This window comes from Struthio camelus, chromosome 2 (assembly GCF_040807025.1).
Source record: "Struthio camelus isolate bStrCam1 chromosome 2, bStrCam1.hap1, whole genome shotgun sequence".
Taxonomy (NCBI): Eukaryota; Metazoa; Chordata; class Aves; order Struthioniformes; family Struthionidae; genus Struthio; species Struthio camelus.
Window position 1 is genome coordinate 153,054,799 of NC_090943.1, and position 107,507 is coordinate 153,162,305.

Here is a 107,507-nt window from a genome sequence, read left to right on the forward strand (position 1 = left end):
GGGAGGGTTAAGATGATAAAACCTGCCCAGTTCTAATCATCTGTAAAGACATATGCCATCTTTACGGACAAATCAGTTCCTGTGAATTGATTCCCAGCTGCTATGCAACTGCAGACACTGAGTCTCTTATAGCATGAAGACTAAATTTGTAGAAGTTTGAGGAAGATGAGGTATTTTTCACTGTTACAAATGATTCATTTCTCTTTTCACTACATAGCATAATGCAGGAATGGATTACTGAAGCAGTCTCTCTGCTACTTTTTGAGGAGTCAGTCTTAAAAAGGCCATATGTGCATGCTACTGAGCGTTCAACAATTATGTAGATAGGTCCTCACTGTACTGTCAACAAAAAAATACTGCAATTCATCTTCAAGAAGGTTTGTTGCGTTTAGCATGGCTCCTCTGTATGGTATGCAAACTAACCTTTTTTTTTTTTTTTTTTTTTTTAAAAAGAAAGCATTACAAAAAGGAAACTTCAAAGTAGTCAAAACAAACACTAAATTCAAGTAAAACATACAGCCGATTTAAAATTTTCTTTGCAGTATAAACCTACCTACCAAGGCAGCTCGCTTCATCTTATAATACTTAGATCAAATCAATTATTTCATCTTTCACTCCATGGCCACAAAGTTGTTCTGGCACAGGCAAGAGATAAGCATGCCATGATGCAGGACTAGCAAGAGAGCAGAAAATACTTCAAGCCAGAATTGCCATCAAATGCCTGCCAAGAAACCATTTTTGAGCCGTAAGGTGGAAGAGTCCTCCTCCCTCTGTCTGAATAAGGGGTTCTGCTGCTCACCCTTTGCCAGCAAGATGGTTGTTGGTTGCCCAGTTGGTTGCCTTTTAGTTAAAAAGGTAAAAAAAAAAAAAAATTCTAGCTTGGAAAAAATTGTAGCAGGAGGGTCAGCAAGTTAAAGCAACCTGCTACACATAGGTGGGTTTCAGAATTTTAGGAGCAGAGGGAGAAGAAAGTACACAGTTACAGTGAGGGAAAGAGGAACCACTAATTCTTCTCAACTTTAAGTGCAAAACAGCTTAATGAGACATTAACTTCTCCTCTCCATTATTTATATTCACTTTGCTGAGCAGTCACTACATTTCACACCTCCCGAAGAAGGATCTTTGAGTTCCTGGTTTAGAAGTGCTGCACTACAGAATGTAGCGCAAAGGTGCTAAGGAAACCCCACAGAAGTGGGGAACACAGGACAACTGGCTAAAAACCAGAAGCTTAAGTCTTCTGATAGCCAAACAGTACAGGGTTTTTATTCATGGGCTACTTCATGAATCCTAAGAACATCCTATTTCAGAACTAAAAGCCTTAAACTTTATCTAGCCCATGAGTCAGACCTTTTGAAAGAGCTTTTCCCTCCGAAACAAAAGCCTCATCCTGAAACAAAGTTTCCAAGACTGCGCAAGAATAAAAATGAGATTTAGAACAAGAAAGTTCTGAAGCACACAGGTCTACCCAAACCATTCTGCATTTAGATTATGCTAAGTCTCGTAACAAGGGCAGGTTAACATATGCCTTCGCTCTACCAAGCTTCATTGGGATGGAAGAAAACATGGAAGGGCAGAAAATGGCTGTGGTTTGGACAAGTGTTCAGTGGGGATCCATTTGTTTGTGCCATTTGCTTTTAATATTTGCAAGTGCAGCATTTGCAGTAGGTAGCAAATAACTATGCTTAATTCCTTGCTTCCAAACTCAGATGGCTCTGATAGATCTTTTGGTACAGAGACATGGAATGGAACTGACATATAATAGCTATGTTTTGTAAACTGTGATCCAGAGTTCTCCAGAATATCATTGTTCTAAGGACCCTCTCTATACAGCAGAGTTAAGTACCTAATTATTCAAATTATAAAGATGCACAGACTGTTAAAAGTAGCCAATTTTATTCAAATAATTTTTAATAAAACACATAATTACCTTTTCTCAAAAAAGGTTACATATTTATCATGTGCTTTTTAGTCAAATGAAAACTGATTTTTTCCCCCTCTGCAGATGTATCTCAGTAGAAGCCAGAGTCCTGAGTAGCCCAGTTAGGTGCCTGAAAATAAATTAAAAAAAAAAAAAAGGATCAGCAAAAAAGAAGTTACTATACTATCTGCTGGTTGCATAAATTTGTGAGAAATTAAATTTTATCATACTAAGGTCTGGCTATGAAGTGGACATACTTTTAACTACTAAATGATCCCTTGAAGTCTGAAGTAAATGTTAATACAGCAGAAATTACACAATACAAGAAAGTTGTACAACCACAGTCCCCTTGAGGTAGTAGCTGCATTAAAAAAGTTCTAGAGAATATCAAAATAAAAACATAAGATAACGTGGCAGCTATGTTTTCTCAATAAAATAGTATTACTTAACCTTTACATGACTGTCGTCTAATGGAATAAACTAATTCACAACTCCTTGTCCAGCTTCCCTCAATACTTCAGTTAAATACTGAGGAAGTCCAATAAAAGTTTTCACGAATTCTGGAGTTTCTTACTCCTTTATTTTTTAAGCAGCACCTCACTACTATTTTTTTTTTTTTTAAATGTATGTCTGCTTGGACAGGTCCCTAGCAGACCTCAGTCATCTACTTCTCATGCTTTTCCCTCACTTATAATATGGGAAACTTTTAAGGTGGACAGAGGCAAAAAGCAGAGGATCTTCTCCCCACTTCCTTATCTTCACTGGTTTTACTGAAACATCTAAACAAACATGTTATATTCTCTAGTCCTTAAGGAAATAGGTGCCAGTATTAGGGTTTTTACTGTGCCTCCAAGTTCCAGTCTTCAATCATTCATCCTTTTCCCGATGACATATGTACCCACAGATCCTTTGATTACAAACGACACAGCAAGATGAATGCTAAGAAATGTAACATTGTAACAAACAGTACCAACGTGTAAGCAAGATTATTCTCTAGCTTGATGTATAGAAATATTCAGAACAGTTCCAAGTCGAGCCAACTTCAAAAAAAGCAATACAACTACTTTCGTAAGTATCACACATCAAAAACCACCCTTTTAAAGGGCTGAAGGAGACCTTTAAAGAAGTATGAGAACTAAATGATGGTACAAACAGATCCAGTTATACGATGGAAAAAAAACCGGAATGCTTAGCGATGAGAAGAGAGGTGAGAAGAAATCAAGAATCACTGTCTGTCTAATGCTCGTTATAAGAGAATAAACCTTTTTACAATTTAACTCCAGGTGCTAGAACAGTTAGAAGTAGATCTATCTGATGAGGTAAGAAACAGGTGAAAATTACACTTAAATATATCTCACAAAAAAGATAGCAGAAATCCAGAAAAACATAGCTTATACCAACCTCGGATCTACCACTCTGGTTCAGTTTCTTCTCAATGTTCATAGCCAACATTTGGCTACGAAAAGACAGGCTTTTGGTCTTTTCAATCACTTGTTGATAAGGTGAGACTGCATTGTTGCCCATAACTACATGGCCCTAAAACACAGGAAAGTAGTAACAAATAATTTTAATAATAAATCATAACACAGTCTTTTAGTGATCTACTTTCAGAGCTTTCACATAACATCTTACAAGCAGTACTAAGGACAAATGAAAGCCAATATACTTTATGGGTAAATAATAAAAAAAAGAATTCAAACTCACTGTATTTGAATAATATGAATATGAAATTTAACAAAAATTCAACAAATCCACTTGGACACATCTGTACAATCTTACCAGCTTTGAATCCAATTTGGCATCTAATCGTGCATTTCGAATTAGATTGACAATCCATCTTTCAGCTTCTTCAGGAGTCATATTTAATTTATCTGCCAACATTCTGAAAGATAACATACCATTATCAACAGGTGAAATATAAGCCTTCTCATGTTAGTAGGGATGATCAAGCACTATAGAATACATTGAAGTTGTGAATTAAACCAATACACAAAATTTGCCACAGGTGAAACAAGACTGGTCTTCAGCAAGTTTCACATACTTGGGAAGCATATTTTTGACTGAAATAACTTTAAAGCCTACAAATACAGCCCTCCTCTCCACCTTAAAAAAATCCTGACACTGCTTTCTATTAGGACATTATGAATGAATAATTCACATCTTGAAGTATGCACACAAAAAGACTGCACTACACAATGCTTTCTCTGAACAGCATCAATTTACATTTAAATCTTGGCCTGAATAATTTAAAAATTCCTGTTAAACCTTGCCTATATGAAAATTCTTTGGAGAACAGAGATATCCAAAAATCTAATAAAATTACATACCAGCTCCAAAGAGCCGACAGAGACAGGGAAGACTTGAGAACAGGGATGCTCTTCGGCATACAGCTGAGCAAAGAATATGCCACCAGCAAAACTTACAAATTCAAAGCCTGTTTTATATACTTGCACCAACAGAAGATAAAACGGCCACAAAATAGGTGGCTATTCAGCTTACAGCACTTACGTCACACACTTTAGTCAAGAATGTAGTCATGAACAGAAAACTGATGGATCAATTGGAAGCTGGTGCTTTTGATGGATAAACTATTGTAAATAATGCCTATCCTCTCCAAACATCATCCCGTAAACGCTAACAGAATACTTCCTGTAAGAATCCTTTTCCAAAGAAGTAGAACTGTCTGCACTGGATTTATTTATAACAAAGAAATTGTTCTATATAGCAAATTCAGTGTTTACTAACATACTACAATTACCAGGTTCACTGCAAAATAAATGCCTTTGACACTTCAAAAACCAAGAACGTGTCAAAGATTTTTCAACATCCTGTTTGAATTCCGATTTTCATTTCTCATACTAAGCACCTTAATGTTTCAAAACAGGAATCAACCCTCTGTTAAATCAATGATTATGAAAACATACCATGCCTACAATCCTGAAGACAGAAGTATCAAGTATAACTGTATATTAAGTAATTTCACCACAGCATAAAACAGCAACCATCATTATGAAGGGAACTTCTGGTTTTTTTTTAAATCCAGCCAGCAGTCAAGAAAGTTTAAAATAATTAATCCAGCAAAGTGTTTCACGTTAACTCAATTAGCAGTAACACGCCATGCAGCTGGCAGCTCACTGACGTTTCAGGAACAAGTGCCATGAGACAGCACTTCAGATATGGTATAGAAGATAGGTCAGCTGCATCACTGGTCCAGGAGTTCAGTTTTACTTGAATTTCTTGCAATTTCAAGGAGGGGTTGGGGGCAGAGGGAGATCACTTAATGAAATACGCACTCTTGTCCAGGCGTAATTCCTACTGATGGCATTTCCTGTGGCTTTCTAGTCAACCCCTTGAATTCCTGCTGGCATTTGGCTCACAGGAGACTTGTAACTCTCATTCTTCCATCAGCTTCTGGACTTAGGTGACAAACATGAGGTAAGGGCAGCAGACATTACCAAAAAGCCAGTTGGCTATGCTAGAGTTACAGAAGAGGTCAATTTCTCACCAGTTTACAGGATCTTGCTTGAACACATTTTTCCACCACCTAAGAGTGATTTTCCTCTAGATGCTTATTCTATGTAATTCAATTCTAACTATTTAGTTCCTAACAGTGTCTACTAAAATAATTAGAAAACAATTTTAAAATTTTCAATTGCTGTTGCAAGTAAACGTGTATGCAAGATGTGAAACGTTTACTATAATCCAAAGCAAAAATGTGAAATGTTTACTATAATCCAAAGCATGTGGGGGTTTTTGTCGTCTTCAAGGACGCACAAGATTTTCAGATCTTACCAAACCACTACAAAGGGGTTTCATGAGAATGACCAAGTTTTCTAACTTTTAAGAAAACTACAGATGTTAAGGACAAAACACTACTGAAAAACAAGCTGTGATAGGTAATGCTTCAAAGAGAGATATGGAAATATCATACTGTAGTAGTTCAAAAAGTGATTATTTTTTAAATTGCCATTATAAATCATATGCTATCAAATGGTAATTAAAGACATGAACTTCCTCTACTTCTCCTAAAGCTGAATATACAGAAAGTTAGAGTGAATATCTTATAATGCAGGAAGACATGCAAAAACATTTCCTGAATCAGAACATCTACCAGGCAAAGCAACACCTTTAACAAGAATTTGTGTGATCTTTTCTCATATGTTTTGATCTTTCATACTTCTCCCAACTATAAACGTAAATTCCATTTTTGTGAGAGATTACTATGAAATGAGGTGAGTAGAAAGAAACCAACCTAAAATACCGAACTTACACTCACTGAACTCATTTCAGTGAAGAAGTAACACAAGAAATGACCAACAAGGTATCTGGAGTCTGGCAAAGCAAGGGGAAGTAAAAATCGATCCTGATTGCTTCTGTTCCTGTAAAACTCTTAATATATAGCCGACTCAGCTGTTGTGGAGAGTAAAGGCAGACAATACAAGAGAACAGAAGATATCAGAGATGTAAGTTTTTGTGGAATTATGAGCCCCCTAGGCAGAACGAGACCGATATTTCAATAGGCAAGAAACTATGCATTGCTTTAGTATGTTAAGCATCTGATTCTGAAGAAATTAAAGCTTGAAAGAGAAGGGAAAGAAGTTTTCTTATGTTCTTTTAGAGACATAAACATGATTCACATAAAATAACTCCTCTTCCAGATGAGGACAAGAATGGCCACTGCCACTAGTTTGGGGACTAAGCTACCAATGTAGGGAGTTAAAACTGTAGAATCGCCACCCCTGGAGGTAAACAAAAATCAACTAGGCAAGGTCTTGAGTACAATAACATAGTATCAAGTGGGCCCTATTTTGGGTGGCAGGGAGGTGCACAGGATTGAACCAGATGACCTCCAGAGGTCCCTTCCAACCTACAGTACTTTGAATTTGATGTTTACCCTGGCCTAGAGTACTTGTGGGGAGGGGGCACTGACTTTTAGAGAACATAATTCCAAACCAGAATCCATGAAGTGCTCTGTATCGTCCAGTAAGCATTACTTAATGCAATGGAGACGAGCTCAGTCAACTAGGTAAGCTACAAGCATCTACATAAGCACTTAAGTTTGTTGGATCAGAAACACAAATCTCTCAATCACCCTGGCTTTGCACACTGAACCATGTCAGGGAGCAGAGACAGTTACGATAAAAACAGCTTCCAAACTAGATTCCTCTAATTATGCTGAACTAGAAGATGTGCTGTAAGAGTACCTAATGTGCTCTAAAACTAAGCGGTGCTCAGCCCATGGGAGCCAACTTAATCAAATCTGAAATAGAAGCCATGGAGGAGTGTGGACGTCAGGTTTCCCAGCAACAACTGTTTCACTCTTCAGATCCACTCCTCTTATGCCCCACCACTTGCTAATGTAAACAAAGCCCTAGAAAGTTTTCCAACCCTCAAGATGACTTTTGAAAATGAAGGAATACAAATTAGTTTTTCTACATCTACATGCTACTACACTTACACAGGGGACCACAGGCTGTAAATTTCTTTATCCAAGCCTACAAGTTTTACTAGACCAACTTTGAGGCAGAGGTGAATTTTGGTTAACTAAAAAAAGTTACAGCAACAAACATATAGCATATGTGTAGCTACATGACAGAAGTCACACACCTTTGTACAGCTTTCATGCAGGTGTTTTCGTCCTGCACGTTAATTTGGAAGTTTTCCGAATTCCAGATTTAAAATAGAGGGCAAAAAGAGATGTCTCATTAAGATTCACATGCATTCAAAGTTTTAACGTAAAAAAAGCCTGAAGTTATCAAGTAAAAATAAAACCGTCTTTCAGTGAAATTAAGGTATGTGTACTAGGGAAAAAAAAAAATCTCTAAAACATTGCCACATCTTAGAGACAGAAGATGATCTTATTTCAACAGTTGCAGGAACTAGATTCCATGTTAGGGTCCCACTTACAGGCTACCCTGAAGCAGCCCACACCCCTTGAAACGCTTGGAGACACAGGCGGAAACACATCACAGGAGACATTTGGCTGGTAAAGCAACACATGCTGCCTGAAAAGCGTTCTCTATCCTCTCAGAGGAATTGCACTGAAGTTTCTTCCTGATTACAATTATGTTACAGATAACAGTATTCTCCAATTATACTCAAATTATACATCTAATATTTTCAAGAGACAAATTATAACTTAGCTCCCATACACATATTTACCAGCTCGAGTAATAGTGACCCACTTAAGATTCATACACATATTGACGCCATTAATCCTAAAGAATAGAAGCATGAAAAAGCTGTCTTCTAGTTTCTCAAAGATGTCCACTACTAACTTGTATCCAATAAAAGGAATTATAATAATCTCATTAATACTTAAAGAATATAGTCTCTATCATTTTAAGTTAAACGTTAGGATGATCTCAAGAATTTTTCTTTGCAATATTTTGGTTCCTTTGTTTTGTAAGGTTCACTTATTTGGTTCGTGCCAGAACAACGTTATTTAGGTTCTTCCTTTGCTTAAAAGGAAGGCTTAGAGAAAGTTATCTCGCACTGTCCGCGGACAGAAAAGATACAGAAAAGAATGAAGCATACTCAGCTCTTCAAAACTAAGTAGAGGCATATCAAGCTAACCAAACCACATTCTGAACTAATTTAATCCATTATTCCCTATTAAGCATATTTCAAACATTAATTTAAATTGCAGGATGATTGAGATTATATAAATTAAAAAATTACAACTGATAAAGTAACTATGTCCTTGGAAAAAACGTCAGCTGCTTAGCAGATGCAAGTAGTTAAAAAAACTAGATGAGCCATTTATTTTCTATTTAACTTAAGGAATAGCAGATTTCTCATTAATTGTTTTTAAATTTGTTCTGAATACTTAAATAACACTTATCAAGCACTATGGCACAACCAAGTAGTTTTCAACTACAGGAATAGCAGTGGAAATCATGTATGTGTACAGAGAAACGCAAGGACTATGCCTCAGTCAAACTTTAATTGGAAGCATTTTAATTGGCCAGTTTTTTCCAAAAAATAAGTCTGAAATGCACCAATACTTGTTCACTTAAGCCCAAATTTAATGACTGTCAGAATTTCTGTAGAAATTTAAGGCTTACGTCCAGCATTTAAAGCACAACAACTTACTGAAAAGAATTTCATCGCTATAACTGACTGAACATGTACGTGATAGGAATATTCATGCCCAATTCTGAAATAAATGTATCACTTTCCTTGGAACGTATTATAATGTTTATGAAATAGAGACACTACTACCTACACTTTGAATCACTTGGCCATAACAAGGAGAGACAACAGTAAGCACAGTATTTTTTACCCTACTGAAGCCGAAATAACATATTTGTGACATTTTGCTTTTTGAAATAAGATGAAACAAATATTATGAACTTTGAAATTAGTAACAAAAGCTAAATAAATTACAATCATCTGCTATAAGCCTTGTTAAATAAAGCTTCCTATTTTTGCTATAATTAATCATTTGCATGTTACCTACAATTTTTCAGTTTTTAACAGAAAGACTTGAAGAATACTTAAGATGCATCCTCCAGAATCTCTTGTTCGTTGCTTCTCTGATCTGGCTCAGATCAGATTTACTGGAAAGACATCTAGCCTGCAGCTAAACAACACTGAGCCAAACCTCTGTAGTAGCTGTAAATTATATTAGATGTTTCTTACCTTTCTATATAATTTAACATGATGAGGAAGTTTTAGCTTGAAAGCACTGTTTGATTTTTTTTGAGAGTTTGGGGGAGAGTTTATGTTTTAGGTTTAAGCAAGAAGAATTGCACTTTAAAATATGATTACTCTAACTGAAATAGTCACATTACTTCTATAAACTAGAGGGACAACTGCCCATCTAGGTTTTAGTTAATGATTTTCATTTCATCTGATGACTATTTTACTACTAAAGTTTACACTGTTTGTCAAACTGTCATCCATGACTGATTTTTATAAAATGTCATATTAAAAGTGTTTTCTTACCCAATGCTGATACATTGATGGATGCGACAAAAAGTCTCAAATATAAAGAGACGGGCATTCTCAATAAAGTCCTCAAGGCATGCTACTAAGAAGAAATCATTCACAAGCACCTGCAAGTGTAAAGAGAAAGGGAACGTTAAGAATAAACACCGAAACACTAATTCAGTTACAGATACTTTCATTAAGATCAATGAGCAGTCCTTCTAAAAAACTGTTCTTGGAATATTCCAATATGTGGAGAAAAACCTACAGATTTAACAGAAGTTTTCAGACTAATATGCTAAAACTGCATGAGTACGCTAACAGATAACCGAGGACTGACCCAAAGACAGCAAGGTACAGAGCTTCCATATTCAACTGAAGGTCCCCCACAACATGCAAAATTTAACTTCCCTCCTCATACTGCAAGTTTCTGCTCTCATTTTGCAATTTGATCAGCTAAGTTAGGTTGTTCTTACCATACAGACCAGCTTACTTAGTAGTCAAGCGTGCCTATAAAGTTCAGATTACATGACCACTGACTTAAGTAACCACTTAGTTAAGAGAATTAATTATCCCTTCCTTCAGATTTACCCCATTAGGTGACTTAAAGGGAGCCAAAGCAGAAGCTGTAAAAACCTGCACTGGTGTTCCCAGCTATTAGAAATACTAACTTTCACTCTTACCTAATCAACAAAAGTGTCACTTATCTTTAACCGCTCCTAATAGATTAGACTAAAAAGTTTCCAAGAATAAATATTTAACTATCTGAATTATGTTATTTTGCTTTATTTTCAATGTGGCAATCCCAGAGTGCAATATGCTATGCATCTTCCAAGCTTTTCCTCAATTCCAGACTTCTCAAACAGTAATGGAAAAGCTGAAGCTCAGCAAGATGCATGATCACCTATTCATTTTTTGTTCTAGAAGCAGATTTTATCTAATTTTAACACTATCCTTTTATTAGTAAGTCTTGTTGAAACTAACAATTTGTTTTGTGAAGAAATAATGCTAGTTAGCGTCCATAGGCAAAACATGGACAACAGAATCAAGTACTGCTTCATCCAAATTAGCTAGCCAATGTTAATTTTACAGAGATCTTTGCACAGATCAAACCTTACATGTTACAAAAGACTTACTGTTTCACACTCTCTCAGCTTCTTCTGTGCACCATCAAAATCAAAATTAACATACAAGCACTCCACAAACTCTGTGATGGGGTCTCTGTATGTGTAGGACTCCTATCAAAAACAGACAAGGTCAGAAATCCAAAAAACTTTAAAGAGACAACTTCCTTCCTTCAAGTTCGCATCATTCGAGTGTTTCCTATATTCCTCAAACAGCAATATTTAAAACTAGAAACAAGTCTATACATCATAAATAAAATGCCGTTAAATCAAGTTTGCTAATTCCTCTTATTACCACAGCATAAATGTACTTTTTAAATAGCCTCGTCAAATGACAAAAAGTGTAGTTTCACCTCCAGTAATTTAGTGCCGCAGTCTTCAGGTTAGAGACGTGTCAGTGACTAGAAATGGCTTTTGCACTAAAATCCCAATATCTTGGAATATGATAGTACAGATATTTTTCCTAATTCTGGCTTTACAAGTCAGTCCAATACTAAACACTTCATATCTGATAATGATCATTCAACTTACAAGAATGACACACGGTCAATAAAAATAATGCTATTTTCTATACACAAAATACTTGAATTTATTTTGACATTATAGGAATCACCCAACTTTCTTGATCACAAGGCAGAAACAACACTACGTCTGCATATATCACGTAAATCTAGACTAACTATGACATTGTCCAAGATATCTTGATATCACATTCTTCATACAGTTTAACTTAGTATCTATCGGGGCTGTTTTAGTATACAAAAAACCTAGCAGATTAAGGGAATTGCCAAAAAGATTTTTCTCATCAAATCAAGTTACTTTTCCTTTGCAGACTGTATGTACACTCATTAAATTTACAATTCATTTTTATAGATCAAATTTTATACATCAGAATTGTACTTGTTTAATTAATTATACCTATGACAGATAGGATCCCAGTCAGGATGACAATCTAGGATCCCACTTTTAATCTATAAGAGATGAGCATATAACTGTTTTCCACCTAGTTCAATACTTCTATATTGTGAGTAACACAATCATCATAACATCAGCCCACCATACAACATTTTGACAAATTACTTCATTCTATGTTTCATTTTTCCTATCTGTAAACAAGTTGCTAGTTATCCTGTTTGAACTGCTTTCAAATCCAAGAGATCCCTACTGCTTCACAATTTAATGTAAGAAACAACATTAAATGAGGAGTACTAAGAAAGAAATCTGTTAACAGATATTTCAATACCAAAGCTAACAGAATTGATATTATCAAAAGCAATATCCTAGTGATTTTTTTCCCACATCAAACGTACAAGTTGAAGTGAAAGCAAAGTAATGTTATTAAATGTTGTTTTACTTCAAATATCAGAACTTTACATTAAAATTCAATGCTAAATCAAAATTTTTGAACAGATCTAGGCTTAAGATAAGAGATGGGGCTTAACATTAAAATCAGTTCATAACTACTTATTCCATATATTGCTCTGTGAACACCAACGCTTAAAACTATATTAAAAGATGCTTAAAATTTGATTCTTGCATTAAGATTGCAGTGTGCATGGTAGTTACCTCAGTATTAACAGTGGATACAATTGATCACTAGCCTCTAATAACCACGTCATCATGCGTACATCATATTTTACTGTTACTCACAATATAGGTTACTAGTGTCTCAAATGCTTCCAGTAAGATCGCTCGTATACATGTTGCACACTCATTTCAGGTAAAATCTTTGCTATATCTCCCTGCTTGCTATCAAACAGCTTGAATCTATTATTTCTGCACATGTTTACAACCCGGTATAGCTCTGACAAGAGCATTTTCAAGAAAATGCATGCAAACAAACATACAACAATGCACACAGCTCAATGGTTTTAAAATGCGAACAACAGCTCCTAGTCATACAAAAATTCCTTTTAAGGATGCCTGAAAGAGAAGGCTTAGATCTAAAGCTGTTTCACATGCCTTGCTGAATTTTCTGTGTTTAATAGTACAAAAAAAAGGAAAATTGAGGGAATATTCCATTTTACCCATTCCTTTTTAAAAGGAAATGAGAAAATTTTATTCTGCTCTCCTACTAGCGATACTATGTTTTACTTTATAATGAAAAATGAGTTAAATGAGAAAAGGAACACCAGAACATACAAGTAGTAATCCCAAAATAAGAATATTATCAGAAGAAAGTTGTTACAGTCTCAAAAATAGGACAGAACATATTCAGAGAAAGTTTTAGTCCTTACCTGCTGAATAACCTTGACTAAATCTTTCAGCACTTGTCTCCGTTTTCGAACATCCTTATTTGTTATGACTGCAGTGGTCAGGTATCGAAGGATATGTGGGCACATTGTCTGAATTGCATTGAGATACCTGAATAGAACAATCCAGACAAAGCTCACATACAGCTTTGCATCCAAACAGTAATCAAGATACATCAAGGCTTATACATCTTTATTTATACAATACCAATGCTTATGACAGCCCATTTATTCGAATATACAAGGATGATTTGTTCACCTAAAACAGATTTTGTGAACCTTGGTGCCTCCATCTGACCGTGGAGGAGGAGGAGCAACAGCAGGAGGGAGGAAGGAAGGGTATAGCACTAGAAGAGGGAGAAAAAAAAATAAAGCAAAACAAAAAAAGCCTCACAGTCCATGCACTAAATTCAGGTCACCACTACCCTATGCTGTCAGCCACGCTGATTTCATGGGAGGGGAGTGAGCGAGCAAGGGAGTGTTTGAGATGAAAAATGACTTCCTCTGGTATGACCATACAAGGCTGCAACTTTCCAGTTCAATCCAGCTCAATGAATTAACTCCTATTTGGATTATACTTCTCACTTGTAAAGTATTATTTTAAGAAAAACTGTAAATAAACTGCTATTTCAGAGTTAACTTGTTCTAGACTCCTATATCTACATATAAGAAGTCATTCCTCTCAAATAGATGTAATGTTCCATTGCTCCTCACTCATCTTTAATGCTACTCTTCCAATACATTCCTCAAGAATCCTTTTTAAATAGATTCTGCTATATCCAAACAGCATATAGAGGACAATACCTTTCCCTACAGCCCTCAAATGTGTGGTAGGTAATCTGGCATAAGCAGTTGTTATGCCAGAGCTCCACAAAAAAAAGGGCAATTTTCTCCTGCTTCGCAGCCTGGCTCCTTGAGGGGAAGCGTAAGTATGAAGAAAAGCAGATCATACACCCCAACTCAAAAAAGTCATGGAAAAAAATATTTTAAGTGTTAATAGCATTAGAATTTCTGAAGCATCTCCAGGCTTTGGGCTGAAAACACTGGGCCTGGATGACAGAACCGAATACACCAGCAGCAAGCTTGCAGATGACAAAACTGGGGGGGGAGCAGCTGACACACCAGAGGGCCATTCAGACAGACCTCAAGGTCAACAAAGGCAAGTGTAGAATTGTGAACCTGGGGAGGAATAACCACATGCACCAGTTCAGGCTGGGGAATAATCAGCTGGAGAGCAGCTTTGCAGAGAAGGCCCCGGTGGACGACAAGTCGACCATAAGCCAGCAAAGTGCCCTTGCAGCAAAGGCAGCCAATGGTATCCTGGACTGCGGAAGGCAGAGCATTGCCAGCAGGTTGAGGGAAGTGATATTTCCACTCTACTTAGTACTCGAGGTGTGTCTCATGAGTGCTGTGTCCAGTGCTGGGCTCCCCAACAGAAGACAAACCTGGACATAGTAGACTGAGTCCAGCAGAGGGCCATGAAAAGAATTAAGGGACCAAAACATCTCTCATATGATGAAAGGCTGAGAAATGAGACTCTTCAGCCTGGAGAGCAGAAGGCTCAGGGGGAATCTTATCAGTGTGTATACACATGATGCGGGAGATGTAAAGACAACAGAGCCAGACTCTTCTCAGTGGCCTCCACTGACAGTACGAGAGGCAACAGGCACAAACTGAAACACATTTCTTTCCTGTAAAATGGCTGAGCACTGGAACAGGTTGCCAGAGAGGTTGTGGAGCCTCCATTCTAGGCGATAGTCAAAATCTGACTGGACACAGTCCTGGGCAACCTACTCTAGCTGACTCTGCTTGAGTGGGGCGGTTGTACTAAATGATCTTAACAGGTGCCTTCCAACATTAAGTATTTTACTATAAGCTTGCATACTATCTTCTACCTTCATTTGTTCCAAAAAAAACTCAGCAACACAACACAGCACGACACAACACAACTTACTGTGGTTGATAGAGAAAGAGGTCAATGATGTTGTCCCTCCCTTTAGGGTGGTTGAAAAACACAAATAAAGACCAGTGGATAAGCCATGTTCTTTGCTGAAGAGACTGCAGTGGAGAGCTGACAGACTAGAAGAAAACGCAACACTGATTTAAATCTGGGTACCGAAAAAATGCCAAATTCAAGTTGTTTGTTAAAATTTGTATTCTGTTCTGGCAATTGTATGGATTTTAGTTTTCCAGAGAGGACCAGGCTACCGTATATAATTATTTCTCTTCTTAATCCTGAACTTTTGTTTCTTGTCTTCCCCTCCTCTGATGCAATTTGAAGAGTTAACTGGTGTCTCTAGCTTTTTACTTTTTTCTCTTCTCTAAAGTCTAACAAGAGTATTTTGTCATGCTCTCTCAGATAGTGATGAAATATCACAATCACTTTCAACCAGAAAATAACAAGGTAATTATCTTCATTTAAAGTGTTATGGCACAAACAGGGTTCCAGCCTAAAGCACATCAACCTGCTCCAAATTTCAGCACCACTTCAAATACAGGTTATAAAGCAACATGTTGAGAACAAACAGGCAAAGTAATAATCACTCACAGAAACATGACAACTAACTATCACTCTGTCCTAACATCCTTTCGAGTCTAGCAAAGAAGTCAAATTTCATAGCATTCATATAACCACACAGGTTCATAAAGCTCAGGAAAAAAAAGATAATCAGAAAATAAAATCTGTTAGCATTAACTATCTGTTACCAACATAAAAAAAATGGGGGGGGGAAATTAGAACCAGCTCCCTAGACCCTCAAGATTTTAAATATAGGACAGTAAAGCTCTCCTAAACTATTTCAATTATAGTCACTGAAGTCCCACGAGCAGACAGTAAAACTACAAGGCCGACTTCCTCAATATCTTAAATTGCTCTAAATTAGTACTTGTAGACCCACACTTTCCCTTCATTTTCCTGGTGCTGATCTGAACCAAAGAGGAGCTGGTGAGCAAGCTGAATTGGGTGAAAATTCATTGCTTTCCCCCCCCATCTCCTTGGAGATGGGGGTACAAGGTTACTTCCCCCCCCCCCAGTTGTGTGGATTTTTTTTTTTTTTTTTGGAAAGTGTTTGTTTGTCCACTGTAGCCCCCTAATCTTCCTGGTTTAACATGGGTTTTCCTGTGCTGATTAGTGTTAAAACTCACTCTGTGGCTCAATAAGATAGTGAGTTGATATAAAGCTCATCACAACTATAAGCAGTAGCTCTTTTTCCACTTCCTCTCTATTTCCAGCTATACACACTCACTGCTCACCACAGCAAGGGCTGGCTCTTCCAGGAAACCTCTGCAAGCCACCCTTTACAGTGGTTTAAACTGTCGCAAAACTAATATCTCTACGTCCTCTTGTCACAGCACCGATTAACTGTAAACTATTGAAAGCTGTACTGAAGATGCATTCACTAACAATTCCCAGTCATTTTCTCATAATGATACCTTGCTCTCAAAACTCATTCTTGAGGGAGGCTCATTACTTCTTGAGCATACTTCTTTTACTAACGTTTAAGACACGAGTCTGTTAGTACAACAGCGTGGTAAATCGCTCCTAGGAGGCTGAAAGTGCTTCCTAAAAAGACAACTGCCCTCTAGCTTCTTATCTTACTAAAACAATTAAGCTTTTTTACTTACATTATTATCTATTGTCTCCTTTAATCTTGTGAGATCTTCCATGGCTGCATCCCAATTCTGCATCAAAATTTCAGATGCCAGCTTTCCCCACAGAGAACTCAAAGCATTCCTATCCGTTGCTGGAACCTGTTTTCAACAACAGCAAAATCATACTTTTTTTTTCCCCCATTAAAAAAAAAAAAAAGTATTTGCTGGCACTATTTTTAATTTTGCAACATGCGAGACTGGCATGATCCTACCTTTCCAAATGATGTACTTCAAAAAAAAAAAAAAAAAAAAAAAAAAACCACCAATTTAGGCACAAAAGGGCAAGCAGCATTTAAACTAGAAAATCTTGTCAGAAGCAAGACAAAACTCCACAGATACTGTACATTCCTAAGTTAAACAACAGAAAAGAAGCGACTGAGCACCAGAGGATACTTTTGTTCCAAATTTTTAAAGCCATGTTAAGAATGCTTGTGAACTATTAACAGACACTTCTTACAAAGCAGGTTCCTCCAAAAAAACTGATGACCACATCACAGGATAACACTCAAAGTTCTTTCTGCTAACGCTGTGACCAAAGCATACCTCTTACAGGAGTGTCCTGTAGAACTATGACTTTGCAGTCATGAATTCCATTTCCTGGAATGACTGCTGCAAGGTCAAGCAATGTTACTTTTATACAGGAAAGAATTACAGTAGGTCATTCATAGGGTCAAATTCTATTCTCAGATCACAGTTATAATAGTTCTTTTCAGAGATTACGTTTCACCGCACAACTTTAAACAAATCTTCTCCCATCAGAAGTAGTAACAAAAGTCTTACACCAAGCTACAAGGACCAAAAAACAATACTTCACTTTTAGAAATTAATTTTATTCGACATAAGAACATTACGCTAAGCCTAGAACTAAGTCACAAAGAATTAAGGACAGCTACTCAACGAGCCTAGAGAAATAGAACTTTAGTTCCTTTCTCAGGATATGAAATGTGCACATAACAAAGTCACACAGAGGAACACAGCTTTATCATCAACGTTTAGATCAAGAATTCAATTCATTCCTCCTTACAACACTATTCCAAAAATCAATACTCTCTTCACAGTTCTTCTTCAATTTTAGTCAACTACAAGGATTACTGTGCTTTACTTTAGCAGCATTTCATGAGACTTAGGCTATTTTTAGATGCAACTAGGAAGTAGACAGCACGAAACAAAACACCCAAAACACCACCAATTATTTTCAGCAGTCATTTCACATATCTTCAAGATATATGGTTTAGAATTATTACCTTCCAGAAAACTGAGGTGCTAATTTAGCAGGGAATTTTATTTAAGGAGGCTCATGCGCACTACACTGCTACCAAATCATGTCATTACAGTCAGCTATTCACAATAACTGCCTTCAGATACTGCAGCTGTTTAGCTACAGTATCTGGATTTTCAAGCAGTTACCTTAAATTTCCATTTGTTAGTAAAATGTCACATTCACTGACCACCGACAATACATTTACTGTGGTGAGATTCTTAGAAGACACTAAATCTTCATTCTCAAAATTCACTCCCACCATTAACAAATGATACGAATTACAACAGCATGAAAAGAGTTGGTTAAGAGACCATGGATTTGATTCTACAATTCTCATTTAAGCTCTTCACGTTTCCCAGTTAGATGACTTTTTACTCTTAAATATTTCACAAAATTCAAGAGAAGACAGATGAGAGTTCAGATAAGGTGTCAGTTCCAGATTACCACCAGTTACCTTCAATCTACCTGCAAGCTTCTCTCTACTGTTGGCAATCCCTGCACACAAAAACAAGTACTTATTTCGCTGTTATTTTTAATATTTTTCTGGGGCATGTTTACAGTGGGAAACAAGAAGTATTCCATAATTAAATCTAACCACAAGACTTACAAATTTAAAGAGCAGCTCTCAACTCAGCATGAGAATATCAGAATTGCTGGACAACAGTCAGTGACAATTATTAATTATGAATTTGAAAGTCTTTTCAGGACTTTCTTGGTGCAGAAAAATCATCTCAAAAAAGATCAGAACTATTGTATTTTAATACAGATAACTAAAAAGGTCTACATATTTCATGAAAAGCACTTACCAAAACCCTAAAAAAGTAGAGGTATTCTGCAGCTCCCGAGTAATTACCACATTCATACTGGAATTTTGCGTACCTGTAGAGTGTATCTAGATACTCCTGCCTAAACTGAAAGGGAACACAAAAAGATTTTTTTCAGCAGAAAGAAAATGTTGCTATATGTTACAGGACCATTTTTTAATGGGAAAGATTTATCAGACATGTAAGTAATCTTTAAAAAGTCTTTAGATTCTTTGAAAGATGTTATAAATAGGAAAGATAGAAAAGAAAATCATTTTACTCTTAAGCCATGCCACTCATTATACTAATGTTGCAGAAAAAAGATGAAATTCTGCATTATAAAATTAAGCAAGTTTTTTAGTTGCAAGCATACAGCTAACATTAAGCTCCAGCTTCATTTTCATTTCTGTAAAACATGCATGTTGAAAGGCATTCAAATACTTGAGTATTAGGAATTCTGCCTATTAGCTACATTCAAACTAGATAAGAATTGTTGGTTGTGGGGGAGCTTGGATGGAGATGTTTAGAACTGCATTCAAACAGATTAAGTAATGAATACTTACACCATGCTTCTCAGCCAAATAGTCAAACAGCATGCGACCGTCCCTACAATAAAAAGATAAAAATAGTTGTTTTTACAAAACAAACCAATTGTCACCATTTATTATGCAACACAACCTTGAGTTGTTAAAACAAAAGTTATCTTGCCAAATAGCATATAAATTGAAAGAAAGGATCCTTCTCTGCTCGTTGCGTACAAGCAACTATAGAAGTAGTGAATCAACTCCCAAAGGGTCGTGAAATTAATAAAAAGTTTCAAAATCTACTAATATTAATATAACAAAAAGTCACATCTGCAACAATACCCAAAATTAAGAGCGGGGTGGGTGTGTGCGTGCGTTTAAATTTGGCAGCATTCTTAACATTTTGACTATGAAAGCTAAGTTTTTATTTAGAGCTCTTCCTGCTCTCATATTCTGATTTCACAGCAATTACTCAACTCAAGCAGTTCGCATTAGATAGCAAAAAGGAAAAAAAAAACTGCCAAGACTAAAAAAGCCAAACAGAACTAGAAAGGAATTTTATCCCACTACTAACTCTGGGACACACTGGTCAGCAAGCATATCTCTACCACAGTAAATACCTGCAGAATACACAACTAAGAACAATAGATCACTCCTACTAACTTCTAAATCACTAGTTTATACATGCAATTACATTTATTAAATTTCTTTATTCAAAGCGGTCAATTAAAAAAGACAACTGATATTATCTAGAACAAAGGGAAGTTAAAGCCTCCAGGAGACAAACCAGAGATAATCCAGAACCAAGAAGCCTCCCATTAATGCTAACACTTAAAGAGAATGCTGACCACAGGATTTTAGACACCTTTAGTACTTTTAGCAATAGTTAACTTACTGAATAATTTGTTATCCAGCATCTGCAATGGATCTCAGTCAGCTCTCACATGGAAATTTTAGCATATTCTTTCCAATGGAAAGAATTCCACTCAAACTCAGCTGCCCATCTTTTAGGAACAAGCACCATAGTTATTTTCAAAATGCTGTTGTATTTGAATTCATTTTTGATCTGGAACTTAATTTTATTGACAATCTTTCTACAACATCAAAAGAACAGCAATTGTAACTTATTTCTATTTTACACTGATTTTACCTTTTGCTCTAAAGAGTTAATATTAATGTCTTTTTAATCCCCACCCCTACATGTTTCTACACTCATAGCTACCCTCCACTTCATCTTTTCTGAACATTCTCTTTTCGATCATTTATGTGGAATAGATGCAAAGACAGTCTAATTCTCCAAAACAACCTCTGAAACAACATTTGACGAAACTATTCCAAGACCTGCATGCTAGCTGTTCTTCATTAGAAAAATACATGTTTTTTGCTAGTGGATGAGGTAATTCCATCTTCTTCATACTTTTAAATATATGTCATGGTGGCCTAGTAAACAAGGTGGGGGAGGGAACCTTTTCCATATACCAAATGGAGTAAAATTTTAGACAAAAAAATTAGGCAGCTTCTTAAAGAGTTCTTACACAAAGGAAAGCATGCAGATTTTTAGGCAGCATGATTATGGTATTAACTAGCGCCATATACTAGGCCACACTGCTGAAAGGAAGTAATCCCACAGCAGTGAGTTAGCATTTAAAGTCATTGCTAAGAAAGAATGCTTCATAACAGAAGCATTTCTACATTTAGAAAAAGAGAGCTATCTAACCCCTGCCACTTGCAGAATCTTGCCCTAAGAGAGGATATCCTAGATGTATGTTTCTATTACCCTACCAAACTAAAGAATGAAAACAAAAAGCTAGGAAAAGCTCTGTGAATACCATGTAGTTTTCTAGAAATCACCACACAGACATGGTCAACAAATGCCATTTCACATGCATGATAGTTCTCTTCTCATTTCTCCCCCTGCTATTGCCGCCAAGTAAAGAATCTGACATCTGTTCCAGCCACCCTGGCTCAAAATGAGCTGTCAAGACGCTACCTTCCATCCAGAGCTTAAAGCCAGCTACATCATTAGACAGTAAAAGGAGCTTCTTTTGCATGCCTAACAGCAAGGTGAATTTTTTGTGCAAATCAAAAGTGCCATTCCTTTTCTATAAACACCCTTCTAGGGAACGATGCGTCACCAGGGCAAACAAGCCAATTTAGATAAACAGATCCATATCCTTCAGAACACTAACATGTGTGTAATCACACCATCTGAAAGTCCTGAAGCCTCAATTAGTATTATATAATCTCTAAACACATAGAGAGTGAAGTATGCATTTGATTCATGCACTTTTATTTCTGTAGAATGCTTGACTCAAGGAATAAGACAGCAGTAATGCTTCTCCTAGTTAAAGGAGCCTGTAGAAATCCTGGAAAGGAAGACCCGGACAATTCAGAGAACTAACACATTTGAGAGAACACGTACCAGACATTTAACAGAAGAAAAGAGCGCCCAACTATAAATTCCTCTTGAGACAAAGATGCAGTGAAATTGCATGCAGAAGACATTTTCAGAGAGCACTGGGAAATCAACTGACTGCAAAGCTAAATGGTTGTTTAATTAGAACTTGTAGTATATAGGTCAATATCATACAGCGATATGGCACATTGCCAAAGTAGCTAAGAACGACAGTCTTTAAGAACATCCTTGGAAACAATGAAAGAACCTCACAATTTTTTTCCAAGCAAACATACTTCAAGGGTGAGGAATACTGACTCTTCCTCTATCATTTTGAAGTCTTAATGCCTTTCTCCAAAGGCTGCATGGGGGAGGGGAAGGAGACTTTGGCCTAGCCTGGAAAGAACCTCCACTTGCAATATCTCTTTCACACATCATCTTCCACCACATCCCAATCAGGCTTTGATCTTTTAAACAGTCCTGTGATGGATCAAAAGCCATGATCTAAAGCCCTGATAACATACATCTCCAAATTTGATACAAAGTGGTCCAAATAACCACTGAGCAGATACTCACAAAAGTCAGACAGATGCTAGCTTTTTGATTTTTTATCTAAAGCACGTTCCTCTGGTCTAGGTACAGTTTTCCCTTTCAGTTCAGATAGCTTTCAGTTCAGCCTGATTCTGCCCCTTACTGTAGAACCCCAACAATCTGGATTAGAAATTCTGTTGAACTAAAACAACAACAAACTTTTAAGCAGCAAAGTTTTCAGCTATTTTGAGAGTGAAAGAGATGCACCAGTTGTGAAACAAAACTTCTTGCATATGAAGACAGGCCTAGTGTTTCATAGCATTAGGCAAGTTATATTTCACATGTTTTTTTGAACATCATCTCTGGCTTCCGAGCAGAACATTTATGCTCTGGAATCTGTACTATTGACCAACTTCTCTGAACCAAAGATCACGTATCAGAATAATTTCTCCAAGAAATGCTCGTACTTGGAACCGCAACAAGATTTTTATGCAAACTTGTTTTAACAACTGGCTAGATCCAATGCAAGAACTGAAGAAGGTCCCCATGTGTAAGTGAAAAGTTCAGTTAGGTCTGAAGAAAGACATGGTAACATCAGGGAATACCTTTTCTGAAATTTAAGACGGTTAGCTGTTAACTAACTTTCACTTTCAAACACTCCTGCCTTTGAATAACCATTCAGGTCAAGGATAAACATAAACCCTTTTCTTAATAGAGGATTATATGATATGCATCTCCCTGCAGAAGTTGGATATAATGGTGGCTTACTTAAGCTTCTGCTGCAAAAGGTATGATCAGCGTCAGTATTTTCTCTTGACTGAGAACAGAAAAAGCTTTTTTTTCCTGAAATGCTGAAAAATTGATGAATTTCATTATTTCCACTGAAATGTTGTTTCATGTACGCACCAACACCCAATGTGCTGTATATCACCGTTTCTGCATCAACTGCATTCTAGGAGAGATTATAACAAATTCTGCAAGCCACGTGTAGAGTAGAGATAAAAACGTGTACTGTTGGCCTACATATGCCAAAACGATGATCAGATTTCAGAGTCAGTTTGAGGGGGAAGGGAAGGTGAAAAAATAAAGGTGGGAGGGTGGGGGGGGTCTGTGCTGACTGCAGTCTACATGCTAAATTTGAAAAAAGTTTATACCTTCAGAGAGAACACCAGCTGAGGTAAAGTAGCCTAAATTATCTTTTAACACAAGTGGCAACCACCTTTGCTTTGTAGTTTCTTAGAGCTTGCAAACAGTAAACCTAAATACAGGCTTCATCTTCAAATTCAAGTTGAGCCATCTATGCTCCTGCAGTGCATGTGATGTGGTATATGCACCATCTGAAATCTTAAAGCAGATGAGGCTGAATAAAGAAGCTAGTTAATTTTCCAGAGAACGTTTGACATTCATTTACAACAATGATCAGATAACAAGCATTTCCAATGTAAAGACAACAAGCAGTAACTTAAACTAAACGAAGAAGTAGTTGTGCCAGTTCAACAGAGGGATGAAAAAAAATATTCAACTACTATAGCTGAATCCTTCCCTAAGGGAACTGATTTAGGCTTAACCATGAAAAAAAAACCTCATAGACCTTAGAATGTAAGGTTTAGACTGACTCATTCCACTTTAATTACTCTCACAAGCAAAGTGAGGAGACATCACACATCTTCCTCGATTTACAAAGCTAAATGTTTTGTGAGGCATATTCTAACAACATGAGCACCCATAGTATTAAACTTCATCTTCGGTTCTGGCACTCTAAGTTCATAGCTGCAATAAAGAAAATGCCAATTTTCTCGCAAAGAAAATTGCACCGTGCACTATAACACCTTGCCTAGAGAGGCTGTGAAATCCCCATCCTTGGAGATATTCTAAGCCCAACCAGATAAAGCCCTGGGCAACCTGATCGGAGGTGACCCTACTTTGACTGGAGAGTTTGACCTCCTTCCCAGAGGTCCCTTCAGAACTATTTCATGATTCTAGAATTCTCAAAGTCTCAGCCCAGAGGACTAACCCCTCCAAAATCCTTACAGCGTGGCACTGTTCCTTAAAAAGGTGATTATACGCAGTACCTTTCATCAACTAGTTAGCTTGTTTGGAAGGGGGAGATTGGAATGGGGGAGAAAACGGGACACTGAGATGGACAGGACTCCTGAAAGAAACGTGTCCTTAGGAGGCTGAAAGGAAGCCTATCCAGCAGGCCTCCCAGAGTAAGAACGAGAACATGCCATAATCCTCTGTCGAAGGTAGAAAAGGGAGAGCAGGTCTCCTGGAAAAGCGAATCTGAATTGTTTCGTCCCCTATTCCTTCCAAAAATCATCCTTGGCTGCAGTGTGACAGCACTGAATGATTCAGTAAGTATTATTTGTCCCCCATTGACTCAGCTACGCATTTAGAGGAAAGAGAAGCCTTATATACTGCATAGAAAAGCATAGAAAAGAGTAACTGGTTTGTGGCCATTTCAATCACTTCACCACAACTGAAAGACTGCCTAGAAATAAAAATGCCTTTCTTTGCAGTTGCTACACAGAACATTCCTATCCTCAACATCCAAAAGGTACCAATAAACCTTCTAAGGAAAGTCATTACATTAAGAATTACCTAGTGGACTGCATTTGCCTTGTAGTCTCTGGATCTTCAAACATCTTCACAATAGGTTCAGTTTCTGCCTGAAGCTGTTTCAGCTGTGCAACAACAGTTGTTCTCTTTTCACGTAAGGCTAAACAAAACAACAACAAAACAATTGATGCACTGCTTAACATTTTTACAGACATCTACTTGCAGTTATCCGATGCTGATAGCACAGTTCAGCTCCCTCTCTTCTCGACTGCCATCTAGCTTGTCTTCTCCTCTCAGTCAAGTCACAAAAATAGAGGTATCCAACTCCTCCTTAACTGAAAAGGTTTCTATCATTTGGTCCCTTTATCCACAGTGCAGGTCTAATCAAGCCACCAAAGAGTAGATAGCTACAGCAGAGTTAGTACAAGCCTCAAGACATCTTGTCTGATATAGAAGGAGCAATGGCCTTTTAGACAAGTTTGCTTATTCTAGATCAGTTTGGAAAGGTTAAAAAAAGTAAATATAATGGTATGAGACCACTGAGACTAGTTTTCCTTTAACTGACCTGGACCTAAAAGCTGGATTTTTGGAATACTCACCTGAAAGTTGAGAGGAAGAAGAATTTATAAGCAGCTCAATCTGCAAAATTACGATTTGAAATATTGTGTGCGCCTAATGAGATCATTAAACCTTTTCCAGAAACCAGTAGGAATAGAACTTACATCTTATACATGCTTAGGATTATTTTACATCGAACTTTTCCACCCGGTGCTACCACATGCAACAAAGGAAATACTTAAACAAAACTCTGAAAAGCTTAAGTGCTAAAAGAACCAGGAGAGCAGCAGCCTGAAACTGGCTATGCGAGCAAAGAAATTTATGGGATCAGATGACCCAAGACCAAATCCCAGGAAAGACTAGTATGCAGGAAAGAATGAAAGTGGGCCACACACCGGTGCATTCAAAGCCACAGTGAATCTATTTGACGCTTCTTCTGCAATTATGACTACGCATTTATTTGTACGTGAGGTCCAAAGTGGATGAACACCGTGATGGTGACCCAGTCTAAACCTGGGAATGACTTGCCTGATAAGAAGTATTCCAATAAGGAGAAATTATCTCCAACTTCAGAAGAATCTTGAGATTATAAAATAAGGGGAAGAGACGAAAGCAAAATCACCCAATTAACTTATTAACAGTGCAAAAATGTTTTTATGTGACATCTCCTGGCTCTAGGATTTTAAGCTGATCTTACAGAAGACAAGGAAAAAAGCAAGTATACATCGTGCACAGATATTTCAAAGCATAGCAGCATAAGTCAACTTAGCTGTGACTAATTACAACAGTAAGATTTAAAAAACAAAGTTTAGTAGGAAATCGTAACGAAGTCAGCAATTCTTCAGATAAAAATATCCTGTCCGTACCATCTTGGATGCACAAAGTGACAGGTATCAGAAAGCTCTCACTGTAAAGACCTTTTTTACAAAAAGCTGCACAAGAAAACACCCTGAACAGCTGATCCCATAAGCTGACCCCTTAACCTCTGCTTAAGTTAATTTTATACTGTTGAATCATTGTTGCTAGCCTTGTGTATCATCGCATATACATCCATAAATGACAGTCTCTATGCCAGCATCTCAAAAATTTGGTCAAAAATTGGCCCAAAAATGTGGTCAAAAGCACTGGATTCAACACCCATAACTCTTATCGGTTCTCTTCACATATTTCAGATGGCACTAATTGCCAACTCTTCCATTTAAAGAACCTGAACAGAATAAGACCAGGGCAGAAAAATAACTGAATTTTGTACCTGACTAGGGAACAGCATCCTAGCCTCTTCCTTCTAAGCTGCAGCTAAGATATTTTGCTAAACTATAGTGGAACAGTATATGAGGCACCCCACAGAATGGAAAAAGATAGGGGAAGCGAGGTGGGGGGGGGAATGGATATTCAAACACAAAGGTTAGAGAGGAGAGGGAACCAAACAAGCAAAAAATTAAAGCCACATAGGCTAGAACATCCTTTCTTTTTTAACATCCTTTCTTTTTTTTTCTCCTGTAATTTCTATTTCCCTGCTTTTTCCAAGTGGCGTGTGGGAAGATAAAAAGTTACAGAAGTAACTATGAAAGCGTCCCAAAAAAATCACAGAGAACACAAGCGGACGTTTATTTTTCATATGCTTCTACAATTTCATTTGGAGTTTCTTCCCCTAGAGAAACAGTAATTTGCCTATAATTTAGTAATTGACAAAAGTGAGTAATACGTTCATACTTCCTCAAAATCTAGAACATCAGCCACAAAACAGGCAAATTCATGGAATTACCTAGGGCAGAAATTCACTCTTAATACAGTGTGTACTTTAAAGAAAGAGTCTGATCCCAAAGCACTGTTCAATACTGTTTAATTTTACGTGTGGAAAAGTCAAGGGTAACTCTATTAGGCTCTACCACTGAAGCACTTGGAATGACCAAGACCACACTGAGGTACTTCACATATCACTCTCAAAGCCTAAGTTTGTAAAAGATAAAAAATTCACACTTTCCAGCATTAGGAGAGACTATTTGTTTCAGTAACGGACATATTTTCCTTAAGGTCAAAGTTAAACAGCATTCTAGCTTTGAAGGGCAACATGCAAATTACTACTAGCTGCTTAGTATTTTATACACAAAAGCTGTAAAATTGGCAATTATTTCACTTCTAAATGAGTAGCTCACCATGAGGAATTTCATCGGAATAAAGATTTTTGTACACATCCATAGCAAAATCCACCATGTTGGTATCACTAAGAAGATCCAGTTTTCCTTGGAGAAGTTCTTTTTCATTGTATATCTAAAACAAGAATTATTAACAGATTTCTTTGGATACAATGAAAGAGTCTTCAATTAATACAGTTATTTACCCTTATAGTACCATTTACCTTTATAATACAGTCTATTTATAAATTCTGTCAAATTATTTAATTTTAAACATCAAATATGACAGCTTTTCAAGATGTCTCACAGTTTCTCTGTCATTTGCATACAGCCTATCAACATCCCCAATCTTGACATCAATTTCTTGCTATTCATGAATATCTAAACTTCAAAAGATAAAAGACAAATTAGCATTCTAGATAACTTTTCTTAAAGAAAGCCAATTAGTTACTTACTGGGCCAAAATAGATACTAATTCACGAAGAAATTCCAACATGAAGATTTTGACCAGGTTTTGCAGTTCTGACCCCAGAACTTAAACTGATGCAATCCATGGGTCAAGCTCAGTAAACACTTTTCAAGAAATAGTTTGCTAAACAGTATAGACTCATCAAACAATTTAAAGTAGACCTCAGGAAAGATATTCAGGGTCAAACTTACCATTAACTCTGTAAGATACATTTATGTAAAATATGTTACTAGGTCTATAACATAAAAGCAAATTCATTTTAACCTGTGCAATTATTTGGTGCTCTTTCAAACGTTTAATTATTTTTAAAGATTCCTACCCCATCAGTTGGGTACTGCTGTTACATCTTGGAAGATGTAGGAGGGGATCAACACTTACACATACCCCCAAACTACATCTGCATGGGGGCTGTATTACAATTCCTTGCATCACAACTACAGACATCTCAAATGGAAAATCCACAAAAGATTAATTCAGCTTTGAATACCATTTCGTTCAAGAGCAACCTAGCAAAAATAACAAGGTTTAGTTAACTTCAACCGGGTTTACAGCAAACTCCAAAAACACCAAAAATAACGCCCCTAAAACAAATGAAGCAGGAAACACACAAGATACAAAAACAAGGTAGGTTAGACTGTTTCACTGTATGCAGCTTGATTCTGAAGCCTAAAATAATATTTATTTCAAAATTCAAGCCTTAAGTAACCTTACAATTCTGTTTCCATTTATTTTAAAATGGATCAAATGGATACCTCAGACCGACTAAACTCTCATCGACTTTAACTGATGTATTTACTGCATTATTTGGGTTCCTTTTAGTTTTTATTAACATAATTAAACAGGAAAGACCCATGGGGGGGACTTGCGCTTGGTTTAAGCGCAAACACGGAAAGTTTAACGATGACGGCAGCTGTAATTTAAAGTCGGTTAGCAACGAGACCTGCACTGACGCAATCCCACGCACCGCCCCGCGGCAGCGCCCAGCCGACGCGCCGCGCTGACGAGAGCTATCGCACGCTATCGGAAGCTTACAGAAAACAAGCCGCGGGCGTGAGGCAGAGCTCTCCTCCTTCCCTCCTCCAGGCGAGGGGACGGGAAAGAAACCAGAGTAAACGCAAGGCGGGGGGGGGGGGGAAGGGAACAGAGACTCTCCCTCCCCAGGGAGCTAGGCTGCGGAGGAGCGGCTCCCCCCGGCCCGCCCGCGGAGAAGGCCCACACGTCTCTTCCGCACCGCCTCCCCACATGGCGCCGGGGCCCCGGGCCCGCCCCAAGCTGCCGGGGCGGCGAGTGCCGAACGCCCTGGCGGGCCGGGTCAGGTCGAGCTAGGCCAGGCCAAACCCGGGGGACACCAGGCGCGGCGCGGGCAGGGCCCTGCAGCGACCCCCAAACCCGCGAGAGGAGCCGGCCAGCGGCACCGCCTGCCACTTCCCCGCGCCGGCAAGCCGGCTTCTCCGGCTGCAGGAACGCCCCGTACCTCCTTGACGGAGAGGAACTCGAGCAAGGGGAAGACCAAGTGCCGGTCCAAGAAGTGCGCGATTTTGGTGGTCAAGTCGTACTCCGCCATCTTGGGGCCGGGAGAGAAAGGGGCGGGCTGGGGCTCGGCTCAGCGGCACGCGGCGGTTAAGGGCTGTGCGCCTGCGCCCGGCCTGCGCATGCGCAGGCTCCCCCGGCCGGGCGAGGGGCGGCGCGCGCCTGCGCCTGCCTCTTCTTAGCCGCTGTGCGCGGCTGTTGGGGAGGGGGCGCGGCCTGGGGGGGAGGTCGGTCTGCTGGGGCTGCAGTGCGGGGCCTAGAGCCTCTGCTGCAGCGGCGTGAGAGGAACAGCTGGGCTGAGCCTTGGGGTCGTTGCAGCTTCCCTGGAGGCGGCTGCAGAGCCCGGTGGGACCGAAGCGTTGTGGGATTGGGGGCAGGGCCGCGGCCGGGACGGAGGTGATGGCGTCAGCCGTTACTAGCCGTTCAGCGTCTGCCCGCTGCGGTTGAGTCAGTTTGTCAGGACTTGAGCTCAGAAATGATTCAGATGGCTTTTTAGAAATGGTGTGGAGCGGCCTTGAGACGTGGGTCCTGCTGCGTGTGCAGTGTGGAAGCTTGACCTGATTGAGTCTGGGAAAGAGGAACGGGCAGGGGGCCTAAACTGTCTTTTGCACCTTGAGAAACCTATTAAGCTTGACCAGCGTGACTGATGAGACGTAATGGGTGGGGGACACAGCTGCCAGAGCAGGACCCAAGGAAGGATGTGTTAGCGTTGCTGAGTTTAGCAACAGGAACGTGGAACCACTAATACAGATCATAACTGGGGTGTTTATTTCTTGTAGTCAGTGTAAGAAAGTTCGGCAAGTTCACTGGGGTGTTTAACTCACCGGCATATTCAAGAAAAGTGTAAAATGCACCTTGTGTGTTTATAGCTTATATGAAAAAGCCTATAAAGGAGCATTCTCCAACAGCTGCAGCTTAGCTTAGTATTTCAGCTGGGATTGTTGGGTATCTGGCTCCTTTTTCAAGTGACCTGACTGCCTTTTTTCTTTTTTATATTAATCTATTTTTTCTATTATTACTATTTTAAGTGGCAGTCAGCTCCTTGTCAGGAGGAGTCAAAAAAAAGTCAGTCAAAAAAAGTACTCCTTCGCATCGCAGATCATTCAGACTTGCTGTTAATACATGTTAAATCTGTGCATGTTGATCAGGTTTGCCTGAGGTACTTGCTTTTTATTTGCTTGAGTGTGGGTTTTTTTACATCAAATTATAGTTTTATATGGGGACGAAGAGAATCATTGTTGATGAGAATGATATTGCACAGTTATCTGGAATAAGAAGTGGGATTTTTGCCTTACAAAGATACTCGAAGAGTGCTGAATGTGTTTTTAAAATATGTGATTTAGGATGCTGTCAGGTACATGGAATATATAAAATGCAAGGCTGTATCTGCCATAGATGTGATCCACATTAAAGTGCCAGGCCTCCATCTTGTATCAGTTAGAGGTTAAATCTCTATCAACAGCTAAAACAGGTAAGTGAGACCTCTTACAAGGAATTGTTTTTCCATACTTAGTTTCTCTTGCTCCTACTTTCTGTGAAGACTACTTGATACAGTTTTTCCTGCCTAGCTTGAAGTCTGGTGGGTCAAGAGGAACCTTTCAGCCCATAACACTGAAGAGCTTTTTTTTTTTTTTTTCTGGAAGTGTAATTCCATGTTAGTTTTGTCTCATTTCAAAAGCTTTGTGTGACATGTGTTTTATAGTCTTTGCATTTGATTCCATTTCTTGTTTCTCTTCTGACTTTGTTATTCTCAATGTAGGCCTTAACAGAGGCATCAGACACAATGACAGCAAACCCTTTTCTTTATATAATAATAAAATTGAGACATGCAGTTGAGGGAAGGTGATACTAATAAAAGAAGATGTAATTGCAAAAAGTGTACTGTTTTGTAGGAGCACTCATTTTCCTCAGCAGTGCTCACTTTAAAAAAAATAAAAAAACCGTAATAAATTATTGGCATTCAGTCATGCAGTTGGTCCAGTCTGAAACCAATCTGTTGCCTTACTGTACATAGCATCTTCATTACCTCCAGTTCAATTCTGTAGTGCATTTATAATCGGTAACAAAAAGGGTATAAGGTAGCAAATAATGCAGATAGCTAAAAATCCTTATTGTAACCAAAACCTGATTGCTTTGAATTATTGATTTACTGGCCCATCATCAGGCCAGTAAAGACATCAGACATGAAACTAGAGACCAGCTGAAAGTCAGCTAAAATAATCTGCTTTTAAAGATTGATTAAGAAGGAGAGGGAAGAGTGACAACAATACTTTTGGGATTTGTTTATTTTAAGTACTGAAGAGTAAAACTCATGAATTCGGCAACACTTTAAACCTTTTGATTTTAGGTGAAAATTTTGGGCTATGTATAGTAGAAGCTACTACAGCTTCAAATTGACAAATCCAGCTCTGCGTGACAGATTGTTGAAGGGTGTGTGAGTTTCCAAATCCTATGTGTTTAGTGCATAAAAATATACTGTCAAAAAGATTAGAAAGAAGCTATTGTCAAAGCTCACTTTAATGATTTTGGAGGATGTAGAGCTGAAACTATGTAGATCTGTAGTACTTTTTTCAGATTAAGTATTCAGCTAGAGTATTGGTTTGGAATCTGCGAAATGTTATTAAAAGCGCTTATGTTGATCAAACATGATTCAGCCAAAGGTGGAAATCTTTACAGCTCAGTTGCAGTTAAGTAATGTGCTGTGGTTTGTTGACTGCACTGCAGAAACAATGCTTCTCAATGTATAGTATAGAAGCAAATATATACTATTGAATTAGGTTTACCAGGAGTTTTTCATTAATTAATCATGAACATTTCCGGTTTTAATAGGGGTTCTCTTAGGTTTGAAAACTTTTACCTCATTGATGAAGGTGTTTACTGCAGTGCTGGGCAGCTTTTTGTTGATATAAATATAGTTTGAACTGGTTGAAATATTGAAAAATTTTGATTGTTTTGGCAAATCAGGATTAGCCTTCCAAAAGTTCAGAAACATTGGAACTGTTTGTTTTGGGCTTTTTTTTAACTTGGAAAGTGTGGGTTTGGGGAACTAGATTCACCGGGAGACTTAGTGAAGTTGAAATGGTGCATAATACTGTGCTTCAGTAGGGATGTGGCAAAACTCTGTTCTAATCCATTTTGTGCTTAATTCAGAGCAAGCACTTAAAAATGACTCTTCTACTGTTTGGGTGAATTTTCTTAACAATGCCACTGTGGGTTTCTTGTTTGTTGAGACTTTTCAATGTTTAATTAAATAAATATGGTGAATAACGTATTTGTGTGAGGAGTGTTACTGAAGAAAATGTGATCATGTTTCCCTGTGGCCAGGGATCTTGATGGTAGGAGTCCAGAATTCAAATGTGTGCAATAAATTGGACGATAAGATCTAAAGTATGGAACATAATTGTAACTCTGTGACTAGAGCACTCATCTGGATCAGAGGATCTTAAGTTCCAGTGTTTTATGTTTATTTATGCTTTTGCTTCTATGAGTTAACATCTCGTTCAGCACAAGGACCACATTTTCAATGTATTATTCAAGACTTGTATGTTGTATTTGTAGAAGACCCTATAAATAATGGATTTTACTCAATCAAGTTTTAGAAACATTTTGAAAAGAATTTTTTCATCCGACATTAGCTCTTCATGCTGGGTCGATCTCATCAGTACTTTTCCTAGGGTTGACCAGAAGGTAGGCCTGAGAAGTGTGTGTTTGGAAACTAAGTCCATGATCTTCATTGCCTTCTTTAGAACAGAAGCCAGCATTCAGTGTGTGACTAGAGCCTTTCCTTTTAATGACAGCAATGTTTTCATTAACCAGATTACCAATAAAACAATTCTTAAAATTCACAAGGCAAAGATCCTCCTTACGTTTTTTTAGACAAGAAGACTTTTTGCCAAGACATTGTCAATTCAACTTTTAGAGGCTGGAAGGTTGCTTTGAAAAAGATGATGGATGACTCAAGAGAATCGTCTGATTTTTCAAATATTTTAGTTTTTTTTACTTTTGTTTGGTGACCAACATTAACCTGTGCTTAAGTTTTTTAAGGAGAGTGGAACAAAAAAGAAGGGAATCACCCACAAGCATCATGGATACAATAGAACATGAGAACTTTTTCAAACTGAAATGCTGTCTTGGAATAGCTACAAGGTTTATGTTTTTGGCTGAAGGGAGGAAATGTGTCACTGTTTTCTCAGCTATGATAAATTAGTGGTACAATTAGTTTCAGTTGTGTGAGATTTGTTCCAGCTTTCTCTTGTGTTGTATAGAGTTGATTTTTGTTCTTTTAAAAATTTGAGATGTCAGATATGTTTTCCATGTATTGTCAGAAAAAAATCTGCATGTTACTAACTGAAGGTCAAAGAAAAAAGACAATTAACTATTAAGATGATTTGGACAATAATGTGTTGCTAACATTCCGGTTTAAAGCTCAATCTCACTTTTGTTTAGGACTTGTTAACAAGCTTCATGAACTAACTTTTGTAAATAGTGCATAAAAGGTATATGATGGTCCTGCTGGAGAGATTTCCGCTGTTTTTTATTGGGAGATATAGTTGATCCTACTAAGCCAAGCCTCTTCTCATCACATAAGGCGTGACTAATTTCTGTCACAAGGATACTAAAACTTTTCCTTCCCAGAGCTGAGGCATAAATCATTTGCTTAGCGAACCACATAACAACACATTACCTGTATGGTAGCTACAGTAGCTGTTTACATTGAATAGTGAATTAATATAGTTGTAGTACAGATTAGTTTTAGAGTTGGTTGATTTGTTTTACATCGCATTGAGGGGTTAGAAGTAAGAAAGTACACTTACTAGGCTGTTCTTCACAGACAGTGATATAATCCCTAAGTTGATGTAAAGACGATAGAATTCGGGGTGCTACGGGCTGGTTTGGGGGAGTAACTCTTTGGAGCAGCCCAGAGGTTATAATGGTGGTAGGTGCCCTATAAGGAAAATACTTATGCACAACCCCTGAAGTTAGTTCTTCACATGATTATGAGTTACCAAATTATTATAGGTAACACTTTTATCTTAGTCTGTGTGTATGGTATTACATAAAGTAACGCTTAAGTTTATCCAGACATCAGCTGTGGAAATCTGTTTTTATCTACAAGACAAATTTTTCAGAGTGATTGTAGCATTACTAGATATCATTTGCTTTGAAAAGGTTGCAGAGCTGCCAGTGGAAAGCAGGCTTTAGAGTTGCAGGCAGAAGGCCCTTGGCACTACAGAGGGCAAATTCACCTAAGGTACTGTGCAGCACTGGATTCTATCATATGGATTATTATCTGCAAGAAGGAGGTACAGTAATGAATGAAAAGGTGTAAGGAGCCTGTCCAAGGAGAGCCTTTTAGCGGAAAGTTACCACAATACTGTGCCAAGAGCAGCTGACAGAACAACTACTTGCTATCTGTTGTAAATGCCTGAGGCAGAAAGCACTGTATGCTGAGAACTGTTGTGCTGAGAGAAGAAAAGCCTGGCTAACTTCTTTAGCCATATCGTTTAGCAAAATGGCTATATCCGTCTTGGTGAAAACAGTCCTGAAATACATTTGATGACAAAGCAGTCTTTTTCCGGTTGCATTCAGTTAAGCTGGCTACTTGAGGTTGAGTTCATTTTTAACTCTGGAATAGACACCTGACCAAGGAGTTGTATGAAGCGTAGTAACCCCTTGGCCAGCTTTTAGTTTTGACGTATACCAGGTTGAATCTAAATCGAAGGAGAAGAAGGCTAGTGCCTTTACCTAGTGGAGCGCTTCCCTTCTGGAATTCAGTTCGTTGTTAACAGTGTACTTAAGGTCTCTATTTTTGTCCATGAAGTAAAGTTATTTGGCTAGAATTATCTAGAAAATATGTTAAAATCAACAAGTATTCGTCTTACTTGGGCTGGCTGTTCTGGTTTCATAATTCTTAAACAGTGAGCAATCTTTTCTGTCCAGTCCATTTATGTAATTGGCTGTCACTTATCTTACTACTAACACAACAGTAAAAATCAGCATTCTTTGTATTGCTAGAATTAAATAATCACCAGGAAATCATAATAAATTATTTTCCTGCCTCATATTATTGGGGGATATTGAACCTATTAACTTATTTTACATCCTTCACTGGCACAGAGGATTGGCTATATGATTTAAATCTCATATAACTTGTTCTTGTTTAATACTTTTCACTTTGGTATTGGCAATTCAGGAGTAATGTTTCTACTTTTTTCTTTTTTTATATATCTGAATAAGATTTTAATTCCTGCAGTCCACCAATATTTTTGCCGGGTGATAGGACGAGACGTAACAGGCACAAGCTGAAACATAGGAATTTCTGTCTGAACATGAGGAAAAACTTCTTCCCTGTGAGGGTGACTGAGCACAGGTTGCTCAGAGGCTGTGGAGTCTCCTTCTCTGGAGATACTGAAAACCCGTCTGGACGTGGTCCTGGGCAATGTGCTCTAGGTGACCCTGCTCGAGCGGGGGGGTTGGACTAGGTGATCTCCAGAGGTCCCTTCCAACCTCAGCCATTCTGGGATTCTATGAATATTTTATTTTTACTTGGTTAAATAAAAATATTTCTAAATGCAAGAATATGGCGTCTACAGGAATTCATTACTGTGAAGTAATTCTGAACAGAAATCAGCCTTAAAGTCGGTGTGTTTCATAATCTAACTGAATCATCATAAAATAGAAAAAGAGTATGTTGATGTGCTATGAAAGTATGTGGAAATAAAACAATGAGGAATTCCACGAGACAAAGTGGAATACCATGCTAAAACTTTACGACCATTTCATAGGCTTTTTGTAGTGCGAGAATATTAATGAACAACTTGACTAAAGATGCTGGACCAAGTTTTGCTGTAACATACATGTAAGACTGGAATAATGATTAAATCTGAGTTACTCTGCATTTGTAGTAATGGAATTGTAAAGCAGGTTTTTCTCCCCTTACAGGAAGGCCATATTAAAAAGCTAAGGGCAGCAGTGCTTACCTAATTTTCCCTTACCGGTTGGTGGTGTTTAGGCTCTTGTCTACAACTTGTCAAGTAATGTTTTCTGTACTTTCAGTAATACTTTTCTAGTTATGTAAATTGTCTTTCTTATATGGTGTTGCAAGGCTCACCTGATAGTTTGAATCACGTGAATAACTGAACAGAAGTTGTCCTTTGTTTCCAATATATTCTCCATCAAAGTTTCAACTGAACTTGATTTTTCCTAAAATAGGTGTATGGAATACATTATTTTTAGTTTTGCAAAGGTGATGGAAAAATACAGAGGAAACAAGGATACATTTATTTCATAAGGAAAAGGTTTTTATGTGTACATTCAACTTGTAGGATAAAAAAATCCTTTTTTCTTTTATGCTTGCAGATATAGGATATATGGCTTTTGGGTTGAATCTTATACGGATGTCTCTCCTTACAGACATCCTCTTAAAGGATGTACTGGGTGTTATAATGTACTGGTAGATTATGAGGTTAAAGCTATAAAGAAACCTGTGTGACTTGTGGCTTTGAGCCTGTTCATCGTCTGCTGCTTTGCTTTGTTTAGACAGTGCAGTGTATCAGAGGACTTGAGAGGGGACTTTCAGACAGAAATAATCCTAATCTTTCCACCTTTTTCGGTACGGTGTGTCTTTTTTTGGTCACACTAATAAGATGATGTAGGAGAAAGTATTTTTTTAATTTGAAAATAACAAATCTTTAGAGTTACTACCTTGCCTAGTTCTATGCAGACTTTCAAGGGAGATTGGAAAGGCCTGTTAGAAGACAGAACTAGAAATGGGAATTAGAGAAGACTTCAGTGAGCTCAGTTGAATTGCTCAGGAATAAATGAATTTGGCTCTGTAAGTATGACATAGTATACTTTAAATACAAAAAACAAGGCAAAGGAAATTGTAACTAAAGCTCTTTATCCCAGAGTATTGAAATCACCGAGGAAGGGCATAATCTAATCTCAAATCTTTTATTGATGATGATGGATGAATGTGAAAGAAACCAGCTTTGCTTTCCAATTCCAAGTTGTTTGCAGGAGACATGTTTGGAGAAAAACGTTTTGAGTTCAAGTGTACTTGAAGTGGAGATCAGAGAAACAAATGAGTTTTTTTCAAAATCATGCATTTTTAAGTTATTTTTCAGAACAGCTTTATATAGTAAGTGGTATAATAAATCACGTGTTGAGTAATTTGAAATTCATTAAGAAGACTATTGCTCCTTTGATCAAAAAGAAGGGGCGGGGGGAAGTCTTCCTAGAGGAAAATACATTGAAACATTATTTTCCCTTGAAAGAATTTGGGAAAGCATAATAGGTTCTTACTGAAAAGTTCCAATATAATCAGTGTACAACAACTTGAAGTGAATATTCTTTAGTACGTTCGTATATGGAAAGAAGGCTTAATTCTTTGTGCTGATGAACAGAAATCAGCTGTTATTGCATCTTCTGGCTTCACTGGATCTGTTTGGGATTCAGTTATGAAAAACCAGACTTTTGTAGGATGATGGTGCACAGAAATCTGAGTTGAAGAGATGCAGATATTTGTAGCATCAAGTTTTGGAACTAATTTTAAAACCATCTGAATTTGCTATAGACCTGACTCCACCCTTGAATTCAATGACCATTGTTCACATTATATGGTCTTTAGTCTCAGATATATTTTCTCAGTGTGACTTTAAAAAATTTTGCTCTTCTCTTCATTGTTCAGCAAACAGGGCTTGAAACTGTTTTGCTCCAAGTGCAGACTTATTTTTTTTAAAAGCTTTGTAATACATAGCAAATGGAGAGGATGCATACAAATTTCATAAGGACTTCAGCATGAGCAAACTGTATACGTAGTATAGGTTGTAGGTGCATTTTAAAAACAGATTTCTTTCAGCTTTATCCAAAAAAGGGGGAGTAAAATCACTTTTCTCCCATTCTTGAATGTTAGGTAGCGCCTGAATAACTTTACCAGCTTGTTACAAATTCATTTTAATTGTATTTTCTTCTTTCAGTTTAGTGTAAATACTTTGTTATTTCTATGCCGTTATTTAAATCCACCTTTGATGAAGCTGGTTTTCTTCCCTTCAGTGATTATGGCACGCTGTGAATGCCATATTGCTGTAGCAAGGGTTCCAAATCTGTAAAAGTCATAGCCCTAGATTTGACTCCTAAGTACAGGATTTCAGAATACCTGAACAAAGGTGGTACCCGGATTTGAACACTGTGCTTGCTCTGCCTGCTCTCCAGTTTGGTTATGAGGCAGTTAGCGCTGATCCAGAGGTCTGAAGCTCTTAATTCAGTGTAAGCACAGCACAAAACCCTTAAGAGGGAGCTTGCTTGTGTCCTGCTAACTGGAGCACAGATTTGCAGACAGACCCATCCCACAATAAAGTAATCCTCAGGTAAGCTGCCCCAAGGGGGAAAAGCAGGGGAGAAGAGAAGCACAGGCTTGATAAATGCTCCTTCTCTTTGGGGTCGAAATTCATAGCTTTGTAGTCGGTAGGCCTGACCAAAAACTTAGGCACACATTAGAGATCAGTTCAGGATCAGAACTGAGTAGAAGGGAGCCATATCTCCTCCAGTTCTTATTATTTTTCCCATGTACTGTCTTTTCCGTAAACCAGCTTACCATGCACCCTGGCCTGGGTTGCCAAATACCTCTTTTTCCCTACCAGAAGGACGTGGTGGTAAGGGAATACTACTTGCAGCAAGACAAGATTCAAGGAGAGCAGGGGCTTCGGGCTGTCTGCTGCGCAAGGCAAGTATGGCAAATAACGTGTGATCGCTAGCTTGTGATTGTCAGAGGCAAGACAGACTAAATGACAGTCTGTACTGGTTCTGGACAGTGCAGTTTTTAAAAAAAAAAAAAAAAAAAAAACCTAAAATCAGAGCTTTTACCCTACGTGATTATCTCTCACACTCCCTCACTCATGCTCTGATGCTCCCTCCCCTGATGTTACATTTACCAAGTCTTGACTTCCCTTCCCAGCAGGGAGATTGCTGCTGATCTGGGAAGGCTGGGCATAAAGTCATGTTGGTTTGTGCTGTGCTGCTGGTCACAGTTATCAGTCTCAGGTGTTACCAGCCAAGGTCCCTGGGCATCCCATGGCAGTTGTTTCCACATACTCCCCCAATCACCGAGACCTTCCCTTGCTTCCAGGATCTTTCCTCCAATCAGGATCTTCCCTGCCTTCTTCCTGGGCTACTTTTTGAGGCTACATATTCTTTTCAGGAAAACCTTCTTTTAGGCCCTTTGGCCCTTTTTTTCCCCACAGGCTTAGATAGTGTATATGCAGAACCAACACAGCTGATCAGCCTCCTAATAGATGATTCTATTTAATAGTTGGAGGATTCAGGACACGCCACTTTTGCTTAATGCAGGTGTTACTGACATTTACAAACAGCTCATTCAAATAGCAGTAGCAAGCAGCAGCTTCCACAGAGTTCAGTTTTGGCCGTTCTTCCCTCACGCTCGTATACACCCAATTGTCATTCGCCTGTTGCCATTCACAATTTAAGCTTTTTTAAAACTTTTTTTCTTTTTAAAACCTATGGTAGTAATGCACCAAAGATGCCTGAAAATACAAAATGAAAATATCAGTTCTCTCAGGCTTTGTCTATGAGAAGTAGACTGAGTCATCATGCTAACTAGAACAATAACATTCCATTCTTACAGTTCTCCATTTACTCATCTCAAATTAATTTCTCTAGGAGGGATAACATTTTAAAACATGTTTGATGATGGGGCAAATTGAAGCAGGAAGACAATAATGACTTACTCAGAATAACACAATAGATTGGTGGCAGAACCAAGGAAAGAACATATAGTCTGGCCTCAGTCTTGTGTTTTGCAGTACTTTACTGACTTGAGGCCCCTACAAGTTATGAGTCTAAGACAGTGGAAAGGCAGAATTTCTCAAGGGGGGTTTGTGGTGTAGATGTTCATTCTTTTGTTCACAAGTTGTCTTTGAAGCCTTTGTTCTTCCACAGCTGCAGTAGCCTACATTCATTGTGATAACTGTGGGACAATATGTGGGATGGATGATTGATATATTAGATAATGTTGTGTCACAATATTACTAAGAGATCATATGGAGATAATAAATTACACAAAGGCAGCTTGAAGAAATAAGCTGAGGACAGTTTTAGTGGGGTACAATAAGGGAGAGGGTAAAACGGATCCAAAGAAAAAGCAGAGAAGAAAATGGGTAAGAGAAACAGCACTTAAAGTACCTGGAACAAATCATCTTAATAAGACGTGAGTTCAAGTATTACAGATAGGTGGGGCAGAAAAAATACAGGAAGTAGCTCATGGACAGAAATAAAAGCAAACTCTCTATCTAGACTCTCTGTCATGAGAGCCATGGACCCTGTTGTGTGTCTCTTCCGCATCAGAACAAGATCTAGGTGCACTTTCTTCCTTTGATAGGAAATTCAGGTGTACAGGCAAGGTCTGGATATTAGGGGAGTAAGACCAAGAGCAATCTAGACACAGCCAAAGGGGCATTAAGATGCAACAGTGGAGAGTGCTGCTTTATAAAATATGAGATAACTCAAAGCATTCAAGGCAGAGCACAGGTGAATGGGAGGTCATCCCTGCTTCTGAAGGGTGTGGGGTATAAACAGCAGTGAGAAGGCCAAGTGTTGTGTGGTGGGTTTTTTGCTGGTGTGTATGTATGTGTGTGTGTGTGCTTGGTTTTTGTTTAGCATCCTTTGCAATTTATTACCAGCTCTGCTCTAGGGTGTTTGAGAGCCAGGTGTTCTCTTCCATTCTCAGTGCTGTCAGTCATGCCAGAAGCCTGGACAGTTTGAACTCAGAGAACTTAGTCTCAAGAGCATCTTGAAAGTTTTTATTACAAGCAAGTTAGAAAAGTGGGGGGGGGGGGGGGGGGGATGAGAAAGGAGGATTCAGCCTGCAGTAAGGAGAAATTGTTGTCAATACTAAAGGAGACCAAGCATATGCAGTGAAGTTACTAGCAACCATCTGCAGAGCCCACCACCTTACGGCAGTATCTACTAAAAGAAGACCCTCCTGGCTGTTTAAGGACAGGAACAAGCAATGAAAGAGGGATGACATATGCACTCCTTTTAAGCTATCAAATTCACTCTGTGGTCGTGGTCATGGACTTCTCTCTCCTTTAACAGTAAAGGGAGATTGGCTACTGACTAAAATGCTATATCTGCCCCTCACAGTATGAACTTGCTCGTAAGTCACATTGTAAATACAGTCCCAGAAAGGAAGGAAAAAGGAAAGTTACCTTTCCTTTCTTACTGTTGTACACATAGTACAACGTTGATTTGTCTTTTTTTCATGTGGTTATAGATATGCTTATGCTCTTATAAGACAATTTGCATTTGTATTTTTGGTCAACAGAAAGGACATCTCTGATTTCAGTATTTTCTGCCTTCTTTCATAACAAGACTGCTTGGCATACCTAAATGTCTGGTAATCATATTCTTGTAGACAAGTCTCCTTTGGCATGATTTGATATCAGAGTTTGATCCAAAGCCTGTTGAAGGCAGTGGAAAGGCTCTGAGGTCAGTGGATTTTAGAGGATCAGATCCAGATATGGGGTTTGGACCAGAGCATCAGCCTAACAGATAATATTATTGTCTGCAACAGTGCAGCAGTTCCTGTGCTGGAAAACTCTGTCCTATGCTAAAAGACCTTAAGATACTTAAGAAAATATAAGAGATCCAATAGTCCTCTCCTTTGCCAATATATTAAAAAACATTTCAATCACCTATGATAAACATTTACAATATTACACTTGAGAAATGCAGGCAGTATGAGCTACATAGAGGCGTGGAATATTATGAAACTTCTGAGTTCTAAGTTGCGGAAGCACCCTCGGTTCATGATGTTGCACGTCAAGTTTCAGCCCACAGGGATTTTTTTTGTTTTGTTTTACAGCTGAGTTATACCCCTCTGAAAAATGGAAGTGCTGATACAATCTGAAATATTTTTTCCTGAAGGGCAATGTTATAGTAATAATCTAGGAGTCTTAGCAAGTCCCATTGTGAGCATAATTTGTCATTTTAACCCTACAGGCAAATTTGTAAAGGCCAGGGAAAGCTATTTGTCAGTTAAATACATCAGCTGCTTAAAATTTTATTTCCGAGATATGAATAGTTTGAAGATATTGCTAGCTGTCTTTTCCAAATTATTTTGGTTAAAAACTGGTATTGAATAGGACAGATGGAGGAAAGTTTCTAAACTACATGAAACTCTGTATACGTTTGCTTAATTATGAAGAACTCATTTTCTATGTAAATACAGAAAACGCTTGCAAGCTGAGACTACCCAATGTTAGTAAGAAAAATAGGAAGACCTCTTTGTGAAAACTCTGTATACCAATGGCCAATACTCAGAACAATGCAGACATTTTAAATAGGATTGGTGTAAGAGGGGAAACTACTATGTTGGTGGTTAAAAGTGAGTGAATTATGTATCCTGATTTCTGTTTGTTCTCCTCTAAATGCAAATAGCTGCTTTTAATTTTAAAAAGTTGTTGTGAGTATATTTCAAATGGTTATGAATGCAGATTGAAATAAAGCTTCCAATCCAGCAAATTCTCCTTATTTAAAACTCTGATCTGATTTAATAAACTTTCCATATAGAGTATTTGTAACAGCCTTCTTTCCTAGTACTGCAAGAATGCTATATTATAATTCTGTCCTCTGCTTTTGCAGTAACAAAATGATTTGTGGTATTACTTTTTAACATATTCTTTAAAGCATGATTACATGAAAATACTCATTAATGAAATATGCATTTCAATAACCACATTAGCATTTTACAAGGAGTTGTATAAGAACCTTTCTTCTTTTAAATTAGATGAATTTTGGGTTTTTGTTGTGTTTTTCATCAAGTCACTTTTTACTGTTTTCTGGCAATGCAAAAACGGAGAGTTTAGATAGCTGAATTCACAGAAAGCTTATAGGGTCTAATTTAACTAAAGTAGCCCTTAGATGGGTAGTAGTGTTTCCACGTTGCTGTGTAGCCAGTAACCCCAATTCATAGAACAAATCTTGTAACAAAAAAGAAAATGGCTTGTTTTCCTAAACTTTTTAATCGGCAAATTCTTCCCAAAAGATGATTCAAATCCTCTTTTTTTTTTTTAATTAATTTTGCAGAAATGAATTAAATTGAAACCTGATTAGTTCACAGTTGGGAGAATCTCATTGCAATGACTTGGAACGCTTGCTGGGGATTAACCTCCCAAATCCCAGGCCCTGTATTCTTCTGCACTGCCTTTTCTGGGCGCATCATTTGTTCACGGTGAGAGAGACGCTAGAGCCCTTCTTTTCGTCACTGAGAGGCTTATGTGCCTTTCACCTGTGTTTTAAAAACACTTAGTTAATGTGATACTTCAGCAATTCTCCAGTAAGAACTTCCTGAGACTCGATTAGTGAATCAATATTTATGAAGTTTCTTAGAGTTTTACACAGAGAAGTATTATTATATTACTCTAAGCAGTACAGAAATTGCCATGACTGTAAAGTGGTAATTCCGTTAGTTTAAGATGTCAGAAATATGACTGCTTCTTTTCTGCTGAAGACAAATGCTTTTGTGGAAGTGCTTGCTTATTATCAAGAAATAATAGGGCAATACTATGCAGTTAAGAATACTTATATCAACAAAATGTTTCTGATAAAATAGGTGTGCTATCATGTTGACATATTGAGTGTTTTAGAAATAGTGTTACAGACCAAATGTTTTTAGAAGTTTTACAAGGAAGTCACGTTTTTATGTCCGGACCATAGCCAAAAGGTGGCAGTATTCTATTCAATATTCATGTGCAAAACAGCATTAAAAATGCATATAGTTAGTGACACTTTGCTTTTAATATCAAAACCAAATTGAACCTAAAAATGTCAGTTTATTTCATTCTAAATACGTCCCTTTAAATAATGAATGACGTTTCTTATTTATACCTGAAAGTTTGCAAAAAGGTCACTCTATTACATATGTTTTAAATATTAGGTATGTAGTGTTTTGCATGATATATATGTTGTCACAAAGAGGTAACTTTGGGGTTTGTATTTTTATGGAGTACTTACGAGCATGGGAACTCTTGGTCTTAGTGTCAGCAGAGTTCACTCATTTTACCTTCAAAAAGAGATAATCTCCCCGTGCTTTTAACGTGAGCCAAAACTGCTGCATTAAAAACAACTTATTTTACACAAACTAGAGATGTCATAATAGTTTTCTTAAAGCAAGTATGGACTTTTTTTTTGTGCTGAGACAACAGTAACTTGAAGAACTGTTGAAATATTGCTTTTCCTGACTGCCAAGTTGTTAGCTGTATATCAGCGATTTGTCTCAAGATACTTAGAGATAAAAGTTTAAATATTACTGGAGGAGAATATTTGCAAGTGTAGTCATTATGTTCAAGCAAATGTTTCCATATAAATTTTGATCTATGATTATGTAACTCTAAGAATTGTAATTTTGTTTAATATGTATAATTTGAGTCCAATGTAAGTAAATACTGTGCATTATGAAATACTTTTAAAAGGCTGAAACAAGAAGCATTTTTTAAAAAATATTTAAGCATCAAAGACCTGTATCCAAACTGAGGGCCAATCTATTTTCCTGTGACTGATGTTTCGTCCTTTTCAGTGCTGAAAAGTTTTGATAAACATTACATGATACAAACATGAGCTGGGAAGTCTTAATTGCAATGGTACTGATGGTACTGATACTAAATGTATTTCCATATTCAGGCTCCATTAGAGTATAATTCATCTCTTTGTATCTTCTGTAATATCAAGGAAAACATAGCTGGTACAGTCCCTAAGGGAAGTGGAATTAATAGGCCGTGAGATTCAACACTGCTTGTCGTCTTTTTGCCACCTTATTCTCTGGAATAGCCCACTTGTTGAATCTCTAAGGGCTGTTCCTTCGAAAAAGGACAGGAGACATGTTTTTGTTCGGGAAGCATATTACTGTGTGTGCAGCAACAAGAAAGTGCTATGAAAGTTAATTATTTGGTCAAATAAGGCACAACATTATACCACCAGCAGAAATTCAGAAAGCATCAGGAATGTAGGTAGGACGAAGATACCAGACAAAAATAGTACTGAAGAGGCTGTTCAGAAAACCTTGGTGAATGTTGTTAGTTTTTCCACAAATAACTCAATACTTCTTAACGGAAAGAAAAGTCCTAAGGAAGTACAAGCATGTGTTTAATTGCTGACTTTGCTAATGATCTGTTTCCTGCTGCATCCGATGTTTGGGAACCATCTGCTTCTAGAGTCTATTCCCAAAGAATATTTTAGAGAAGCTTATTTATAGAGAAGGGCCTAGAAGTTGTGTGAAACTATTCTGGGAACAAATCCAGCGGATAGTGAATACTCTGGAACATACATGCTTGTATATGACTACCGAGAAGAACCATTGCTTGGGGCAGTGTTGTTCCCAAGGTATTTAACACATCCCTGGGGGGGAAAAAAGGCTTCTCAGTGTATGCCTCAAATTTTTAGGAAATCTGGTCAGGAAGCATGGCATGACTACAGCAATAATATAGTTACATAATATTTCAGTACATTTAAAACTAAAGCGATAACACACCCTTCAAATAAAATGTAATTGTCATGGTGGTCATAGTGTAGGTCAAAGACATTTTATATGTGCACAGTTACTTAAGAGATTGAACAAACTATGCTCACGGTTTTCTTCCTTTAGTTGAAGTATATTTGAAAGTGTAAAAAGCTTACTCTTAACAGTAAAATTCTATGTGATCATGCATAATTAGAACTTTAGATTAAAGTATTGTCTACTAAGAAATATGAATTTCCTGAGTTGAAAGCAGCACGGAAGGGTATTAGGAAGATGTTTTTGTAAGCCACATTCAAGTGTGGGAAGAAGTTTGCCCCTGCTGGATGCACGCAACCCTGTATATCCGCTGCTGTGGATGCCCTGCCCCTATGCCCTTGTTTCTAGGGGCCACTAGCTCTGCTCTTTAGAGAGGCTGTAGGTCACTTGAACTTCTGCCCCTGCCAGCATCCTCTGTTTTATCTCAGTGCCAAATGCAGCAATAGTCCGAATGCAAATACATAACCATTCCCAAAGTGCGGGGAGGTGTATCATGTAGTGCTGATCAGCAGAGACTACAGCCTCCTGAGGCCCTTGTGTGTTAGCCCTGTGGCTTGCTGATACTTCTCTTTATATGTGACCGGTTTGCAAATTTCATCCTCTGTGCTCCTCTGGAAGTTTGCAATATGCAATAAATCAGCAATTATTATTTTTATGCTACAATATTGGTTTTGACCTATCCATTTTAATTGTGGAAACTAAAGGGACATTTGCTCTCTGCCCGTTGATACGAATTTTTTTTTGATGTTTCTGTAGTAGACCTTCTAATAGCTATATCCTAGCTATTCTTCCAAATTTCATTTTCTTTAAATATACTTTTCATACTTAAAAAATAATAAACACTTAACTAATGGGCAAAAGTTGCCAGGAAACTGTTCGTTACGTTTGCATGATGTACTCAGGATTGCTTTCACAGAATAAAATCAGGGAAGAAAGTAGGTTCTAGGAAACTTTGTGTCTGTTAGGGGTTTTGATATTATTTAACTTGGGTGTAAAATGCAAGTGAGTCTACAAAAGAAATATAATTCATATGGAACTATGTCCAGCTTTCTTTGAAGTCAAAGGGTGACTATTCAGGGACTGAACTGAGGTTGAGTAGATCAGTATCTCTCTTCAAAGTATTGTTAATGATAACATTGCTTAAATAACGTGAAGACAATAGGACTGATGCTGTGCTGTTTGGATGCTCTATGTGAAATAATCTAAGCTGCAGTTCTGTAGTTTGCCTGACATTAATTTGTAGACATCCGTGGTTGCTATTCACGTTTCTTACATGACACCTAAACAATAGCACGGGATTAGTTTCTGCAATGGAATTGACAATTTCCTGTGATTATTGGGATGTTACAGTCTAGATTCTGTAGCACTGGTGTTTTCTATTCCTACTTTCTGACAATCCTAAACCCACAGAATTTGAAGAATTAGATTTGGTGAATGTTATGCAGTAACCAAAATATGTATCTTTTTAGAAGCTTTGAGGGCTTTGTTTTTAGGGCTGCTTATCATTACCTGGTATGTGTATATATATATATTTTTAATTTGTTATTTTTTTCCACCTAAAAGGTAAAACATCTTCAGGCCAAACTGTTTGCTTTAGGAGAAACTCCTAATTTACAAATTTCAGTCACTCCACAAGTGAGATGTTTATTCTGTTCATGCCATTCCTCTTTGAGGTGTGGGAAGATTTTCAATAGTGTGAGGTTATTCCTTGCCAGGGTTTTGAGCTGACCTGCCTTTGTGGGACTGTTTGCCCACATGAGACTTCACTGGCTTTAGAGGATTTGAAATAGTGGAAATTGCATGATAGTGACATAGGTGAGTTGTTAAAACTTGGAGCCACTCCCTTCTGCTTCTCTGAGTGTGATCCTGTAACATCTTAGTTTAACTGCGCACGTGAATAGTTATTCTTGCATTTAATAGCTATTACTTCATGGACAGTTATTCTTGAGATTGGGTGTGAGTCAGTGTTTAACTTGGTTCACTGAGGAAGCAAGGCTTTTGCTGTAGATGTTTGCTAATCCTTTCGTAGCAGTAATGTAGCCTGCAGGCCAATTCAGTCAAGTTTAAAAGCAGGACAGAGATCTCAAAGGGAAACACTCTTGCAGTAGTTCCAGTGAATACAGCCCCTGAACCTCCTTGCTCCTCTACCAGTAGACAAGAGGCTTGGTGTTCAGGGGGACTGCCTGGCAGCCAAGTGGATCAACATATATGTTAGCCAGCCAACCAGGTATGCATTAAGCTCACTCCAAGATGATCATGGTACGTGATGGCTCTTGTCCAACAAAGGACAAACACAAGGAGGTAGGAGACATGGAGAACTTGAACATAATGCTCGCAAAAAATGCGTGCGAGAGAGGAGCCCTGTTGATATTTTAGATCAACCATGAGACACGAGGACAAAGAAAACCGGCCTTGTCAAGAAATGTTTGGTTGGAGCTAATCAAGTGTGCAAAACATCTTAAATTCTATTTAAAGATATTAATAATACCTAGTGTATCTAGAGTTGAAAATTGTCTCACATAATTAAACACATTTAACATCAAAGAACTTAAGATATTTATACCACTGCTGCTAGCTTCATGGACTTTGGTGCTGAATCCCACAGTCATCCTAGTTTTATCTTAAATTATTATAATACTAAAACTACTATATACTATATAATATTATAACAGTATATTATAATATTATAGTAATATTTAACACAGTAGAACTTCAAGTAAACTGGAAATATGCAGGTAAAAACACTTCTAATAAGGGAAGGCACATCCATGTGGTTAATGAAGCTTAAAATATCTCATTTGATCTTTCTGGCAACCAGGCTAAAACCAGTCTCTAAGACCACCTTTATGTATCAGACTTTTGGAACTGCTGAAATCATGAGAACTATAAAGTTAGAAATGGACTTGCTCATATTTCATTTCCCACAGCAGAAAAGCCTGGTCATGCTCTAAAAATCGTGTTGACTGAATCACGCGACTTAATGGAAAGGGGTGTGTAGTAGTTTCAGAAATTTAGGATCCTGACCTTTTGGGCTCAGGTCAAGATCATAGCAGAAATGGCATTCTCTTCTCCCTTAAAAGGATGCATATCTTGCTAACGCAGCTCCTTGGGGCATTATTATTTTCTCAGAGGAAACTACATGTCCTCCCATTGGCAAAATGTGTGTAGGAATCACAGCTGTTACTATGAAAAATGAAAATGTCTTCAATAGCTGTATATTCTGAGCTGAAATAAGATCTGACTGGCTCTAGCTAGTGGTGTTGTAGAATTTAAAATTTCTTATGACTTATGTATTTCTCCACACTGCCTGAGGATAATGGTATGTTGATTTTGAAACATTTAAGCCTATGTGTAGGTACAAGGTTGGATTTTTCTTTTAATGAAAATATTCAGGCTAATTTGTACAACGGTGACATAAATGGAAGGAATATCGGCATTTCGTGGAAAAGCCAGTAAGATGACTGCCTGTCTTGATACCACAAGCTCTTATGAAACAAAGTCAAGCAGAACTTCTTGCATATAGTAGTGTTCCAGAGTTTACAATACGACTTAATTTTCAAACTTTGTAAAAACGATAGGCTTTCTTATAGGTTATCTACATGGTTGTATGCATAGTATTAGCTATTCCATCCCTTCATAATGTTGTATACTTTCAAGGTACTATAAGTACTATACTTTCAGAACTGTAATTTGGTACATGCTTGGGTCACTCCTGAAACTGAAGACTTGGAAATAAGGTACCGTTCAGCATGCTGCCTTATAAACAACCACATACCAGTTCAAGTTCACTGAAATAAAATACACCCTTCCAATTTTTAATCATATAGAGTTGGTATTAGTTTGGAATGCAATTTAATATATTTGCATTTCAGATTTCACAGTTCATAGCACAGTGCATTGTCCTACTTATATTAGTTATACTGAATTAAGATCTTGAAATCCATGATGTCAAGTGTATGTGATAATTTTCATTGACAAAGAGAATTATACAAAGGAAAATCCTCTTTTTCTACAGATCTTTCTAACAGTGTTGCAAGCAGGAAATAGTTAACTTCAGAGCACGTTGATTTAAGGTTACAGTGTTCCCAGTGTATTTCAAATCATGCAAAGAAGGGAACTGTTTACACAGGTTTGGAGAAGAGAGCAGAAGAACATTTTTTCCTCCAAGAAATAATTTTTTGCTCCACCCAGCACTACTTCTGATCTGTAGTATTTTATAGTGAATGAATTGTGCTAAATGACTTCTGAAGGCTTTTCGAAAAGTACAAAAAGCAGTTTTGTACCGAACTCCCGTTGTCACTGAATAGAAGGTGACCGTAGTATACTGCTTTGTCTTTGAAGATCTCCCTTTTTATATAAATACAATGAGGAAGGTCTAGACCAACCCAAGTTACGGTTACCATTTGAATGTTATTTTAAATGTATTTATTTATTACTTTAAAATCACTGTTGTTTTATATTTATTATGCCAACTGCATATATTTAAGCAACTCTCATCATACCAAAAGCGTAGCTTGTCTATGACCAAATTTTCTCAAGAATTTTTGATTTGTAGTTTGATTGATCACCTTTTGTTTTTGTTTCTTATATGTGACTTTGAAAAGCAAACATACTAAATAGGAACAAATGCAGAAGATATATTTCAACAATCCGAACTTTTGATTTAGAAATTTAAAAATCTTTTTTGGGGGGGAGGTGAAAGAAAAGCAGAAATATTTGCATATGCAGCACTTTTTAGTAATTTACTCAGCCTTTCAAAACTCGGAGATAGTACAGGTAGGTCTAATACTCAATAAAACATTGCAGTATCTCGTCTCCAAGAGAATGCAGGCCCTTTAGCACAGGGTTTAGAGAAGGCATCTGCACAGTCTACCCAAAGAGGAATAATAGGAAGAAGCATCTTTCTGATTCTGTTTCTCTCGGGCTTTGGGAGCTCTTCGTCTGTGCTCATCGTGCATATCTAGAAGTGACATGTTCCTTGTCTGCAGGCCAGTGTATAGCCTAGCATAGGTTAACCTTTTTCCAAGCAGCATTAATACCTGCACTCTCCTCAAAATGAGTATGGGAATGAGATTTTGAAATTAGGAAAAGTTCCAAAATAACACTTAGGTGCTTAAAGTTCAACTCAGATGCAATTTACACTCCTAAATACAGGAGAGCAATCCTGGATCGGGTTTCATCTTGCCTGCCCCTTTTGAATGCTGTGTTCTTGGCTGTGCTTGGCTGACTTTGCTATGGAAAGGGGAGCGTGTACGAGAGTTGTTGGGCAGGGCGCCCTCCTGGACTGGAGGAGAGGTTCCAGCAGCTTGGACTGAGGGTGGCCTTGGAGCCCTTGTCTTCCAGTTTTGGGTACATGCTCCAATCACCTAAGCTAGTATCAAGATTGTTGGCACTATCACCGTGGATTTTCTTTGCGGGGGGGAAAAAAACCAGCAAAAACCGCAAGTGACTGAATCCCAACGAGACCAAGCTTTAGCGTAAGAAGTAGTACCTGGCTCTGAAACTCAGTTTAACATGCCACTGCAGTCCTGGGTTTGGCACCTAAAGTCTAGGTGAGAGAGAGATTTTTAGGCATAATTTTTCTGTTATTTCCACTGAGCTAGAGATAGAAGAATTCACTCCAAGAGTATTTACAATAAAGCAACATTCACTGCAGCTTTCATAACTGTTTGTTTCAGTGAGACAAAAAGTCAAATGACTTGGATCAGCTGCCCTCATTCACTAGTCCTTTAGATCTTTGTGGACATCAATAAAAATCTTGACTTTAAACTGAAGAATCTAGTTCTCATTAGCTTACATTTTGATAGCATTGTTCATGACAGGGAATGGTAAAACTTCCTTAAAAAAAATAGAAGTAATTTAATTCACCACTGAAGTGCAGAGAATTCAGGAAAGCAATTGTTTCAACCAGTACTCAGTAATTGAAGACAAAAGGCAATGTGCAGTATAGGTGTCTGAAATGGCAGCTTTCACTTCACTTTTTTGAGTAAAACTACCTCTTTTTTCCCTCTTTTTAAATTTACCTTTCACTTTATATATGCAAATTGCATCATTCCAAGGAGGCATCATTAATTTGTTCAGTTATCCTGCTATCATCTCTTTGGCCTGGGGAGGCAGATCTTAAATACTTTGAAAGTTCCTAGTATCAGTATAGCTACACACTGTGACCTGAAAGCAAAAAATCTGTGATGATCCCATGAATTGTCGGTACGAGAAACATTGGTAAAAGCAAGCATTTGGTTTTGGGATTTTAGGTTGCAAGTTTCATAAAACAGTTTTCCAGACACACATGCCAAAACTGAAACTTTGGTGAATTTTCATCAGCTGCACTGAAAAAAAAAATTAATGGTCCTGTAGGCCTCATGGACTGGAAAATCCATTGCAATATACTGTTACTAACTCTCTGTATTTCCTGATGAGCTAACCTTTTTCTTTCCTTTATGTGGATAGTTAAACTTGGTTTTCAGAAGTCTGGCATGGTTCATGAGCAGGATTTCTTCTGTCATCCACTCATCAATTGCTAGCTTTTATGAGTTGCTGCTGGGAGGGAAGGAAATTACTTCTAGTCTGTACAAAAGCGTGCTGGCCCTGGCGCCTGACCCAATCAAACAGGCATAGGAGAAGTATGCCTGTTCAGTGGCAATCAACCTGTCTGGACAGAGCTCCTTGGTTGTCTTCTGAATGACAGTTTTGTGATATCAATTGTCAAACTTTGAAGCCAAACCTACTTTTCAAGCCATGAGCTAGCTCAGCCTGTGATGCTCAGCCAGTGACTAGCAAAAGCTTTTTAAATCTGTCAGTGAAGTCTTGGCCGGGTTGAAACCAACCGAAAGCTTTGAGGCAGGAACTTACCACTGGCTTAAGCAGGATGAAAATTGTGCCTTGCAGGCCTGGACTTAGCTTGTAATTGACAGTTTCTGATTCTTTTTAAAGTTGCTGAGGACATTCAGTGCCTGTTGACTTCTGTAGGGCTTTTGGATGTTTGCATTTCAAAAGTCAGACTACTTTCATTTGGTAATTTAGGGTAAGAATTTAAGAGAAATTTTAGACTTTTAATCTTGACCTTTCTGCTGCACCGTTAGTTAGAGGAAGGCAACAGTACCTGCCCTAGAAGTACATAGCTACTTTTAACATGAGCCACAGGAATCTAGTAGCTTTTCTATCTGCCTAAAAATCTCCTAAAACTGAAGATGTTTTATTTTGCTACCAGTAAATAGCCAGCTGGGATTTTGTGTGCGCCAAATTATTCCCTACTTTCTCTGTTTGCCCTTGCTGTTAGCAAAAAGATAAATATAAAAGTAAACCTGAGTGAAAATCAGAATTGAATTATGAATATGATGTTCAAGAGGTTTCTGTCTGTCTGTCTTTCTGTCTGTCTTTCTGTCTTTTTCTTTTAAGGGACCATACCAGCTTAATATAACCTACATGTGCTATTATATGACTCCAGGGCTGTACATAATTGGTAAATGTTTTTGAGTCTTCTTGCAGTACACTACATGGTCATACTTTTCGCTTCTGTGATCCCAGAAGCTTCCCCTCCCCACCCAACATGGTGACCTATGATGAATGTTGCATCTAAATCTCATCGCCATAAATCCATATGCACTTAGGGGTTCATAGCAGTTGAAGACTGCTGTAGTTAGGTCCATGAAATAAAATGAAGCACAACTCAGAATGTTATATAAGGCATTTTTGCAAAGATGATGTTTAACTATAAAGATAATACTGAAAAGAAACTAACTAGAACTCAGTTCCTCATATGGAAATTAGTTTGCTATATGCTAACAGAGAATAAGTAAAAGGGGGTATGTTTTCTTTTTTAAAAGGTCCACGCTAAGCGAGCATAGGCAGATAGTAGCTGTACAAGTAATGAGATTTTTATTAACAGACGTCATGCATTCTCTTCAGTGAAGTTATCCATATGTGCTTTGAGAAGATAGTTAAAATTGTTTTGCCCCAGAATGACAAAGGACCTACAAGCATACGTTCAGGTTGACTTTTAGGAGGATTCATTTAGATATAGATATTATTAAGTAAAACAATTGTTTTCATTGTACTTTGAAATTTCAATGTAGTATACAGTCCAACACTGGGAAATATTAGGTCTAACAACGGTTTTCTTTTTAAATAGGAAATTTGTTTATTAATAAATCTTGTGGGTTACCATTCTGATATAGTGACATTTTTTCATATCTTAAAAAGAATTATTGAAGGAGATTTTCATTTAGAAACTGTTTCATACCTTTATAAACCTCTGTTCATGTATATTTGCTCACATGAAGAGAGCTATGACAAGGAGCTATCTCTATATATAATCTACTGATTCTACTGAAAATAATTAATTATTCTGTATTTAAAATACTTTGCCTGCAGAGTAATTTATTACAGTATATTCACAGATACTCTGTCAATGCACGTTTGACATGTCTCAAATGATGGGATTTCCACCACTTTCCTTGGGAGACTCTCCATAGCTTGATAATCAAATAGGAACAGCAGTTTAAACTTTCTCCTTGATTCATGGCCTAGTTTTGAAGCTTGTACCTTCTCCCTGCCCACTTTCTTTTAAACTGTTTTCCTAAGGAAAGACAAATTATTTGATTATGCTGCTCTTCTGTTCCTCTGTCCGTCCATCTGCTTGTTTAGCAGTCCTCTAGTAATTTCTGAACCTGGTAGCCAATTTCAACCAAATTTGACTGAGAATTGGAGGTCTCAGAACTATTAAAATCTTACATGTTTCATGAAAATTGATGCTAAAGGAGAGAGACTCAAATTAGTGCCCCCACTGAGGAAAGTTCAGTTACAGCTTGCCACAGGGAATCTGCTTAACTGATTGCGAGTTCATACTAGCAAAATTAAACCTATGTAACTACTGGCTAGCTCAGACCTTAATTTTGTTATGAACGACAGGGTTGATTTTGAAGTTTTTGCAAGCAAGTTTTTCTTGTTCCCTTTGCTTTTGGCCCTTCCTTGGCTTTTCTTCCTGGCAACTGACGCTTTGCTTCTTCGGCAAAGCGGCTGCAAAGGAAATTTTAAAACTGCCCTTGAATAGATGTCTTTGCTGAATTTCAGACTCTTTCAAAGTAGCAACGTATACTTTAAGCTGAGAGTTGAGAGACAGCTAGCAGATCGTATTGTGTGGGTTGTTCTGAGAAATCTGCAGAAGGTATGGCTTGGTTCATCTTCCTTTTAATTTGGTCAATAAAACTTTTATTGGATGACTGAAATGATTTGTTTCTGTGGGAGTTAATGAAATCCCTCTTGATAATGTGATAGAATAATTAAGAATTTTTTATTATTGTAATTTGTATTGCTCTAAATATTTTCAACGTGGTTTAATTTCATTTCTTGCCAAAGAACACCCTTATTTTCACAGCAGCTGCTGGTTTTGTCTGTAAAAGTGCATGACATTGTAGCTTGGAGTCCATCTTTGCTCAGGCAGAAGTCCCATTCGTTGCAGGATTAAGATTTTATTGTTATTAATAATAATGGGTTTTAATCTCTGTCCTCAGTGGGAATACAGAGATAAATAGTTGAATAAATCCCTTTATTAAACTATTTATTCTGCCTGAGCTGAAAAATCTAACATGGTGACACCAGAACGATGCCTGGGAAACTAATCTATGTACGCTTACCGCCTGCATTGAGAAAGCAGTATTGGCAGGCTTTCAAATTGGTCCTCTGATGCCAGAGAAACAGTTTATAGTTACCTGGCACCAGAATTGTTGCCCTGCCGTGTAGCTTAGCTTACTAGAACTTGGCACGTCACCATAGTTATGGCTGATAATTTCCTCTGCAGGAGAACTCAAGCTGTCTATATCAGCTTGAAAGGGGAGTGCAGTTAGAGATGGAATAGGGATTACAAGAGGGGCACTGAGGGGTGAAAGGAGTGCCTGCACACTCTCCTTACCCCTGTAGCTTAAACTAAGTTTCATGAAGCAGTGCTGTTCTCAAGTGTCTAAGTTTATGCTGAATGCGTTAGCTCATGCTCAAGGGGCCGCGCAGCTAGGCCATTGGATACTAATCTTTAGGGAGCTGGGCTGTCTTTTCCAGAGCTAGCTTAGATGTCTGTCCTTGACCTTATGTTGTGCCTGTTGCCATAACCATGAAATTCTTTTCACTTTCCTCCTCTGAGATGACAGATCCAAGAAGGAGTTTAATGCTTCTTGCTCTCCTCAGGTAACTTCTCAGATATTCAAGAATTTCCTGCACAGAAACTAATGATGCTCTTAGTACGTTTATGCTGTTAAATATATTTGCTTTAGACATTGATTCCTGGCCCTTAGATCTTGGTGCAGAATGATCATGCCCATGTTTTTCAGGGCTACTGCACTCTGAAATAGACTGATCAGGTCCATAGTGTTTGACTCTTGGTCTTTTCTTGGCCTCATGTGGTGCCGTGGTGGCCCTACAAGTTGCTATTTTTTGTGTTTTTCAGATCAAAGTATAATGTGTGAGTTGTACAGTCCACACATGTGAGTCACAGTCCACAGTGAGGTATGGTGTTTTCATTATATGAATCTTAAGGTATGTGTTGCAGGCTCTGGAGTATGACACGGAGGAACGTGAGGTTATTTGGAGTAGTGTTGGAGGACTACTTAAGCAGGATCCAAACACAATGCAGGCTAGCCCTTACTGTCTTTTGGGAACAGTTCCTTCTGAACTATCTGCAGAACTGTACTTGTATTTTGATTGGAAGGGAATTGGTCGGTTTTTCTGCAAAGGAAAGCTAGAGTAAATTATTATTTATTCAGTATGGATAATCAGGGACCAGTACCTGGGAGTTTGTCAAGAAGCTAAGCTATCTAACAGTGTAGATGTGCTCATTGAAGTCTCCATTTGGTGTTTTTCATCTACGGGAAGATATGATGTAAATAGCAGAATTGCATGATATGAAGCAGAATATTTAGCTCCTGAGACTTCTGGAGTGTTTAGTGCTTCTGCTGTAAAACACTAGATTTCACCAGGTCTGAAAGTTTTAATGCTGTTTGCTGTTTGTTGCTGTTTTAATGGGCTTGACCATGAGCCTAACCATAAGGAAAATGCTGGATGACCTAAGGCAGCACAAGAACGTTAATGTTCTTAATGTTAAGGCACCTTAACGTCTAAGGTGCCTTAGTTTGACGCTGTTAAAAAAAAAAAAAAAAAAAAAAAAAAAAAAAAGCTTTTAATCCTCTCTTTGGGTCACTTTCATACTGTTTTTCCACTTTCATCGTTCATAGTATTGTACCAGGGTTACCTTCTCTGTTGGTCTAACAATGCTCTGTTCAATTCTCTCAGCATTTTTTAACAAAACCACTATTTCAGATGTCACGTATAACAAGATCTGTGTGGTATTTGGATGCTGGTAATGAAATATTTTCTGTTATCATTCTATAAGAACAGGACTCATGACTAAGCACCATACCCGGATCTGAGTCACAGAGGACTATAAAGTCTGCATTCAGATTTGCTTCCTTGGAAGCATTTCCACAATAATGTCTTGAAGCTTTCCCAGTCTTAGACATAGATTAATATGTCTTCACCATGAGAAAAGTGAGAACTGGGTGCTTTTTCTGGGGTTTATTCTTTTACATCCAGAAAAATGTAGAAAGCAATAGTTGATTAGCTTAAGTCATCTTTCCCCTCCTTCCTGTGGATTTCATGCTGTGGGGTTAGATTAACATTTTAATGCAGATCAGGAGTTTACTTTTTAAGCGAAACTCCTGATTGTCCCTACTTGCTGTGGTTTGCCTCTCATTGCAAGTTAGATTTGAAGCAAATCCTTTGGATGAGACTAAATTGGCATATGTACTCTAGGAGCAGCACTCCAGCCACAAGCAGGGCATTTAATTTCCAGATTAGAGCTAGTGCAGAGGTCTTTCTAAAAAAACAAACAAAACCCCTTTAAATGTGTGCAGTGTGGATGTCACATCCACCACACCAAGTGTTTTGCTCTCCTGATCCTCTCCTCTTGGTCTGCTGTCCTTGTTTATGTAGAAAAAGCCAAAGAGCACCATGCACGTTAAATGCTTTTGAAGAAGAGAATATCAAGGAATTGTGATGATAGAAGAACCATTTGTCCACATATCCTTTTTGTCTCCTTGGAGAGTTGTTTGGCTTCCTAGTTTTCCTATACTGGAACAGGAATGCTTGGGCACTATACCATCTTGTGTTAGATATCTAGCTACCTACTAAGGCAGTGAACTTTGTCTAGACACATACTTGTAATTAGTCTTGTACTTCACAAAAATAATGAAAATTGGCAGCTTTTTTGTGGACGGTGAGGACAGGAGCAGGGGAGAGGTTTCCAGATATGTGTCAGGTTGTCCTTACACTGAAGGACATTTGTTTCAGAGGAGTTGCTCTTGATTTTCACAATTTTAAACAAGGAGAAAATGAAGGACCATGGCTTACTGTCCCCATTTTCTTTACGCTGCCCCAAATACCTTGGAGATTATTCAAATAAATGCACTCAGTGCCATTTATTTGACTGTCTGATCGCTTAATCATGTAAATAAATGTGTGGATGATATTTATTTGACTGTCTGTCATGTGGTCTCTTTGACTGTGCTAAAGCATCCTTTCTTTTTCCCTGAAGAAAAAATTAAATGCAAAAAACCCATGTTGTAATGCTACAGTCGAAATTTTAAACACACAAAAGTCAGGACATTCAAAATTATGACTCCCTAGGGCTTGTAGCTCAGCTGTGTTGTACATGTGGTGTATATTAAAGCAGCGATTTCCTCTCCTTTCTGTATTCTCTTCTCTTCTGTGTGTTTTCCCCTTTTTCTTTTAGCTCGTTCATACTGTCTTTGCTGGCTGCCCTCAGGTGGTGGGTGATCCTATTGTGCCTGTGAAGGACCATGTTGAGAGGCGGAGGAGCAGATGCTGTGCCCGTGAGCCACTTGTTCTGCTCACAGGGTGGAGGAGCTTAGCAGGAAAAGAGAGAGCCCAGGGTGGCCTCCAGGTAGAGCAGCCGTGCTGCGTATCCTGTGTGTGGGGTAGGTGGGGCAATGCAGAATCCACCTCCGCTTTGCGCTCGGCTCACAAGAGCTATTCTGTGCTGGCCACGTTGCAGTATAGGCCACGTATTATACAAATAGCACGTTTTGCTTCACGTATGTGTAGTTCCCATGAACCTCTCCTGCATGCGTTCTTTTCATGTTGGTATATGTTATAGAGAGGATTGTAACTTAATTCGATAGGCCCTTAAGATGTTTTGTGAATGCAATGCACAGGCAAAGCAGTAACCTTCTTCAGGAGCCAGATGTAGAGTAAGCTGACTGATGATAAAGGCTGGATGCTTCTTAGCATTCATGCTGATAAGCCTTATCTGAACAGAGTGTGAATTCCCATAACATTTTTATTTCCTGGGTCTAGATAGGTACCCATTTCCCTTGTTACTGTTTTATATTCTGTATTCCTACATAACCTGAAGAGTGTATTATATACTCCTTTAAGGGGTTACTATTTCTTTGCTGGTCTTGTAAATAACTTTCAGTATTTCTGACTTGGCACAGTAAAACTCCCTGAAGTTCCTTAACAATATAAATTTCTGGAGGCTGAAAAGTGTAAATTGCCCTGAAGAGAACGCTAGTTTGTATACAGTGCGCTAGGCCAAACTTTGCAATGGAAGAGCTTGTCTGTCCAACTGTTTTATTACAAGTGCATATCATTATACCAGTCTGTGGATTAAAAAAAAATATATATATATATATTTGAGAATTTCATTACTAGGAGTTAAAATTTCCTGGTTTTTCAATTCTATAAACATTAGGATAATTAAAATATTATTCTAAATCCTTTTGAAATAATAGTTTTGGTTCAGTTATTGCTTGTTAAGCACTTACTATAGTAAAAATAAACACCTTTCTATTTCAAGTTATATAAGCAGGATATTATTTCCAAGCTCCTCAGAGCAGGGATTGTACTTGTCTTTATATTTGCAAATTATTTATTGGAACAGGGGCCCTATCCTCCATAGGGCTTCAATATTAATATTAAGTGATGATCTTCATATGGAAAATATTGAATCTGAATACAAGAACTTTGTAAATGCCAGTAACCTATTGTAAAATCATGACAACCCTTTCTTTTCCAACTGCTCAAATTTCTCTCTCCAGGACCTTGCTTCATCTCTCTGTTTAATTGACTAGAGGAACACAAAACAGACAAGTTTTCTGAGCTTGTATCTCAAAATACAGGTACTCTGAAAATCAATGCCAGTTTCCTATGCGATGGCTGAAGGACTTATGTTCAGCCCTATGCTGAGAGTGATGAGTAGGTGCGTGAGTTTAATTTCTGAGGAATTCTGTTTCAGATCTGATTCTTGGCATGACTTTATGGAGTTCGGTTCAGTGTGTGCCAGGCATAGTCACCCATCTTCTCTTTGGGGCAAGGTACCCAGGGTAATGGGACAAACTCAAATTGTTCAGTTCCCTCTTTTACGGGTATACATCTGAAAGCCAGCTCTAAAGATGGTACACCTCTTTCTGGCAGATTCCGGTTATTGGGTCGTACTTTTGTTCAATTTTCCCTCCTCTTCCTAAAGATACCTCCTTCCTCTAATGTGTAAGAAAAGTTCATCCTGACAAAAGGTCAGTAACATGCTTCATTTCCCTGTGCTAGTGCATTAGTAACACACTAGCTGCTAGTTAGCAATATTTGTGAAAAAGTGCCAGTGTAAGAAAACTGTAATTAGTACACTGTACTCATCTTTTCACAGCGGCTTCGTGTATGTGTTGTGCTAGGAAAAGCCTGCTAGTAGTATCTCGCATGACAGCACGCTCAGGCACAGTCTCATTCTGTCTGTATTGATCCCTCAGACAGTTGCAGAGGAGCCTTTCCGGTGAACTCTACCGTTCCGGCAGGTCGATGGCTGGCTCTGTCCCTTGCCAAGTTCTTACGTGGTGGTACATGGAGCTGAAACTCGAGCAAGGTTGAAAAAGTCCAAAAAAATAAAAGCAGATGTAAAACAATTGGTTTGGATGTGTGGTTCTACTCAATGTCACCTATTCAATTTCTGTTTTATGACGAGCCTTACCAATGGATAAACGTTGTATTTTTAGAAAAAGAAAATACTTGCTTGTACAAAGGACAGTGTATTCCAGGATTTAGTGGAAATTATGTTGCCTGCCTTTCTTGTTTTTAAGAAAGAAACAAAACAAAATTAAGACCTGATTCAGGCGTGTTTTGGATGGAATGGAGGAGAAATTCAGCGCAATCACAAAATGGGGGAAAGTAACAGGCATTATGAGAGAATATTGGAGGGAGCAGCTGTTATTGCCAGCATTATATTTGCAATTGAATGTACTGGTTTATTGTTTTTGATTTTAATGGAGTACTGTATATTAATCTGTAAAAGAGAATTTTGTCACTGCTGAAATATTTGCAGATAATATTTTGGAAACTGTTGTCCAGTTAAATTAAAAGATCCTACCATTTTGTATCTCTTATAGTTACATAAACCCTATCAGTTTACATCTAATAGGATTTGTTATCAAGAGAACCACAAACTGTTTATAGCATCTGCGACCTTTTCAGTGTTTTTGGGGGTGCTTGATATGTGTATGAGTAGATTTATTTATCTCAAGTGAGGAATTATGGAAACAATTAAAATTTCTTCCATATTTTCATGTCAGTGACAGACTTCCAGTTCAACTTTACAATATGATGTTTCTTTGCACACAGCTCGAATGAAACTTTCCACAAAAACAGAAACGTTTGCCATTTTTGTCATTAACACAAGCAAATGATATCTGCCATCAACAGTTGGGAAAGTTTCCATTTAAATAAATATTAGAGAAAGAAATGCTTTAAAAACCTTTTAAACTAAGTCCCAGTAGGTGTATATTGTAACAGCGCATACCAGTTTAAATCAGAATTGTATTAAATTTTCATTTTTGTTTTTCGCTATGGTAAGTATCTGCCTTAGATCATTTATTTAAGTATGTTCACAGATTTGCAAGAAAACTGTTTGCGTTTTACACAACATATCTGCCATTAAATATTACAGTTTTGATTTTTACCTGCTTATGAAAGATAAGGTAAAAAGCGGCACATTTCAACCTGCAAAGTATTGTCCAAGATGCATTTCCCAAAGAATTCCCCGTTGACTCATTCTTTGCGTGTTGTTATTATAAATGGGAGGCTCTTCTGTCCCACAGCAAGGATCTGTCTGGCAAGCAAGGTTATTTTCAAACACAATAAAAGGCATGCATAGTAAGAAAAATGACTGGATAGTTCACTGTGTCCTTCCTGCTCCTAATGAAAGATTGTTCGATACAACATATTTTGCGTTACTTTGCCCAATTCGGTTTTAAATAACTCGCAGGATGTGATTCTCTGTACTTCCTCGATTGGTACATTCTTGTATAGAACAAGTTAATACAACCTCTTGTGTATATATGTGTGTGTGTGTGTGTGGTTTTTTTTCCTAAGAGAATTCCTTTATTCTCTTGTTATATTTTTCTTGTATTGCCCTGCACAATTCTTCCCAATGGAAGGGGCTTTGAATACTTGTCAGTGTCATGACATAAAAAAGAATTTACCTTCCTCTAATCTATCTGAGAGGAGCTAGTCCATAATAGGCCCTGCAGGACCCAGCTGGAACCAGTTAGGAATTTTACAGCCTCATTTTGCACCAGACTCAGCTCAGCTAGAGAGTGGGCGAGGGGGAGGAGGAAGCCTGTCCCAGTCTTCCCTCTCGTTAGGACAGGACAGTGCATTGGTCGAGGGGCTAGGCAGGACACCCCTTTTCCATCACTGTGGAGTTTGCCCTGTATGCTGCACCTTTCAATAAGATTATGCATACTAAAGTAATGAGCTCTCGCTGCCGAGAAAGTCCGCAGTAGAAACTAAGGTGATGGCTCTTCATAGTGGGTTATATCATTGTACAGTGAGTCGTCTGTAATACACAGCTTCTCAAAACTGGAGCCCCAAAGTGCCTTCAGGCACTTGTTAGGCCTCAACACTTTCTGCACAGACTTCCTTTGCTGTTTTACGTGATTTTACATGATTTACATGATCGGCTGCTTGTGTTCGTGGCTGCTCTGTGTACCTCTGTCCCTGCCAGCCTTCTGCCCTGTTCCTACTGGTTGTTTACGACGTCTTGTTGCTTAGTCTTTGTGTAGCTCATGCCGCGTGGCCATGCAGCGCCTAGCACAATGAGAATCCCTGAGCTTACTGTAATGCAGATCTTATTTAAGAATAGGTATAGTTAACTAGTCAAGAATAGTGTTGCTCTCTCCTTGCAATTTATTGATGTGGCTCTGAGCTCCACTAAATTTTCAGGAAGCTGAATCATTTTTGTCTCAGAGAACATCCCTGGCCTCCTTGTTCCTGACTTGGCATGTTTTGCACCTTACAGCTTAATTTTCCAATTTAACAGTTTTTAGACTCTAGGTTACTTTTTCATTTCTTTTTATTGTGGAGGTCCTTAGAAACAAATGCAAACGGAATAACGCACTGCAAGCTTGTGCGTTAACCACCTGCCATACCTTGCCTTTGCTGTTACTGTTCCAAATATCTGTTCTCCTGAGTAGATAAATCTTGGACGATTCCTCAGATAGTTCACGTTTTGTTTTGTTTTTAAGTTACTTGATCCTCCTTTTTTTCATTTCCTCTCAGGGAATTATTCTGAATTTTTTTATAATCTGATCTTTACCACTGTTTGTAAATCAAAATTTATAAAACTTGTTGGTTTTAATTTTTCTCTCTGCTTCGGTATTGCAGGATTGGATTATGTTCTGAAACTGTTAACCACAGAGGAGAGCAACACTTTGTCCCATAATTAATGGGAATGTTCTGTGTAGTGATATAATGAAATGAAAATGGTGACAGCCAGAATAAACCTAGTGTAGTCCTTTTTATTCCCCTGCACTGAATGTGATTATGGGGATTTCATGAGCATTCTTTGTTTGAACAAAATGTTTTTTGGACCAACTTTCATAAGTATGGACTCTGAAAAAGGAAATCACTACATTCAACTGTTGACAGATATTCATCAGTCTCAAAAAATGAGAATAACATTTCACTGTGAATTTGATTAAAGCTCCTCCAGAGCCTAAAAAGGTTTACACAGAATTTTGCTAGCTTCATTTCTATGTTCAAGCGTGAAAAAGATTTGAATATGGTCTGCTATTTCACTCTGAGTGGTTCATGCTGGTCGTCTTGTGACATTACCACAGGGTGGTATAATTTGCCACTTTAACTGATTTACTTCCTGTATGCCAGAATCACTGCTAAAGGCACTGGCTGTCAAGTAGTAGAAGATGGAAATAAGTTTGGGAGGAGGAGAAGAGAAAACATAAGAAGACAAAGTACTGTTTTTCCACTGAATAAATAAGTAACATTTGGAAAAGCACATTGTATGCGATCAGAGTCTCTAAGTCAGGTGGATTATATTGGCCTGTACAGAGTAATGGTCAGTTAGGACATGAGGATAGTTTTATCTTTTGTATTCTTAAGTGTTCAGACATAAACAGGCCTTTCTACAACACAATGATGTCATATGCAGCTTTTCATGGCAGTTTTTTCTCCCCCTTTTTGTTTTGAGCAACGTATAGTTAGGGCCAAGGCAGGTAAGTTCGTAATACCCGGAATGATGAGGCTGAGTAGCTGTAATGTTGTCAGCTGCATTGCCTTGTGAATTTCAAAAATCGTCAAGTCCCATTGGCATTAATAATGAGCAGGTTTTGAGGCACAAATTTTTGTGTGTGGAAAAAGTCCAGTCATGTACGTTTTAGGCAGTGTTAAAGAAGACTAGAAATTAAATGACAGAAGTAGAGAATGTAATGGACAAAGCTAAATTTAGGCATGACTTCTTAGGGATAAGGTAGTAAGAGCTCAGTTTATTCTTATCACTTATAAAATACGTGCTTCCTTTTCTTTCAGGCCTCTTAATTAGGCATAAAATGAGGATTCTTGAGGTGAACTAAAGCAGAAACTGTAAAGGTGATTGGTACTTCAGTTTGGTACTATTTGAGATCCTGCTATATGTATCAGTCCAGGCAATAAGATGTAGGAACATAGGTTATCTTGGATCCATGCGAGCGGTGCAGCTAGACTGGTATCCTGTCGGCAGTGTTGCTACATACCAAATTCTAAAAGAAGGACTAAGAAGTTTGTTGCAGAGATCTGCTGAATAGCCACCATGCTTCCCTTTCACCTTCTTTGCTCCTGCTTGATGGGTTCTGTGAGATGTTCGAAAAATATCTAGAAGAATTCATTAATCTCTTAATGAATTATTAAGTAATTCATAAATTGTTACTTATTTTTAAGCTACTTATTAAGGAAAAAATAAATCTCTAAAACTGTTCAGTCGGTACCTGTTCATTCTGAGAAAACAGTGATGAAACAGCAGAGCTCATATATACATTATAGCGTTATGCTGATTACCCTTGTCTCTCTCTCTGTCGGGCTCTATCCGTCTAGAAGAACTACAGCTTCTCAACTATGACTGAGAGATAGGACCAGAAGAGAGAACTAGCTTTGATTTTGTGTGGGTTGTCAATATTCATAATACTGGCATATAATCTTTTCTTTATGTTGTAAGTATGCACATTTACAGAATCGATCAACTCTAAGAGGTGGGTTTCGCGACAATGAGGTGTGAAACAGAAGAAATGTATTCCTGCACACATATATATCATTCATTGCCCTTCTGATTTGGACACCTGTGGTAGCATGAATTCCTTCCGGTACCTTTCTCCAGCTATCCTGATCCTGTTTCCTATGCTATCGTCTACAGTCTAGACTATAAGACAATGTGATTCAGAGTTGGTAAGTGATTTCAAGACCCGTCACAGGAGCCACGACAGCTGGTAAGATGCCAAACCTGTCCAATCTAGCTTATTCATTGTCTTCAACCCTACTGACTTAAAATTTATGTGAATGTTTATTTCAGCCTCGAGTTGTAGGTGGCATGAAAATTTAGGCACTGCAAGAACAGGGTGACAGCTGTCCGTCTTGTTTTTCACTAGCTTGAAAACTACTAATCATCATAAAAAAACTTAACGAAAGGTCCACTCAGTTCTCTGGGACAATATAGGGTTAATATTCTATATATCTGAGAATGTGCCAGTTTGAGCATTTTTTGAAAGCTAGAAAAACTTGAAAGTTTTGCTCTCTTCGGTCCCACTGTACAAACCAAAAGACAAGTGCTCTAACGATTGGAAGTGATTAGACGGTTGTCACGTTGCTCTAGCCCTTCAGTTTGAAAACGTGGAGAGGAATGTTCTGTTTGATACTATTAAATGAAAGCTTTACTCTGGAGGGAAAAACCTCTGGATTGAAATATACTCATCCCCACCTGTAAAAAATTATCTTTTTTTCCCTAACAGAGCTAGTTCTAAAACCCTTGTGTAATCCTTTTGTCAGTTCCTCTTTTGTGCCAAGGGGGATATAGAGATAAAAATGTGTTGTAGGCAGAGCGAAAGAAAATTGGCTGTGTAGCTGAAACTGTAACAGATAGTAGTCTTAGCTCTGAGGCCTTGGTTCAAAATCGAGATCGAGAGGGTAACTGTCAAATGTTCCTGAGTGAGAAGAATTTACTGTCAAGAAAGGCTGAGTGAGAGCTGTCTTCGCTGACGGGAAGTGACAGGATCCTCCCCTGGAACGTGAGCAGTACAAGGGCGACATGCTGTTTGGGCATGACACCAGTGGGAATTGAGGGCGTTTAGGAACCTTTAGCGGAGATCAGGTTTGAACAGCTTTAAATCCTGTTTTCTGCCTAGAAGAATTTCTTACGACTGCTGAAAACCTATAGTTTTCAGTATGCCCAAACTCTTGCCTGCCAAACAGAGCAATTATGTGACTGGAACTGTACTTTAGATTTTTCTGTGTGCTAAACCAATTAAAAGCTATCATTGTGCTTCAGCGTTATGAGATGGAGTTTTGTAATGAAACCAGTTCTGAGGTTCATATGAACGTTTGGCACAGGTTTCCTGTTTCTGACTTACCTTCCCTCTTCTATCTGCAGCTAAATTGTGATCAGAATGGAAGCTAATTTAGTAATATTTTAAATAAGTTATTCCAAAGCTAATTAAAATAAGTGGGAATCTTCCTATTGATTTCAGTAACACTTGATTCTTATTCGCCTGGAGGGTTGTTTTGCCAGCAACTCAGATCCAAGGGGCAGATGAAAGAAAAGCTTTTGTAACGATAGTTGGAGAAGGAGGAAGAGGCCAGCTGGTTACTGCAGAGTATGAGAACCCATCACGCTATACAAACCCTTTCTGTCTTTTCAGATTAGCTTGGATTCAGTCGGTCTTGGTTTAAGTTCAGGTGTACACGGGCTTGGAACTCAAAGCGAAAGTAGAAGGGCCAAACCTTAACGTGACAGATATTTCCCTTGTAAGCAGAAAGTGGACTCTGTATATTTTTTTAAACCCTTCATCAGGCTGTGTACTCCTTTGAAATGTAAATCAGATGAGGTTTCAATCCATATGCATAATTACTAGCTAGGAAAAAATAGTTTATAGAAATGTAGTTCAGCTGTTATTCTTAAAGAAATAAATCTTTTGCATCAATAGATTTCCCAAACTAGCTACCTGAAGGTGAAAAGGACTATTTCTCTTTTGACATGCTAAATTTACCTGGTGAGCATTTCATGGAGGTGAAAAGAAAGATGCAGAAAAGCAGACAGTTTCTGTCTTCATACAGACCCAAAAGAGGGTGACACTGTAGTAGTAAGAGTCAGAATAATTCATAGTAGTTTTTAAACTATATAACTTCATGGGAAATGAAATATTTCCAGAAATCTAGGAGTGTGGGAAGAACACATTTCTTTTTCTCCAGAGCGAAAGTTTTGAGGAAAGCCCCCCAAATCTTCCGTAGTTACTTACATACCAAAAGGGAGCTTTATTTCTAAATAATGAGAAATAAATTGTGTATAATTTGTTTAGCACATGAGAAGTACTGCTGGTTAGTTATTGTTATGAAAAGTATGTATTGTAAAGTTTTTCAGCTTATAGCTGATTTCTCTTGATTGTGTTTCAACCATTCTTCTCTTTCATTTCTGTTCTGATACAGTTTTATGCATGTAGGCTTTCCAGTTCTGTTCAGAGTTTTACAATTCTCAACAGCTGAGATTAAAAACAAATTACTTTCACATTACATTAGTATTAGCTGTGTACATTTTTAGAACAACTACATTATCAAAGGATAAACCTAAAGGATAAATTAGAAAGGACTACCTAGAAAATTGTTGTTCTTTTTGCTCTTTATCCAAAAACTATGATCTGAAGAAACAGAATGGAGTTTCTCTGCTCTGCAAATGAGAATTTTTTATTCTCGAACATCATTGACTTCAGAATGAGGGAAACCTATCTCCTTGTCAACTATTTTGAACTGCCAATCTATTTAATCCATTAAAGATCTTTTCTTGAATTTAAGGGACTGGAAATTGGGTTTAGCTTGCTGTTGCCAGCCACTTCTCATTAGAAAAGAAATGCTGTTGAAGCAAAACCTTATCGTGGTATACAGGGGACCAGGATCCAGACCAGCACTGCGTGGCTCATCTCATGATGAGTATTTCACTCTCTTAGTTCATGCTGATCTTCTTGTGAAGTTACCGCAATGGGTAATTCTTATTCAGGAGAAATTCAGAATGGTCTTTTTGGTTTTACCTTGTGATAAAACAGACAAAAGCAACAGAGTGGAGACTAGAATCTGCAGTGAACTGGTCATTCAACCCTGGATCTAACACACTAGAAGAGCGGTTTAGTTTTGTCCATTTGCTATCCCAAGTTAGTGGAAAGGTGGCAGCACATAATGTCAAAAGTTGGGAGGGGGGTGTAGGGTATTTTCTGACCCCTCTGTTAACTTTCTTCCTTTCTTCCTATTTCTCTTCCTTTCTTTTGAGAATTTCCCCCCAGGTATCTGAAGGTATCTGAAGGAAAAGTGATGATTACAAAAAGAGAAATTATAAGAGATTTTCCAGATCTAGGGTTAGTGGTGACATTGCCATAAATCATGGGTAACCCTAACACAGACAATCTTAAAGAGGCTTAGCTGTCATAAGCATAAATACATAGGTAGAACTGTTGCCCTCATATTTATCTTTCACTTCATAGCTTATAGAAACCAAACTTCTGTCATCAACAATTATTAATCATCCATTTACGCTGCTGAGACATATAATAAAGCAAGTACAGAGTCTGACCATGAGAGAAAAGGGGAGAAAATGTAATCCAAATTTTTAAAAGTGAAAGGAAGAAAAATCTCAGGTAACATCTGTTTGCCACATGTTCATAAATTACAGTGGGATTTTGAACATTTCTTCTCTCATCTATATGTCACGCAGGTTTTGTAGTTCATAATTTTACTAAAAACAACATTATTTTGTGCCATGCTTAAAAATGACATGTGATCAGCTGTTCAGCAGTGCTGTTGCAAGATGCTCTCCCATTGATGGCAAGCTGGTGGCAGTTCAGAGTCTTGTGGTGTGTCAGTGTTTGCGTGCAAGGCTTGTTCTTCGTAGCAAGTCTGAAGAAAGCACCATACAATTGCACCTCATGAGACTGGGCCTGAATAGGACAACCTTTGACTCTCGAAGGAAATTAACATTTTGTGCTTAGACCACCAAAAAAATGTTACTGGAATGTCAGGTCTCACTGGGAAATATGATGTCTCATTGAGAGTACGGCCTTTTCATCATCACCACATTATAGGCTGGGTTTTTTTATCACAGGATCACAGAACGGTTGAGGTTGGAAGGGACCTCTGGAGATCATCTAGTCCAACTCCCTAGCTCTAGCAGGGTCATCTAGAGCGCATAGCTTGAATGAAAAAATGAAGATTGTTACTCAGTGGGCTCATTTTACAATTTTTTTACCCACCACTTAATTGCAAGTGTTGATTTAAATGTGTATGCTTCCATTTACTTAACTGAGACTTGTAAAAGGTGTACGTATGCATACACAGGTAATCAGGTTTCCTCTTGCTTTTTACTTCTGGTGAAATCTATCCACCTCTGAAGAAGAATAGCATAAAATCTATGCACTAAATTCCAGGCTTTGGGTTGACTCTTCATGCCTATGAGGAAAGTCTGGGCTATATTTATTCCAAGATGTGGAGGAGAGATATGATTTAGAGACAGAAATAGGAGCAGAAGAGGGAGAGATACCAGTCTTATGAAAGGAAATTGTGCTTTTGTATTATCTCCGTTCTTTTCTCCTCTTCCTAAAATTACCCTCTTCCCCACCAAAACAATGACTTTTAAAGAAGAAATAGAGCTTATATAAGGATTTTTCACAACTAAATATGGTAAATAATAATAAAAAAAATTAAACAGAAGCCTTGGATTGCAATATGTAGGAAGCAAAAGCCAAATCTTCAGGAAACACCCTTGCAATAAACAAATTAGAGATTTAAAGCGTTCCAGAAATAAAGCATACTCAGCACAATAGCAACATTTAGACTCCTTAAGGCCGAAAACATTTACCCTTACTGTAGCTGTAATATGTAACTTCAGAGTATTGCTCAAGAAAAATATGGCTTGGAAGCATGAGAAATGTCCATGGTCTCTATTTCTCTGCAATCGTAGAGGGGAGTTCTGATTTAGGGAGCAGTGTAAAAGATGTCAGTGGCTGCAAATACTGCTGGAAGTATTTCACATTGTTGTCTAAGTAAAGAACACACAAACACTATCTTCCTCTGTTTCATTTAACAAAGTGCTTAAGAACAAGCTTATAGTTTGGTTTGAGTAGAAAGTGACAGATTCTTTAAAATTTGGTAGGATATCTTGTTGCAGTTATAAAATCCTAGCAAGAGATTGATTTCTAAATAATCAAATTACTTTGTTAAACTAAATACTCACATTTCTCTTCTGAACTCTTGAGACAGCTACTGAATTTTATAAAAGGCCATTAAACGCAATGCATAGCAGGCAACGTCCTGCTGACCGGAAAGATGACTTTCCCCAGGTGAGTTCTTGAAAGGAGGTCTAAATCTGCCAAGAAACGTAACAGGGTTCTGCATGCCATGAAGTTACTAAAGCAAGCAAAACCAATGAAAGTCCATGAAGCCCACCGGCCAGTGGGGTAACTCCCAAAACCCAGGTGAAAATAAAAACTTTTTAAAGAAGTTTGAAGTGGCTTGTTGAAGATTAGCTTTGTCTGGAGCTGCACAGTAGAATAATTCCAGTTATTGAAAGGACATGCACACAATTTATTTTTGCATAGGAATTAAGAAAACTTGTGTAGTGGGAATGCCTTAAAAGCCTAATTTTTAGGTTTAAAGGGCATTAAACTATTAGAGCAAATAAGAGCATTTTTGGTTCATCTTTTTATTATTCAGAGATAGGGAAGATGGTGCTCATGTTGCAATAAAGAGCAAAGTGAGATGGTAGCGACTGTTTCTGTTTTCATAAGAGCAAAATTTTTCTCAGCTATCTTTCCTTTCCGGTGTACTGTTGACAGGTGCAGTATGATCCTTCTGTCTTGCAGGCCTACGGTCTCCTCCTGCTCAGAAGGCTCAATTCCAATAGATGGCCTATGAGTTCTACAAAGATAAATCAATTCCATTGTTTTTTATCCTGGAAAAAATGAGAGTAGAAATCAGCTATGCAATGAACAATGAAGAGCTCCTGAGTCATACTTAATCTGATCTGACCTAAGCTTATTAAGCTTAGAGGAATCCTACTGGAATCCTGTTGGCTTTATTTCAGGACAATGGTTTGTGAAGTGTCTTGCATCCGTGAGCACTTCGCGTTTTTTACTTTTCTTTCATTTTCACTTAATGTATTTGTTTATCAACAGGGGGACACATCTTGATAAAACAGTAAAATATTAATCTGCAGTGAAATTATGCTTTTTAAATTTATGTGTTGGGCATTTCAGGTTGCTTTAATCTGGCATTATTGCTAAGTAAAAACATTTTTCAAGGAAAAAAATGTCTGAAAACCTTGCAAGATTTTAATTCCAATTGAATCGTAGTGTGAGTGGACAACTGAAAAATAAAGTCTCCAAAATTCAGTGTTGTCAAAATTTTTAGTTTAATGCTTTTTGTTTTTTAATTCTAGAGGATGCTAGAAATTGTCAAAGAAGAGATTAACATACTTTTCCTCATGAGGAAGCTGCCTGTTAGGTAACGTCAGTGACCACAACAGCAGTTACAGGGGAGGCTCAGGGAATAAGTAAGCCCCTGACACAGATAAATTCTCTTCCCAGGAAGGTGGAATGCACCATACAGGAGAAGATCTATAGGATAGGAACTGTGTGCTCAGGGAGCTGATTTTAAGTAGGAAACAGCAGTTCATTGATATAAGCACGCTGGAGATAAACCAGGGTGGGAAAATACCTGCATTCCTGGATGGAGCTTTGCTTCAACTTTAACTCCAGCTGTGAGCAGTAATTTGCTTTTTGTTTGATTTTTGCAGTGGGTGACTGACCATGGACCAGACAGTCCCTGCTGCTTATGGACAACGTAGCCCTCCGGACAACATAGTGAGGACTGTATGACCGGAACTAATTTATCATAGGAGAGAAAGTATCAACAGCTGAATTGCAGTTTTGATTTTGTTGGTAGGGAGCTGTAACGATGCATCTTGCATGGATAATATAGATTAAGATACATGCGGTGGAAAATCTCAAACAGAACCTGCATGAAGAATATATTCACTATAATTGGGTGAGTTGCCTGTAAAATGGAGTCCCAAATGTCATTTAAAATACTGCCCAAGTCATAACTCCTGATAAATTCATTTCTAACGTGGTTCATACTTTATGAGTTGCCTTTGTTCAAAAGCGTTTTAAAGTGCTTTGTGGGCGGCAACTGAACGATCCAGCCTCTAGAACATGCCATCTCCTGGGTCGTGCTAGACTGGCAAGCTTATGCAGGGGATTAAAAGATTACAGATGTAATTAGAAGTGGCTAGATAAAAAATGGTGAGTGGAGCATTTTGTACACTCCTTTAAAAGGATAAAATGTTTCTCTGGTACCAGTCAAATGAAAGTGCGGATCAGATTAAAATCTGAATGCTAGGACCCTAAGGAAAAATGTACAAAGAAATCAATGTTTCATTGCACCTGTGTAAAATGAGAAAGTGGGATGAGTAATCTGTATTTAGCTCGCAGTTCCTCAGTGGAGCAGAATCCAAAGATCCATCAAGCTCCTAATCAAAGTTAGAGCTTTATTTTTCCAACAGCAGAAAACAGCATTTTGACATTTTGTATTACATTTTCCTGTTTGAATTGCAAAAGGAATTTCCCAGAAGAAATAAAAATGAAAATTATCCATGTTTCTAACATCTCTTATGAAAAAGCAGAAATTCAGGACTGTGTGGTTTTGGAAAAAAAATTGTGTGAAGTTGAGATATTTCCCTTGTTTTATTCTGTAATATTTTTCTTTTTTATATTGTCATACTATTTTATAGAATTTCACAACAAGTAAAAGTGAATAACGTGAATTTACAGAAATTCATATTCTAGGTAAATCATAAAAGTGAAGCAGATGGTTATCTCTCCTAATACTGGGTTCAATAGTTAAGCTTATTTACTGTTTATTCACCACAGAACTGAGTAGAATTTTGTCACATAATATTTTTGCATGCAAATGCAGTTTTGTGTGACATTGAAATATTGTCTTTCAATTTTATTTTGATGAAAATTATGTATGGAAAGTACTTTAAAGCTTAATATACAATTTAAAAAAATTGTATTTTATTTTAGTTTTCATTTTTGTATTATTTTTACTTTTGCTTTATTGAGGCATAGTAATGGTAATGTATATTATGCACGTCATATACATGTGTGCAGTTGTTTCATTTTGTGCAAACAAAACACAAGTGTTTTGATGTAAGAGAGAAAGAGAAAGAGAAGGTGTTTCAGTGAAGATTGTGTGTGAGCTTAATGATGGTGTCTTAAAAGATCATGAAAATATAAAGAAAATCTACCACTATTATCAAGGCATAGTACAATAATGTAAAATAAAATACCAGTTATAACAATTAAATACTATTTTGAAGGTCTCTAAATGACAGTTTTCTAGGATGACAGCAATTGATTTTGAAATATTGTTTTTGTGGCGTTTTTGTCCCATTGAATTTTTCCAGATAAGCCAGTCTCAACAAAGCAGTATTTAGCTCCATATGGGTATTTAACAGTCAAGCTTTCTTTGTGAAATTTGAAATAGGAATTAAAAAATTCCCTGCTTCCTTTGTTTTTTTTCTATAGTTTAGAAACTGTTAACTTATCTCTACTTCTTATGAAATAAATGTGTAATCTTCTGATCAAAGCAGCTACAACACTAGCAAATTTGACAGTTCTGCAGCTCCCGTAAGGATTTTGCTTTTGTTAGAGTTGTAACTGGGCTGGAAGAATTCAGCACACAGTAGTAGAGCAAAGACATTTTCCCAGAACGCAAAATTTCTGGAAAAGATAAAATACCTGAAGAAAATAAAACTCAGACTTTGAAGAAGTTTCATCCAGGACTCTAGCTGACTTTGTTGCTCTTTTTCTGCATTTTCCAGATCTTCCACTGATTTTAACAAGATTAAGTTTCTAGTATATCCCTGGAGTGCAGTTTTATCCCAATTAATGAAATCAGATAAGTGTTCAGAATGGCTATTTGTTAGTGGTGTGTGTGAAGAGGGCTCAAAGGGAATTACAGAGGTGCTTAGATTCTTGAATCTTGCAGATTAGTAAACACATGGATAAATACAGACATGGAAGAAACAAAACTGCCCCATACATTGGTCCTGTGCACCTGTCTTTCACATGTCTGTTAGTGCTTCAGAGCTGGTTCCTGAGCCATGAAGGGGAAGAGATGCGGTAGGAGCAGACACAAGTCAAAGACTGCAGTTGTTGGTTTTTAGCCCGATACGTTTTGATGGCAATACCTTCCACAAGTTGCTTTCCCGCATAGGAGCGCGGCCTGGTGTGCACCAAAGCAGATGAGTTCCTTCATTCGCCTGCTGTGCGCAAGCAAATGCTGAAGGTGGGAGGAGTGTAGTAGTGTGTAGGGGGTTTTGCTGAGGGACCTGAGAGGCATCTGTACAGATAATTTCTATACTTGTACCTTTTGTGCTGTTTTTCTTTCCTGAAAGATGACAGTGGTCAGCAGGGGTAAGTGAAGCAGACAAAAGACTGATATCAGCCCAGTGGAAACGCTACATGTAACAGATATGCTAAATACTGTACAAGAATGGTTATTGCCAGATTATTGTCCAAGGATAGTTTTGCCTTGTAAAAATTCTTTTCTTATCAGCTATCTTTTTGTCTGTCTGTCTTTCAGATCAAGAAGATACTGGGGCTTGCAATGCTTGGATTATCAAATTTATACACAGAAGGATACAAGTGTAGGTAAAATAATAAGAGGTCAAGACTAGGAATGAGCAACGAGTTGCCTGTGACTCTTCTGTGCTGGAGGCATGGTAACGCACTTCAGAGGAATTAAAGGAATTGCTTGAAGGGAGACGTGACAAGAGACTCCGTTGAGCCAGGAGTGGACAGGCAGCCCTGGAATCCCTGAGCAGGCCCAGATTTCTGAGGGAGAAAATTTTCTTCTGTTACTCTTTGCAAGGAAAAGGGTCAAGCGGTTGAATGTGTAAAGCCTTGGTAGGAAACTCACGGCTATGACAGGTACAGAAAGCAAGCTGTAAGTTTGTTACGACTTTTTGCTTCCTTTTTAAGGAGAGATTTTTCTAGTTTTGCTGTGGGGATTAGTTAGCTAAGGAACAGAAAATAGATTGAAGTAGAATAGAAGGAAGAATGAGAAAAGGCCAAAGCTAATGTTGCAGAGTAAGATTTTTTTTCTCATTGATATTTAAAGTTGGGTCCTCAAATCTTTGTTCCAACCTTTGGCTCTATGACAAACAACCATCTCAAGGAAGGAAAGATATATGTGACAATAATGCACAGGTAAAATGGTGCATATCTAATGCATCAGAAGGATTGTGGATTTTGAATTCTACTAAATCAGTCAACTTTTACTGCAGTATGTTTTTCCAGTTCAGCTGGCGAGGAGGAAAGAGTATATTAAATATGAAGACCAAGCATATGGGCAAATAATAATTTTGTTAGTCAAGCAAGAAAAATATATAATGCCTTAGCATTCCTTTAATCTGCTTATCCAGTGCTAACATGACCTACTTTCCTTTCCTCAAACTTCTGAATGACTGCATGTCCTAGTAAATTAATGAGGCCCAACTGCCCGCTTTATAACGGTTAAGTCAACCAGCAAAGACTAAAAATAATAATAGCTGACTTAGGTGAACAATGAAATTCTAAATTTCAAGTATTAAATGAATAGCCATATTCATGTAACTTGTACCACAAATTGTCTTCTTAATGTTAAAACAAAAATAAATTCAAAACAAATTTATAGCTCTTGCTCTGTAGAAAACTTGCAGTCAGGAAAAGGGCATGAATTATATGGCCATACCCTAAATATATAATAAATTAATGCAAGATATCTCCATATTGATCTGCTGCCAAAAAATCATAACAACTTGCTTTTATGTAAGCAAAAGGATTTGTAAACTATCAACTGAAATTATTTTTATTTATTGTAGACTTAGGTTAGACTGTGCTCAGTTACTACATTTGGCCATTGCAGTTCAGTTTTATCATACTGAAGAGCACTGTATAGAGTTTTCCAGAGATTTCCCAACCAGACTTTAATACATCCTGAATGGATAGCTCTGACTGATTTTTTGTCGCATCCAGATTGCTTTTCTTTGAAAAATGAACTAGTTGAAAATTTGGACAAACTTTTTAGTCATTTAAATTTGTGGTAGTTAGTATTTCGTTTGATGTGGAACTGCTCCGCTTCTGTCCCATGATGCCTATATGTTCTTTCAATTACATTTTACTTCCTGTTGTTTTAGGGTAGCTACCTAATGTCAAACCGTGGAGCTATGAGATGCTGTGTAACCTGCTGTGTAGCAGAGGTGATCTGGTGCCTGTAATTTCATGTCTGGGAATGAAATTAATGGAAATTGTCTTCCTCCGAAAGACATTTGAAGAGGCTTTCATCCACTGAAATAAGTGGAAGCAAGCTCCCGTAGGTACTTTTAATGACTAGAGAAACAATAAGGAGATTTTCCTGCACTGGGATTCATGGGAGTGGGAAGAGATTTGAGAGTTTTGTGTGAAGCGGTTCCCAGCTCCCACGCGTGGCTCTGACCCAAGCAGCGGGAGAGACGTCTTCACCAGCGCTGCTCACGGTCGCCGGCGCTGTGGCCTCCCAGCATTGACAGGGTCTGCAGCAGCTCAGAGAGGGGTGCAGAGGGGAATGGGGGAGGCAAGTGCCTGCTCATCCTTTTCAGCTTCGTTTAATGCCAAGGCATGCGGAGCAGCCAGCGGCTTCGCGTTGCATTTGGTTGATGCTATGTGTTTGTTCTCCTCTCACAAATATTGCTGCTGTCTGTGCTGGGTTTAATTTTGGGGGTGATTGGAAGAAAGTACCTTGGGAAGGATCATATGAGGAGAAGACACATAAACCTTTCTTTCTGACTGAACTTTGTTATTTTCACAAATGTGGAACACATTTGGTCTGGCATCCCTTTTGATTTGTTTACTGCTTTTGTGTCCCACATTTGCAGAGGCTTTCCAAACAGAGATATTTCTCTCATCTGGTTTGGCTCTGTCTTCTGCACAGAAACCCCGGTATAGGTGGGAGGAGTACACATCCATGGTGTTTGGGTGGGCCATGAAGGGCAACAGTGTGAACTTTTGGAATAACCTGAACTGTACTTTCAGCCTTGTCCACAGTTCAGGTGTAGAAATTATGAGATTTATTTGGAAACAGCTCAGGTTTAGAAATGATGGAATTTGTTTGGAAATCATGTTAGGCAACATCAGCTGTAAGCCCTTACTTTGGTTGTATACAGCTCTTTCTTTACATGTTTAGTTCATGTATGTGAAATATTGTATGACTGTTATGAATTATTCCGCTTGTATGCTTTGGCAAATACGCAGTGTGGATCATTTTCAAACATAATTTCTATTATAAAAATCAGTGGCTCCTACAGTGGCTTGAAGCTAGTCAGGTAGGTTTAAACTAGCAAACAGCTTCACAGATGGATAAATTGTGACCTTAATTGTGTTATATGTAAATAGTTCTATGTTTCAAAAAAGTATTTGCCCCTTAAGTTGTAAAAATAATATTACCAGCTTTCCATACAACCATAATTCCCTAAGTCGATTGGGTGTATTTCAGTGAAATCAAACTGAAAGGAGGAAGAAAACCATTCTCTCAGCCTAAACTTTTTCCAGCCAGAGCCCTCTTCCCAGAGTCTTCTTTCTCTCCATCATCTCAGTTGGCCTTACCCTTTTCAAATATGCTGGGGAATTAACTGCTAGCTCCACCACCCTTGCCACGTGGCATATCCGCCAAAGGTTCGGAGATCAAAAAAGGGTAATTTTTTTCTGCGTATACTCTGAGACTCAGTGTACAGATCCTGCCACACAATAGCCTTTCAAAAATATACGGACTTCACTTAACCGTCTCTGTAATGGCCAAAAGAAGACGTTTTTCCCCAGAAGCAGTTGCCTAGCATGCATCATTTTTGGCAGTATGTACAAATAAACTTCTTGTAATTGATTTAATCATTTTCAAATAAAAAAATTATGATAGCTGTGGACAGCTATAAATAATAGAAATGAAACACATTATTTGCACTGTGCCTTCACATGCACTTGTTTAGCTCTTTTTGCTGTTAAGTTGAAACATCTGTTTCTATGGAAGTGGAGCATTCCATGCAACAAACACAGTACTGGAAGTGACCCACATATTAAATGACAACATTTGACAAATTCTAGCAGTTGATTACTGGGGAGGAGTAGACTGTGGTTATAATCAGAGTAAACCAAAAAAATGTGTACCTTTATAAACCTAGAATTTAAATGAAACATCTGTATTAGATCATGTTTGTAGAACAGCACCGTAGCCAACTAGCAGACCATATGATAATGGGGTGTTTTTAACAGTCCCTATTTCCATCACCATCCTCCAAATCAGATCCAGACCATGCCCACTGGCATGAATTCTGCTGGAAACCAGTTGGGACAGCTTCAGGCTACAGCTGATGCTGTCAGTGTAGGTACATATATCCATAAAAAGTTAGTGATTCCAATACCTGATGGAGATTATAAGCACAAGTGGAAACTCAGGTGACTATTAGGGTGATATGTAGGTCTGGTGATCCTAATTGGAAGACTACTGTACGTTGAGGAGTCAGTGATCCAAGTCAGAGTTGACCTGAGCAGGCGCAGGCCTGTGCTGCACCGTGCTGCGCTGCCCATACAGCTTGGCCTTCAGGCTTGCGCTGCGCCCACGTGTCCCTTGGCCTCTGGATAAACTTAGCTGTCTAATCATAACGAAGGAGCCTGTAGGCAGCTCCCACTTGGTACTAGCGATTACTCCACATTCTCACGTTAACTCCTTTTGTTTGACAATAGAAATGATGAACAGAATTGTTTTCGTCTAAGGAAATCCTACAAGAGCTCTAAAGATCAAAATTATCAGCAAGCCTCTTCATGGACAGGATCTTCACGACATGCTGTGCCGAGGTCTGTCCGATGCTACACAGCTCAGGTTATGTCCCAGCATCAGGGACATAAAGTTATCTATCCTCTTTTTCCTTCTTGTGTTAGCTCCAACAAATGATATTTTAAGCAGTACCTTGCGGAGTGTGAGCCCCTTTCTTACTGTGATCGTAACAAATGCTAGCCCTGGTTTCCTGCACCGCTGCACTACAGTAGGCTACAGTAATTTCCAGGCATATTTTAACTGAGATTTACACCCTGAAAAAGGTGAATACGCTACAATGACTGTGAAATCTTATGCTTAAGGAAATGTGATTTTATAGCAAGAAAGTGAATGTAAGATCACCAGTAGTGCGTAAGCTGGTGATAAACTGAGAGTACTCGGTCTGGCTAGGCAAACCAAGTTTGGCAGTTCACTTAAACGTAATCCTTTGGGACTGTGAAACTGGTATGCAAAAGTCACATAGGTACAGATTTTTTTGAGTGTTTCCTGTTGCTGTTAGAATGGATACAAGTCAAATAATAACTAATCTAATTCATCTCTTTATGTAGATTCTTAAACTGATCCTCATTAGTAATATCTAAGAGCATAAATATTCTTATTACACCTTCTATGGAATATTTTCTGAATCAACTTTAAAAACAAAACAAAACAAACACACTTTTATATTAGCTGTACGTAGTCACTACAATCTTTCAAAAACAGAAAGGAGCCCATAATCCATCCTCTCACTAAGTTATTAGCTTGTTTTAGAAAACCAACAATAGAAAAGTTACCATCCTATAGGAAGGCCTATTCAGAATTACTTGACCATCAGGGGTGATACTCAAGGAAAACTGCAATATTGAAATACTTCTTGAGTAATACTGAAGAAATAATAGTTAATTCACACATAGAGAGTTCTCACTCTGAACAGCTAGATGGGTGCCATTTGGCAGGAATAAAAGAACAGGCCATATTAACAGGGAACAAATAACAAGTTGTGGTCTCCAAATCTACATTTATTGGTTAGCAGGATATACCTAAAATACTGTAACAATCAAATTGTTTCATTACTTGGAGCTAACCTGGCAAGCTTTGAAACTTATTACAATGGGCCATATGTCAACGAGGGGTGGTGTTTGACTTGGATTCCTGTTGGAGAACAATGGGCAAGTTTTTAAGCTGAACTGAAAGTTGTGCAAGGAGGAGTTAGGAAAAAATCTATATGTGTTTATTAAAAATATTATTTTGATTGACTTTTGTGATCCAATACTTTGCTTATAACATTCTATTTAAATTTGCAAATAATGTATGAGGCGCTTAATTACTTAGAGCACAACCATCGTAGAAATTGTGAGTAGCGGATATCAGAATGCCAGAATAGTAATGGAAAAGCGGAGAACCAGTGCAACCAGTGTGCTTAAGTATAAAAGAAAATATTAAGTAAAAAGCTGAATTGCTTTGAGATAAACACAAAAAGGGAAGAAAAAAGGTTAAGACTCAAAAGACTTAGAAATACAAGATCATTTTTGGTCTTATATTTTATTAAATTTTTTCATGAATTTATAAATGTTATTGTCACAAGGGACTATCAGATCATCTGGCCTGATTTGATCTTGTATAAAAGTAATATTTAGAGACTCCTCCGAGAGGGCTCTTTCTCTATTTATTTGATACTGTACGACTAATAAACTACAGTGCTGTTATGCAAAATGAAACTCTTTGCCATATACATTTTTAATTTCATAATTCTCACAATACATTTGTTGAATAGTCATTTTTATGATGATATTTATTTCAAAATCTAATGAAAGACTTCCCAATATTTACCTGAGTTTCAGTTCAAGTTGTTTGCTTCTGGTGTCATAGCATCTGGCACATATGTATACAAATGTAGCAAAACCACATGATCAGGACCATCTAAATTTTTCTTATTCTGTGGTGTCTTTCAGTGTCAGGCAGTCAGTATATATTTCGGTATATAACTCTGAATCATTTATAATGGCACAGATGTACTGTTTCTATAAAGTTGAACCTGAACCTGCCAACATCAGTATCTGGTTTCTTAAGACCAACCTTTGGATTTGGAAGATTTTTACAACGGTTGTATGTCTGACTAATGAAAGTTGTCAGCTTAATCTGCCTAGTCAAATATACCACTAACTAAGAATTCTACTTATATTTAGGAAGAGTGTTGGTAACTGATGAACTCATTCCAATGTCTCTATGCAGAGATGGAGTTTCAGAGACTTTTTTACACCACGATGTGAAGGTTGCAAAGTTGTATCCTGTGCCTCATTACTCACGAACAGATGAGCTTTATACACAGTACATAATAGCTAAATTATATGGAGCGAGTATTTTAGAGAAGTTAAAAGCCCAGATAAATTTTAGGGCAACTTTCTTGAAATATATTAAGCAGCTAGAGTTCTTCTTCTTCTGTCAACAAACAGTGCCAACCTTGACATCATGATTTTTGGAGATATCTGGTATTAAAGTCACTCCAACAGAGAAATTTCGAATTTTGTAAAGGCGATGAGCACAACTGCTACCACTCTGTAACTCTAATGCATCTTTCTTCTAGTATCATATACCATAATTTAGTTTTACTTTGCCGTTTGTGTGTCATGTGGAATCCTGTCTGTATGGCATGACAGTTGAAAGTCTGGCACACAGTCTTGACAGCTGTTTTGAAGTGAAGACTGTGATGCGTGCTACATCTGGAGGTGCTGATGTTTGAAAGCAGACAGTGGAAAAGTCCAATTTCTCTTTAGGGATGACTGGGATAGATTTACAATATCTAAGCTCTCATTCAGGAAGGGGACTCCATAAGGATCTACTCATGGAGATGCCTTTGCAAAATCAAAGCCAAAGACTCTATGGCACATTTTGTGATACTGCAAAATAAGTTGAATAAAAACAAATTAAATATTCAGTTAGGGGACTCACGGACATTGCCTAAACTATCCTGAAAAGGGAGCGAGGAAGTAGGCTTGTTCTCTCTGGGTTTTTTTAATGATTTTTAAAATATGTTTTTGTTTACTTACTGTATTGCATTGGAAAGTTGGGTCCAGAATTCATAGCAGACTTTATAGATGACTGGAGAATTGCTAAAACTGTAATACTACCAGAAATTCAAACCTAATTAATTAAGAGGAAGTGTGTATGAAAGAAGGGGAGTGGGAGAGAAGGGGGTTGGCTATGTGTTTTTTTAAACTTGGCCTGTTGACATTTTTGTTCTGGGAAAATGATATTCCTTTATTAATGATTTCATGACCTGCCCAGTCAAAACCTCTTCACTTTATGTATCACATAAAAATAATACATCCCTGTAGTTACAAGAAATCTCCAATTTTTTGGGGCTTACTTATTACTTATAAAGAAGAGCCATGTAAAGATATAGTTGATTCTGCTTAATTTCAGAGCAGAACAGAAATTCACTTCATACACTTGCATAATTAAAAAATTAAGTTGGCCAAGTTTTACTACCCACTGTAATATTCAAGCCACGATGCAGATTGGAACTGTAGGCCTTCTTCCTGCAACACTTTTTCCTGAGAGTACTACTTTCCAAATATTTCAGGTTTCTTCTTATCAGTTCAGAATGCTTCTCCTAAAATAAAGGTATTCTAGGTATTTTATAATACATTAGAAGGTGATAGCCTTGGCTGGGAAGGTGACTGGTTTGGACATTAGCATTTTCAGGATTTTCACTAAGGCTCCACAAGTGTTTTCATGCGTCCGGCTTTTAGAGATATACTGCTTCCAGTGAACGGAGCACCAGAAAGTACTGGGTATGTCTCTGAAGCAAGTGTGCATGGCTCAATCCTACTTCTGCATCTTTCCATGTTAAAAGGGTGAATATAACTTTTCTGGAGATTAATGTTTCTGATAGTGACTTACCAAATGTTTGTCAAAGCATAGACCAAGTTCTCTTGGTCATTCTTATTGTTGTTGCTTAATGTTACCTATGGTTGTAATACCTGTTCCAAAAGTTTCTTTAAAAATTATGGAATTTTGTTGGCAGATGGTATTTTAAAACCTGGCTTGAAACTGCCAGCTGTATCTCTGTGTAATACAAACATGAGCTAATGATGGTGGATTTGAGAACTCTATTTGCTACATCTTTTATTATTATTATATTTCTATCTTATATATTTAAGAAAATTAAAATCTAAGAAGCCTCAGGTGCATCTAAGTAGCAGCTGCAATCTTGTGGTCAGCAGGGAGCTGAGTCTCTCTCATGTCCACCCTGAAGGCTGTGATGATGCATCACATCACCTGCTTGACCTCACTGTGCCTCTTTAATCGGGGCTGGTGGGGCACAAATTCCCTTGCGGGGGAGGAGATGGAGGAGCAGGCAGGGCATCGGGAATGCACCAATTCCCCACAGGCAGAGAGAGGAGAATTAGGGTAAGACTCGCCAGCCGGTTTCTTATCCGATGCCAGTATATCTGTGGCCAGAAGAGTGAAGCTTCACAGATCCTGGAAGAAAGAACAGAACATTTGTTAAAACCAGTTGGGAATTTTCTTACTTGGGATACACTTAGATACTGTGATGATGCTTCGTATAGAAAATCCAGACTAGTTTTATCCCTTGTGCTTAAAAAAAGTGATTGCTACTGAGTACTTCATTCTGTGGCTGCACGAAATCATATTCTTGTTCAAGCATGGCCTTGTATCTTTTGTCCACATCCAGTTTCAAGACCATATTCTCAATTGATGCCAGTAGCATTGTTGCACAGAAATACATAGACCTTTGCCAGAATTAGCTGTCTGAGAATAAGATGGTCACCAAAATAAACTTCCTACCTGGTCATATTTCAAAAAGTTCAGTAGAACCTAGGACAGTCTAGCAGCACTACAACTCTTTTTTTGAAACCCCTAAAGCACATAAAATTTCAAAATGTAAGCGTTCATGTTTTCTGTGTGAAATTCTATCCAAATCATTCCCATACAGAGAAATGCGCAACATCAACAGAAAGACTTTCTCCATTTGAAATAAAATATTAGTGTTGCTGCTGATGCATTCACTTTCCCCAGGCAACCTGCATCATCAGATGGTCTTAATTGAGTTCTGACACTCAGTCTAATCAATCCATATCAAAGAAATAGCAACAGAACTTTAGTGTAGTTTTGGAAAAATTATGTATTTAAAGGGTTTGAGTATCAGCCACAGAGTGATTTTGTATTCAGTAAAAGCTGCTGGAAGGAAAAGAAAATTGACCTAAGAAAATCTCAAAGCTACTCAATCAGCTTCATTCATGTTGTGTGCTTTAAGAAGAGAAACCTTGTTTATCATAAAGAAGATACTATATATTAAATAAGAGCCCTGTGTATTGCTGATATATTATTTTTAAGAAATCTTGCTTCCTGTCTTCATAAGTATGAGGGAAAGTTCAAAATTACTATTTTCTCCCTATGAAATGTTCCTTTTTTGTTTTCTCCCATCTTAATAGCTTTGAAACATTAAGTAGTCCTTCAGATTTCTAGAAGCTAGCGGGGTTTTATTTGAAGAACCAAAGGCCAAATGATGGTTGGGTGGTCTGAAGTTTACTCAGCACCCAGATGTTATATGGTTTCCAGAACTTCTATGGTTGAATTTGAATATTTTGGTTTTTTATTCTGAACACTAAATCATTATTACATATTATTCAGGGAGTAATTGAAAACTGTTAGCTTCAGCATGATATAATAATATAATGAAAACCTGAATTATAATTTCTTTGACATTTAAAATGTCATTGTGTACATTTTTAATTATTTATACATTATGCACTCATATATACACTCATTTATGGCAACCAGAAGGTTTCAAAACCATTGGTTATTCATCATAGATGTGCACATGAACCTCCTGCATCCCCACAAGAAAGTGAGTAAATCTTTTGTCCTTTATCATTTCCCGTCAATGGTCTCTTCTAATGTTTTTCTCTTTTGTTTATTTGTTTTTAAGCATTTCTTTATTACATTTCTTTATTATATTATATTTTTCATACATCTTAGCTTTGTGTTGCCTAAGTTTATCTAAATTATATGAAAATTTAAACGATGAAAGAAAGAATGTAAAAAAAAGCTAAAATCTTACATGTATATTTTTTCTGAACTAAACTGCCAATTTTGTTAGGTTGCAAATATGTAGTTCTAGGAAGCCTTGAGGGGCCCAGTGGTGGAAGCCATCTGCAGCAGAGGCTTTAGCAATGCTTTAGGGATTCAGAGTAAAATTTTCAAAAACATATCAGGGTTTCTTTATGCATGAAACTATTCTTTTTTTTTTTTTTGCTCCTACTTATCATCTTATGTGGACACACAAGTGCTAGAAAAAGAGCATTCCAGTCCTGCTTAATTTTAATTAGTAGTGGTAGTAAAAGTTAGTGAATTGGAATGAATGTTTGATAGTTGGTTTGGTTTCTTGGTTTGGCCAAGATGCATTTCACTTAATATCTCACCTAACTTTATTCATTTAAGGTTAGACATCTGTTTTGGCCAAACTTAAAGTTCAGATTGATTATAGCGTTGTCAATCCTCAAACAGTGCCATCTGTCTTATCTCAGTGTAATGCACAGAAGTGTTAGTAGCCTACTGAACGGGTTCATAACAATCAGAAAACTGAATGGAAAAGCCTATAAGAAATTCCAGAGCCAAGATGTATCTTGGCTGTTCTTCCTGTCTCCAACCCACTATTGTGAGGAGAGAGACAGTTAAAACAGACCTACTTAAGGCATACCTTAGGTTCTGACAAAGGGTTCACTTTCTCAAAGCACAGCCAAAAAGGCCATATACTAGTCAGAAGACAGGGATACACTTCATGAAAGTGGGAGACCTAAGTGCAGGTCTTTCTCCGTCTCAAAGAGGTCAACCCTACCTGTTACTCCTCTGAGGATTCCCTGGGTTAGGTTGGAATGGGCTAGGTATTTTTTCTCTTCTCCTGGAAAAGATGGACTATTGTGCACCAAAGTGCAAAATAAAGGCTCTGAGAATTTGGTAGGCAAAGGGTAAACTGAAGCACAGAGAGGCAGCAGTTTTCTAAAAATTACACAATTCTGTGTCAGGGATGCCTTGAAACATAATGCTCTTACTAGGTGCTGTTACTATCCTCTGTAGGGAGTTCTTGGTTTTGCCTTGTACCTCCTTTTCTAGTAGGGGGAAAAAAAGAAGGAAAAAAATCAATATTATCTAGATTTTTTTTCCATGTGGGCACACTTATGTACTTTCTCATTTTCACACATGAAACAAAAAGGCTTGAATACAGTTGAAAAAATGCCTTAGTTCTGAAGTATTTTCAGCTCTCTGTTTCTCTCATAGTCTTAGGCCTATCAAGACTAAACTAAGCTGAGTTACAAAGCTTGAGAAAAATCTGCCATTTTAACCTTAATTTGAAAGGAACTTTTGTATCTGGATTAACAGATGATGTCATGATTTCTCAAGCTTCAGTTTAAGTACTCAAGCTACTCATTAAGTACTTAAGTACCCTTAAGTACTGAGGGCACAGTCCTCTGAGTACTGAGCACCCCTATGTGTTGAAATTCTCAGATATGAATTATCATCCTGAATCAATTTTGAAACCCAGAGTGCCTTCACTAGGTCTGATTGTCATGCATATTTTATTTCACAGTCTGACACTCCCTTCTCTGATAAAAAAAGAAAAAAAAGGAAACTAAAATCTTTTCATAAGCTGCATGTCAGTCTTTCCTGGTGCTAGTAATGTCTTTCTGTCTAGTGATAACTTTTCTTCAAGAACAGGTTGCACTTTTCAGGACTAGGATGATAGCAGATTGGTACAGACTCCAGATCACCCACGTTTACACAGACGGACGCACACACCGAAACCGAGAAGAATGCTCAGATCTGGAGCTAGCAGAGACAATACCGTTCACCTGGCTATAATGTTCTGAACTTTCTATCACACAATAGTTACGGTTTCTTTCTCTTTTACTCTGTACTATCTTCAAAGTGAGCCTAAAATCAACAATCCATTGGTTATTCATTGCAGCTTCTTGAGGGCAGCTGCCATTTCTGCCACTGAGTCATAGGTATTAGACTGTACTACACTTGAGCACACATGATGCCTTGCTTGGCATAGTCACGCGTGTCATGAAAATTAATGAAAAGAATATATTTAGACCATTTATTGATTCACTCATTTAAACATCCCTCTTCCCTCAGATTCTGTGTCATTTTTCCCAGTTACAAAGAATGAGCCAGCTTTTCAGAAATACTCGAATCAGTCTTTGGTTCTGATCTTACAAAGGTATCCGTATGGGTAGGTCCTTACAGAGTCCCTTTTCTGAATAAGGGGTTTAAATACTGTAAATCCTTCCCTGCAGTCTCAAAAGAGAAATTGTACTTTTTCGCTCTCTGTACTCCAACATCAGCATCACCAGATGTAGCATGCATCATATTTTTTGTTTCAAAACAGCTGTCAACAGCATGTGCCAGAGTCTCAGTTGCCCTGGCAATCAAGTTGACATACAAGTGGCAACGTCAAATTAAAGGAATAAAGGCACACAGTATTACAGAAATAACTAATGGATTAATGGAAGAGTTAATCATACTCACAGACTTTCCAGTGACGCTCTTTTTGATCTACTACCTCAAGCTGAAGACCTTATTTCTAAGCCTCTTTCCCCACAAATTTTTTTCTGCTCTTTTTTCTAATTTTTGGCATTGTTACGTACTCCTTGCTATTTTTCTTTTAGCTCTGGTGTTAGATTATGCCCATTCCTTCAATTTACATGCAGTAATTGTATCCAAGGTAGCATTATTCCGTCACTTATCTACTAAAATTGGCTCCTTTCTGCCTTCCCAGACATTTATCACATTAGTCAAAAAGTTATCATTGAGATAACCTAGCTCATTTGTTACACATCTGGAGGAAGGTATTTCCCATCTAAGGTGTGAAATTCCAGAATAGCTTCCCAGGAGAAGTGGAGGCAAGCAACTGAATCAGTCATAATGCAGATTTTGTATGCTGCCGGAGAGAATTTGCATCCAATAACAGAAGCAAGTATTGATGACCTAGGAGGCTCCTTCAAGGTGTATGTCCCATGTTCCAGAGTTATTCCTCAGTGTAGTTCCTTAAGGGCAGAATATGTCTTCACAGAAGAATTTATGCCTGTTAAGCATCTGGGTATGGGATAGTTTGTCCAAGACAGAGCTGATCAGCCAAACTTACCAGCAAGAATCTATATTGCAGAGGTGCACTTACATTATATCTATACAGATAATGTATAGCACCTGAGTAGGCACTGGGATGCCTTGCTAAATATCATGTGAATCCTGCATTATGTACCTTGAAAATTGCTTGGTAGACTCAAGTTGTGGAAATGTGAACGAAAGTCTGGTGGTGAGAAAGCAGGTGTTTAAAGTCCTCCAGAGAACAGCTACTCAAACAGCTCTCTGATATTAATCCTCCTCCTTTACGTTTCTTACGTGTTTTGAGTAGTCTGCTTTCAATCTGCTGTCCTTCTCCCCCTCATTTATCTTTCTATGTCAACTGGAAGTCTATCCTTCTTCAGTTCAAAGTTACTTTGGCAAGTAACTCAATAACATGGTACAGTCTTCAAGAGGCCCCATGGCTGCCTTTCTCTGGTCAGGCATCAAGGCCCTGCCAAAGAATTCAAAGAATATCTTGTTTTGCAACCACAAAAATAGATGCAAAAATTCTTCTTCTTCACATCCCAGAGCAGATACTTCTTATCTACAAAGATATGGCATAGCCTAACTCACATCTCCCCTTGCTTACCCCTGTTGGCTCTTCATTATATACATGCCATGCCCTTTAAAGTTTGCATGACATGTATGCAAAACACATATAAAGTACAGTACCACTTTAATGTACTCTAATTAGGCTGGATGCTCTGCGAAGCAGACACTTAGGCCTGAAACTGAGATTTGGCATAGCCACCTCCTGCGATGACTGTATGCAAAGCCAGGCCCAATCAAAAGTGCAAAAACTGCTCATGGGTCTGAGCAATTCACCATGGCTGTAGTGGGCAGAGAAGTTTTGAGTGATGGTTTCCCAGTGAAACTCATAGGAACAAAGAAAATGCTATTTTCAACCAAGGAAACATACATCTCCCTACCAGGGAAATCAGGCCAAGTCTGAGTAACAGCAGCTAAAAAAAGCATATTCATAAAAAAGTGTTGAAGATGTCTCATATGATGAGTTCCAGCTTTTCTGCTAGATGTCCCTTCTGCCAGTAATATTCTCAGGATGGAAGTAGGAACAGATTCAGAATAACCTTCTGACCAATTCTCCAGCATTGTTTTATAGGATTTTGGATTGGATAGGCTTGCTTATGGCCAACTGTACAGTCTAATGTGGCTCCACTGCATGGGAAGGTCTAGCCTTTTCTCACCAAATGCTTGGTTCCAGAATCCAATATATCATCAAATGCTGTTCCATTATAGTTGTAAACAGGGGCCATCCTTTTATGATTCCTGGTAATATTTACTTTGAAAAAAAAAATCTTAAGAAGACAAATGCCTAAGATAGCTGTGCCACAGCTGATGAACTTTTGATGGGGCTCCTGAGAACAGAGAAGGCCGTTCTCAGCCAAGAGCCATGGGCCAGAGAACTCCTCGTCCCCAAAATTCACGACAAGGCTAAGCGGTAGCAGCAGCTGAAATGAGCATGCACTTGGATAAGGGCTTTAAAACACTTTCTTTGATGAATTATTTTCTCAGGCCTACTGTAGAAAAATATAGACTTCTTTCTCCTTTTTCACTCCCGAGAAAAGCCTTGCATATGTTTTTAAGCAGCGATAAATAGTTCAGTTGCCGTAATGCTTTAGTCTTGAATGATTGCTATGTATGTGCTATGTTTTATGCTGTTTTTTCTGACGCTGGTTTCCTGTCATTAGTCGAACCTTATTTTCTCTGGAACAATGGCTGAATTTCCAGATGAAAGATAAGGACCTTGATAGAGAGGATAAGCCAGTCATATTCTCATATTAGTAAAAATCAGGAGGAACTAGTAACTTAATTTCAGTATAGTTACTCTGGATTTACATCAGTGTAACCTGAAGTAGAGTGCAATGCTATACGCAAAGCTAGATACCAAATGTATAGTTTTTAATTAATAATTTTGCACAGTAATTAACAGAAGTGGAATAACAGAGAAGTCCTGTGCTACATAACTGTCCTGTAAAAAGCTGGGGACATTTCATTAATCAGTGTTTGTGGTTTTCTACTAGCTAGTCTTTCTAATGCTTAGAAAACAAAAGCTGTCTAAACTTCTATATGCGTTAGCAGAAACATATAGAACTTTCCCTACTTTCCTGCTGATAAGAGGTCTGGAGCAACATTTGGACAGAAGACCATGAAAGACACGGTCAGAACCATTTTTAGAAGTATGGAAAAAACACATGTGTCTTAACACATAAATAAATGTAATACTTTTAATCCTTCAATAGAATGGTAAATGGCAAGTATATAGGTAGAATGAGTTATTTAGATATAGTGCTTCTTGCTAGGTCTAGGTACCTGAGCACTGTATATATGGAAATGTGAGTGTTTGCTTGGAGGACACTAGGATCATGGTACTGAAAGAACCATTTTACTTTCCCATCTGGCACTGAGAAGAATAAGGTTAAATGCATATCTCTATAGGCCCAGATCTACCCTGTCAGTGACAGTGACAGCTTTGGTCTGATTATACTGTCAGCAGTGTGATGTCACGGTCACACTCCAATGCACTCAATAGTGAACTCTTCACAGAAGCCAGAAGAGAAAAGGAGTATGAGAGAATTGTGCCTGATTTGACTGTAGGGACTTGGTATTAGCTGATTTGTGTTGATTTTTATCCCATTTTGAAACTTGCTGTGTTTTATAGAAGATATTGAAAAACAAAAGAATAAATCAGACTCAATGATTCAGCGAACTATTTACAGGATAGACTGCAATCACTCATGCTGGGATTACCTACTATATCAAATAAAGATATTGCAGTAAGCCTTTTAAAAGATTACTCTAGTATAGGCACCTCAGGGAGCACAGCAGTATATGCACTAAATAAGGGTTAATGTAGTTTGGCACAGCTAAAACAGTAATTAAAGAAGAAGACATTACAGGCTATGGCTCCGGATGAGATATTCCTTTCCTTGGGTGTGCTGGAAGTCACAAGGCCAAAGGCCAAGTGACTTCATTCTTCTCCGAAGAGGCAATGACACACATCCTGGAAAGTCGCACTGAGATTCTTTAAACATTGTACATGGACAGAGGCTTTCTACCAGCGTGAGGCCTAGGACATTTTTCACTTGTGACTGTTAATTTAATAACCCAACGCAAACTCTCTGTACAATTTAGGGAGAGATACTCAGCTATTACTTATAGATGACCCCAATGTAATCGCATAAGTTCATGACTCTCTTTCTACAGCCTATTTAGATCTTTAAAATAAGCTCTCTTTACCGGTTTATCTAATTCCAAGTACTAGGCTGTAGACTCTTTAGTCTGATTCTTGATATCTTGATAATCATGCACATCTGTCTTACATGAAGGAAGATTCTTTCTTAGAACTGATGTGCACGAACATCCAAACTAGACGCCTCAAGGATTAAGAGGTACAGAAAAACTGCAGTCCATATGGACAGTACAAAATAAGTACCAAACACATCCAAAAGTTTAATAATGTCAGAAGAGCAATAATTTGAAAAGATGTGCGCTGTTACACATTGCAGTCCGTTTGGAACAGAATTCCCATCTGACCTTTTGCTCCTCAGTCCCTGGGAGGTTCCAAGGCTTCCACAGTTAACGCCTTGTGCAGCGCGATGAGATCCTCACATAGTGGCCTGTAAAATAGAAAGTCTACTTCATTTTTTTAAATGACAAAATGATATATTAATGCTAGTCTGAAGCACAGAAATGAAGAGTCACTGGCAAAGGCCAGAAGGAAATCCAGGACCCCATGTACTAGGTCAACATGCAGTATAATGTACAGTTATGTCTGTCGTAATATAGCTACACTTTCAATGGGAACAAAGAGTTGTAGCAGATCAATAGAACTAGAATGTTTTGCCAATTTGTACCAGTAAGAGGATGATGTCCATTCTACCCTTTCAGTAAAATGACATTTTCTTGTAAAGTCAAAATCTGACTATTGCTAGGAAAAATAAATATTTGGTTTTTCAAAGTCTTTCTTCTGTAGTATGAAAATCACAGTACACAAAAGACTTGATCAATCCCCTGGAATGTTACTGAGAATGTAATACGTGTACTTCTACATAAGCAATGCAAAAATTAAAGAAACAAACCAAAGTGGAAGATTACAAGGCTCTGTGAAGTCCATGAGGATCTTTGTTATTATAACTGATTAGCTTTACAAGGTACTCAGTTATACCCATGCACGTGTAAAGGTCTCTGTGGGCTAAGTTGCTGTATTGTTTTCCGCAACTTGATCATGTTCAGCCTACATTGTCTTCCAACTGGTAATTCATAGGCGCACTCATTTCCATCTCTGATGAACAATAATGCTTCTTAGGAGTGTACGTTCTATGGCAAAACAAAGACCAGGTTTTAACCTAGTGGTTTGCTAATGACTAGGAATCCTATAAATCCATTTTCTGCAAAATGGGAAGAAAGTCCCTGTGAAGGTACATGGCAAATCTCAGAATCCCTCTAGGTCTCTGATTTGGAAACAGGCTCATCCATCTGAGGGGGTGTGCTCAGAAGTGGAGTATGCCACTGCGGGAGCCAGGCACCAGACATGTGCAAGTGGGAACTCATTTTGCTGGCTGAATGGTGCAAGGAAATCAAACCCTCAATGGGAAAGTATTTCTTAGCTTTGGAGAGCCTGTTATTTGTTTATTTAGCTGAATATCATGTTAAATTATTCAGAAATAGATTCATATCTGAGCGGAAGTAGCATGGTATCTTTTAGTGATTTGCAGATTTGTACACTGTATGAGACTTGCAATAAGATAGGAAAAAACTACCTGCAAATTTTTGCTCTCCCAGAAGAAAAGTATCGGCAAGTCTGTCATAAAGTCCTGTTTCCACAAACACAGAAAGCATTTGTTTTGCCTTGCTACTGGAGCAGGAGCCTTGAAGTGAAGAGGCAAGGAGCATCGTCAGCTACTGTGAGCTATCACACTGCATCGGTTTCAGTAACAGTATGAGGCAGCTGAGGGTTTCCCAGATGGGTCCTTTTTACCTGCTCTTGCTACTGACTTCTTGCATTGACACTCTCAATGTACTCATCTGTGATTAAATGGAAGCAAACTTGTAGTGTTTTTCTTCATGATTAATTAGCAATTTGCAAAATATTTAAACATTATGATGGAATAAAGCACCAATATTTTAAGGCCATTTTTATGTAGTATGAAAATCAGTATGTTATTGTTTCTGCTTCAGATCAGTCTTGCAGTTACATGGAAAAGAATCTGCACCGCCATCTTTCCTGTTAGGACCGTCTAATGTATTCACCTCTACTTAGAGAAAAAAGATGAAATAACCATAAATTGTTTCAGCAAATTACAGTCTAGACTTGCTGATTTGTTTTAACAACATGAGATATCAAACCCATATGCAAGCATTATTGTAAACTGATGTTCCTAAATGTCTGTAAATGTATTGTCCTGTGGACTAAGTATCACTGCAGCCAAGCAATTACTTAGATTTAATGTGGAATTTGTAACAGGAAAGGAGTATTCACTGTGTCACTTGTAATAGTCTGGTTTTTCTCTTCCCCTGACATCTTTAGACAGAGTGGCTGGGTCATCACTATCATTTCACAGAAATGCAGCTTGCAGAAGAGGAGAAGGCTATTTGTGGTTAGGTAACACCAACACAGACAATGAGTTGTGTCCCTCTGAAAGGAAAATGAAACAGGAGTCAGGCAGCATTTAATTTTTAATGCTTTTTTTGGTTGTCCAAGTTTATCTTTATAATTCATAGTATCCACAAGATGTACTCATTTCCTTTGGAACAACAGCTGTGGAATGCATGGAGGACTACCTTTAAGGTTTCCCCACAACTGAACTTTGCCCACTTCTGTACAACAGTCGTACGATGGTCCCTTCTCTGCCAATAGGCTGTGGTGTTCAGCCACACACATATCCTTCAAGCATAGAGGAGTCGCAAGTTTATAATAACTTCCAATGAAAATAAAATGTGCTTGCAAGCTTAGGTATTCATGGTATTCATGTTTTTATAAACTATTTTTATTCATTATAAAACAGACTTAGTTAAGATTTTAAAACCTAGGAATCTAAAGCTTAGGCAAAGACATTTGCTTGTATCTGGGACAGTGGTATCTTGGACAGGGACTGACTGATTGAATCACTGTCTTCTGCCAGTTAATTCTGGAAACTAGAACTATCTGTTCTGCCATTAAATGCATAGAGGAATTAAGATACAGAATAACTGTAGTAAATTAGCAGCCTGTAGAGTTCAAAGCCCTTTGAAAAGTGAGAAAATGTGAAAAGAAAGCAACACCATTGTTATCATAGAGAAGTGTCACAAAATGAAAAATAACTGAGTAAATCTGCTCCCCAAAAATGCACAGTACAAAAGTGCATCGTAAATATGGAACAATTGAAATTGGAAAAAAGGCATTACCCTCTCCCCCACTATAGTGTTTATTTTGTTATGTTTTTGTTCCCATTTGTTCTAGAAGAGAACACGTTGCTCTCACAGAACATACATGCAGGACAATGAGGCCAAGGTGATATTGCAACCACATTGCTTCTTCCATATACTGACCTTTTAATGTTAACTGTGGAGTGCAGCATCTGACTAACACTGTGTTTAGCTCCCGTAGGATTTGCCCTCCTCTCCCTCAGGATAAGGCAACAGTCTTGGGGAGCAACATGTTCTGAATGTTGTAAGGAAGCACTGGAGTCTTCTTTATAAAGCTTTTTCAGTTTTGGCTTTATCAAACTCAGCAGATAAATAATATATACCCTTCCCATTTCCTACATAAGACCATGACTGAGGAGGTGCTTCTTGACAGATGTCCAGTGAGTATTTTCAGAAGTGATTTTTCAGTCAAATAAAACCATTATAACTGTCTAGTCAATTTAGCAATGGCATCTCAGTTTCCAAACTTCAGCCAAGTTTTCTCATAGCTCTGACTAAAGAAGTACAGTTAGAACTTCATAAAAGGACAAAAGAGCTATTTTTTCTCTGCTTAAAATTACTTGAACATAAATTTTGCACCTTTAAAAAATAAAAAGGCAGTATGTCTCAACAAAAGAAGGAAAAGAAATCAAGATGTTAAGATTGTCTGAAGAGAGGAATACGAAATGAGCATAACATTCAGATACAAGTATGGCATAAATCCCAAGGTCTTTGCCTGGAATTATTACATAAATTAAGGTACAACTTCTTTTGGCATCCATGTGACTTCAGTACTGCTTTGGTTCTACAAAGAATTTTGGGCAGATCCTCTCGTACAGAAACGAAAGACATTCATATTATTGAATAAAGATGGAAAATGAGAACAGTAGAAAGACATTAAGGCAATATAAATGCACACTGAGTTTGACCTAAATTATTAAACATTTATTGCAAAGTGCTAAGTTTCTGTTACGTTTGCTAAGAGTTAATATCATTAAGTATCTCCATAAAAACACAAGTAGCAAAAGCCACAGAAATTTTCAACCAACGTTTACAAACAGTTCTAATACCAGCTCTAGCACCCTAAACTGTAATTTCTAAATAATTTAGAGATTACTTAGTTTCTAAAATTAAGAAAATGTTAATTTTTCATTTACTAGCTGTAAGTATCAATACAGTAAAACACATTCTTTCTAACAATTGCCCATTTTATAAAGGTTGGACTATCTGATGTGAACTGCCTGACATGTCCAAATACACTGTTCCATCCTTTTATTAGTGCATAAACTGTTTTTGATGCATCGCGGTCACATTGGAACAAAATGTGATTCATGGAGTGACCTAAAAAACTCTTCATGGTGGTATATACCATGTTCTCTTTTCATACCAAAATGTGGAATACAAATTGCCTAAGAGGAAGAAAGAACACACTGTATAGCTCTAGATGACTTAATATGAACACTTTTGGCAGTGTTAACATATTGCCTCTTGCTTCTGATTTACTGACAAAAATATATAGCAATATATTGCAAAGTTTTGCAATTTATAGAAATAGAAATTCACTTTATCAAGAAAAGATCAAGTCCAGTAAATTCAGGACAAAATTAATCTCACACATTAACTGTGGATCTCTTCAATACATGAGTGAATATCAGCTGTTTCATGCTTATGAGATCATACTTACTGGTTTTGTCATCAGATTGTAAAACATTTACCTAAACTGTCAGTAAATGTAAACCAAAATAAATACAAAACTGAGAAAAATGAAAGATGATACTGAAGCTGATGATAAATTTCCTTCATCAGTAGACTTTTTTTTTCTTTCATTCTGATTTTCAGAAGGAAAAAGATTTTTCAAGCAACAGCCTGAACTGCTCAGCCTAGAAGTGATCCAGTTACAACACTTCATGTATGGTGAGGTTCACAGTAGCTACTTTTTTGACAACTTCTGCACATTTTTATTTTGGAAATAGTTTGTGGTTCATGTAGTGGAATAAGCTCTTGTTCTTTTCCACTTAATGACCCTGGGGTTTTTAGCAGTGATACCTTTGAGAAGAATGTTGTGGTTGAAACTTTGAGTTGCTGTACTAACGCATCTCTGGTATTCATTGTAGAACTACTGTGCAATTGAGGGAAAGAGTAAGAACTATTTTTTTTAGCAGCCATCTATTTGCACAGCAGTGTTGATGACTAAATAATTTGTTGCACATGTACTGGTCCAGATTCTGCTTGTCTTTTGCAATCAAAGCTCTCCTTGATGGCCCTAGAAGAAGTGAGAGCACAAGCATAGCAAATTCATTCCCCTAATCATTGACGGCCATGTTTCTGTACTTTTCTGCCCATTGAGTATGAAATTACCCTGGAAATGAAATTTGTATGATCAGTCACAGAGTAAAAAACTACTTACTTGCACTGAAAACTTTTCTTTTGGATTAAACAACCTCCTTGTACAGGCAGTATAATCATTAAAAACTATGAATACTCTAAAATCAAAAAATCATTTAAAATAACACAGTAACAGTCCATATTACCACCTAAAAATGTCTCAAGTCCACTGCCACTCATCAGTCAGTACCTCAGCTCACATAACTGATGATTGTCTCTCCTTTTGATCTCAGCAATATCTCTGTTTACGTGTGCTGGTGGTCTCATTCACTCTTCTAAACAGTATCCAACGGCTACACCTAGGTTAATAAATCAGTGTCGAACAGTGCTCCCAGGAGCAGAAACTGGTTTGTGTTTGCTGCTAAGTCACCAGATTAGTTCCTGAGACGATTTTGTCCCAGGCCAGCTTGCATTCTCTCAAATAACTCTCGGGTGCAGTTCAGGAAAAGGCATGGGCCAGAGACCATTGCAATTTAGATGTGGCCACCATGTTTTGAAGGATAAGAGAGTTAATAGTAGAGATGCAGACCACTCAGTGGCTTCAGTACCAAACAATGGTCGTGAGCACATGAATTTACGTATTTGGACTTAGCCAAAGAGTACCACCTCAGAGCACAGCCCCTGAAATCTCACCTAGGGTAAATGCAGTTCTTTCAGCAGGAGTATCAGGACAGAGAATATGACAGTCTGAATTATAATGCCCACAAGCATGAGCCTTTCTACATTAGCAGAGAAGTATGGAAAGTTTCAACAACCTTTTTAATTCTCACTAAGAGAGGCCTCTGAGCTGAAAGCTCTAGCACCCTGGTGTCTGGGTTTCAGTTCAGGCCCTGTGATTCATTCTCTAGAGGCGACTTCACTGTAGGAATATCATGGAGATTTTTCTCTCCTGAGCTCCTGCTGAGTGTTATTATCTCTAGGGGTGACCTAGCCCTCAGCTCTCACCTCTGTTTCTGCAATGCCAATTCTTCAAGAGTTGCCACAAGTGTATATGACAATGCAGCATGGTTTCTCAAGCTTGAGAGTGACTGTTAAGATGGATATGTTCACTTCACGATTTGTTTTTTTCTCTCTCTTTTTCCTGTGGAACTATGCTAAAGACATATGCAGAGTTTCTTTGGGTTTTCACAATAAGCAATTTCAGCACATAAGCTGTGTTCCTCTGGTCAAAGTTTCCATCTGTGACTTACTTTCAGAAGCTGGAGGACAAGCAGTTGTATTGAGAGGAAGGGCTCTTGACGTCAAAGCTGTGTTTGAGGCAGGTCTGGTGTGCAGCTTGACATTATAACTTCAATCCTTTTGAGAAAAGTTTTAGTTAGAAAATAGGCAGTTATTTTATGTGGTTATAGAAGTGCTAGGCTTTCTTGGTAAGTCTGGTTGCATAGACACTGACAATCATCTGGAGATTTTAATGTTTAAGAACTGGAGCTGAAAAGCAGAATTAAAAAAAATGACCATATGTAATTCATTTTTCTGTCCTTCAGAGATGTTAATTTTTACAGATCTTACACCAGAGTTGTATTTATCCATCTCTAAGGACACATCATGCATTTTTATATTCACTGCCACCTTTTGCAAAACTTGCAGTTCCATGGAACAGCAAATGAGTAAAAAAAAAGAAATAAAGAAGAAATATTTAACTAAAAAAAGACAATACAATTCATCATTGGGCTTAAAGGGAAAATAATGCATTCCTAACTCATACTTACAGCACAAGCTCATTAAAACCTAGGGAAGTTTGGTTTGTGTATTTGCTCAGTCTTCTCGTGCTGGTTTTAATTTAATTAATTTTTTAGCACTTAGGACACCAAACAAAAACAGCAGGTGTGTGACAATATCTGGTTAATTTCCAAGACAGTATGTTTATACAATTTCATAGTGGCGTAATATTCAGGTCAGCTCTGTGCCACTGGCCCTTACCTTAAAGCAAGTAAGATGTGACAAAAAATCCAAGAAGGGCCTGCAGACATATTTCAGAATAGAAATAATTTGTTAGGGAATTTAGGAAATACTTCCTCTCTCTAAATGGAAAATGAGAAACTATACATCCATTTGTACAGCCGCTGGCAAAGAATTGTGTACTGAAGTGCATTGCATCAGCATCTGATACAACTTGTTCTTATGGTAGCTGGGCTGTTATAAAGCCTGGACTACTCCCAGAGTTGTGAGATGCGTAAAGGGGGCCGATATAATTCTGACACTAGGTAAGCAATCCAGCTGCTAGTCAGGCAACATGTGGGAAGCTCATAGGATCTTCTCCATAGGTGCACAAGTGATCCATCAACTTGCCCTCAGGACTTAATGCAGCTAAACTCTCCGGTGGATGCTGCAGTGGACACTGATAGATGGAAGTCCTTTCCTTATGACAGGGCCTCATTGTAGAACGAGCATGAAATTCTGATTTCTCAGTGGTCCATTTCCAGTCTCAATTTGTATGAATATCATTGCTAATGTTTTTGGAAGGAAAAGCTCTGAAAAGTTTAAATTTGAAAATGTCAAATGTTTTATTTCAAAAGTGAAACACTTATTTTGAATCAAGGAAATATAAAACTTAACTTGTAAATAGCTGATAGTCCTTTAACTAAAGAGGACAGAAGACAGACAGCAGAAGGAGGGGAAAGTTTTGGGGTTTTCTATTTTTTTTTCTTTTCTTTTTCTGGTAAGAGTAAGGGAAGAGAAGAGAGAAACTGCTCAAGAGTTAGAAGTGAAGAAGATCTGAAGAACTGCAGAGACAATGAAGATGTCTACACACAGCAGTTCTGGGCTGAATGTTACCCCTGAGCATCCAACAGAAGCCTGTACCATATTGGGTCATCTGATAGACCCTCAGAGAACAGACGATCCAGAAATGTGTCTAGAGTCCACAGTAAAGTTCAGACAGGGACATAATGAAAAGGTGGGAGGGAAAACAAGATTAGCAGGTATGCATTGACCAGAGGATCTGAAAAGCAGATCTGTGGATGAGGACAGTAACCCATCATATGGCCATGGGGACAACACAGAAGAAAAGGAGAATTAGTAGTGTATCACTGCATGGGAGAATGGAAAGGGGAAACTAAAGATGGAATAGAAAGGAGATTCTGGCTCAAGAAAAAGAGAATATGGTGATGACAGTCACTGATCACAGCTGAAGAAGAAATGAGGAGAACATTCAGGAGACCGTAAGAAACAACAAAAGGCAGGATGATACTCAGAAAGCTGGGAGGATACAAAAGAAGGGACTTAAGATTCACAGTAACAAGATGCAGGTCCACATCACAAAGGAGCCCTGGCTAAGGAGGATTAATAGATGTCCTCCTGTGCAAGTCCACAGAAGAGCAAGTTAGGCAGAGGGTCAGTTTCAAGAACGGGAAGAGTAGGCCAGCAGGCAAAAAGATCCTGACTGGGCCCAGAAAAAACTCTTAATTTTGGATTAAATGTCACGGCAAGCTTATTGCTACAGTATATGTAAAATGATGGTATCATCTTAACAAAAATATTCAAAGAAGTGCTATAAACCAAAGGAACAAAACTTGTCATGCAGTATGAAACAACCACAGATCCATTAGAGGAACTTCTTATGAATGTAGACCAAATGTTTGTGAGAAAGGCAGATGGTCAGAGAGATGCTGAAAGACTTCAGGGAATTTTCCAAGATGTTCAAGGCCAGAAGATCTGGAACAAAGTGACAACACGTGAGATATCTGGAAAATATATTGCCCCAAATGATCTCCTATCCCTGAGTCAACCTAGAGTTTTTCCATCGCTATAGTATCAAAGCACACAAATAAGAGAGCTCATGCTAACACAAGATCGTGATCTGAAAGCCACTCCAAGAGTAGTATATGTTCTTGGCAAACCAGTTTCATACTGGTCAGGCATGCCTTTGCTCATATTTTTACAGGTATGTGATGCTGTTAGAAAACTGCTTTTACCTCTGAATGATAAATTCTAAAGTCTGGCTTTCAGAGAATGGGGCTCATAAATGGCACTAAGGTCACAGGTGGTATATACCTATTCATAATTTGCACTTTCACCAAAGGAACCAGTGAATAAGTGAACCACAAGAGGTTCTTTAAAACCTTGAGCACCATGGAGCAGGCTTATGAGCACCTGAGAGGTGCTCACACAATGTCTGAGAGGCATTGGCAAGATATACAACATCTGTGTTTGGAAGAGACAGGATACACACACCCTTGGACAAGCTGGGATCTTTATTCTTTCCCACTAATAACTTTTCTCAATAGGGTGCAGGTGCCTTCTGTCATTCTGAGGAATTCCATCTAGCTTCCCCTGCCAGGACTTATGAAGCCAAACGTATACAAAGTGCATCTACCCAGTGCATACTATCACAGCCCATAATCATTTCAGAACGATGATAAGATTACTCACTGTGAAGGATGGAGGCAAGAAGGCACAGCTTCCAGATTCATTTGAATGCCAGTATCACAAATACTATACATACAATGATGACCTGCTTTACATTTTGCAACATATGGGAATTTTTGGTTTTTTAAATTGGACTAGTACCTGGATACTGATGAACACATTAGCTGACCTGCAAATCTGGAAAGGGCTCCCAAAAGCAATGCAGGTCCTAGTTCAAGAGACTAGGGAAGTTAGGAAATTCACATTGGAACTTTAGTGTATAATGATTCCAAATTGTTCAGGATCACTTTATGGTCAATAGCTTTTTTATAGCACCTTTCGTTATTGGAATTCTTCACATTTTTTTCTTGCTTACTTTTTCTGCCTTCATGGAAAACCCTGAGAAGGACAAAATGTGTTTTGCAAAAAGCAACACCACCTGTTTTATTATATGAAATGTAACACATACATATAGTTCTTTCTCCTCTGTATATAGATACTAAACAAATATAGCCCATATGGCATTCTGAGAATGTACGTGTTCCCATTCATGCCACACATATAGTTATCCTTTTAAGAAGTCACCTGCTAACTCAAGTGCTATTCTGCAGACTGGAAGTGCTCCTGTCATTGCAATACTTTCATTGCAATACTACACAGAAGAAGATGCTGATCTGTAGGTCAGATGTTGTCCCTGTGATAAATTCTATTTCTCATGGTGTCTAAAAAAATGATTTTTTGGTTGAATTAAGTATTGATTTAATTGGAGCTTTTTCTGGCTGCAATTTTGAGATCATGAAGCACTACTTCTGAGGCTTGTGCATATTGCTTGGTGGTTTGTAATATTTCAGTAATGTCTTGAGGCTTTCTGTTTCATTGCAATTGCATTTACAGCAATAAATTGTTCGAAAAACACTGAATTTTATTAAACTGGCAAATATATATGATAAAGAAAGCTGAACAAGCCCATAGTCAGCTGTGCCAAATGCAAATAACAAGTGTTTTCTTTTAAACACTAAAATAATGTGCAAACAAGACTAAGCAAAACTAAAATGGAAAACAACTCTAAAACTGAAGTGTATATCAAATTAAACTTCAAAAGAAGAAAGCTCACTCCGTCAGGCTGCAGCTCCACAACAGAAGGGATCCATCATTCCAAGACGAAGGAAATCCTTAGCCATTTTTTCTCATTCTTGTCCCACAATGAATTGCTCCTGCAATACAGCTGACATAACAGAGACCAGATTCTGCCCCTGAGTTGGACTGAAAATGATCTTCCTTTTTAAAAGCTCTTTTTGACTTAATTTTAACTTGATTAAATTTACTGGTTGAGAATCAGCACAGTTGCACTGGCACAACTGAGGGCGTACTCTGCTGCATTCAGGGGTGAGAACAGATCTGGATGTAGACAGGTAACTCCTTACACCACCCTTGCTGCCTAAACTTATAATGGTGCACGTAAACATGGCCCCTCTAGAAGGGAGGGAGGCCTTCTTTCCCTGGCGCTTTCTGCTTTTCCTTCCTACATTTTCACCAGTGAATGAGTTTGAAGGAAGAGGGGACAGCTTTGCCCTTACTGGTGCCTGGACTGCTGATCGCCTGTAGAAGCTGGAACATCAGGTTTCATCCTCTGGCCACCTGCAGCAACAGTGGCATATTGATTTGATCAGCAGGCAACTCACCCCACAGAACCACAAGTGCTTTCGGTGACAACCAAAAATAGTCCATTAAGTTGTTTTTGTTAAATAAAACACTTGTATTTCTCCTCTTTCCCTCTTGCATTCTGCTTGACTTCAGCACTACAAAGCCACACTTTGGAGCTTATAATTTTGTAATCTCTACTCATACCTAAGATAGGTGATTCAGAGGTGAACACTGGAATGCACAGCAACTGCAGTCATAGCACACGAAAAGTTGTTTTTAATCTTTTCACACAAATAAAGTAGGAAATCATAGAAAATATGGTTAAGGAACATGAAATCCATCCCTTAATTGAATCATTCCTATTTCACCTCTTCTTAATACTCTTTAGTGACGAACATCCACAAGCTGCCCAAGCAGTCTTTTGCAACACTCCATTACCTTTGTCAGTTTGTCTTGGTGTCCCATCTTAGTGCACAGCAATTTTTCTGTAAGTGGTACACTGGTATGTCTGATTTAGACGATCTCTTTCACTGGTCTGGGCTCCATTGTTTCCTTTCAAGCTGAGCATCTTGTTAGCAATATAAATCTTTTGCAGATTCCGATCTAGGTAAGAATGGTGGTAGTTTACATAGTGAAGAACTTACTTTCTTCAAAGACGTGTTTTTAGAAGCTTGATGACTGCAAAATACATACTTGAACAGAAGGCAATGATGGTTTCCTTAATTTGGCAATCAGTAGATGTACAAGCATTTGCAAACATCACTTCCTAGCAATGGGGAAAGACTGCAACATTACCAGTGGAGAGAAGAAAGAAGACTTGCATGAACTTTGCTTTGAGAACTTTAATGACTCATTCCCTCAGTGTAAATGCGAGAGGTGTTAAAAGCATTGTTTTCTCCTTCCTGTTTTCAGTAGCTGTAGCAAGATTCAAGTGAGGGAAGGAGATACTTCTCCTGGGCAAAATCCTCTAACTAAAACATAGACATTTACAGTGTAGACATCTACATCTGAGCTAGTCCTCTAGATTCCCTTTATAGTTAATGGAGAGAAAGAAGTCCTTTTAGGCTGTGATTTCGTTTGTGTCTCGGACATCTACTGCAAGAGGAGACGCACCCCACAAACGCATTGTTTGCTTCACTAAGTATAAATGGAACCTGAGACAAATAGCATGTACTTAGACATCTACACTGTATATATTTAAAGTTAAGTGAGATGAATCCTACCGCTGCTGACTTAACATGAACAGCATCCATGAAGAGAGTTGTATTATTTGCAGACAAAATCACAACCTTGCTTTGACTGAACTTTTCCTGAAGCTACAGTCCATTAACTCTCGTTCATGCAGATTGTAATGCACAAGTTTTTTAAATCTTATGTAACAACTCTAGTGTATAACAATGTCATGGTAATTAGAATCACAATTTAGATTCTTATGAGGCATTTTCTGCTTGGCCTGTGCTTTTAAAATGTTCTTTCCCTCATTTGGCAGCCATACTGATGAGGATGTGGCCAGACAGCAGAGATGTTAGGGCAGAGGGAAAAATGTGGAAATCATCCACTGAAGTTTCTACCCGAAATCCAAGCTAGTTACGCTGGCCAGAAAGGCCAGAGTTCTCCTTAACTTTGTTTTCATTATCAGTCCATCAGAAAGCTCCTCAGCCCCACCCCTGAGATTTTTTGTCCAAAGAGGGCTGAAGTTCGGACGGCCCAGGAGCTATGGGTGCAGCTGAGGCTGCGTTTCCAAAAATATTTTTAGAGAACTCCCCCAGGTTGTGTAATGGGGCAGGTTCGGAGCACACTGCTCTGCACTTGCTTTGTAAGTATTGCTCTTCAACATTCTCCTTTCTTCATCTATCTCTGAAAAGCAGTTCCAAGCTGAAGAAAAACTGGATGAAGCAATCGGCAGATTAGTATTCAGAGAACCGGCAAGTATTTAATTCAGTGCTTTGTAGCAGGGTATGTAGTCAAGGCATTCTTGGACCTCTCATGAATTTCCTTTGATTTCCTGTTGAGCTGTTTCATATGTTTGGTGTGCTCACAGTTCTGCAGTGTGGTAGAATAAAAACACAGCTGAGGAGGCTGCTGCAAATAGTGATGTGTATTACTACTCCTTTGACTGAAACGGTGGTGTTTGCTGTACCTTGTCCAGACACTGACTGTCCTTTAAATATGGCCTGTGCTTTTCTAACCAGTGACTTGGAGTGCTGAGAGTAATTGGTTGGACTGGTAAAGCAGTGGCTAGTCGGCAGTGTAGAATAAAGGTTGGCTTAGTCGGCAGTGTAGAATAAAGGCTGGTCAAGCAGCCTGTAACAGTTTGTAAGGAAAATAAGGTGTTAAATGACAAATAGCACGGTATACATTGGAACTAAGCTTCTAAGAAATCAAGGGAGGAGAAGAGCTGGGATACCTAGAAAAATTAACATGTAAGTCTGATACCTCACAAGCATGCCCTACTCACAGCAGAAACTGTCAGTGTATAGTTGTGAGCAGCACGTAAGACAAATGTATGTGTGAATACTGAATAGCCTGTGGAGCGATGAGGTGAAAAATAGGAGTAAGGATTTTAAACTGTACAATCAGATTGTGCATGAACGTGAAATGTCCTGTGTTTATGGGCTTAGCTAAGCTATAGCATCTCTCTGTACTTCGATTTTCTCATCTTTAATACTGAGTGTAGTAGAGCTTTCTGGTGCGGGCTGAAACACATAGACAGAAACTGCTAGGCACTATTACTGTTTCCCTCAGTATGAAGGCACGCATCTCGCATGGAATTACATGGAAGTCATTTCTGCTCCTCCTGAAGCGAGAATGGCCCAGTAACTCTAAAATATTGTCAGATAAGCAATTATCAGCATTTCTTCTTGGCAGGTATGATAACCAGTCCCTGTTTCCCTTCCGGTTTGCCTTTCTTCTTAAGAGTAGAAACACAAGCCACTCTATGCATGAATAAAACATGCTGTCCTTCAAAGAAATCATTTCCCCTCCAAGTTCAATGATTGTCGTGACAAAAGCATCTCAGAAACACTGAGAACACAAGGAGAGAACTTGGAAAAAGGAAGAAAATTAATAAATAAGGATTGGGGGAAACCACAGGAGAATTCTTTGTGAGACAGACATGAAGTTCAGAACTGAGAAGATTTTTTAAATGGTCATGATGTCAGGGGGGTGTTAAAAAAACATTCTGAGAGCAGAATTCAGCCCAGGGAGAGCACTGTAATTCCCTTAACTTCAGTACAATTTATTTCAAGTCAGACAAAAAAGACCCCAAATGTATATGACACATTATTGCAGCTATGAGAAGATGAGTAACAGGGCTGGGAGCTAGAGAGATGAATGCAGGCGGGAACTCAGCCTCAGGCCTACAGGCATACATCTGCCTGCAGTCCCCCACCACGGTCCTTGAAGGAAGTCTGACGGACCTGCTCAGCTGCAGATGCTCTGACCCAGAGCCCTCCCTATGATTCTTCCCTCTCTGCTCCCATTACAGCCAGCATCTCTGTAGCACTGAAATGTTTGCTGCCCCATGAGATGCACTCTCTCTGGTCCCTCCGCTTCTCACCCCGGTTTCTTGTGCAACAGTAAAATGTTGGTCCCGCTGCTTGGGAAACCTCTACAGACATTTGTGGGCAACACTATTCTTATTTCTTCTACTCTTCTCACTTATTTCATCTGCTCTGCATGTACAAAGATATTGCTGTCGGCTGCAAGTAAAAGCAGCACTGCGCTAACTCACACAGCTCTGACCCGACAGGCTTGCATAAGGAGAGCAGCGCGTTCGTGCTGCCCTAGGAGCAGAACAGAAATCAGATTGTAACTGAGAGTCAACCTATTTCCTGCTTCCCCCTTCGCCCCTCTGGCATTAGAACGGGTCATCCAATAATTGGAGCACATCACTGCTTCCCTGC

General features: G+C 38.1%; 1 protein-coding gene and 1 long non-coding RNA gene across 2 annotated transcripts; one reads left to right on the plus strand and one right to left on the minus strand.

Moving 5' to 3' along the window:
• Positions 1-1,876: 1,876 nt before the first annotated feature.
• On the minus strand, positions 1,877-29,886 carry EIF3E (eukaryotic translation initiation factor 3 subunit E). The gene is made up of 13 exons (XM_068933130.1): positions 29,587-29,886; positions 27,665-27,779; positions 24,993-25,110; positions 19,505-19,547; positions 18,945-19,049; positions 16,851-16,976; positions 15,181-15,305; positions 13,212-13,338; positions 10,987-11,088; positions 9,869-9,978; positions 3,698-3,800; positions 3,320-3,454; positions 1,877-2,048 (listed from the first exon to the last, which is right to left on the minus strand). The coding sequence occupies exons 1-13, from the start codon at positions 29,674-29,676 to the stop codon at positions 2,010-2,012; spliced, it is 1,338 nt and encodes a 445-aa protein (XP_068789231.1). The 5' UTR covers positions 29,677-29,886; the 3' UTR covers positions 1,877-2,009.
• Positions 29,887-31,044: 1,158 nt separating this feature from the next.
• On the plus strand, positions 31,045-81,412 carry LOC104143925 (uncharacterized). Its single transcript, XR_693999.2, has 4 exons — positions 31,045-31,113; positions 72,572-72,822; positions 75,427-75,773; positions 77,021-81,412. It is a non-coding gene; the product is annotated as an uncharacterized lncRNA (long non-coding RNA).
• The last annotated feature ends 26,095 nt before the right edge of the window (positions 81,413-107,507 follow it).

What these genes read in the sequence shown, in the direction of transcription:
- EIF3E (XM_068933130.1), bottom strand. Translation starts at nt 29,676, where the DNA reads ATGGCGGAGTACGACTTGACCACCAAAATCGCGCACTTCTTGGACCGG. An exon ending in TTCCGATGAAATTCCTCATG is followed by an intron (nt 25,111 to 27,664) that starts GTGAGCTACTCA and finishes TGTTTTGTTTAG; the next exon opens with CCTTACGTGAAAAGAGAACA. An exon ending in ACCAGAGTGGTAGATCCGAG is followed by an intron (nt 2,049 to 3,319) that starts GTTGGTATAAGC and finishes ATTTATTTTCAG; the next exon opens with GCACCTAACTGGGCTACTCA.